General features: G+C 41.1%; 7 protein-coding genes across 10 annotated transcripts in view; 5 read left to right on the forward strand and 2 right to left on the reverse strand.

The window, feature by feature from the left end:
* Positions 1-18950, forward strand: part of gpc3 (glypican 3) — a 102634-nt gene extending 83684 nt beyond the window's left edge. Inside the window, exons 7-8 of the mRNA XM_079352390.1 lie at positions 6244-6439; positions 16980-18950. Of these exons, the coding sequence (XP_079208516.1) occupies positions 6244-6439; positions 16980-17155 (372 nt within the window). The 3' untranslated portion in view covers positions 17156-18950. The remainder of the gene's footprint in view (positions 1-6243; positions 6440-16979) is intronic.
* A 4412-nt stretch (positions 18951-23362) lies between these two features.
* Positions 23363-54421, forward strand: gpc4 (glypican 4). Its single transcript, XM_079352851.1, has 9 exons — positions 23363-24226; positions 42483-42641; positions 48416-48813; positions 49187-49352; positions 50132-50262; positions 50352-50498; positions 51023-51147; positions 51241-51413; positions 51501-54421. The coding sequence occupies exons 1-9, from the start codon at positions 24070-24072 to the stop codon at positions 51716-51718; spliced, it is 1674 nt and encodes a 557-aa protein (XP_079208977.1). The 5' UTR covers positions 23363-24069; the 3' UTR covers positions 51719-54421.
* A 3842-nt stretch (positions 54422-58263) lies between these two features.
* Positions 58264-72689, forward strand: brd8b (bromodomain containing 8b). 2 transcript variants are annotated; one of them, XM_079352385.1, is made up of 19 exons: positions 58264-58360; positions 59646-59742; positions 60546-60615; positions 60703-60752; positions 60870-60992; positions 61085-61165; positions 61442-61506; positions 61933-62099; positions 62425-62619; positions 62869-62962; positions 63159-63301; positions 63444-63876; positions 63962-63999; positions 64082-64281; positions 64383-64475; positions 64755-64823; positions 64915-65200; positions 68033-68077; positions 71134-72689. In XM_079352385.1, exons 1-19 carry the CDS (start codon positions 58342-58344, stop codon positions 71191-71193), a joined length of 2328 nt encoding a protein of 775 aa, XP_079208511.1. In that variant the 5' UTR covers positions 58264-58341; the 3' UTR covers positions 71194-72689. The 2 variants fall into 2 exon arrangements, with proteins under 2 accessions (XP_079208511.1, XP_079208512.1); XM_079352386.1 differs by lacking the exon at positions 68033-68077 and having other exon boundaries at positions 58266-58360.
* A 322-nt stretch (positions 72690-73011) lies between these two features.
* LOC306829737 (DNA damage-inducible transcript 4-like protein) lies at positions 73012-74381 on the reverse strand. The gene is made up of 2 exons (XM_079352885.1): positions 74103-74381; positions 73012-73699 (listed from the first exon to the last, which is right to left on the reverse strand). Exons 1-2 carry the CDS (start codon positions 74278-74280, stop codon positions 73269-73271), a joined length of 609 nt encoding a protein of 202 aa, XP_079209011.1. The 5' UTR covers positions 74281-74381; the 3' UTR covers positions 73012-73268.
* Positions 74382-82547: 8166 nt separating this feature from the next.
* Positions 82548-120877, reverse strand: ppp3cb (protein phosphatase 3, catalytic subunit, beta isozyme). Of its 3 annotated transcripts, none has more exons than XM_079352391.1 (14): positions 120529-120876; positions 106534-106734; positions 102985-103109; positions 100299-100410; positions 97076-97221; positions 94811-94950; positions 93478-93555; positions 90624-90718; positions 90203-90328; positions 89417-89494; positions 89193-89277; positions 88279-88376; positions 87313-87360; positions 82548-84929 (listed from the first exon to the last, which is right to left on the reverse strand). In XM_079352391.1, the coding sequence occupies exons 1-14, from the start codon at positions 120716-120718 to the stop codon at positions 84751-84753; spliced, it is 1701 nt and encodes a 566-aa protein (XP_079208517.1). In that variant the 5' UTR covers positions 120719-120876; the 3' UTR covers positions 82548-84750. The 3 variants fall into 3 exon arrangements, with proteins under 3 accessions (XP_079208517.1, XP_079208519.1, XP_079208518.1); XM_079352393.1 differs by lacking the exon at positions 120529-120876 and adding an exon at positions 119911-120057; XM_079352392.1 differs by lacking the exon at positions 87313-87360 and having other exon boundaries at positions 120529-120877.
* A 5123-nt stretch (positions 120878-126000) lies between these two features.
* ube2d2 (ubiquitin-conjugating enzyme E2D 2) lies at positions 126001-137180 on the forward strand. The gene is made up of 8 exons (XM_079352398.1): positions 126001-126172; positions 126255-126294; positions 128626-128689; positions 133955-133986; positions 134192-134269; positions 134448-134553; positions 134980-135073; positions 136632-137180. Exons 2-8 carry the CDS (start codon positions 126271-126273, stop codon positions 136675-136677), a joined length of 444 nt encoding a protein of 147 aa, XP_079208524.1. The 5' UTR covers positions 126001-126172; positions 126255-126270; the 3' UTR covers positions 136678-137180.
* A 3831-nt stretch (positions 137181-141011) lies between these two features.
* Positions 141012-144179, forward strand: part of LOC306829728 (CDGSH iron-sulfur domain-containing protein 1) — a 3874-nt gene continuing 706 nt past the window's right edge. The window contains exons 1-3 of the mRNA XM_079352874.1: positions 141012-141184; positions 142103-142305; positions 143060-144179. The exon at positions 143060-144179 is cut by the window's right edge and continues 706 nt beyond it. Coding sequence (XP_079209000.1) covers positions 141124-141184; positions 142103-142305; positions 143060-143149 — 354 coding nt within the window. The 5' untranslated portion in view covers positions 141012-141123 and the 3' untranslated portion in view covers positions 143150-144179. The remainder of the gene's footprint in view (positions 141185-142102; positions 142306-143059) is intronic.

Below are 144179 nucleotides of genomic sequence, written 5' to 3' on the forward strand. Positions count from 1 at the left end.
AGGAGCGTAATCTGATTTTAGCATCCAGCGACCTGTGCAGGAATGAGACTTTTTAAACTATTAAACCCCAAGCAGACAATCAAGCATATTCACAGACATGAGTCAGGATGCTTATTTTATTAGCCTCAAAAAGATTTGAAAATGTTGTCATACCATCAGGGGACTTGTGTATCCATTAAAAAAGCACTGATAGAAGATGCTTTGACAACAACTGACTTACTCTGCCTTCTACATACAGAACTTTTTCAATAGCTTTTGAGCTCAGTCCACAAGAGAACCAACATTTCTGCCAACAAAGTCTAAAAATTCATACAGATTTTACTCCACACTGGAGAAATCTGGTAAAAGCCTTATGGGCTTAGTCAGAAAGGTGGAGTGGACACACGCCCAGTTTAACGCAGGACTGGAGAGCTCCTTTTTTCCCTTCTGTTTTCTTTTCCAACTGGAATTAACATCAGGAAATTAATCTTGTCTGCATTTACTGTCTGGAGCTCGGCTCCCGGTGCGTGACATACTTGACCAGATAGAGGAAGTCAAGAGGGGGATGCAGGGGGAGAAAAAACAGTGGGAAGAATGAGCGGTTCCCCTCCTCTTTTCATTCTAGGGTTAGTTGAGTAAGAAGTCACGGGCAGCGGATAAAACTGCAGGCCAGGCTGTGGTCCCAAAATCACCACTCTATCTGTCAGTGTTGAGGAGATTTCCATGACTAACTCTGTGGAAAGGGCCTCCTGTCATTCTTCTGTCTAACTTCCTTACTTCCATGTTGCCTCTCATTCAATCCTCTCCTGCTTTTTCCAGGAGCTCTCCTCCTTCTAAAGCTAGTCTGCAAACTTAATACAAGCTCAACAGCTTAGAGTCCACAAGGCTATTATTTGTAATGAAAGTGGACTGTCTTAATTTAAAAAAAAAAATGGAGCACCAGCTTCTTTAGCAGTGCACAAGTTCAAATATGACTTCATTTAAGAACAATTTGGGTCATTTTTTTTCTTGGTACAGGCCATTTTGTTTCTACTGGGGAGAAGATATTTACTGCAGAAAAAAGAGAAAGTTCTGTGTATTGTTCCCCTCCCAATGAGCAACCTTGTTTTTGACAGGGCAATCTTTCCATCAAAAAGATCTTCTCAGGCTGAGAAACAGTCAACAGTGTGCAGAACTTTCTTTTTCTTCTGCAGTTACTGCATTTTTTTTTTTTTTGCCTTGCACCTGTATTCGTTTTGTTTAAATGTACTACACTTTTTTTCTCTTTGAGAAGAAGATATTATTCACCAAGTAAATTTTAATTCTATATTTGGGATTGGCAACAATGCTAAATACAAATGTCGAAGGGCAAGATGCACAACCCACAGGCAATTAGACATGTAGACATAACCTTGGATATAAGCCAGGCTTCTTGGTAAAGTAAGTAAGATGAACAGTGCATGTATTACCCAATCTTAATATTGTCAAAATCCTGGAGGACACACTTGAACAGGGTCCGGCCCTTTTTGTGCTTTTTTTTTAGCTTATCTGTGCAGTGACAGGATATCAGTCTCCCAACATAACCAACAAGGATAAACTGTAGACTGGTAACTATGTCATTCTCTAAACAAATCATTTTCAACTCTTCTTTTGTCTTTTGTCTTCGGCCTATATCTTGGATCTTGGTAATATCCAAAAAAAACCCTAGCTGTCATTTCTTAAATTATTTGTAACAGCTTCCTATCCAATATTGAGACGGAGCAGCTTTAGCATTTAATTAGTATTTTCTTTCTGGGCTTTTGGTGGATTAAGGACCAATATTTACTCTCTCTCAAAGTCTTTGTTGTCTCAAACAGCCCCATAGAAATATCCTGGTTCTTTAGCCACATAACGCTTAGGTTATAGGGTGTTTGGTATGCATTAGCTTGAACCTTTTCTTTCTTTAAAATAGCTGCAGTGGATGGCTAACAGAGCAAACCAAAATAGTAAAGACTTGGCTGAAGATACCAAAGCAAATTACTGAAAGTTGCTAAAAAAATAAATAAAATTTAAAAAAAAAGTTAGTTTCACATTTCAAATGATCATCAGACCAATTTTCAGTTCATCAACTTTGAAGCAACTTTACATGAGATCATCAGTTTTCCTCACATCTTACTAAAACAGCACATTCTTGACTTTTTAAGCCAACAACCCAGTGCAGTTACGTAAACCATCAACAGAAGATGAGCAGATGGTAAGCAGCAGTCTGTTGGGGAAGTCCTGAGTTCTATAGAGGGCTTGTAGACAAGATGTGTAAAGGCTCCGATTGAAACATTCAGAGCGGTAGATTGTGTCTTGGCCAAGTCATGGCAGCTTGTCCAGACAAGTCCTTTGCGTGGAGAGGAGGACATAACACAGGGCCTGATCCCAATCACACACTGACAAGAGATCTGTTGTTTTGCACACTTTATCTCCATTACTCCTGCTCTCCTCCTTTTTTACTCTAAACATCACTCATTCACTTCAACGTTCCTACATTTATATTGAGATATTTGTTGCCTTATCTTTACATTTACGTGACATTTTTGGTCTATACTTATATCTTACTGCCAGCTCATGTAAAAGAGCACAGAAGATGATCAGTGAGTGCAGGTTGATTTCTATCTGTACAGGTCAAACAGTGGCTGAGCTTATGGGCTCAGCTGCAGCTGTCATGCTGAGCAGTGACCCTGTGTGGAGTTCATGTCATGTGTGGGAGGCAGTGACAGACTTGTGGTTTCTGCGTCTTTGTCTGGGCTGGCCTGCACAGAGCAATCAGCCACATGTTTGGGCTTTGTGTGCAGTCTTTGAGCTGGTGTTTCCTTGGTGTGGCGTTTGCTTTTGTGTTAAGGGGAGGTGAACCCTGCGGCCCGCAGGATGTCTGCGGCCCTGATTACATGTTTCATGTGTCCTACTGCATGCATAAGCCATCTCCCGATAAAAAGTTTCAAACACAGAGGGGTGGAAAAGGCAAGAGTGTGAGGGCCAAATTTCTTCTCCTGAAGGAAAACGTACTGAGCAAAATGTCTCTTTTATTTGTTTCCTCCCTACTTCCTTTTTGCTTTGGGTTTTTTTTAATTGCAAAAGATTCCAGCGACTTGAGGTTTCTCCCTCTTGTGGAAAATCTGGAGGCTCTTGCAGGATCATGCTGTGGCTGAGCCATGCCATAAGCGCAGCGTCACTTTCGACACAAACATGCACCCCACCCCTCTGATACCACAGCCGCGGCAGAGGCAGTCAGCCAGTGGGCAGAGGCCACAGTGCACGGCCACAGAGCCTGAGATAGCAGACTGTCCTCTAACCCTCTTTGTGAAGACAAGGAATGCCTGCTTCTATGATTCATTTAAGCCACTGATTTTGCAGCAAACATGTTTTTTTTAATTTCCCAAAACTCATTTCTTTAATGATTCTCTCATCTGCTAGTCATCTGCCTCTATTTATAACATGTGTGTTCACACACAATCTAACTCCCTGCACTATTGCCTTTCGGTCCATTTGAGAAGCTTACCATTTGGTTTGTTAGCATTTTCAATTCAGACAGATACATTGCGATAACCATCATATTGATCGCTATGAACTACTCTACCAACTTGTTTCTGTTTAGGAAGAAGGATATGCTGTACATACTTTATCAATCCTTGAGGAAAATTCTGTTTTTACACTCGATTTTATGAACATGCTACACACCAGTAGGTCATGATTACGCACACCTGAGGCTCTGGTCATTCACTAACTGAGAGATGTAAGAAAGTTCTGGCTGATTATACCATTGAGTAAGGGGCTACACACCAAATAGCCCTCAAGTAGTTTTTGGGGTTGGTGCCATACACAAAAGCAAGACCCAACTCGACTTGAACCAGTGGCCCTTCAGTTCCTTAACCAAGTCCCTACAGACTGAGCTACTGCCACCCCTGGAATGAATTGACAATAATGTGATAAATCAACATGGAAATTGGTGCAAAAACAGGATCTTCAGAAAAAATCAGAGACATCTAAGCACCTCAAGCAGTGTATTTAAAGTTAATTAGTAAATTATGTGCATGCTAATAGCGCAGAAGTTAGCATCAATAGAGCCTTTAACTGCTGCTTTGCCTTATTAAATTCTCACAGAGCAGTTAATATGTCTCTACACCTAGGGTCTTTGTTTCTGCTAACATCAGTATATCGTCATTTAGAGGACATGTGTGTGTTGAGAGGAGTGGCAGGTGGTAAGTTGCACATGGCAGGAATAACACAACTGAGCTCTAAACAAGGGCATGACAGTTGTTAATGTTTATCCCCTGCTCATCTTTTAAAGGTTTTGCTTCTTCTCTGAATCACATCTTTCTCTTCCTGATTTCTAACTGTCTGCCTTTTAATGGATTGGCAAAGGGGCCCCCTTTCTTCTAGAGTCAAGATGATTCTCCAGGATACAGAGCATGAGAAGGTATTAAGATCTCTGAATGGCTACAGCAAATACAAGCAGACAAAATAGTCCAGTCGATTAAACAGGGATCCATCATGTGTGAGTTAGTTTCTTGTACATGTAAAATGAGACTTCTCGCCTCTGTCAACAGGTGGTGCTTGGCTAAATGGCCTCAAACTAAAAAATGTTCGCCCTGTCTGTGACTTACTGTCTGCTCCTCCAACCAAGTGACCAATCTTTTAGAAATGTTTTGGTCATCCTGCGTGTATGGCCTCAATGTAGAGAAATGAATAGAGGATTGTTGGGCAGCCCTGCTTGAAACAAAGTGATGTGTGTTCCCTCTCTAAACTTTAGAGTTTATGTCACTTGTAAAAACCCAGATTGACTGGTTTGTGTATGCAGGCGGAGGGAACAGGGTTGTTTATCTTCTGACTGACGTAATTCTGTGATTAGCTCGGGGTTTTTATACCTCCGCTCTCTGCCTCACACACACAAAAACAGAGTCTGAAACCATGCAGACGTTGCAGCTGACCTGAGACAAGGCCCATATGAATTCAATTTTCTCTCACAGGCAGCCAGGACAACAAAAAAAACAACAACAAAAAAATGCATGCTGACGTATGCAGATAGGAAGGAAATCAATAAAAAAGCAAACAAGGAGGCTGAATTGTGGGATGAAAGGAGGCTGGGAGGGCAGGAGGCTGGAATTTAGCACATCTGTTACCTTGGAAGGGCTCTCAATCATGTGCAGTGTTGTGGAGGCTGAGACATGGTCAGAAAACATCTGTTTAGGTTGTCTCCAAGCTTGTACACATCTTTCAGCCGTGGAAACAAGACATATCTGTTTCGTTCTAGAGCACCACAAAAAAGGAAAGTGTTCTGTAGTTGACATTCCAGTCAGTTTTAGTGATTGATATGAAGTGACGTTTTTCTATTTCTCCTGCCTGTGTTTTTGGCCATTTTAATTGCTTAACAGCTCTTAGACATTTCTGTAATATTTTTAAGTTGATGGTTCACCACACTTCTCAATAAACACTTTTGGTATGTGTTGCAACACATTATGAGCTTCTGTAAATCACATGAGAAAATATCTGAGGACAACAATTGTGTTTTCAGCCAAGCAGCTAAACAGGATCAAGTTTCTGTTTGGAGTTATATTATTTTTGTTTATTTTGCATTGTTGTACATGTCTACTGATTGTGTATCTTTTTTGTCTTTACATACTGTCATTTTGGTCAAGTCTCGCTTTCAGAGGTTCCCAATCTGAAATGGGCCTTAACATTTCAATCAAATCCAAATTTGAGTTACAAGAGTTAGATGAATTAATGTGATGCTTTTTATGTCATCCATCATCTCACTTTCTCGTTTTAGCTCTTGAGGTCTTGATGTCCTTGTGGGCAAAGTTTGCTTTGCTGTGTTATTGTATTGTTGCCCTGACACAACCAAACAGGACAATAATATTTGCCAGTGACAACACAACTGCACCAGTCTGCTTACTCCACTGTTACTTTCTACGAGTAAATTACATGGGGAGACAGCCACATCCCTTTGAGTGAATCACGTTTGGAGAAAAACAACAAAACTGGCAAAGATAGCAAAACTATTTCCCTGCCTGGTGATTGTAATTAGAGTTTGGTAAATACCAGTGCCTCAAGGTCTGGCTGAGTGTTGCTCTGGAATTCCCCTCATACTGTTATAATCGTAGAGTACACTATCAGATCAAGAGAGAGCGCTTACTCTTTTCACAGCTTTGTAAACCATTAATGCTCCGGCACATTCCGGCCACATGATTTATAACCGGTGGGAAGGCAAAGTGCTTTTAGAACCTCAGTACCTATAACTTCTTCCTGTTTGTCCCACAGTTGCTGCGGCTGGTGACAGTATCTGAGAAGCGCTGGAGAGCCCGGACGCGTGGAGGTGGTGCTGCTGGAGTGGAAGGGTGGAGTGACGAAGGGGAGGAAGGATTTGAGAGCGGTGACTGTGACGATGAAGATGAGTGCGCTGGAGTTTCAGGGCTTGGGCCGCCACCAAGACGCAAACGATTACGCATCTTTGCAGGTCAGAGTTGTGTATTAAATTGTGTGGGATTTAAATTTGGTACTGCATGCATAAACAGAACTTAAAATTACCTTAAATTACATTCATGAGATGCCATCAGAAAAAAAAAGTTTGGTACAAGTAACAAAGTTGTTTACCGCTGCTTTCTAAACTGGAGCTATTTACTTTAAACTGGTAACTTCATGAATAGATTTGGATTCTTCTGCAGTGAGTCAGAGTGACCATAGTCCAAACACAGCCAGTGGGAACAGCAGAGAGGTGTTTACATGACTACTGTACATGTTGACACCACTGTGACACTATGCAGCATGAGACGTGAGACTTCCTCAGGTAGTCGCCTCTCCTCAACCTCTTGACCTCCCTGCCACCAATCCCTTGGAAACGTCAGTCGTGCTCTCTGAGACAAACAAAGAACAATTTAAGCTACAAACTGTTAGAAAGATAAAACAAGCAAACAGCAAAAGAGGGAGAAAAACAGCCAGAGAGCAGGAACAAGGGGGTTTGATACACCGACATAAAGCCAGCGCAGCTGAGCAAACATGGCAGTGGGAGTAGTCCTTCTGTCTGAGATGTTGTGTCAGAGATTTGGGTTCGCCAGGCAGGGAGCGAGAGCAGGAACCTAGGGTTAACACAGGAATCCTGCAGGGCCATCACTTCCAGCAGGCTGGGCCGTGAGAGTGTGATGCCCTCTCTACACAGAGCTTGTGCCTCTGTACACAGTCGATTAACAGAGAAGAAACTGCTGATGGTTAAAAAAGTGAAACAGTGAAGCAGGCTTTTTAGCCTGACCTCAATGTCAGTCTCCGTCTCCCCCAAATTGTCCTTATCTATTGTGTTTATGAGCTGATTTGCATTGAGAGTTTGTGCTCCTACTGAGTTTGTGTGAGTGAATCTGCAGGCACATTTATGCCTGTTTGAGCTTGTTTGTACATGAGCGGTAATGTTTGCAGACCTTGGAGAGTCCCTGCTCATTTGTACACACATAGATAGCTACTGATAGCCTGTGATGACCCAGCTAAATTGACCCAGCATGGTTGCGCAGCCCTCTTTGGTCAAACAGGGGCCTGAGGTTCAAAGGTGAGCCTGCAGAGCATGAGGCTTAATGGGCTGCCTATCTGTGGTGTGCTCTGAGATAGACGAGGCAGATCTGCGTTTACAAACACTGAAACAGAGCACCAGCTCAGACTTACAAGGATTCACATGCAAGAGCCAAGAAAGGTGAGAGGAGCCACAAAAACAAGGTGCAGACAGAACAGAGGCAATGCTCGGACCCCAAACCAGCCCGGCTGTCAACCTGCTGAGGACGTTTCCAAACAAACTTAATGATTGATCTGTCCTCACTCATTCTCAACACATATTCCACAACCTTCTGATCATTAATGCTCTTAACCTACTTAACAGCCCCAGGCATACACACATCCCTTTCCAACCAATCAAACCCAAGTGGCGCATTCCCCAAAGCATTCCAATCCAGGAGAGTTATTCCAGGACAGGGGACAGGGAACAGGGGACAGGGAACAGGGGACAGGGGACAGGGGGCAGGGGAACCCCCCCCTCCCACACACACACACACACACACACACACACACACACACACACACACCACCCCAACCCCTCCTACATAGAGCCAAACAAACTGTACTGGTCACAGCTCACACACCAGACAGATCAGATGTGTTTGTCAGTGAAGGGGTTTGTGTGTAGTCTTTTTTAATCCTGTAATCTGTCAAGCTGTCTTTCACTAAGGGTGAGGACTCACCTGTGATTGTATGTATTCATGCTCATCTGATCTCTGACTGTACATCCTTTCAAAGCCTCTCTTCATTCCCTCACCCTTATCCCCCCACTTCACTTCAAACTTGTACTAAACTGATATAAAAGTTACATCAGTCAAAGGATTTATTTTATAATTGTTGATTAATCTAAATCTTCCAATAGTCAATCAGGATTAAACCCGTTTTTAAATCCCATTTTAGAAATTCCATTAATTTGCATTTACAGAAAAACATGTAAGTCTTTTGTACTGTCTTAAGCTAAGGGAGCTGAACTGTTTGAATTAAACCTTGCTCATATTTATAAAAAAAAAAGGTATAAGGACCTTCTGGTAGTTCCAAGTTTACGACTTTAACTTCAAAAAAGCTCAAAGTACCAGTTAGAAAAGGTAGATGTTTGCCGTCATGAGTTTTATATTACTCTTGACTTGTCTGAGAGTGTAATGAGTCATTCAAAGATGCAGTAGTGTTGTTCCTTTCCATCACTGTGACACAGAGAGACCCTGAGGAGGCGTATCCATGGTGTGCCTAAAAGGATGCAAATTCATTTCAGACCTTATTTATTTTATTTTACTGTATTTGTCCCCAAGAGGAAATGAATTAATTGTGATTGACTAATTCATGCTGACAGCACTGATCAAAAATACTGCTACAAGTCCCAAAAACACAACACTGTATTAAGCCTAAAACCTGTCAGTGAGGTTACATTAAAAAAAATTGTAACCACAGTAATACTCAGCAAAGAAATCTCACAAGTTTATTAACTTAACTAAGCTTTTGGAAGAAAATGACTCAGATTGAGAAATTGGAAATAACCCATAGAAAAGTGTGTTTTTTAGAACAATCCACCACTCAACTGTAACCCCATTTCAAAGTGTTATGCTAACTCGTAGACTAAATAACTAAATGTGGTTCTTGTGCAGTTTTGAAACATTGCTAGTCTGAAAGCCAACTGTTGGTGGGCTCTGCCATGGCCCAGCAGTCCAGAGCTGTGCCTCGTGTTTTCTTGCTGAGCTGGATGGCTCTTCGCTGCGTGCTGTACCTTGCCACACTCAGCAGGAGCCACATGAATAGGCCTCTTGTTATGATCTTGCACGCAGACATTCGGTCACTGTAAGCCCTCTGAAGGAAAGCACTTCTATTAGAAGCATTTGGGCATTTTATTATCACTAGGGGTTAGCGAAATGCAAAGTAGAAATATTCCTGTAATGTGAAACATGCAGCTTAAGATGAAAGTCTGGGCTGGGCTCACCTTTCAGGTCTGCAACAAATTCTGTGGCTAGAACAAAGGAGCGTGTAAAAGACAGAAGAATGTGATGAAAGAATGTGGGGAAAGAACAGAAAGAGACAAAAACACCTTTGATAAGGCTAAAGGCTGATACACTGGGAAACCTAAACATTCTTTATGCTCTCTGTGGGTTGAATCCACGCTAATACATGCTGCCAATACCACAACCTGGTATGTTAATTAACTACAGCTGCGACCCCATGACCCTCGGCACCTGATAGGTAAGTCACACGGCGCCGGTCCTCCACAGCAGTGTTTGCTACATGCCTTCATCAAATAGCTATAATCCTGACACTGTTGACATTAGCCTTGGTAGCTCAGGATGCATCCGCCATGGATTCAGTTTTCTCCTCCTCTTAAGCTAAATATACCTTCATGAGGGTGATTATTTGAGCTACTGCGCTCATGGATGTCCTGCCAGTTAAAGATTCATCCACATGTGGATGCCAGCTAGCGGGCAGGCGTGAGGCGGCAGGAAAACACCTCAGCTGATGCAGATGTGTGAGTAAGAGTGCAGGTGTTTGGGAAGAGAACAACGCTGGGTATCCACATGGCCTTAATCTTGTTCCCTTTTTGATCCCCAATCAAAACATGCGAACTTCACAAAAACATCAATGTTTGATTTCTACTTCCAACAGGACCAATTCAACAATAGAATGCATGAAAAATGACGTAAAAATTATTTTATTTCCTCTAAATGTGGGCAGATCGACTGTGTTGTTATCAGAGGTATAGAATTGAGTCACTTGTGACAGCAGTCACAATTTTGTTAATTCTCCACTTTTCATGTTTTAGACATTTTATTATCAACCACTAGCTCTAAGGATGCTCCTGTCTCGGCAGCCAGAAATGTATCTTTTACTTTTGAAAATGGTTTCCAACAAAATTTAAACAAGCTCCATTCAGATTGTGTCCATGGTAAACATTAATCCATCTGCTTAGCATCAGGATGTTAACATTGTTGTGCTAACTCTTAAATGTTTTGAGAATGACTACAGTCTTAAAATCAGCTAGTATGTTTCTGCAGCCAGTGTTGCTGTTTTTCCACAGAGATTGAAGAGATACAGATGAAAGAACAGATGTTTTTCTTTAGTTGAAGGCAATGAGCCTGTCCTCGTCATCCCTGGCTGGCCAATGATGTTTCTTAGGCCAACTAAAATGTGTTCATCTTATACATGATTAATGCTGAACTTGAAACAATATTATATTATTTTTCAAAATGGATTTAAAATATTTCTGAAGTCCTTAAACTTCTGAAAACCGGTCGATGGGTGATATTGGTGGAGAGCCTGATTATGTGTAACACTCTCGAAGTGTTCTGACCCAATGTTCTCTACCCACGTCCCTCCTTAAGCTTATAAACAATCTCTGTAAATTCAGCCAATCCTCCTTCTTTCCCACCTCCTCCACGCCCCTCACAAAAATAATGAAGCTTGCCACCATCTGTGTAAACAGGCTCAGCTGTAAGACCGGCATTCTTGGACACTGGTTCCACTGGAGCCACAGCACGGCCCTGTGCGTCCAAGTCCAGTTCTAGGGATGAGAATGGTGGCAGTGGAGGTGAAAATGCAAATACAGAGGGCTGAAGTTACCCTCTTATTGGACTCTTGTTGCTCTTCCGCTGTGGAAATTTCTCAAACCAATCCAGGGATAAAAGCCTTAAGATTAGCCAGAAGGCAGGAAGAAGAGCCCTGGTTTTAATTTCTGTGGATACAAGAGCACAGAGACGACTTGGTTCTCATCATGTACATGAGGGGCGGGGGCCACCAGCGTTTGATTCATTTTGTAGGCCCTCGCATTTTTCTGTGTTTGTGTGTGCCTCTCGGAAAAAGCGTTTGTTTGCTCAAGAGCTTTATTTACATTCACAGGCACTTTTTTGGACGCACTAAATTGATTCCAGGCCCGTTCCTGGGTCATGTCCATCAGCTCCGCCACAGTCCACAAACACTGTGCACACAGCGGGACCATTCTCGAGGCCTTCTGCTCCACTGCTCTCTGCCGCAATGACACACAGCAGCCATTTTGTGGGAATGCCTTAAAAGCCTGGTTTAGCGTTTTGGTATGCATTTTATGTGTTAACCCTCTGCTTTCACCTGCATCCTTTAAATTCCCCCTCTATCCATATTTTTCCCTCCCTGGTCTGCTCTCACTTTGATTTTTTTCCAGACCATCATTAAAAGTAACTCAATGATGCAGTGAACATTGCAGGAAACCTGCTGTCAATAGACTCTGCTTGAGGAAACCGCAGGCTAGCCACTTTAAAGGGCTTAGACAGATAGTGAAACTGCTCAGCAGGAGTTCTGTGTGTGTACAGTCAAACGGCCCGTATTGTCACTCTTGGCTGGATTTCTAGTGTGCCTCTCCATGACAAGAATGTAGGGAGAATCCTGCATGTTTGTTGGCAGCGACGCTTGCACAACAAACACACGTCTCAATCTGCCAGTTACATTTCCTTCAGTGGACTTACTGCTGTACACAGCGAGGGAATAAAACAGAACTGTTTGGGACGTCGCCGTCCCTCATTATAAACAGATAAAGATAGTATCCAAAGAATGTGTTCCTCAGAGCCTCTTTGACTAGGACATCCCCCAGTCCAATCTTGAGGCCGACCTTCTGGTCAACTGCTCGGACACTCCTGCGTCTCTCTCTCTCTCTCTCTCTCTCTCTCTCTCTCTGTCTCTCCCTCTGTCACTGATAAGAACCGCCATTGTTCAGTCTCTCTAGAAACACCCCTAGCAGCACTCCCTGCCAACCTCTGACCCTCCGTCAACACCAACCTCAGAGCTGCCGGAGGTTACAGGCTTTCACTGTACGCAGGATTGCTTCCCACCCTGAACGAGCCCCTTGCCCTGAGCACAGAATCAACTCTTTGTATGTTTGATTTGTTTTGGTTTATACCTCTCTGACTCGCGCACACACTTTCCACCCTTGCAGAGACCGTGCTACAAGGAGTTCTTAGTAAAAATCGATGTCTCTGTTTCAAGGTTTTATTTCTCTTTCTCTTTTCTGCACTCATATGAACTTACTGGACATGCTTGTCACCCCCTCACTGACACAACCCCCCTGTACTGGCCTTGTTAATTAGTAGGTGTTGACTTGCGTTTGTCCCACAAAGCCACATTTTTAGAAAGTTTAATGGAGGCTTGGATTCACTCTTTTGACAAGTGGCAACACATTAAGTATTCAAATTTGATTTTGAGCTTTTTAGATTTTCCCATGCGATACTAGCTTTTCCTTTTTTCCTTTATCACTAATCTTATTCTGTGATCTAAATCCTGTAATCCCATGTAATCGCCTCTAAATTAAGTTTTGATTTTAAACTTTTGAAACTCTATTATTGCTGTTTATATCCTCAGTCGTCTTTGGCATCATGTCTCCCAGTCTTACTCTCTCGCCCTCTGCGTGGGAGGATCCCTCAGCCTAGAATAACACTGAGTGTTGTGGAGGTTGGAAGGCCGGAGCAGTGCAGTGCGGGGCTGTTGCAAAGGCCTAGGGCAGGGCCTCCTCTGGGCGTCCCGTTTGTCTTGGCCCAACATTCCCAGCCTCTCCGAGCGCCCCTGTGGTCGGCCTGTGGGTGTGGAGGCAGACGGTCACATTCCCGCCAGCCCAGGACAGAAGCATCCTGCACTGCTCCCATAGTTCCTTCTTAGCTCTCCATCAGCAGCGTCTCAGGACAAACAGCCAAGTCACACAAGTTACAGAATGTGACCAAAAAGCCAATAATCACACTTCAGCTCTGTATCTGTTGACCTCCACAAGATAATACCAAATGAATCCATCCAGGAGCTCCTGTCATGTTTTTACAGAATCATTGTCTTCCCTGCAGCTGGAAGGGCGGCTCCTGACAAAGGACTGCACACACACACACACACACACATGCTCACTAGCCAACTCAATTTCTAAATGTGCTGAGTGCAGAGTTTAAGCGAATAGTTTGCTCTGCAGAGATGAGACAAGTGATAAAATATTTGCTTTACCTCGGAAACCGTAATATCTTTTAAGCTGTCGAATCTCAAAAACCTAGATCAAATTTGACCAGCTTAGTTGTGTTATGTGCGCACATCGTCTGCCAATGTAGCAGCAATCTAAACCATCTCTCCCGTTTCATAAGGAGCACCTGTGTTTGGAGACTTAACATTCCACATACTTATCTGACCAAAAAAAGGCCTTTGTGCATAGCACACATGTACTGAATAAACTGTACTGGGCCATGGAGGTACACACTCTCCAGAAGAGTTGTAATAATGTGTCAGCTTTTTAACTGATGTGCAAAACATGTTTACTGAAAATGGAGGAGAGTTCAAATAAAGCCGGGATTGTCTTCATCATGTAATCATCACCTGTAGTTGCGGTTTGCTGGAAAATGCAGCTTTCCACTCACTGTTGCAATTTTTCTACATAGTTTGCTTGTTGTGACAACTGCACACTGTAAACTACAAGCCTCAGGCACTGAGCACTGCTCAAAACAAAACCCCAGACTCTACCCACTCCTTCTACTTCCTTCTTCCCTCTGAGCAGACAGAGAAAAAAAAACCATGATACATTCATTTAAAAACTCCAGCCAATGTTTGACCTGTGAGGAGGATCCAAACAAACATTGGATCCCCCTACAAAACCCCTACTCTCCTGAGGAATGGTCACTAAGGAAAACATAAAGTTAAAGCCTGAATCAGTCCCCAGCTGTAGACTTGTGACTGAACCTACCTGCTCATTCTTATTTTGTAACCTTTGCATAACCAATCAATGAGTAGACCTCTCTCCTGGGATGTAACTTGAGCTTATGAGGCCACGATAAAGCCAGCAGGGGGACGCTAGCTGGGAACTGTTCCTCGCATTGATAGTCTCAAAATGGTCTGAATGGACAAGCAGGAGGGCTTAACTCCACTGAAAGCACAAAGGAACTTACCTCTGTCATATTACTCACAGTTGGGAGTGTGGCCTTTATTTTTAGCAAAGTTATTCATCTAATAAGCTAATTGTCGCTGCCTATCCGTTGTTATGGCTCCTCCTTACGTGGCCCCAAAAGGAAAAGAGAAGAGAGAAAAGATGCTGAACCAGGCCTGCTTCTGTCTGTGTTTTCCTGTCTTTCACTCTCTCTCTGTCTGCACACTTCTACATGCACACAGGCACAGGTGTTCATCACTAATGATACAAGGATATTATTAGTCCCAGGCCTGTGTAGCAGTACTGGGGATCTACGTTTGCATAGTGTTCAGTCCCTGTTGGCTTGTTTTAAAGCCTGCAGAACAAGGCCCCTCTGTGGTGCTGCTCATGTCCAAGTGTTTAAACTAGTAAGAAAGGCCCTTTTCCCTGGTTTGAGAGACTTTTTTCACAGCCCAAGACTTTTTTTAACTGACATTATTGCGGCTGTAAAGCACACCAACACAATGCTCCCCCACTTAGTCTCTCGCTCTTTCACTAACACTCATGGGGACGGGTGAGCACACCCCACTTAATCATCGGCACACAAACACACAAATGCAGACGCGCATGCCCCCGCCCTCTCTCTTATCCACAGTGTATATAAAAGCGGTATCCAATTGCACCTTGAGCTTAATTGGCTAGGCAGTACAGTGTGCTGCTGTCGACAGTGACAAATCGCTCTTTCAGAGCCTGAAGAATGTCTGCCCACTGCCATGTCAGAGGACACAGAGGGAGAAAAAAGTTAATTGTCCCCTGGCCGTCATTCAAATGATGTAACTGCAAAAAAATTTATAGGAGATTCTGTGTAAGGCTTTGGAGGTTTATTTACTTCCTTTCTTTCTCTGTTTTAGACGGTGCCTGCAGTACAGAGTCCTGACAACACTAGGGAGTCAGGAGGGAGGGTCCCACTTTCTGTGGTTCTACAGAAAGAGAACAGGCCAAAGCTTTAGTGTGGGTCCCGCCTGCTGCACATGATCACACACTGGGTCAGATCAGCCATTTACCTCCAATAGATCACTCCCACAAGGGAGAACAGTAAACAGATCAGATTAGACTGTTAATTCAATTTTGGGCTATCTGTTATTTTTGGAGCTCAGCTGGGACAGTGTTCACATACACAAAGGCTGTGTGACAAAAAGGTATGTGAGAAATGCACCAAAGTTCCTGACCCACGTGTTTGTGTGTCTGGCGAGGTGCTCTGCTTCTGGCTTGACAGGGGACAGCTCAGCTCATAGTTTGCGTTCCACACCGTAGAGCTGCTTTATTACTGATATCCTCATGCCCTCTTTCATAACTCAGTCGTCTTATTCCAGTCTCCCTGACAGCTTTCTGCCAGACTAAGCAGCACACAATATGTCACTCGCGTGCTCTCTCTCTCTCTCTCTCTCTCTCTCTCTCTCTCAGACACATCCAAACACACACACACACACACACACACACACACAACACACAGAAGAGCTCTGCTCAACATCAGTAGGAGAACAGCTGTGGAGGCAGAGCAGCAAGACAGCAGTAAGCAAGAGCAGAGCTGCAGGTGAGCATGAAGTCACAGCAGTATACAGAACAGATGGAAACCAGCAAATGACTGAGCCACTGAGGAGTAGTGCTGGATTAACACTAAGAGCGTAAACTTTGAGTTATCTGAGCAAGGCCTTTAATAAAACCCTCTGTCTGTCGTTAGAGACACTGACAGTCTACTGTTAACTGTACAGCAGCACTGGAGCAAATTGGTTGCTTGAGGGCACTTTACAGCAATAGTAGAGGAGGAGGGGAAAGTTAAGGATTACAGGTTTATTGCGGTGGATTATACCACCTATGGCAGAAGCCGTAATCTGAGTAATTTTCAAAACTCCCAGAGAACTTCAGGGATTATGCCGGGATTATGAATGGGCTAGCAAAGCAATAAAGATGAGAAAATGATTGTTCAAATTATTTACAAAAGATTGTTTTAAATGTTGATGGATCCCTTGCAGCTTGCATTAATCTGCACTTTTTAATCACGTGACTGCAATTTCTTTTTAATTTAATTATCTTTCATTTATTTCTTTATTTAATGAGGACAGTGCACATTAATCAACACATCAACAATGAGCATACAAGTTACATTGTACATACAAAATACATAAAATAAAACTAAGTCTCTAACAGAAATAGACTCTCGTCAGTCAAAATGTTTGTGTTTCAGATTTGTAGACATGACTTCATACAGCTGTTTTTATTTTTTGTTTTCAGCATCTCACCGCTTAAATCAACATTTCAACACTCACTTGCAGTAAAATATGTGTGATTCAGCGTGCGTCTGCAGCATGTGACATCTGGTTATATGAAGGGCTTGTGTTTCTCGTTCTCCCGATGTAACATTGTTTTTACAGCTGTGTAAGACATCATGTGAAAGGATGATAGACATACCACACATGTTTTTCAGCTTTTGTGACAATGTTGGGTTTTAATCGTCTCCATCCTTTTTCCTGCCTCTCTTATATTTTTCATTCTTTGCCTCCTTTCACTGTCTCCCATCCATCTCCTCTCTCTCCAACTGTCTCTCTCTCTCTCTCAGACCTTGCTGACAATCTGGCAATGGAGGACTTCACCTTCCAGGAGCAGCTGCTGACCCCTCGCTTGGCCACAGCCGGGGTTGGAGGGGACTCCTCACCTGCGGCTCCGCTGTGGAGGAGCAACATGATCCTGACTCTCCCTCTGACACTTGCACTGCTCATGCCCTGTCTTCAGTGACCAGTGTACTTCTCATACAATCCCATCAACCTCCCCCTCCTCTTGGATCTTCAATACAAAGCTTTTTAATTTATCTTTAGTCATATAGCACCAATTTATAACGAGTGTTATTTGAAGACAAAGGTACAGACTGTCCCCTTGTTACGTTAAAGAACGTTTTGGTCCCAGATACAAAGTACTTCAGAAATGTTCACAACACACCTTTGAAGCACATCGGATACCCTCATGGCATTGTGTAAATAACAAACTTTCCTCTGACACATCCTACGATAATTTTGAATCCCCTCCCCACTCTTCTCATATTGACTTCTGTAAAAGATCAAAGTGACGGGAGCCCTTAGCATAGCAGCTCTGGCATGGACCTAAAGTTGAGAGCTACAAAATTGTCTGCAACACTTCAGTGGCCTGCAGCAACAATCTGGAAGAAGAAGAAAACGTTTGCTGCTTTTTAAATGGTGATGAAGGATCTCCTGCGAGGACTGGACTGCAGATGGGGAGTGGTTGTCTACTCCATTTCCCCAGAGGCTGAGGTTGTATCCCTCATTAAAAATGTACTGTACCTTAAAGTACTCTGTCACCTCCTAAAGCTCCCTATTTCTCTCTCATTTTTATGATGGTATAACTGAATTACTTTAGACTGATTCACACTCAGCGGTCTGTGTTTTCTTTTTTGTAAAGCTGGTGATGAAATGGTCCTGGGATGACAACATTTCAAGGGCTATTATATGAGTGTCTAAAAACAGTCCAGATGACTAAACAGATGATTGTTCGGTGTGTTGGTGCCATGTTTACAAAAATATTTTTATTTGAAATATTGTTCAATTTCACGGGAAAAGGCGGTTTTGTAGATTGAATTATTGGTTCCACCACAGAAATACTGCAGCAAGTCTCAAGGGTATTCTTTAGCACTGTGTGTCCTGGGATGAGTTTTAGGGAATGTAAATATGTATAAACATGTGTGAATGTATTTTATAATGTAGGTTTTCATTGGCTCACACTCTCATAATGTCTGGGCCTTGTGTTCAGTCTTGTCAGATTTGTTTAATAAGAAGTCATATTTCTACATAGTTTGTTTTGTTTTTGTTGGTTTTTAAAACTTTTCATACTCTCGTGTTTAGACGGGAAGGACACTTAATTAAACTGGACATATTTCTGGTTGCCACCCACCCAGCTGATTTCAACCATGGATCCATCTGTTCGCTGTCCCTGCTTCTCCTGGAGGGTCGCAGTCAAACTCAACCAACAGTGGGACGAGTTTAACATGGTCAGGCTGTAAGATGATCACAGGACTGAACTAATAAGAAAGACGAGTCAGTACAAATAACTTCAGGAGGTAGGTAGGTTTAACTTATTACTATAACTATGGCTCTGATCATATAGAGTACAAGAGGCCTGACACTAACACACCAAAACAGAATACGGCCTGAATAAATGTGGGATCAGAGGTCGACAGTTATATAGGTCCAGCAATATGTTTTTTTGTTGTTGTTTTTTTCAGTTTGAAGTTGATAAGAAAAGTACAATGTATAATAAACTGAACATGTTTCGTTGTTTTTTTGTGGATGTGTGTACATGCATTAATATTAACGTAGAAAAGATGTGAGGATTCCATCTGTCATTTTGGTATTATAACAACAGACAAACGTTCAAATTTCAAAACTCTGGGAAAATATGCTCATGCTTAAAAGTGAAAAGTGGTTCCTTGACAGCAGGCTGACAACATACACAAACATCCCTAATGCTGTAAGGTCCTGATCTCTGTACATCTGTATCTGATATCACATCTTTCAACAGAAGCTGAGCATGCCCACTTCAAACACAGTAAAAAAAAAAAAAACATCACAAGAAACTGTTCAATCATCAGAAAGAATAAGCTGATGTGAAAATGTGTTTTCCTCAAACAGACACTTCACAAATAGTGTGAATGCTGTTTGGAGGTACATAAGGTCTGTTGAGCTTGTGACTATTATTGAACTGTCCTGCAATCTTTAATGGAAACACAGCACACATCAATGAACAGCCATTGTACTGGGGGAGTCCATTCAGTCTTTGATTATTTTACACTTTTTAACGGGTCTGACACAGCGGATTGTAGAGTTCTCAAGGTATTTCTAGTAACAAAGAGATCAATATGAGGAACAATCGCTTGAACATTTCAGGATTGTTGTGTCAGATCCTTTAGCTTTGAAGATTTTTAAAAACACTGAACAGTTTTCAAAAACCAGGGAAGGAATTGATTTAATGGACAACTGACATCCTCGGACAGCAGCTACAGTGAGAGAATAAAATGCAGCTCTGTGTTTTGAAAGGACACACTTCTGCTGGTGGCAGTAATTACAAAGCATTGTTCCTGACCATCCTGTAAATCAGTTCCTGTTTCACCCGGTTTCACTTTTAGTGAAACCGGGTGAAACCCCCCCGCTTTAATCTTCTGAAACAGTACCATATCATTTAAACCGAGTATTCAAATGTGGAAAACTGAAACATCAAAGTGTTAACATTTCATTGGTAATTAAATATTTGATGAGTGCTGATTCCTTCACAAGACACACTAAACCCTTTGTATGTAAATTAAATTGATCTAATTAGCTAAAAGTATTACTGATTGAATAAACTTTCTGTAGACATTTTTTTTTTCTGTAGACAACACCTATTAAAACATGCTGATGTCTATGTTAGTTTTAAGGCCTTTCACTCGTAGTGTTTTGAGACCATTTGTGATATGTTCAAATCTTCCATGTGGTGACTATTTGATAGCACGAGAAAGCATTACATTATTCCACACCCCTGAAGCCCCACCATATCCTCAACCGACCAGAGTTCAGAATAAAGGTTATGAATCGTCTTCTGCTTTAGCCACCTATAGGCTGCTGAGCTCTGTTGATAAAAATAACAACTGAAAAAAACCCTGAAATGCTTCTCTACATCGTGTTGTAATTCCACAGATTATTTTCTACATTTTAATAGATTTTTCAGATTAAAGGTTCTTTAATAGACAGATTTAAACCAAGGATTTACGAGCTACCTGATTAGAAACTTGTCTCAAGAAAGCCTTGTTTTAACACAACATGTTCTCTTGTGATGTTGAAAGACATGTTATAGGCCTTTAGAAGGAATGGGAAATCCAAGGGGAAAAAAGTAAGATCACAAATTACATTTTTACACACCTTGAACTCAACATGGTTTTTTTTCAAAGTAGAATTTCCCTTTAAGTCTTAGAAAAAATGGTCGACAAATGGATGGCACGCAGCAGAGGTCATGATTAGGACACTGTCGATCCACTTCAAAGACTTTCATGAATCATATAATTTATTTTTCTCTGGACTGTTCTCCAAATCCTCAAAGCAGCATGTGAATCATGCGTGTTTTTCTTTGGATCTGTATTTCTCTATCCCAGCAGATGATGAAACGCTCTGTGTGAAAGATCTCCTGCAGGATCTTTGTACGGGGTCTCTCCACAGTGAGCCCCATGACTTTTACCCCTGAAGTCACCTCTACCAGGTAACAGACACTCATCTAATGATAAACAATGAAATTAGCTTCATTAAGTCCTAATTGTTTGTGTTTTGTCTCCATTTATAAAGCCTGTCTACTTTCTTAACAAGGTCAATCACTCACAGGTCCATACATAACACGCCTGTCACTGCAAACACACGTCAAAATCCTGTTCCTATATGTCCCAGTCATCTGCTGTAACTTTTCACACCCACGCACCCTCTGCTCCCCAGATCCAGATACAAACGCCATTGTGATCCAGCTGTGCTTTTCTCTCGCAAACTGGAAAGCAGCTTTTAAAATGGAAAAGAGGAGCTGATTTGAAGGAGATGAGCAAATGCTGGCTGCAGGGAGAGCAGCAACTCACCAAAGATGAGGGGGGTGTTGTGGGGAGGGGGGTACTCTGAATGCTAATGTGAGGCAGGAGAAAGGGCCAACAGGCCTATTGGAATGCAGAGTTCACATGTTTTCTTAGGGTAATATTGGGGCAATGTTGAAAAAGCTGGCATTATGAGAGTGAAAGGTCAATTTGATGTTAGTCAGCAGGCACAGTGAGAAGAGCTGACTATCAGGAATTGTTGCATTATCTGCCTGAGTGATTGACCCCCTTAGTGTTTCAACACTATTTCATGGTCACTCATGTTTGGGCAAGGGTATCTTTGTGGAGTCATCAATCAGCGCATACAAATTTAAATAACAATATAATTCAGGTGCTGGAGTGAGTATGGTCCCCCAGTCCAGTCCAATTTTAACCAAGCTGGATGTTGAAATTCCTCTGCCACAGAGCAAAGCCTGAGACATGTCACATCGTTCAAAGCTCATTCATGTCTAATTACCATGGCACCGGACCATTTTCTTACCTTTTGTTGGCCTATTGAGTGGAGCGCCAGGCCCACGCTCTCCCATGCACACAGCTCCAGCATCCTCCTCCTGCTCCTCAGCAACCCCTGGCTTCCCCTGCAGCAGCCGCAGTCACGCCGAATGAATGGAGCCGCCTGAGGAATGTGGACACAAAAGAAGGAATGTCATTCTACTGAGTGCTACCCCCCAAACTAATGGACGTTTGGCACACACACACACTCACATACACACACACACACAGAAGCGCCCCACATGTCCAAGCATGTACAAACGCAGGGGGTAAAAAGTCTTATTATGTCTTCTTTTTTAATGAAGGGATTTGTGTACAGGACCAGGTGCCACATTTGATCAAATCATCTATCCCACATTTTCAAAGTTGTTTGACAGAATTGTTTTATTTAGTTTCATTCAGATTATTGGGAAAGAGAGGCCGCTGTGATGTGTTCACTTATGATGATTGAAAAGGCTGACAGTTGTGTTGTTATAGACATTATGGATTATATCAGTTAAGTAATAAAAAACACTTTTTACAAGAAGAAACAAGCTGCAAGAAGGACACAGGTCAGAGGTCAAAAGACAGCAGATGTGAAAAATTGCTTCTTCAGTATAAGAAAAGAAAACAGTAATGGAAAAGAATGAGGGAAATAGGAGTGAACAGGAAATTAGCTATTCTTAGCAAGTAGAGCGAAAGGGCCAGCACACATTTCTGAGGTATCTGTTGAACAGATGACATTTTAAAAAGTTGAAAAAACACAGGCCTACTAAACACATGCATATACACATTTGACAGTTTCACAGGTTTTTAGGTTTAAAATGCAGACTACAACAGCGAGATGCTGGCAGGATTTGTTTTCGAAAACATTTCAGGATTTCCTCTTAAGTTTGTTATTTCTGACAATTTTATCAGCCGACAGGCTCATAAAGTTTCACTCTTTAATGCATATAGCATATAAATGAGTACATCTTTGGGAACCATAGTGTCATGAGTCTTTGTGCATAGTTCTTTACAACTCAGCACTAATGAGCGGTGTTTGCTGACGTTTTGACACCACAACTGTTTCAACAGTCAACTGTATACAACACTGGTTGCACAGAGCACTACATGGCAGGCAGCTGCATATTAGACGTAAAGTGCCTTGTTGCTAACAGCACACACCGCCCAGCCTGTGTTTGTGTAAGGACCAGGCCTGTAATTTAGACTCCATGGTTACTGTTACACTCGGCAGGTTTTAATCTGAGGGTTTCAGACAAACTATGCAGGCTCAACAGAAATAACACATTCTGAAAATATATATATATCTTCCTGTGCTTTCACTGTCATGTCATATAAACACATATTGAGTCAAATAAATAAAGCCATGGCTTGAAATGTGGTCATTTTTAAAACCATTAGGCCTATAGACAATGGAAAATAACCTAAGTGGTTTACAAAGTGGTTAACAGTTTTTATGGTGTAAATGATGTTTCAGAGAGGTCCAAAGCAAAGTAAGAGAAAATGATTCATTTTACACCCAGGCTTATAATTTAATATGCATTTATGATAGGAAACTTAGAGAAATATGAGGGCTCTTTTTAGTTCAAAGGATTATTGTCTCTGCTGTTAACTACTCACTGACAGTTAAGCAACAGATAAGAAAGTTCTCTGAAGCCCAGGTCGAGAATGGGTCATCAATGAAAGAAGATTTGTGATAGCCTTTAGAGGATTTCTGTCTTTTCCTTGTGCACTGATATTGAGTCCTCATGTTATGTCACAGTCTAGCTCCACCTTTAGCTCCAGTCCTGATTTTCAAGACTGGTTACCACTAGTCTAAAGACATTATATGGAAAAAGAGAGAGAGGGCGAAGTAGGGCAAGAGGACTTTGGAAGTTCCTGTTCCATGCTCCACCCCAGGTGTTCCTGTTTTCCACGTCTTTGTCCCCGGAACTTGCACTCACTCCTGGGTGTCCACTAGGGCTTTTTGCTTGCATCTGGATTCCAGGACGACTAGCATACAGTTCAGTATCCCGTCTTACAGAAACCACGGCCTCCTCAAGTTTGGACAGAAAGAAAAGAAAAGAGAAGATAAAACACGTTTTTTTCCTGCAGCTCTGTACTCGTCTGCTCTCCTCTCTTGGTTTACGCTCAACAGTCGTCGAAGTTGTGAAGCAGTGACTTTTTGTGATTCGGAAAATCTTGCCCGCAGAAAGAAAAGTTTTACGTGTTTTAAAACTGTTTGTAACTAGTTTCTTCGTGTTTTATACGATTGAGTCTGGCACTCGACATTAACATTGGGTAGCAAAGTTTTTGCTCTCGACGTTTGAGTAGATTTTAAGGTTATTTTTTTAGGTCTTTTCGTTGTTTTCCCCCCCCTCACTCAGAAGTTACCTCTGAGGTGGACTCTGCTGCTGTGAATGAAGTCTCTGTAGAGCTGAAGAAATCAGCGCGTCTCCATGAGGAAACTCGGCGTGGGAGTCGCTGAAACTTTTTCCTGACTTACAAACACCTGAGCGACTTTTTAAACAGTTTTTACATTTTGTTGCTTAGTGTATATATTTTTTTAAATTTTAGCTGACCCAAAATGAAGACGCTGTTGGTGGTGTGTGTCGCCTGCACGCTGGTTGTTTTGTCCGTGTCGGTGACTGCGGAGCAAAAGTTGAAAAACTGCAACGAAGTTCGTGCAGCTTACAGCTCCAAAGGCTTCAACGTGAACGATGTCCCAAACAAAGGAGTCAATGGTAAGTTTATTTAGATTTTAAATGTTGCCTACGATTCTTGTTTTAAACGTGCACTGTGTAGATTTGGTTGTGGAATTTGAAAAGTTGGAGAAGTTTAAACGAGTCATTTTCTGAACTGAATCCAGAAACTTTCCTCAAAGGGTAAAGTGGGTCCCTGAACACGACCAGGAGAGCTACAGTCTCACTGTTGGCCCCACCATGTCTCGTCTATCATTTATCTTCGAACAGTGTTACATGGACCAAATGTTCCTCCAAGGAAACTTTGTGTAGACTTTTGAACATATCACAGAATCTTCAACTTTTCTTTATTAACTCCATAGCGTACCTTTAACCTTCATAAACATGATAAAGACCACTAGCTCCCACATGGAGGTCTCTGCGTTTCATGAGAAATTTAGAAATGAGCAACCATAGCCTGATATAACTGTCCATATAGGCTCAGATAGATTAACTCTCTGCTGTTTATCTGGTTTTAAACTCTAACAGAGCTGGCCATCAATTGTTAGTCAAGACTCACTTCAACATGTTTACCAAATGGTTTTAATGAGGTTAGAAATGCAACAAAATGTTAAAGTTATTGAAGCACAGTCTATAGAAGAGCCTATAGGACTTGCAGGGAACCTGTCAGTAAGGCTTACTAAATGAAGGTTAGAGTCTACAGGACGACAGTCATCATTCAAACATGTTGCTTATTCAAGTGTTGAAAGTTACAGTACATTGTGAAGTTAGGGTAAAGTAGCTGTGAAACATGTGGGGAGACTTTCTACATCTAAATGTGCTGCTGGCAACACTCCCATTTCTGCTCTGGGTAAATATAGTCTTCATAGGAAATACTTGTAGGTTATTCATAACAATAAAGAGGTATAATCAACACACACACTCTGTTCCCCACTGAAAGAAGCCAGGCCTGTGTTTATTTCCAGACTTCCTTAACAGAGCCTCCTGTGGCTGTGAACTGCAGGCTGCCCACAGTGCTGGAGTGAATACTCCTGCTCATTGGGAACATGTCTCAGGGATGTTTCTCGTACTTTTGTGGGATTTGCTTGATGTATCATATCATATGTTCACACAGGCCATTCTTCTACACCTCCGCAGGTCGGGATGTAATTTAACACTGTAGAGTAGTAAATAAGAACTGCCATTTTTATAGCTGTACAGAGGTGAGAAGGCAAACCAATTGAGCTAATCATGAGTTAAAGCCAAGTGATGGAAAGATACATGGGGGGGCTTACAGTGGAGGCTTGTGGGGAACAGAGGAGAGGGGGGGTTGGGGTTTGAAATTCCATACTTTAAATCCCTCCCATCTCTCATTTCCTTTTCATTTTTACGGTGGTTAAAATGAATATACAAACATCCAGTTAGGTTTGGTAGGCAGTTTTTTGTTGTTTTAGCACGATGCTTTACGTGATAGACGTATGTTATACAGACATGTCACTCATGGTCGTGTTGTTTTTTTTTAAAAAGTAATTTCCTTCAAGCCAGTTCATGGACTAAAATAGGAGTTGTCTTTTTTCTGAACCTAAGGCTGAAAGCTTCAGGTCAAACTACCTTAATGATCATCTTTGGGTAAGTGTTCATGGCATTACTCGATCTGATATGATCAATTGGTCAGTGCCCTACTTATTACTGATCTCCTTGTACTTTTCACTCTAAGACGTAAAGACTGTCTATTTCTGTTAAAGCTACTCACACTCATTTGATTTTGAATTGGTCTCTGTCAAAGAGGCTCACAACATGTGTTTTGTCCTGCATTTCACATGAACCTTTAGGTCCTTTTGTTTTCTGTGTGTTTGTCTTTGTGATGCTAAATGTCATTGAGAGTACCCCAACATGTCTGCAATGGTCAGATGTAGTTGTGCTGCTTGGGTGGGTTTTAAAAGAGGATCTGAATGAAGGAAGTTTATTGTGCAGGTTTATGTGCTATACAAACACGTGCCTTTTCCTTACAATGGATTCCTGGTGTATGTCTGGGCCTTAAGGGCTGACATCAATGAGCAGCTCTTTGTCTATTAAAGACACAGTGATAATTGATTCATAGAAAGCAACATGTATACTGTCAGAGAGTCTGGGGTCTCCAAACAGCAAGAAACAGATCGAGAAGCCCGGCACTATTGACAGGTTTCATGATGAGGTGCATCCCGACTAAAGGGAAGTGAAGTTCTTCGCTTTTTGTGTGTTGGCTGTATGAGGTTCACAAGCTACGGCGTTTTTCTCTGCTTGTCATGTGATGTAAACATGCCCTGATTCAAAGAGATGAAATGAGAAAGCCCCTGCTGTGGCTCTCAGCTTCCACTTTTCCAAAGCTGTCCGAAGCTCTTTCTTCCCTCCAGACCTGCGCTCTGTTCACCTGACTGAAAGCTGTGAATTCAGTGATTATTCTCTGGTGTATTTCTATATTTTAAATTTATGTTGGGACACTTACACAAAAATAAGGGGTTAGAAGCTAAATACATCTACATTAGTTTAAGTCAAAATAAAAGATCAAAAGGTTTAGTGCAGTTTATTCTGTTAGAAAACTAAAATTCAATTTTATTTGAAGAAAAGTAAAATAAAAATAAAAAGATTTTGCTTTAAATTAAAATTATCTACATTGAGAAACCAGAATGGACTAAAATTGACATCGCCATTTCACAGCTTTAAAAATATCGAAATCACCTTTGATGGCAGTCGTTAATATAAACCCTGACGGCTCACTTCTCATGGTTGCATTATTTCTTATGATGTGGCTCATGGTTGTAGTGGGCCATGCGCTAACACATCGTGTCCCTTGAGTCAGGGCATGTCAGACAGACATGAATCTCTGAATCGTCTGTATGTTCCCTGTGAGGTAATAAGTCAGACTGGCTCGCTGCATGCCGCCTCACCCTCTCCTTCAGCCGTGTGGAGACCCTTTACTCTCTCACAGCTCTGACAGTTTTATTTTGACCTCAAAGTGTGTAGACTAATGAAATATCAGTGTCAGCGTGCAAAGTTTGCACTCCTCCTTTTTTTGCTCGGCTGTTCTTTGACAGCTGCATCTTTCTCTGGTTCTCGATCTCACTGCACCAGAGGTGGATGAACATGAACACTGGTGCCAATGCTGTCTTCTTCTTTGGTTATTTAATGGCGGTCAGCAAACGGCTATTGGTTGCACTACAGTCCCTCTCTGGTGGGAGTTTACAGATATTTTACATATGAACACTAGTTTCTAAAACAACAAACAGAATATTCAAACTGTGACCTATCCCAGTCTGTGCTTCAGTTGAACAGACTGTTTGAAAAGGCTGATGATGTTGATCGCCTGTGCATTTATGACGGTGTGAGTTAAAAAAGTGACTAATAAGAGAAGCTGTTGACGAGAATTACGTTGACACTTAGCATAAGTGCAGAGGTTGAAATGTTAGATATATAAATAAATTGTAATAAATAATCCTGTTCCCTTTTAAGATGGTTTGTTATTGATCACTATATGTCGACTTTAATAGAAGGTCAACCATAAGCACATGCAGCACATGCGTTTGGAAATGTACAGCATGTTTGCCAGTCAGCACAGAAGACACTTTTGTTACGTTCATCTCCTCTGATACAGAAAAAAAAAAGATTGGGAAAACTTTATTTTTATAACCACAAACATCTTGTGTTGTCGTCTGGAGATAAGACGCTTCACAGAAAGACTTGGCTGAAGCCCAACTTGAAAAATGAATGCTGTTGATGTTTTAATGTAAAACTGATTGCTTTTGCATGGAAGGAATAGAGTCTTGCAGAGGAAGAGCCGGCTCAGTTGGTACATTCCTTGTTGATCCCATGGTATCAATCTTTTACCGCTCACATGGAAGCAGTTCAAGAGCTCATTTCCAAATTTCTTGTCTGCTTGAGGATGATTTGTTTCAAACCTGTGGTTCAAATTATCTCTTAAATGGGGAAATGAATATCACCCAAAGTCCTAACAGCTAAATAATGTCAGTGATCACATGGAGTATAAATGTTGGTTAAATGTCTGAAACACTCTGTTGACAGTGTTGATTTGTCTTTACAGTTATAGTATCTGGGATACCTGCTGAGTTCTGATGCATCATGGTCAAGCTTTATAAAAAGTCAATACTGACAAGATTAGGGTCAAACATGTCCTGGGCTTCCTATTGCAGGGCTGGACATACACACTCCTTACCTTTTTGCAGATTTGGCCTCTTCAGGCCAGATCTGTTTTGGTTTATTCTGGCAGTCAGACTTGCTGTCATGCTCCAGGTATGTGACAAAAAGGCGAGATCAAAGAGAAGAGGGTAGTTTTACCCCCTTCAGCTCGAGGAGCATCCCCTGCTCATAATCAGTTCAATGCATTCTGACTGAAACTCAAACGCGCATGACCTCAGCTCACTGGCCTCTGGGTGAGCTTTGAGACACTGTGCAGTCTCGCTCTCTGAGAGCTGCATGCCCTGCATCATTATGGTTCGGGAAATAACAGGTTGTGTTATTGCAGTGACATTCAGCAGATAAGATAAGAGCAGGAAAGTGGGGCACTGACAGTCTGCAGGAGCTGTTAAAACTCAAAGTCCAACACTCCTGGTATTTTAAACACCTGTAATAATTAACTAATAAACTGCCAGACAAGTATCTTACTTTGCTTTCCAAGGTCAATCCAATAAAACTCCAACAGCTCTCTTGTTTTTATGTGCAAGTCTAGCCTCAAAGAATCACGTACACAGATATTTCCATCCTTTTTGTGCTCTACTTTAGTGCCTTTTTCAAATCTCCATAGACATGTAGTCCAGGTTTCTCTACATTGTGTGGGTAAAGTACACAGATGATGCCTAGTTAGAACCTGCCTTTGCACGTGTATGGACAGCTGCTTTAAGCGTGTTGATTGATGAGTGTTGGTGTGAAACGGTCTCTGAGGTGCTGTGATCTCAGGCTAACTCAACGGTACCCACAAGGTGTGCTGTCAACAGAGCTCCATCAAGATTGAACAGCCGACCTGCACAGATAGTGTCTGGATCGTACAGGACAAACTGACGTCAGCGTGTCGAGATGTGTGGTGTAATTCACTTTTTGTTTCTCAGCTAGCCTTTAGTTGGGGTTCAGGGGATCACACGTATCACAGTTTGGAGGTTGAAAAGGTCGAACTGTTCATGTGGTGAATATGTTTGCAGCGTGTGAATAAGACAACGAACAGTGAGCGGGCAGCTCTGCTGAACAGATCCACTGTGAAGCAGATTTAAAACATCTATTTTCAACCTACTTTTATGTCGATTGACTCTTTCTTCTCTCTTACTGTCAGTCGTCCTCTCTAAACTCCCTTCTGAGTGTGAAACATGGCTTACCTTGGCCCTCTGTAGGAACACACTGTGTAACACATACGAGATGTCGAGGCTCGTTGTGATTAAAGCAGTCCCTCCAGGAAGTCGCGATGTTGCGATCGCAAAAATTTACACAAATTCAACCAATCCCCGCGATTTCAGAGCGACTTTGCAATTTGGTCCAATCACTGCAACTTTTCTGCAAATTTGAACAATCGAAATAGTTTTCCCCGCGACTTTCACCAATCAGAACAGTCCCCTGCGAAAATAGCCAGCTATACGTTGCCCAAGTTTAGTGACCACAGACCAAACTCAGTTTGTTGACAAAGTGCAGCTGTGTCGCTGACACTGCTCCGTCACTTTTCACTGCATGTCATTTGAGATCGTTTTTTTTAACCCAGCAGACTCTGAGCATAGACGATCTGTGTACAAGATACGATCTGTAGGAAGATATAAAATACAGGGAATATCAGACATGTTGAAAAGGGCAGACGTGAAGTCAACAGCGCCTTTCGGAGAAGATGGAAGAGCTCGGCGCAGCCACACAAAAGTGTGTGTGTGTGAGAGAGAGAGAGAGAGAGGGAGACGTTATTGAGTGAGGCAGATAAATATATTTCACAAAGTAAATCTCTCTGCTCAGGTTAAACTATCAGTCGATCACATCAAAGTCTGTGCAAGAAAATAACTGACCTGAAAAAAACTATTTTGCAATTTTTGCTTCCTGCCGTAATTTAATTGCAAAAGACAGCTAAAAACATCACAACATGCATTGCAATTTTTTAGAATAGCTGTTGCGAATTCAGGCAGGAATTCAAGTCGCTGAAATCCTGGAGGGACTGATTTAAGAAGTGCGCATCAGGTTTTTTTTCCTTTTGGAGGGGCGGGAGGTCGCTGCCAGGTTAAGAGAGATAAAATAGATTGAAGTCAACCTTTAAGGAAGCGAAGTGTAACAAACAGGCGTTGTTACAACCGACTGTAAAGTAAAACATGGAGTCTGACTCATTGTAGAGAGAAGGACATAAAAACCTACACTTCAGATTAGATAACAATGAGACTGTTTACAACAATGAATTACAGCCTACTTCAATACTACACCTTTAAAACATGACTTTTACTCCGAGTTGATTTTGGAGTAGGCTTAGCTTTTTTTCTTTAAGATGTTCTCAACAAAACATCCTTTTGTCAGAAGTGTTGAAAGTTGTGCAAAGACTAAAATCAATGATTCATTAAAAGAGAATATTGAGAATATGTATGTATTGATAAAGTCAAATTAACAATGCCCAGGCATGCTCACTAATCATAGATCAGTGTCCTCATCTGAAATCTATTAAACACTGTTTCTGTCCCATTATAATAAACGGCCTCTGAAATAGCAGAAACGGGATCCTCTCAGCCTTTCACAGCACCCTGAAGTCTTGGTTTGCTTTAGTCCTGTGACATGAGGATGGCGAGGTCGGCAGTGTGCGTTTGTGTCAATGCGTTTGTTTGTTTGTGTTGAATTGATTTATGTAGAACTTTGAAGGTTACAGTGAAAGTCTAACACCGACTCAAACGGGGGAAACGAGCATGTGAGCGCTGTAACATCAGCCAGCGGAAGCTTCAAGCTGCACTCCAACAATGCTGGTTGAATGTATGTCACTGTTTGTTGGAAGGAGAACGGCTCTCAGCTGGAGAATCCTCTGAGATTGGTTAAAGGCAGTGATAATGTGATGGTTCCTGTTATAGTTCTCATGAGGTGGAGGTTTTATAAACCCAGTGGGACTGGTCTTGTTGCTGTGACTTGCAGAATCCAGATGGAGCGAGACAAGTGGTGTTCCCTTCTTCCTCTTCGTCAGCTCTCACCACTGCTGCCTGCAATCCCAGTTTAGTGGCGATACAATTGTGAGTTCCTTCTTGAGCGATTTCACACATGGACTCCTGGTCTGGTTATTCACACATGCACTTCGCATTAAGAGACGGTCCCTGGAAGACGGAGAAGGGGGTTTGGGCTTTGACATGATAAAGGACGGCAGGATAAAGTCCCAGTTAAAAAATTGCGCGTTTGCATTCACACATGCAGCTCATCCTTGATTTTTTTATTTTTTTTCCGCAGGAGTTTTGAGTGTGAACATGGCTTTGAAGTGAACAGGAGGTTCATCACATAATGTAGGCTGCACATGGAAGGATTTCAACGTTAACAACACTGCTTTTTTTTTGTTGCTTTTTTTTAAGTTTCTAAACATCAAGCAGTAATTCCATCTTTCTACATCCTTTTATTTGCTCCTCCCCTTCCTAAAAATGTGCTAAGTGAGCGGCAGATCAGTGGGGGGTGGATGCTCTGTGTGGGAACAATTGAGCACCCCCTTGGCTGGCCTGCCCACCCCTCCTCACCACATTCCACACCAGACCACCAAGACCCGCACAGGGAGCCCTGGAGCTGGGAACACATGGCAACAAAGAGCGCTGAAGGGACTGACTGAGGCACGCAGAGAAAGAGAGGGGGGATTAGACTGACAGGAAAGACTTTTGTACCAGAGCTAGTCAAAGTGTGTGTGTGTGTGTTACACATGCTTAGAGAAACAGGGGAGGTAACTGCAAGCATACAAGCGCTGTGACTCATCATTGCTCAGTCTTGCAGGCATGTTCATACAGCCTGCTCCTTCCAGTAAAACCCTCGTATGTATACATGTCTGACAAACACAATACAAGGTGTTCACACTGCGTTTCATATATTGGGGTAGATCTGTAAGGCTCATTGGGAGGAATCCTGATCCGGCTTTGTGGTTTTCCATACTGTGACTTCAGGGAAAAGGCCGACTGAAGCTCCTTGTTGAAACGTCTCCCGTCTGACATATCGGTTCATTGTGGTTCCTCCTCTCAAGCAGCGTGTTTCATTCTTAATCTTCACTTTCTTCATGTTCCCTTGCTGCCTCTCACAGCCAGTAGCGGTTTTGCTGATATCTCTCTTTTGTTTGATTCACGTGAACAGCTGATTGGCAGATACATTTCCCCATCTACCTCCTCGACCGCTCTTCACCGTCTCGGTGAGCTGAAGTCCGTTTTTGCAGTCCGAGCTCGGTGATGAATTTATTATGTTCTTCAGATATTTCTTTAAGCCTCTGTGCGTCTCCTTTGTGTTCATCATGGTGATGCTGGAGTGCAGCGAAGGCTCTGAGCCCAAGCGTGTAGGGTGAACCCCTCATGTAGCTGCCAGTGTGGTTATGACAAAGGTGTAACTCCACCAAGGTTAATTGATTTTCAAATGGAGCGACGGTGAGCGTGATGCCTGGTGATGATAGTCAAGATCATCTTAGGATTTCATCAACTCGCCACAGGCCGATGTGGTTAGCGGTGAGGGAGCCAAGCCAGGGACTTGCCTGGGTGTTTGGGCTGAAACCCCAGAGCTGGGTGCTGGCCAGATGAGCTGTAATCCCTGCTAATTACTCCCAAGGCCTCCATCACGTCTCCCACTGTTGAGGGAGTCACTCACACTTAGCTCACTTTTCCAAACTTCAGTTAGCTTTCCTAATATTTACTTAATCCCTCTGTGTGCTGCTCACTCTTCTGTTTTTTTCATATCAATCATATTGTTGAAGATCAAACCACTCTTTTTTTTTTTTCCTTTGCTTTCTGTCAAACAAGAAAAAACAGACACTTCTTTGGCTGCTTCACACCGCTCTGTGAATTTCACTGACAACTCCATGCCATGTGTTCAAAGAAGTCAAATTTATAACGTGAAGAAAACAATGCCAGATGTCCTGCTGGCTGATAAGCAAGGGAGGGAAAGAAAACACATGAAAGGCTCAAATACTTGGTGAAATGACGGCTTCAAAGCTGCAAATCATTGGGGCAGTGTGTTTTCAGGGTGGGTTTTTTTTCGCTGGCAGAAAGACGAGTTGTTATGTTGGAATGTGAGGTTTGAAATATTGCACATCATAGAACAGCAAGTAGCTTTGATTCATGGACATATTTGATCATAACCGGCTCTTTAAACCATATCTACCATGCCGTTAAGACTTCAGAGTCCCTTTGTCAGCAGGCACTGAGTGCTTCTCTTCCCACCGCCTCAGTCGGTGTCCAGTTTCGTAAGACCCAACAGGTATATCAGAATCTTTGTTGCCCTTTTGTAGCTTTGAGCTTCCAGAAACCTGATCATGTACCTGACCTCATTCTGCCTGGGGGGCTTTGCTGGGCCCCGTCCTGCCTCAACATCTGGTGCACTTGAGCTTTTTTTTTTTGTTTGGGTGTCTGTTATAAACATTGTCCAAGTGCTCCCTGTCCTTGGAGGGGTTTGCGCTTTTATCGGCAACAATGTAATTAATGATTATGCATCAAGTCCATCAACGCTTCCTCTGATCTAAAAAGGGGAAATTTAAAAAGTTCTGATTAGTTAATTCTGTTGAAGTCTGAGGACAGGATGTGGGGATTTATGCAAAAAGCAAATGTACACGTGTACAAGCAGGCACATAGAGGAGAAGCTTTTAAGGTAGAAAGCCTCTTTACTGTTTTGTTATTTAAGTGCACAGTCCTCTTTTACAGTCAGTGGAAAGACTGATGAAGAGGGACAAGACAGGAAGGTCTTTTGCCTTCTTGTTTCTTACCTGGTGATAATCAGGCTGTGCTGTAACTTGTCCTCCGTCTGAAAAACTTCTGCCTGAGTCTGCAATTCTCAAAAATAACAGTTTCCCGTCTTTCACTAATTCACATTTTCTTGTTCACTCTCTTTTTTTCTCTCTCTCACACAGGTCTAGGTGGTATTCATAGTAAAAGCACAGACACTCTGCAACACATAAAAGGCACAGCAACCTTTGGGGGGAAAAAAAGAGAGAAGCTGTGGACAGTGTGAAAGAAAAGCCCGGTGGTTATGACGTACAGCTCAAACATCCCCTGATAGGAAAGACTTCTAGCAGACTGTAAAAGAAATATGTTCCCGAATACTGTTTTAGGCTGTTTGTCTTTGATGTTTTTGAAGAAGACCCTGATGTGAAAGTGATGGGGGTTAAGAAGGGTCAAGTCATGAAACATGGACACAAAAACAATGATAATACTACTAAAAGCAGTTAGATAAACCTGAGCTCTTAAAAATGCCCCAACAACTGACTGTACTATGAAAAGCTGCTTCATATTATTCAACTTTATTTTTTATCAATCTGACAGTGAGGCCTGTTAGAAGACGACACATGTACTCATAGAACCGGGGTTACATCCAGTAACCGCACACAGCGCTCTGTAAACAAGTTTACAGCTACAGTACACAGCCGGCTGTTATGTTGTTGACCATACATGTCTGATTGTCACCCATAACCACCAGCTGATAGCTTTGTGACATGCGAGATGAAACGGAGAAAGGTGCAGTTTTAGTCAATCATGTGTGACCTGAAGCATCACGGTCTGATCTGACACGAGCAGCCAGAGCTTCCATGCGAGACAGGGGACAATGAATCTCCACAACAGTAGTTAAGGTGGCGGCCGCCTTAAAACATAAGTGTGTTTGGAGAGAAAATGTCCGCTATATGGCCTCAAAACATTACCCCAATATTTACACACCAAGTTAAATTTCAGTTTTCAATCTTTTTTTTTTCTTTTTTTTTTTTTAATCGACTAAAAAATACAAAAAGTTTAATCAATAAAATTCAACAGAAAACCCTTTTAGGATTTATGAAGTCACCTCAGTTTCTTTTGAGGGTTAAAACGGCAACATGTAAATTTGTCTTTAAAAGAGGCAGACACTGTAGGAAGTCGAGGGGGGGGGGGTCTGAGTGAAACGCACAATTTTCCAAAAACACAATATATTGATAACATTTTTACATCAAGCAGCCGTCACTCAGGGTTTATTTTAGTTTCTTAATGCAAGAGATTTCCCATGAGTGCATCCTTCATCTTTATCATTTACCCGCAGTGGTCTCAATGTGGCCTCTGACTTGTTGAATGTACTCGGGGAAGTGCAGGAACAAGTTGAAACCCTGACAAAGCAGTGACCTGGGAAGTAGTGTAGGCAGGGAGCTTTTGTGTTGGGAGACAAAGCCGGAGATGCAGGGCACGGACAGGAGAGGGAAACCGACAGAGGGAAAGGCCGGCCCATGTTGTGGAATCTCTCCAGGGGCTTCTGGGTAAATGTTCATGGATGACAGCGTTTTGGAATGTTCTCAAATGGAGAGTTTTAATTGGCCAGAGGCCCCGACTGGTTTAGTAATCAGAAATGGACTCTGGTGACCAAAGGCTCCGATTGATAGAGCCCTGCGGGCTTTTTTTTCACTCACATTATGCAGAAAATGAAGGAGATTACGAGTAGTCAAAATGGAATTAGACAATTGACCTCTGTGACTGAGAAACCGTCTGTTTTCAGAGTTTAGTGCAAAAAGCAATTCAGAAACAGGGAGCCTTGTAGTTTGAATCAGCGGATCAGCCTTTTCTCATTGTAGTCAAGATGTGTCAAACAAACGCTGGCGTTTTTTTACAGCTATGTTATTATTATTATTTCCTTTGAGTGTGAGCAGATATCCGTTTATTGAGACATTGAGTATTCTCAGCTAGCAAGAAGAAACCCCAGTGTGTACAAACCCCTTTGTGCCTTATAAAAGGATGGTGAGCATTGTTCTTAGCGGAGTAAATCTCTCATGTCACAAGTACTGCTGGTGTTTCCCCGAGCTCACCACCACTGAGAGGCTTCCTCCCAGTAGTAGATCTTTTAATTTATGGATGTAACTGGTGCCCTATGTGACTGTTGTAATCCTAACTCACTTATATAAGACGGTTGTCATCAGTCCTGCCCTCTCATGTGAGGAATGGCTGTTGTCAGTGGACTAAATGCTGAGAGAAGACTTACCTGATCAAGACCAGGACACGAGATAAAATCATCGAGCATTAGTTTTTATTGTCTATGAGTAAAGTGAAGTCATCGCACCCCAAAGTGCAAAGTAAAGAAGTGCATAATGGACTGTTTACTTTTTACAGTCCTTCAAATCAATCCTGCCAGCATACTCATTCTTTTAGTTTATCCTAATAAACTGAGAGCTGAAGCATTATTAGCATGACCAAAGCTATTTATGAACATGGAGCTGAAGGCAAAGTATGTTGACTTATTCTGAATATTTGTTTGGTGTTTGTGTCTTTGTGACTCACAACACATTTCAGATTCTGTCTGACGATAAAGATCAGCTAATAAACTTCTATCCCTCGTTGTGTCTAAGAGCAGAAAGAGAGTAGGTGGAGCTCTCACCCTGCTCTGATGTTACCTCCATATGAATACTTGATGATGGTTTCCATCACAGCAGAAGTATTGTGAACATTTGGACGTTATTCGGCACCAGCTCTCAGTTCATCCGTTCTTGACGGTGTTCAGCCTAACGCCTTTTTCTAGACTCGTTTTAGGGTTTTCAAGCCTTTATCATAAAGACAGGACAGTGGCTTGTGTCCGGTAAAAAGAGAGAGTGGGAAATGAGCCCCGGGTCGTCCTCAACAGGGTCTACAGCCTCTGTAGTACATGACGCACAAAAACCAACAGCTCGGCCACCGTCGCCCAGAAAACAGACGAGAGCCAAGCACTTTTTTGGCTTAGCTTTCAAGTGACTGATGTATCCATTTATTCATGGAGGATCAATGAATCATAATTGTTTTCACATGAGCAACATGTTTTTTTTCAATCCAGATATACAAACCACAACTGGGAGAGAGCTCTGGTACAAATAAGCAGTGGTTGGAATGATTTAAGAAGGGAGCAGCTCAAAAAGAATTACTTTAGCAATCACAAATATTCTGCAGTCTTTCAGCCCTGTAATCAATTCTTTACATTTCAGCTTCAAACCAGGCTCTCTCTCACCTCACACGTTGGAGACGGGCCTTTCATGCCTTCACACCTCAGAGGCAACAGCATGCACTTCTTTTAAAGACAACATGTTGAGCTCATGTGATTGTGTATGACAGGATTGGATGCAGGACAGAAAGTTATCCAACAAATGGCAGCGATCCTTTAACCCCCCCGTCCCGCCCCTCCAGGCTAATTACACCCCAGACAGAGGTGAGGAGCGAGAGGAGAATGTTATGGCTGTAGGGCGTGCAAATTTACAACAGCGTTTGCCTGTGTGAGTAATGCTCACCAGACTGGCAGGACTTTCCTTTACATGCTACAGCAGGGAGAATTATATGCCAATTACTAGTGAACTTTTTTTTATTCACAACTGGTGTTTTGCATTTTTCACACTGCCAAGTATGGTCAGGGCTGGAAGTTAAATGCTCGACTTTGGAAGATCAATCACACCAACTCTGGAGTGTGATCACACATTTGTCATGGTTTGAAATGAAATAGCCTCTGTGTTCATTGTCTCAAATGACCTGCATTCCAATGGGATTGAATTAGTATGCACGCAGACTATAAGCAGCACACAGCCTATCATTTATTTACCAATGTTGATGTTCTGTGTAAAAGCACAGAGGTTTAGTTCAGTGTCAGGCCACCAGGCTCCAATTAGTGACAGCCGTCTGTGATGTCGGTGACGTGCTGTACCCCATGGTCTCCTTCACGGCTCCCTTACAAGTGTTCCTGATGTCTTCAGTTCAGAAATAATCCTGGAGCGACTTTAATGCTGAAGATTGGCGTATACGAGTGTTAAAGTGTTCTATTTATGTTCTGCATGCGTCTGCGACTTCTACAGCCCTTAATTGCGTGCGTGCGTGCGTGTGTGTGTGTGTGTGTTTGAATGTGTGCTGGTGGTAGTATTGTTAGAGTGATTGGGGTATGGGGTGAGTTACTGTGTGGTGGTGGATGTGCTGGCTGGTGGAGGAGGAGGGGGTGGGGGGGGGTCAGAGGACAGGACCTTTCTCAGAGGCGTGGCTGTTAACCCCTGACCTAGCTGGCTAAGCCTGCAGGGTGGTGGCAGTCGAGGCAGAGACCGGGCACCCTGAGGTCCGTCTGGTTCAGGGACACATGATGGCAAGAGGAGGAGGAGGGGGGGAGTGAGGTGCCCCCCCCCCCCCCCCCCCCCCCCCCCATCCTTCCTCTGAGAACAGAGTTTAAGAGGCAGGACAATGTCAAAGGGAAGTGACTTATTTTATGAGCCATTTAAAGGAGATGGGGGTCTCTCCACAAAGGAGAGGCAGAGAAGCAGGAGAGGACTGATGAATGCCACGGCACACGGTCACGTTTGTTTGCTCACTGCTCTCTTGTTATGAGCACCATAAATGGTAGTTTTCCTATGATAGACACTTGAACAGTGTTCTGTCTCTGTGTCGTCTTATTACCTCTTCAAGTTCTTGAGGAGAGAGAGGCCCCCCCCCGAAAAGAGCTTCATAAGACTACTGAGAGCCAGATCAGCCATCATACAAAGACTAGTTCATGCCGGAGATGGCAGAGAAATGACGGACTGATGGAGCTTATTGTGAAACATTGAGGCTGAAACATGTCACGCAAACTCCGGCATGATGTTGATTTTTATAGGACCTAACTGTTCTCGTTAACTGTTCACTCTCTTGCACTTTCTTGCATTCCAGCCGGACTCTTTTTCTCCCTGTGGTTTGAGATATTGGCTCCGAAAATGTTTTCACAAAGTATGCATTTGCAGAGAGTCTTGCCTTTTCAGAGACTTAATCCTTAGAGCTAACAATGTGACATTTGTACAGACATTCCTGTGAAATATTGACCATATCACTTTTATTTGTGTACTTTGGTAACTAGGGCTATTTTCCACGTGGACATAACCCTTTTGATTGTGTGCCTGTGCTGTGTGCGAGCAGGGGGCCCCGCTGGAGGAGAGACTGGCTCGCTGTTTCACCTCAGAGTGGAGTGTGTGCGCGCGCACTGCTCCCTGTACCTTCAATCATGCTGTACAAAGAGCCATGTGTTGAGTAGTGATGTGTGAATATGTTTAGGTAGTGGCTGCCATCCATGCCTGGCTATGTGAGAGTCTGCGCTTGCATATGTACATAAGGGACTGAGGAGGAGAGAGCACTGTGAGAGACGGAGTGATTCAGGTTTATTTGACTCTGACGGCACACAAAGGGGTGTCGTTCAGGGTGCCGTAGGGTGCACCCTTCCCTTTTGTGCCCTGTTTTGTGCCGAGTTATTTTGTAGCTGATTTTATTTTTTTCATGTTTGAGATGTTATTTCAGTCGTGCTTGGGAACTTTTCCAAACATGTTGTGCTGTTGATGTTGAGTATGCTGAAGCAAAACCGAGCTGGATTGTGTCGTTAGCATCAGGATTAGCTTGTTACTTCTACCTGCAATACTCTGGACTGAAAGCTCTGGAAACCTGATCTAGAAACTTGTTTCTATACCATACAAGTGCAAAAAAAAATTGACAAGATAAGTCCTAATAAGGTAATAGAGGGTGTTTAAAGCATGCATGTGCAGACTGTTCCTGACATCTCACAGAAAGTAAATGAAAATCTGCAAAGGTTATTATAACACTAAGGTCAGATAAACAAATCCCCATTGTGTATGATCGCTCAACAGTTACTGACAACATGAACCAAAACATACAGCGATGCAGTCGTTATAGCAGCAGGGCTCCCATTCTGTCTGGGCACTAAAGCTCGAGCTGTGCATGCATGAAGCGTTTATGCAGACTGCACAGCCGTCCTGTTTCTGTGACAAGTAACTGTTGACGTTGGCCGCCGTACGGCCGACACTGCTCAGTTACTGTTTACTGCATGTTTTTTTATTTAAGAACCGTTTATTTTCCGATCAGACCCGGAGCAAAGAGGATGTGGGTACAAGACAATATCCGTAGTCTGCAAACTGCAGGAAATATCATACATTTGGAGAAGAGCGCCAGTACTGTAAAGTAGAAAGATTTGGAGCTTGTATTGTTCAGAGCAACCGCACAAAAAAATGTGAAACACTCGCGCTGTTTCTCTGGCCGCACATTTCTGCGACAATCTCTCTTCTCATTAAAGTAATTTAAAAAAAGTCACTGGCACTAGAATAAAGCAGTGTGAGAGATAACGTGAGATGATGAAATAAATAATAACAGAAAGTGATGACTCCACAGAGTCACTTGACACTGTTTGTTTTAAACTTCGTGTGAACAGTTTTGTTATGAAATATGGACACTTTTGTCTATAACACATTTGACTCAATGTGAAGACATTTCAGTTTCAACATCAAGGCTGGATTATTCAGGGAAGTTGACTGAATCTTTGACTTACTGTTGTGACGCTGTGCTGGTGAGGCTGAACACTGCAGTCACCTGTGCATGGACCCATGCACTGGGCTTGGAGTCGGTGAGCACAAGCTGGTGGGGAAAACTAAACAAGCTGTTGGTGCCGGGCTGCAGTGAAAGGATCCCTGTGTTCTCCCAGATTCCAGCAGCCACATTTAAAACAAAACATTATTGCAGCTGCATCTTTGCATTCGTCCTCTCCTGACCCGTAATTGGTTGTTGAACTCATTTTGGACAGTTGGCAGTTGATGTTAAATCAAAGACAGTATTTAGCTTTAAATCATCGTTTTCAGTTGGAAAGCTCGGATTAGTTTGTGTTGACAAGTTTTGAACTGATTCATCAGGTGAAGCCGACCCGTTCGTTCATTCGATTCAGGTGCAATAAAGTGACGTCTCAAATACTTTTTTTGGTTTGGCATGCAGCGCTGCTTGAGTGTGCACACCTTGTTTGAAGGGAAGGTGTTTTTAACTTTGTTTATAGAGCAAGCACGAACAAGCATTCAAACAAGCCTGATGTCACCTGAGCATTATTCATATACGTCTTTAAAAGGTACTTGATGGTACAGCGGACCGAAAACTGTCACCTCACTACATTTAAACTAAAAAAAAATGGTTTGTTACAATGCTTCCTTTCATGAATGTAAAGTTGAATCTGCAGCAGTGTGCACATAGGTGGACTCAAAGTGGGAGTCTGTTTTAAAAGGGCACAGCAAAGCTCCGAGCTATCAATCAGGACAGGGAAGAGCCAGGATAAGAGCAGGGCTCTATAAAGTGTCTGGCTGAAGAGCGCTCTGAGCTGAGAGTCGCAATGAATCCACTTAAGTGCAGAGAAGTGTTTTTTTCACAGCCAAGGTGCTGTTGATTTGTTGAGGAGCGAAGTTGTTAACAGGGAAGCACAATGAATCACTCACTGCTCCTTTGTTATGAAAATATGAGAACAAAATGTGTCTCCAATGAATAAGAGGAAGTAATATCATGTAAACAGGCAGGTGAGCATAACTTCATGTAAACAGGCAGGTGAGCATAACTTCATGTAAACAGGCAGGTGAGCATAACTTCATGTAAACAGGCAGGTGAGCATAACTTCATGTAAACAGGTGATGCTCTGGTAGAGGGCCACGTTCTCGCATCCTGTTGATGCCGTTAGATGGAGTGCGTACTGCTTCCCTCAGATAAAGAGTGTCAGATTTATGGATGTCTTTTTGAGCTATTTGGATTGATGTTAGTGACATTCTTTAAACATGAAGAAGAGCAAAGAAACAGAGTGATTGCTGATGCGCACCTTTTTCAAGCTGCTGGGAGGAGATCTGAGCTGGTTGTGAAACAGTCTGAAATGAATCCTGATGCCGCTATTTGATCCACTAGAGTTAACAGGATGGTTTACAGACAGGATTCATCCATACGGTGGTGACTAATGCCTGTAACTGATGCTGCTGCAGGGTGGGTGTCAGCCGCTGTTTCTGTTTTCCACTGCAAATCTTCACAGTGAGTTCTACGATCGAGTGTTTGAAGGCAGCAGGAAGACATTTCACATGAACCGGACAATACGAGCAAAGTTTTTAGTTTTTAGTGATACTGCTTTGTCCACAGGGGCACACACTGAAATAATCTGTGGAGTTTAAGTCTTGGTTAGTTTGTCTTTATCATCCCAAAAAAGAGACATAATCCCAATTATTGCTGCAGGTGTCATTCTTCATCAGTATTTAGGAAGGGCTTACACAAAAGAGTGTAAATGTATGTCTGAAACAAGTGAAGATAAGTCAAAAGTTAAATGTCTTCTAAAGTCGGCTAATGAATGGTTTTAATGTCAGAGTGTTAAACGTTTGTTTTCTGTGTTTCTCTTCCAGGAGCTCCGTTGAAAGTGTGTCCGCAGGGTTTCTCCTGCTGCACGCTGGAGATGGAGGAGAAGCTGAGCCAGCAAAGCCACAGCGAGATCAAAGCTCCTGTCTCGAGGCTTAGCACCAACCTACAATCCACCTTCCGACAGAGGCACGACCACTTTGACAGTAAGCAAACACACGTAACTTCTGCAAACTCGCAAGCAAATGCGAGTTCGTTCTTCAGGCCACATTGTGCTGCTTCCAAGTGTCCTTATTGAAGAATAAGCATTGCACCATATTTGATGGACGCTTCCACCTGTCATTGCCTTGCCTGGAGCGGAGACAGTCAGTCTGTGTCTGTTGGTCTGTCCACCTGTCTCTCAATGTCTGAACCCCCCCACCATCACCACCACCACCCCCACCACCAACAGCCTGGTCCCCAACTACCCGCTTTCCTTCTCTCCAGAGAGACACGCACGCTTCCAGACGGACCACACACATCTTCAGATTTAGTCTTCTCTGTACTTCCTGTTCCTCTGTGTGCAAGCACATGTGTGTATGCCTGTAAATATTGGGATCAGGTTTCCCAAGAAGCGCATGGGAAAATGCAGCAGTGCTGAGTCGCCGAGGAAGTGGGGCAGCTTCACCTACCCAAAGCCTCGCAACTGTGCGTCTACTGGAAAAATCTCTAACTCGAACTCTACAAGTTCTCAGCGTTAGTAGATTTTAAAAGAATGGAAGTCATTCTAAGTACATTGGTATTTCTCTTGTAATGGGTGGTTATGTGCATGGTGAAAAACATTTTCAGTGACACATCCCTGCCCATACACGGATCACAGACCGCCAACTCTTATGTGTCTGTGAAAGGGAGTGAGGGATAGTCAGCAATGGCGAGCGTGTGTATTGCAGCCAGATGTGAACAGGAATGTGACGTGTCGGAATGCAGTGGCTGCTTGAGCCGGCCCGCCCCTCTTTTTCTCCTCTCCTTCTGCCCTTTGTCCCCATCTAATACCTCACACTCATCTAATGCTTCACACTCATCTATAATGCCTCACACTCATCTAATGCTTCACTCTCATGTATAATGCCTCACTCATCTAATGCCTCTCTGTCATATATAATGCCTCAACATAGACGAGTCAATCTTCGTCTGCTGTTGCTCTTTATTAATCAAATGTGTCGTGCTGTGTTCTGTCCTTCCTGCTCTTCACGTGTCTGAAACAGCTCAGTCGTGTTATTGGTCTGCAGCCGACAAACACTCTCATCAGTCATGCATCTAATGCTGACGTTCACAGTGAATACTTTTGTTTAGAGGATGATGGAGAAGTTAGACATAGACCTTTATGTATGTAAGTCTGTGCTGATGTTTGAATGCATATCATGTGACATACAGTGCTGATCCCACACGCACACACGCGTACATTCACGTTGTACATCCTGGAGCATTGCAGGTCTTGGGATAATAAGTGAAGAGACAAGAGAACACTTTTTTTTTTTTTTTTTTAATGAGATCAAGGTTTCTTTTTATTGCTTGCAGCTACAAGTTTCCTAAACATTAATCATTAATACGATACAAAACACTTTATTGTCCTCTAGTCTTGGATTCAGAGTGCTGCCAAACATTCAGCTGCTTTCACTACAATCAATCAATAAAAAGAGATAAACCCAATAGGAAAAAGTTGCCCACATGTAAACAAAAAGGCATGTAGCAATGCATTTTCCTCTCTGTACTAAGACTAATGCGGACTACAAACAAAGGATTTATTTCACATGTTGTAAATCAACACACTGTGATGTCCCCTCTAAAGGACCAGAACGTGTAAGTTTACCTCCAGCTGGAAGTTTACCTGATGACCCTGTTTACCACTAATGTCCAACTTTAAAAGCTTTTATTACACAATTATCATTCAGACTTATTGGAAAAAGTCAAACCAAAGCCTGATCATCTAAATGTTCTCTTTTTGACCAGTAGGGGGCAGCTCACAGTCAGCATTTCCTTTACCTTCCTCTCCTTTGTGGCCCTTCCTCATCACTGTAGACAAGTAGCTGCTGTCTCCCGACTGTTAGATGTGGGATCTTTTTACAAAAGTCTGCTGTGCTCTTCTCCAGCTGGGCCATTAGACCGTCCCTCTCGCTAGATACAGTGACAGGCTCAGGTTGCTGTCCTATTATATCCTGTTGTCCCCATTGAGACACCAAGAAGAAGGCGCTTCACGTCACTCAAACTGGCATAGGAAGTCCACAATATTGTATTTAGAGTTTAAATATTATTTATAGAGGGAGATGGTCATGACATCTACTGCTCACACATGTGGATGCACATTAACCCAGCTGCAACTGAACATAAAGACAGATGCATCAAATGCACTCACACACTACGAAACTCAGGAAGTGGTGTATGTGATTAGGCAGGCTCTCATCATGCGCCTGGAGCGAGGAGTCATGGCCAATTAAGACCTGCGCCAGAAATAGTTCTCCCCTCTTTCTGTGTTTGTCCTGGCCTCAGCCTGTCCGTCCTGATGCACTGACCCCAGCCAGCAGAGCAAGCCTATGTCTGGAATTTAAGCACTTGGATTAAGGCCCCTTGTCTCCAGTCACACACACACACACACACACACATACACACACATCCCTCTGAAGCACTGAAGTATAACAGCAGGAGGGACAGAATCCTATCCCATAAGAAAAGGGAGAAGCACAGGGACTAATTGGCACAAATAGGATGCAATTACTGCCTGGGCTGGGATTGGGAGGAGTAGAGTTTATAGGGCCACAAGTTGGGCTGATGGGGAGAGGGGGAAGTTTCTTTGTGGAGGAAGTAGGAGGGAGCAGTGGGAGGAGATCGGTCAGCTCCTCTGTTCCTGTGATGGATTGGGCCTAAGATCAGCGCTCATAATTTAGGGCCTTCTATGCAACATGTGGAAACGATGACGGGAAAGGAAAAGAGTGAGACTCAAAGAGGCAGGAGTTATCCTCCTTCCTTATGTTTCGCTACGGCTTACACGCTCTCCCGTGTAACCTTTCACCTAGATTCTGGTAGACCATTGGCTGGGCAACAGGCACATTTTTTAATGGAAAAGTCCTGAGGGAGTGCTCAGCTTCTTGGTCTGTTGGCAGACGGCTGTGTGTCATAAACTGTTTTTAATGACAATGCAAGATGCCTTTGTAATACTGCTCTTACTTCAGACCCTACACATGGGCCAAAAAGCCCCCCACCAGCCCCACCCTGCTCAGGCCACTCTCTTTTAACTAGCAGGTTTGTTCAAACCCATTACAGGCTTTATCTGATAAGCATATCGGCAGCATCGCTCGAACAAACTGTAGAAAGGAAGTAGAGAAGTTTAGATTTGTTCTCCTTCTTCATGCCTCTCCCTCCTCCTCCACCCCACCTCCGTCTCTTTTCAATGACTTTAAACTTGTGGCAACTATGACATTCCAGTGCTGGGGGGGTGGACCTTTTGTTTTAATCTGTCATTGGAGCATGGAACTTGGAGCCCCCTCCAGCCTGGCTTTGTGTTTGTATATTTGTGTGTGCATGTGTTGGTGGAAAAGGGGGGCCGTGATGATGGGGAGGTAAATGGAGGGGCTGCAGTGTTTCCGGTATCCTTGGCGACACAGCGGGATTGGGAGTTAAAAAAGCCCTCAACTTAACCCTCCTCGAGCCGCCCTCAGCCCTCCCCTACCTCATTTTTTTCTTTTCAGTGTGTCAGTCTGAAGTGGAAGTGACAGTGCAACTAGAGGACTGTGTGCGCACTGGTGGCAGAGAGTGTTTTAGTGACTCCCTCTGTGAGAGCATGGGAACTTTACATTTCAAAGCCAAGCAGAGGGCACCCAGAGAACCTGCAGTGGGACCATAGTGGGAGGGGGGCGGGTGGAAAAAAAGATCAGTAGAAGCGGGGGTCTGTGCCTCGATGCACACAAAACTGAAGGTGAAACATTTTTCAGAGACTACGAGGAATTCTCATTTTGTTCAGATTAAGAAAGTTGGGGGACAAGGAGAGGGTGTCTGTGGGAGAGGGGGCCTGGATTATTTGGGGTGGGGGAAAGCAGCGAGGGGGGGTGAAGGGCATTCCTTAGGATGAAGTAGGTCATTGTTCCCTGTCTCTAGTGAAGAGAGCTCTCTGAAGGAACTGATGAAGTGAAAGCAGTGGAGGGAGGGAGATGCAGGCCTGGATGGGGGGTACAGGTCCATATACTGGGATGGGGGGGGGGGGGTGCATTATTCAGTAATCCTATTGAAAATGCCTCTGAAGGACAGTCCAAGAGAAGCTGGGAGAAAGGAGAGCGAATGGAATGTGACAACGGAAAAATGCCATTGATGGGGGTCAGTCTGAAGCGGCTTGATGTGGAGAGACGTCGCTGCTGAATGGCAAGTCTACAGAGGAGAGCTGCAAAGGCGCTCGTTCAGCCTGACAGAGATGCTCCAACTCCACCTAAACCCCTCCTGCTTCTGTCCTCTCCCCTCCTTTCCAACCATATCTTCCCATAGCCAATTCCCTTCCCTTTGATTCAACATTTTATGCGTAGGCTGTTCCTGTTGAAGGACTCATAAATGTCAAAACATGGACACGGGTGAAGTGGAATGTCCATCAACTCATCTCATATTGTAGCGTAGGACGGACTCAGAGCTGCTCAGACTGCAGCAGTGTTCAGTTCTTTATAAGCAGCGTTGTGTAAAGTCACCATGTTTGAGTCCCCCTGATCTTACTCCAAGTCCAAGTCCGATCCCTCAAGGTGATGACAGAGCTGTGTTCCAAAATGGTTTCAGTAATTTATTTATCATTTTCATTGTTTCTGAGCAGAACCGAGTGTTCATGTTTTACTCTGACTTAGACTTGTAATATTGTTTAAACACCGAGCCAAATTATGATGAGCAGTTCAAACTCTCCAGGTGATGTTTGTTGTGTTGTTTGGATGTATAAATCCTAAGTCCTCTCCAGCTATTCAACTATTTATAAATGTGGGAGAAAATCTGTTAAATCAACTGTAAATGTTTCCATGTGTGAAGTGATGTCACTGATGGGAATATCACGGGACACTTTAGCAGCAAACTCAAAAACAGTGAAAAGACTTTCCGGGACAGAGAAATATCTCCGGACTGGACTGATCTGTTTTTTTTTTTTTTAGAAAAAAGCAACTATGATGAAGCTCAGGATTTAAAATGAACTGCTGCGGCTTCACTCCAAACGGTTTGATCCTAAGAACCTTGAGTGACTGTGCGGATGTGAAGAAGCTGGTTCATTTATCGATGTCAGATTCCTGTCGACATGTCTGGATATTTCCATTGATTAATAAAGTAACAGCGCTGAGTGTCATGACTCTTTGGATTGGATCACTGCAAGCGTCTAATCTCAAAAATACCTGTGGCGCACCTGATGTTAGTCAAGATTTTAAATGTTGGGGTGGCGCCGGCAGCGCGTGCACCATGTTGCGAGGCTTTGCTCCTCGCGCGGGCGGCCCGGGTTCGCGTCCGGCCTGTGGCCACTTTCCCGCATGTCTCTCCCTACTCTCTCCCTGTTTCCAACTCTATCCACTGTCCTATCAATAAAGGCATAAAGGCCAAAAAATAAACCTTTAAAAAAAAAAAAAAAAGATTTTAAATGTTGGGACACCGTTCATTCAATCCACACTGATATGACAGCAAGTGGCTCATCACCACTCCGCGGGAAGATTTACCGTCTGAAAGGATCGAAGTTGCAGTTTAAGTCTGAAGCATCAGTACACAAGTCCAAGTCGAGTCAGGGCTTCAGTCCTGGACTCGACAGGACAACACAGATGTTGCCTTATGCACGTCGTCATTGATGGTAAAAAGCAAAACAAAGCAACATCTTAAGGAAATGTTACTGAATTGAACATTAAACAGAACTCCTGTGAATAATGTAAGATTGTGTGTTCTTATTTGGCTGCTCTGTGTTTAGGCATCACACTAATTCCTCTCGTTTTATTCTTTTATTTTGTAGCGTTTTTCCGTGAGCTCCTGAAAAAGGCAGAGGCCTCACTGCACAACATGTTTGTGCGGACCTACGGGGTGATGTACGTGCAGAACGCGGAGCTGTTCAAAAACTTTTTCCAGGCCCTTACTCGGTACTATGTGTCGGGAAGTGCTGCTGTCAACCTGGACTCCATGCTGTCGGACTTCTGGGCCGACCTCCTGGAAAGGATGTTCCGGCTGGTCAACGTTCAGTATGAGTTCAGCGACGCCTACATGGAGTGCGTCAGCCGGCACACGGACCAGCTGCAGCCCTTCGGCGATGTGCCCCGCAAGCTCCGCATCCAACTGACGCGCTCCTTTGTAGCTGCACGCACCTTTGTACGCGGCCTGACGCTCATGCCAGACGTGGTTAATAAAGTTTCTACGGTGAGTTAGAAGTGTGATTGTCTTTGCTAAGAAGTGTCTGAGCTGTTTCTCTCTCAGATTCTGAAGTGTTCCTGACCGCCCTGCTGAGTCTCCCATACAGCCTTCTGACTTCATATCTTTCCTGGAAGAACCGAGGTTCCATTACAGTGTCTCTGATAACATAAACCACTTAAACTGTTAGGGTATGGCATGTTTTTCCACTGCAGGGAGTGATTCATTGGTGATTAGATTATACTGCTTTGTAGAGCTGGCTTATAAAAAGAATGGCCCTGCTTCTTTTTATACAGTGCACGTCTTTGCCTGTGGTGGAGTCGGAGAAGTGTTTGTGCCTTTGTGCAGTAACAGGCCTCTAACTGTCCCCTGCCTTCTCCAGGTCAGTGCATCTCCCAGCTGTGTTCGAGCCGCCATGAAGATGCTGTACTGTCCCTACTGCTCAGGCCAAGTGGCCCTAAAACCCTGCCAGAATTACTGTCTGAATGTGCTGCGTGGGTGTTTGGCCAATCAGGCGGACTTGGACGCAGAGTGGAACAACTTCCTTGGTAAGCAGCAATGATATAAAAAAGTATCTGTCTGCAGCTATTCTTAGACTGAGCTGACCATCATTTCACTGTGTTGGAACCATTAGGCTTTAAGTGTCTGGTTTGAGAATTTTTTTTAATAAAACTCTCTGCTGTTGAGTGTAAAATTGTATTTCACTTTGTCAAACTGGAATCATTCTTCAATCTACCCTTGTCTCCTCCTTCCTTTTCTAATTATTTACCATTGGGGTTATTTACCAGTGTGCCATGATGGGGTTTAGTACAAACACTGATTTAAATACACAGTATTTTAGTAATGACTATTAAGCACAAACACATCCCTCATTCTTTAGTGTTTTGTCCCTGTATAGGCAGAGAGGGGGGCATGACTATGTTGTGACCCACAGGATGAATGCAGCTCCTGTTTTGTAAACATGTTCTCAGGTTATTTTCATTACATCCAAGGAGGCGCTTCAATTCACTGTCCGACTCGGTTTTGAATTACATGTTTTTCCACACGACATAATCGTGTAAAAAAAGAAGTTTCCTCTCTTCCTTCTCACTTTAACGTGTCTGCCTATCGGGTCTATGGAGGCTTTCTCCTGCTTCCTCCACTGCAGCAGCTTTGATTTGCTATCGTCTGAGTTCTCTGTTCAACTGGTTAACAATCTCCTGCTTGTGGGCATCTGCTTCCTCCTTGTGGCAGCTACTTGTACTGCAACCTCAACTGAATATGACGTCCAATAAATCTGTTCCCATGCTGTTTTTACTGAAATCTCCTTCAAATCTTTGGTTTTTAGATGCCATGCTTAGCCTTGCTGATAGGCTCGAAGGCCCCTTTAATTTTGAGTCTGTCATGGATCCTATGGACGTGAAGATCTCGGAAGCGATCATGAACATGCAGGAGAACAGCATGCAAGTGTCCCAAAAGGTCAGTGACATTTCAGTGTTTTTCAGAAAGTCAATAAATGGAGGGAAGCAGTTCGACTAACTGTGTTCTATGTTCTTTATTACTCTCAGGTTTTCCAAGGATGTGGGCAGCCGAAACAAAGCATCGCTTTCCGTTCCGCTCGTTCCCTCAAAGAAACAGGCTTTACCGGCCGCTTCCGCCCTTACAGTCCTGATGCTCGACCCACCACTGCTGCTGGCACCAGTCTAGATCGATTGGTGAGAACTGTTTACGCTTAGTTTGACACCTTTTTACACAAGAGTAGACTCAGGACACAAACCAGCTGACTTCTTTAGATTTCACAACATCACTACTACTAGAAGGTTAAAGGACCCTACGTCCAATTATTCCCTCAACCTGTCACTTCATTAAGGTCATTTTTGTGTCCCGTAGATCAGCTAGGAAAACAAAAAAGTGTAAAGAACTTTATCTGTACAGGCTTTTCTACTCTAACCACATAGATCAATGCTCCTCTTCACTTTGCTGGCAGAAGACAATGTTGTTGGCAACGGATCAAGTATAAACATTTACACAGCAAATAACTGCTCAATAATGGTTCAGATTGCCTGAAGAAGTGCTGTAATCACGGGTCCTGGAGGTTGTCCACTGATAAACAGATAAAATGGAGATCGTTGAACTGAGTTTGAACAGAGACAACGACAGTCAGGAGCACCACAGTGATTCCATTTCTTTGCTCATGTGGTTGTGAATGACTTTTATCTCCTTTGTGTTTTCTGTGCAGACAACCGATGTGAAGAAAAAGCTGAAACATGCAAAGAAGTTCTGGTCTACATTACCTGAGACTGTGTGTGCAGGGGAGAGGATCGCACCCGGGGACGAGTGCTGGAATGGAACAGCGAAAAGCAGGTGAGATGGCCACCACACATACATGATCTGAAAGTCTGTAAAGTATGTTGAGATAGTCCCACAGCTTAACTCGATGACTCTTACTGTTATTAGGTACGAGTCAGTGGTCATTGGCAATGGGCTGGCCAATCAGGTGTCAAACCCTGACGTGGATGTGGACATTACAAAGCCAGACATTGTGATTCGCAGTCAGATTGCAGTGCTGAAGGAAATGACGAGCTGGCTCAAAGCTGCACACAGTGGCAATGATATCTCAATGGAAAGCGGTGAGGACACTTAACCTCATTTCTGTTTGTTTTTTTTACAGTAGTTGTCACACACATTTGAAACCATCTCTTTTTTCTTTTCCCTAGATGAGGATGCCAGCGGAGGAGAGGAGAGCGGCAGCGGTTGCGAGTCTTCTTCCTGCGACACAGACGACATCTACTTCTCGACTCCACCAAACCCCGGCAAGCCCCGGGTCAATCAAGTGGTGGTGGAGCGTCCTTCAGCTGCAGCCTTCTCACAGGGGAGCGTGGTGCTGGCGCTCTGCGGGCTGGCCCTGGCCCTGCTGACTCCTCACTTAAGATAAAACCAGCTGGACGGGGTAGAGAATGAGAAAGGCCAGGAATGACCGAGCAAAAGGGGAAAACTGTCAGAGACTTTAAAAAGACTGCCTTCAGGACCTTGGACTGTCCGCCATTTGGGGGAAGACTCTTCAAAATATTACATTAACTTCACCTTTAATTATTTGTTTGTATGTTTTAAAGACGTCAGTGTACACGGACTCTCTTCCTAAGACATTCACCTGTTCCCTGTTCTCCAGATAAACCTTTACTCCTTTTGGTTCTTTGAGTGCCAAACTGGTTCTGCTTGCAGCATGACAAAAATGATAATTGTACCTTCATCAATGATTGCCATCTGGTGAATAAATAGTAAGCTGAGTGTTAGGTGAAACACTGAGTGCCTGTGATGGAACATACCTTCATATTTCTGAGGACCTTCATCATGTTTTTTTTATGAATGTTAACAATTTATAACAACCATTGTTGCACATTATGAAAGTGCATACTGTGAATGTTTTTGTCTGTCCATTCATACTTGTGACACATCAGCCATTCAGATATTATGAAGCTAGCTATCTCAACCAAGAAACTGTCAAAGCTTTCGTTCCCTCCACTTCGGAGAGACATTTTTACATTTCCCAGCTCATTGGAAGAAATACAGTGTGAGACGATGCAGCACGAGTATTTATGTTTGACCTGGGGATGGAATTCTCCTTTAGAGGAGCTTTTCATGTGCTCCCTACACATGCATATTGTATGTCTGCTTTGAGCTTTAGTACAGCCTTGTTTTTGATGTCCTTGTTTTATCTTAATGTGTTTAGCTCAAACATTTCATAATCGGGGTCATACCTCATGCATGCGGTCGTTGCCAGTGCAATCGAGTGGTGTTGAAAGTGTCTGATGGAGGGGGGGGGGGGGGGGCTGGGCGGCTGGCATTCTGGTCAAAGGTAACTGTTGTGGAAGAGGAAGGACTCTCTTGGCATTAACCCCTTAAGAAGGCTAAGTGAACAAGTCCTGGTCGCTCTTTTTGGTACTGTAAGCTCAGTTCAACGCAGAGGATCTGGCTCGTCACAATCGAACTTGTTTTATGAGGAGGTGTGTGGAGCGTTTGACATCAAACTAGAGAAGAGGAACAAAAGACTGCTTTGATCAAATGAAATCAAGAAAACATGGTTTAAATACAGGGTTTATGTTGAAGAGATGTCATGTTTAGCTGTTTTTTTTGGTATGAAGATATATATTAGGTACTACAGTGGATTTTACATTTAGTTTTAGGTGGTGGATATTGTGGGCACTTGTGGTCAGAATGTTCGAAGTTAACTTTTTGCCCACATCTCCCGTCACACTTGTACCTCATGAATGGCCTGTGTGAGTATAAATTGACTCATCCTGAACCATCTGATTGACCTGTCCTCATCCTCGTGTTTGTGTTGTCTCAACTGGTGGTAAAATGTTTATTTTCACAAGTGCAACCAAAATGAATGTGCTGTATGGTGCCTGATCTTCATGGAAAACCTTGGTACATTACTAGATTTTTCATGAGGTTAAAAAAAAGAAGAAAAAAAAAGAAACAGTGTACATGTTGGTTTGTATTTTTATCTGCAACAATTTCCTAAAGGGTGTGAGGAGTTGTTAAGAGCTGCAGAGCATAACAAATGATTTTTGTAATCTTGTTTAGTAACCGGTCTTTACATTGCATTACCGGGCGATTTCTTGTCTAAAATGATGCTGCCTCATGTAGTTTTTGTACAGTAACTTATGCATATTTTCATTTCATTGCAAACATGCTTTTGGAACTGAAATAGCTTATCACAATACAGTATTCAATTAACTCATCCATTTCTCAAAGAAATATGTCTAACTGATGAGAAGTGGAGGCTTTGAATATGCATCTTGTGAAATACAGAAAAGTTGACCTGCATTTTAGAGAAACGTTAAACACTAAGCATGATCGTCCCTCCTCTTGTTCGGCCTAAATGTTGACAGGTTGATTGTAAGCTTAAAGAAAAAGTCTTCTGAAAAACAAAGTGATGTTCCCTCGAAGCACACATGGAACTCATCAACAATGAAATCAAGGATTTGATCAAACATCAAAGCAGCCCTTATAAAGTACTGAAGCCTTAAATTAGAAGAATGATGCTGTGTTTCAGCAGCTTGATTTGGCATTGTTTGTGCATTTGACAAGTTCACTTCCAACGTTTTTGTGCTCCACTAACATTTCTACAAGGGCTTGTGCATATGTTTTTGTCATGTGGAGGAGTTGTATCCCGTGTGAAGACCCCCAACGTTCTGACAGCCGTAGCGAACGTTTTCGGGTGATGATGGTAAAAGTCTGTGCTTGCGGGCCAGGGCAGCAACACTTTCCGGCCGGCGGGAGTTTGTACAGCTGCTGGATGTTGTTCATTTCATCCATTGTCTAACTGAAGTCAAGAGACTTGAAAGTTCAGATGGATTTTTTGTTCAAACTTCCCTTAGCCTTTGGCCCAGAACAACAGAAAGGACTCATATTTTGATGAGAGTGACTGAAAAGAAGAAAAAAGTGTGTAAATAAAGAGCAGCCGTTTTTAGATGTCTCTAAAAGAGGCCGTAACAGTAAAGCAGATTTTTACTTGTGAGAGTATCTCCTAAATGTTATGGGAAAACAAGATGAGATAGATGTTCAAATGTAAGAGAATATGTATATTAAACATTTCTTAGTCTTGTTGAAATAAAGACTGCCAATATTTAAACGTTTGTGGATGGTCTTATTGTGTTTACACTTATTCACGCCTGTCTCTCAGTGTCGAGCATCAAGTGTCCAGTTAAACATCAGTGAAGCACACATGTTGGGGGGGGAGAGATGTAAGCAGATACTGAATTCTGTTCACACGTCTAAAGGTGAAGAACATTAACAGTTTGGGTTTTATTAAACAAGCAAAGGGTATTTTTGACAAAAAGTTGAATGACTAATTGAAGGTATCAAAAATGACACAAAATAACTTGAAGAACTTTTAATAATCGGGTTGGCACTGACTGATGTGAAGAGGTAAGGAGGGTTTGATTTCTTCCTCTTGTGTATATTAAACTGAAACACTGTTCAAAATCTACAACTTTTCCTCATTTTAGTACTTTTAGATAGTTTTTTACTTCTTCTGCTTCTTGTTTTAGTTTTGCTACTGTTTTTTTCTGCTATTTCCTCCTTCTACTTCTTGTATTTCTGCTTTTGCTACATCTTCTCCTATTGCTATTTCTGGTTCTTCTGCAGATACTTTTACTTCATCTGCTTCCTGTTGTACTTTTACTACTGTTTGTCTTCTACTTTTCTTCTGCTATTTCCTCTTCTTCCACTTTTTCTTCATCTTCTGCTAGTTCTTCTTCATTCAGCAGTGTTTCTGCAATATTTCAGCAGGAAGCATTCACACGCATTTTCCGCAGGGAAATGCAAATTGTCTAGTTTTATTTAGTCTTGTACAGTACATATAAGTCTTTAATTTCTTGTTTATATTTTTAGCTAATTATTAATATTTAATGATTACATTTGGACAAAGAGAACACAGACTACCAAAGTTAAATTCTCTGTGTGTTAAACATACCTGGCCAATAAAGCTGATTCTGATTTTCTTTTCTTTTTTTTACAGGTCAACTTTTTCTAACCCTTTAATAACCCCACTAGGAAAAAAGCTATAGAAAAAAATGTTTGCATTTCTTATTGCCTTAGGTGAGTAATGACGACAATCTTTTTTTTTTCATTCAACAGACCCTTTAGTTTTATTGATCTCTACCAAATGGTTGAGATGTCAGTTAATCGTGACTTATGACATTACATACAAATATCATCCAATCGTAGGTAAAGTCATGTAAAATTCTAACTTAAAAGGAAATGAATAAGAACATATCCAGGGCATTGGACAGTCTTTATTACTATAAGTATGCCACAAAAAAGAGTGATCTAACTTCAACAAAGGAAAATAGAACATCAAACAAGGAAATACTGCATTAGTAGATTTTTCATCTTCACAAACTCCATGTTGAAGTGCAAAAATACAAAATCCTCAAATTCATTACATTTAATTTAATTGAATGCTATGTGCAAAAGATTAATTTTTTAATTCAAAAACAAAAGAAGAAATCATGCAAAACAAAGGAACATTTGCATGTCTTCAACATTTCTTCCCAACACAGCTCAACTTTAGTAGTGCACCAACACAAAGGTTTTTGAGGCACAAGATCCATATCTTTGTTGGACTGACTGAACTATTCTTGCTGATTTCAAGTTGAACTTTAAAAAAACAACCTTTGAGCACAGTACGACACGGGCAAAAACATCAAAACATTCTATTTCCAACCTTTCACCTCAACACACCATCTTTGCAACAGTGGAAAAGTTATGCTTTTTGAGCATTTGAACCAATTTACTTTTGATGGTATGCTACAAAACATTCCAGGTTTGAATTCAAACACAGGAAAACATTGCATTTCAGACAGCTCCACCTTGACACACCCTTTGGACAGAGGTTGGATGGTATTTGTATGGAATGTCATACCTAACCATCAAGTGACATCTCAAGAATTTTAGATGTAGAGGTCAATTTTTTAAACACTAAAGGGTCTGTTGAATAAATGAAAAAAGAACGTCGTCATTACTCACCTAAGGCAATTAGAAATGCAAACAAAAAATGTTTCTGTTGCTTTTTTTTTGGTGTGGTTGTGCGTCTTTTGCTGCAGAATGTGTTAGTGTCCATCTAGTAGTTGTAAAATATTAAATTATAAGTGACAACTTTTATCAATTTTTATCAATGGTAGTAAAATTAGCATTGCAGCTTGTGTCATTTAGTTTAAAGGGAATTATTTATGATAATTATGATTTCCCTAGCTTTACTCTTTGTTTATACCACCCTAAATGATATGAACTAAAAAAAATGACTTGAAAAAATGTTCAAGTCATTGAAGGACGAGAGCCATAGGAGATCAAAAAATGAAAAGAGTTACTCAATGAGGATTTTTTAAAATATTATTCAAGATGTGCTAATTATGATTTGTCATTTCTGCAATAATTGATGATCGAGAAGGGTCAATTAGATTAGAATTTATGGCAAATAGTCAATTTTCCTTACATTAGATTAATGTATCCACACACAGAGACAAATTAAGTCATGTATTATTTTGAGCATTTCTGCTGTCAAGTAACATATGTATGTTCAGTAAGGCCTTCATCACTAGTACCATGTAAAAACTCAAATTCCAATTTTCATCAAAAAACTTCAATTGTGGCTAAATCAGTTTGTGTTAAGTTAGACACTCTTAACTCTTAATGAAATATAGTGACTCAAAATGTGCTCAACCATTTAGCCAAGTGGGCAGTGTCTATGCAGGGGTTTCTTTTTTCAGGTTAATATAGACATACAGGAGGGTGGTGTTGTTAGATGTGACAATTGTTTCATGCCGTGTGTGTCTTGTAAGATCTATTAAGTATTTTATACATGGGAGACCTGACAGAGACAGTCAACAGCACAAACACAAAGTGCAAGACACAAAGAGAAACAAACAAAGACATCTGCACATGCCAAGTGCAGACAGCAAACTTGTTGTTGAGTTGTCAGTCTGATAAAGAGAAATCACATGTCATCCTAAACTGGTGTATAACTAAAACTTTAAATCAGGAAAAGAAAAAAAATGTTAAAAGTATCAGGGAGATGTCATGTGTGCCTTCATCAACAGAGATCCATGAAATTGTACAAGTAAGAAGTAATACATGTCCCTACATATCTCATTAAGTTCATTATTTTTATGCATTAAACTATTGTTGTTATATACCCAACTATATTGTTAATGACATGTCAAAATCCCACACTTGTATTCTTTGTTGATTGTTGGAAGTTTTTCTGTATCCGTACTGGACTTTGTCAGTGAAGTCCAAGCAACAACCTCCAGTTTTGAAAATGAAGCCAAAATGCAAAATCCTTCATTTGGCCAAATGTTCACTTGAAGCTGGCTGCAGAAGCCCTGAAAGTTGCATAGACACCAAAGCCAAAAAATAATAAACATGTTTTCAGTCTTGTTCAAAAAACTTGACTTGATGTTAGGGCCCACTCGATGTCATTTAAAGTCGTATGGAGATGTTTGTATCACACAGTATTTATTCTCCATATAGTGTGGTTCAGGGTATTAGACAGGTTTTTTATTACAGCCAACTCAAGCATGAAATAAAAACTAAAAACAATGATAGGCATATACAATATCATTAATGAGGAAGTATGTCTCAATTGGCAGTGTGGAGAGTGCTTTGAAGAAAAGAACATGAAGACATTTTTGGACAGTTGATGCATTTGATGTTGATATGCATTTGGAAAGCCCTGCACTGCCTTTTGAAATCAGCTCTTGAAGTCTGGCCCACTAGTTGCGAGATGCCTTCCATGACCACATACAAACATCTAATGATTTAAAATGGCACATTGTAATGGAGATATACATTTGAAAAATAGAGATTACTTGTGATGTAGCCTTTCTTACAATACAATACTAAAATGGGGACTGTGAGGGTCCCCAGTCACAGTTATTTTATTTTTTTTATCTATCTTCCCGTCGATGAGAAAACCAACCACTGTCCGTCAGTGTGTTACACTGAAATCTGTCCGGGGGAAGTTGTGCACACGGCCTTGTCACAAAAGAAATGGCGAGCGGAATCGGCAGTGAGTATTATTTTCTAATTTTTTACGAATTTCCTCTTCAATTTCATAACAAAATATACATTTGCCGAGCTACAAGAGTGTGATAGGTTTAGCTTGTGTTTGTCTCTGAGGCTGTGATTAAAACAAAGCTTTACGATGTAGTCGTGTTAGTGTGTCTCATCAATGTGTCCCCCCGTAGTCACAGCTACTAAGCTAACGCTACTATTTCTTTTTATTTGATAATGCCATGTATTTATTACCTTTTCCCGGAACAATCTCTTCTGCCGTTTCTATTATCACTTTAAGAAGTGCTTTAAATGTTGTGCTAACCATTTCTCTTCTAATAAAAGAGGTGCTACGAGGTATCATGAAAACATAAAACCAGCAAGGGAGGTGGTCAACCATTTAGCCAACACAAGATAACTAGTTAGATTAAGTAATGGTTAAAAATGTCAGTCAGTTTATTCAGACTGTCTGCGGTTGAGTTGTTTGTATTTTATTGTTATTGGAACCTTTAAAACCCTGAGGAAGCATAAACAAACATCATGAAAAGATAGTGGTGGGAAAACAAGCTAATGACAGACTGCAGCAGCAGCAGCAGCTCTGAGGAACACTGTTGTTTCTTGTGCATGATAGAAACTCATGTTTAGCTCGCTCTCGAAGTCCAGAAAAGAAAAGAAAAATCTTTTAGGCACAAGATAATTAGACTAGGTACTTATTCATACGAATGTCAACAAGTGAGGTTACACTTCAGTCAAATACTATTGTGTGTGTGTGTGTGTGTGTGTGTGTGTGTGTGTGTATATATATATATATATATATATATATATATATATATATATATATGGCTTGTGACCCCACTTTGTCTTCACAAAACTCTGACAACCTCAGACATCCAAACATCTTAGACCACATTTAGGCAGGGAGGACATTTCTGCTCGATGGATGGCAGACGGTGACGATGCAAGTTTGTTTTTTGGCAAACTATATGTGTTCAATATATTTTTGATAAACTTTCAATTATACAAAAATCAGGGGCTGGGAAAGCCTAGTTTAAATATATATTTGTTCGGGATTTACACACACACACACACACACACACACACACACACACACACACACACACACACACACACATATATATATATATATATATATATATATATATATATATATATATATATATATATATATATATAGCACATTGTAATTCCACTTAAAGAAAGTCTTTTAATTTACATTAAGCCATGGTCTGATTACTTTGAATTGTCATATTTGTATCATGTACGTTTTCCTTATTTTACAGAACACAAGATACTGAATGTGGGGCCAACAGAGCCCTGGTCTGTCAGGGAGAAGCTGTGCCTGGCCTCCTCTGTTATGAGGAGTGGGGACCAAAATTGGTAAAAAAAAAAATTAAAAAGTCAAATCATCCTTGTGATGTGCCGAGCAACAATGTTGATATGAATAGAAAATCACTAGCACTCTTGTTCTTGATATTATTCATCGAAGATCACTTGTCTTCCACACTTAGAACTCCTCTTTTTGACATAAGGGACCAGTACTACTGTCCAACAGTGGACATCTTATCCACGTTGAAGACACCATTAACACACACTGATTAAGATATCGGTGACAAAAGTTGAAAAAAATAAAATGACTACTTTGTATGTACAAAATCAAGGCCTCTTAAAGGAGGCTGTCTTTAGAAATTGTTTAATATCTACCCAAGTAGATTAGGCTTTTTTGTCTTTTAAGCAACCTTGATGTTTCTGCATTTAAAAAAAAAAAAGTATGTACCCTTAAATAGAGTTAAAGTGACAGACTAAAAGTATATCATCAGTGTATAAGTTCTCATACCTGATCTGGTTATTTGTGTTCATAGAGACCTGGTGCAAACATTCAGTTCTGTATGCTCTCACATCTAATGTTGTCAGCCTTGGTCTAGTTCTGTACTTAGATATTGCTCAACGGTGGAACGAGAATTTGCCGACCAATAACCAGATTGTAAGAGATGACCTCAGTTGAATGTTTGAAAACATTACAGCCCCTTTAAAATCCAAAGGCCAAATATGGACTGTTGCAACACTTTTTATTGCTTTGGCTGAATTATGCAGCCAATCATTTTCTTTAGTACGAGCCTTTACTTCTGTCTGTTGTCCTGCTCTGCCTCATTGTCTAATTGTTTATTCTCTCCCTCTTTAAGGGTTTCTGTAAGTAGAGCCATCAAGCCTTTCTCAGAGCCTGGCCGTCCACCAGACTGGTTCTCACAGAAGGTGAGAGAGCGTCGCACTCACAGTGCTTCTTTCAGAGTGTGACGAACATTTGCCTCAGGATAACATGTTTTGTTCTCTGTCCTTCAGCACTGTGCGTCACAATACTCCGAGTTACTGGAGGCCACAGAAGCCCCTAAGTATGTGTTAGAGTGCAGGCTTAGATACACTTTAATGAGCAGTTGTAAGCATGTTTTGGAGGTTTTGAGAAAGGCTTTATTGGTTCATTTGAAGTTTTTGTGCTCTCCTTTCTCAAGGCGTAAGCGTGGGGAGAAAGGGGAGGTGGTGGAAACCATCGAAGATGTCATTGTTCGTAGGCTAACTGCTGAGAGGATAGAGGAACTGAAAAAACTACTACGAGATACACAGGAGCAGTACAGGTGCATAAGTGTGTATACAAAGATCTCTCATGGGAAGTGACAGGACTGTGGGACATGACGTTTAACCCTCGTCTGCTTTTCTACCCTGAAAGGCAGTTGAAGAAGGAGGTGGATCTGATACAAACAGGTCACATGGACTCCCAGCTGAAGGAGCTGTGGACAGAGATCACAATGTAAGACTGATCTTCTGCTCCATATCTACTATCTAATTATTTAATAAGCCCCACACACAGCTCAACCAATAACATGTTTTTATTGAAAGGAACGAATAAGCACACACTTAAGTGAACAAGTGATATCTGTGCATTGTTTTTAATGACCATCTGGCTTTAAGTTGGTTCAAACTCAGAGTTACACGTGCCTACAGCTGTCCTTCGCACAATTAAACACTCCAGTACAATGTCTTCCCAAGTTGTTGATTGCTCATCAGCGTCCTTCTCCAACCTCAGAAAGAAGAAGCAGGATGAGGAGGAAGCAGAACAGAAGAGGAAAGCCACAGAAACAGCATACCAAGGTAGGTCACATCTTGAAATTCTCCTCACAAGGCCTCCTTTAGATATGATTCTGCTCCACAGGAAATGAGAATACCTTGGGCCTTGTTATGTTTTCTGTAATGTATAAGGACGAGAGCCATAGGAGATCTCGGGGGCCATTAACAATATCGATATTAGGAAGAGGAAAAATCTGATACAGATATTGGCTGATTCGATCTCAGCTCTATGTTTGACCTGTAGAGATAGATAATCATTATTGGTTTTAAGAATCTAAACCAATAATGTGGATTAATTGATCATAATGCAACAAAACTAACACGAGAGGATTTAGTTTCTTCATAAAATTTGTTGTATGTCACTCTGATGGGCTTAGAGGAAATGGTTTCAGTTTTCCTGCTCATTTCATCAGATTGATTCTCTCTCTGCGACCTTTCACTTCATTACAGTTCGGCAGGCGGTGAAAAACACCCCTAAGCGTCTGCCAAGTGTTACTGTACGTTCTCCACTGGGTGCAAGTCCCCCCACCGTGGACTCTCAGGGTGACTCTTCAGTCTCAACACCGCCCATGGATACTGGCGGTGTGACCTCTGAGGACACCACGACCCCCTCAGTGGTAAGAAAATATTCATTTAAACTGTTTAGGTAATGTAGCAGCAATGAGACACAAGAGGAGTGCAGTTTGTCCAGAATCAGGATTTCTTTCCAGCATCATTTCTATGCTATAGTGTTTTTCTGTAAGAATCATGAACTCTTCCCTTAGTTAGTTCAGGCTTTACCGTTATTTTCAAATACACAATGTGTCAACATGGGGACCACTAGTTTACAAAGAAGTCTGTAAATTTAAATTAGCAATGACTTAGTGTCGGCTCCATGGGTAAGGAATTAGTTCAGATGTCGCAGCTCCCTGTGCCAACTGGTTTTCTCTTCCCGGACACCAGGCCCAGGGGGTTGGAGTGTTTCTTCCAGCGATGGATACTCCAGGCCCGGGGCCAAAAGACGGAGGAGGCTTGGCTGTTCTTGCAGATGATACGCCGCAAAAAAGGCTCATAGCCCAGAAGGCCACCCCACCACCATCACCTCTCCTGTCAGAACTGCTAAAAAAAGGCAACCTCATCTCAGCCAGCCCCCGTCTGGTGAGAGCTTGCAGAGCTTGAGTTATTACATTTGACAGCACGTGATCACAGGAACCGAAAACTCCTTCAGTGAAGTAGGGCAAATGAATTTAGCCTCAGAGTTTTTGACAAAGTTTTTTTTTTTTCTTTTTTATGCTGTTGTGAAACTGAGCTTTAGAATAACCTTTAAAATGTGAGCGTGCTGTACTTAAGGAAATGATGAACGACTTGTAAACTCACCTGTGTTTTTCTTTGATGTTCTGATGTGAGGTCGGGGAGGGAGACTGTACAGGGAGTCTTACTAATGGAGTGCAGACAGCCACGGCCACAGCTGCTTTACCAGCCAGTCATGATGTCCTCACAGGTGAAATAGATTCTGTTTTACTGATGGTTGAAGAACATGGATACACACTCTTACTGACGCTGTATGCAGATTAATGACAAAGAACTTTCAACAGACGTGATAATTAATGAAGGCTATATGGTGCTGTGAAGTAATTTTAGAATGGTGAGTGACCACGACAGGATGGCTCACTGTTAAATCTCTGTTGTGTTTGCAGAGGGTGATGCTGAAGCTGCAGTGAAAGTAGAGCTGGGAGAGGAAACGGGATTAGTGGAAGAGGACCTTGTAGCTGTGTCTTACATGGGAGATGAATTGGATCTGGAGACAGTAGGAGACATTATTGCCATCATTGAGGAGAAGGTTTGTACTTCTTCCTTTCATAAATACTGTTTTTTTGTTGTTGTTATTCTCCAAATCAGTTTTCTGGTGTTTCATTTTTTAAACACAAAATAATTGTTTTGTCCTCCTCTACTTCTCTCTGTCCTTACTTTTTTCTGCACAGGTCGATGACTCTGTGGAGGCTTTGGATGCAGCAGCAGTGGAAGCCGCTCTCTCTCTCTGTGAAGAGGCCGTCTCAGAGGGACACACCCTTCCTGGCCCCTGGGAGACCCAGGAGCTGAAGGCTTCGGACCCAGCACCCCCGATTCAAGACTGTGATCCCACACAGGAGCCTCAGAATGTGACCCCAGTGTCAGCCTTAATTCCTCCAGAGACTCCGAATCAACCAGAAACTAAAAGAGAAGAGCAGCTTCAGGGAAACTCTCAAGGACATGAAGTGACAGGAAGTGATGTCACTTCTTCTGTCAACTGTAATGATAGAACAACAGGGAACAAGGTTATGGAAGAGGGCTTGGCAGGTAGGGAAGTGACTGAAGCAACAGTGAAGAGTGAAGGAGAGGATTGGAGTCAGCCAGAGCCCAACCCACCTTGCTTGGGTAGGCGCTGTTCTTGAAGGTGAACAGAAATCGTGCTTTTGAATCCACGTTTTTTTTGTAATCACGTTTTAATTTTCTCCCACAGACTCCGAGGACAGCTCAGTGTCTGGGAAGGAGTCCAAGGTAAGACACTGAAGGACACTTACAAATACACTTTGTTAAACACATGTCATTTTACTCGCCATCTGTCTGCTCATGGATCCAGGAGGTGAAGGAGGAAGATGTGGGCAGCGAAGGCGACCCGGATGAAGGAATGGAGCTGAAGGAGGAATGTGGGGAGGGGGATGGTCCCTATCTGTCTGAGGTGGAGCGAGCAGCAAGCGAGAGTGAAGACGGTTATGGTCCTCCCTCACAACGCTATACAGCAGACTCACTGGCCAGCAGCCCGGCCTCTTCGTCTCAGCTGTAAGTGTCCACACGTGGATGCTTCGGCTACTATGCAGAGGGGAAGGGAGGAGAGAATAATAAGTTTACATCTTCTTGTCGTTTTCTCTTCCTTCTTATAGCTCTACTTGTGGCGAGGATCAAGAGGCTGTCCAGGCTCAGAAGATCTGGAAGAAAGCCATTATGCTTGTGTGGAGAGCTGCAGCCAATCACAGGTGGAGCATCTCGAAGGCTTCCAGTACAACAGTCAATCAGTCTTTATTGGGCAAAGTCTATATCTAAACCTCACACACAAGCTCAAATTCTTTATCACACCAACCTGTTAGCAGAGGATGGTCTGTAATGAATGATACTGGTCATCCTGAATAGATTTTCCCTGATATCAGTTTAGAAATGCTGCTTCAATATGTTCATGCTAATATAAGTTAGTCAAATATAAAAGATTCTCTCTCCTCAGTTAAAGGAAAAATGGATGTTTTCCATGTTTCTCTCAGGTATGCGAGTGTCTTTCTGCAGCCTGTGTCAGATGACATCGCACCTGGTTACCATAGCATCGTACACAGGTAAAACTATTGTAATGCACTTTAATTAACAACGGTACATTATGTTATTTGATTTTAAATATGTCCGTCCTCAACATCCTCCCTTTCCCAGACCTATGGACCTGTCGGCCATTAAGAAGAACATTGAGTCTGGTGTGATCCGCACTACGGCGGAGTTCCAACGTGACATCATGCTGATGTTTCAGAACGCCGTCATGTACAACTCTTCAGACCACGACGTGTACCACATGGCGCTGGAGATGCAACGTGACGTCCTGGAGCATGTCCAGCAGTTCCTGGCCACCCAGCTCATCATGCAGACTTCGGAGAGCGCCATCTCTGCCAAGAGCCTCCGTGGAAGGGAGGGGAACCGTAAGCCAGGAGAGCCGGCTGAGAAGGTGGGTGGTGGTACTCGGCATGGAGGATCTTATGTTTTACAATTTCCTCAAACGCGTGTGTCAGTGTCTCTCACAAGTCTAATTTTGTTTAAGAACAAATCTTCTTGGAATTCTGAAGATGAAAAGCGATTTTTAAAGTTAAACTGATTTGTCAAGGTCACAGAGTACAGGTGATTTAAAGTTTTGAGACTTGTTGTTCAGCCCAGTTTGGTGAATGTGTGTTGTCCTACTTGCTGGGAGAAGTTGTTTTGCTTCTTAAAGATGAATAGACTGCTAAAAAAAAAAAAAAAAGTCAGATCTTTATTAACAAATAAATCCATTTTGGAAATCTTTACTGATGTACATTGATTGATTTGTCAAGAACATAAATATGTAACAACTGTCAAGAAAGTATTGGTTACCCCAGATTTCATGGGGGAGAACCCCAGACCCTCCTCTAATCATGAGTGCATCACTGTGTTTAAAACAGCTTTGTAGTGCTGTGAAACTCAGTGGCATTGTACCAGGGGGCAAAACATGTTGGTTTGTAAGGATGACAGTTTTCTCTGTGGGGCCATGTCTACTTTCTCCCACGACCTACCTACCCCGTTTGTCTGTGGAAAGCCTTCTAACAGGGGGATTTTATTATGAAGGATTTCTCTCAAATAGTGTGTTTATCCTCATATTGTTCTGGCTTTAGTGGAGCTGCGAAAAGTGAACAACACCATAGAGAGTTACAGGAGTTACTGCCGCTCATTTGACCATGAATCACAGCCCACTTCTTTATCATCTGGCATAAAGACCAGCGAGACATCAGCTGAAACACCTTTAGCAGGTAGACTCTGGGTAAGGGAGCACTAGACTCAAGTGACACAGATTTTAGTCATTCCATATGCTGAAATGTGGAGAGAGGAGAAAAAAGTGAACCTGGTTGCTGTGCCACAATACACTTTTACTGGAAACACGCTGTGACACGAGGAGGAGGCGGAGCCCTTTGTCAGTGAGTGTGGGAGACCACTGCTTCTGCCTCTGTGGCTGAGAGGTGGAGCAATCAGTGTAACCTCGTGTCTGCACTACAAGCTAACGCATTTAAAGCGGTCCTGGGGGATCTCCTCCCACGCCTGGATCAGGCCTTCAGTGAACCAGTCATCATCATCCAGAAGCTGTGTACAAACCCTGGCCACATTAGGCAGGGTATCAGGAGGAACCCAGGGCCCACTGCACTGTTTTAATTAAGTGCATGCATTGTGCATTGATTTGGCTTTGTTCAAACACCATGTCCTTCTGTTTCACCGTGACATTTGAAAATGAAGAGTGTTTGTCCTTTTATCAGTAAAAGAATATTTGCTGGATAATCTAATTGACATTGCTTCAGATTATAGATTAATCATTTCCATGCTGGGTTATATGAGAGAGATAATCCACCATTTTAATACTTAAAGACACATTGTCCAAATATTTGAAGCAAACTTTTAGTCTTCACAGTTTGACAAATTGTATTACTTGGTTGTAACTGAATTATTCAGTCAGCAGTCTTGTGACACCCCCCCCCACTGATTATTCGTACAGTCACTAGCGTCAGACGTTCTCCTCCTCCTCTCACTGTTAGTGCGTCAGTGAAATATTCTCTGGTTCAGACATTCTAGCTGTTTTGTGTCCCGCATCACGCTGGCTGTCTCTCTCCTCACTAACTTCTGTCTGCTTCTGTTTGTCACTCACTCACTGTATGGCAGCTTTGTTCTGTGAGGATTTTTCTGTTGTGCGTGTGCTTGTGGGGTTTTTTTTGGCTTAACTGTTTGATTATTGGAGTCTGTATGGCTTACAGAGATCCTGTTGGTCAGTGATTTTTTGAAGTATCATGGAATCTAGAAAAGTCAGAAAAATTGATACATGTTGAAAATTCTGTACTTGACAGATGTCGCCTTTGATCACCAGCACTAAACCAAAATAAACTGTCTTTTTAGCCGTTACCTCCACTCTCCTCAAGCAGCACACCTCCAACCACTCTCCACTCGTGTCCCAACGGAGAGTTAGGAATTACAATGCACCATAATTAAGCACCATTCAGTGCAGATGGACAGTCAAAATTGTCCTTTGCTCGAGCTGCAACTGCCTGCGTCCTGCATTGTTGTGTTATCAGGCTAATGTGAGCACTCTTTAGTTAGCTCGTAGCTTTATGTTGTACATAAGTAGACACAGAATGACAGCGATCTAAAGACATCCAAATAAGCTTTGAGTAGACTATGTTCTTCTTTTCTCGTGACTAAAACAGCTTCATAGGAAGGGCTGTCCCGTTCATGTAAACATGATGTAAACAACAGTACAACTGACCACTCACACTTCTCCCTCTGTCGACAGTCCTGACTCGCAGAGGAGATACTTGATATCTGCTCGATGTGTCAAATGTTGCACATTCTGCCTTTAATTAAAATGTTGTGTCCATGTTAACCTGTTCAGGAACCGTTCAGCTCAACACTTCTGAATGATTATAATCATGTTGTCATGACAACTGTGGTGCGATGTTGTGGACTGTGTGAAGGCATGTTTGTATGTATGACATTGCTGAAGTCTCCTTTGTGTCAGATTTTCTCTGGGTTGTTAATCCACGCTAATGTATCTGTGGATATTTCTGATTGACTGTATGTGAGTATGAGGCTGTCTGTCTGCTTATCGTGAGTGCGTTTCTCTGAGTGTGTATCGTGAGTGTGTGTTCTGTGTGCCTTGCAGCAGTCAAATGGATGCTCGTTCCACTGAGTTTCTCTGTTTTAAAGCAGACTTGTAAGAAACTTGCTCTCTCACGCGCACTTGTGTGTTTTCTCTCTCTTTCTCACTCCGATGTTTGTCCTCCTACAGGACAGTGTCCCAATGGCCTCTCCTGCTTTCCTTCTCTCTCTCTTTGTAAGTATTCAGGTTCTCCCTCAGATTTCACCAGATCCCGGCCATGTTCAGCACATGCTTCTATCAGCCAAGAACACACACACACACACACACACACTCACTGCACACATTCATTAATTTCTCTCTTCTTTTCTCTCTCTGTTCTGTTTTAGTAGCTTTTAAAGAAGCCTTGGAGTAAAATATCATGTGTTCTATTAGTCATGTTAACAAACACAAATGACAAAACAATGTTATCCATGACAGTAAAAAAATGTAACTTCAAGTGACGTCATCTTAAAGGCTTGATGCCCATTTTCCTTTAAGAAACAGATGACTAATAAACAAACAAAAAGCTAATATCATATATTATAAAGACAGACGTCCAGCACAGAATGGACCTCCGTCACTGTTTATTTTTAGTTCAACTTTATATGTTATCAGATTTTAGGTGGAAATTCTGGTTATTGGTGAAACACAAAACTGAAAAGACCGAGAAGGCTGGCAACACGTCTACAACTAAGCTTTTAACATTGAGGTAAACTAGAACTACAAAGACTTGTTTAACGAGTAACTTTGGTTAAGTAAGAAAGAAGAGCCTGAAATCTAAATCCTTCTCTTTCCTGATGGATAGCTCACAGCAGCTTATATTATTGATTTAGATTTATTTGGCAAACTCTTACTGTCGTTATGTAAGTCACGTTAACTTAAACATTTGTAGGCTCTGTAGGTATTGCTCTGTCCTTCTAAGCTGCTGAGTCTAAAAAAAAAACAACTGAAAAAACAACGTGGTTCACAAAAATCAGTCCTCATATTCACTTCTTAATAGCAACAATTCAGCTGGCTGGTCATAATACAATCAAAAGGACAAGCCGAGGTTAATGCACCACAACAGTTACATGATCCACACGTTTGACAGAAACATGGAGAATGATCCAGAAACACAACCAGCTGACATACTGTAGCTACATGTCCACCTCAAACTATCTAAATAGGTCTTCAGTATATAAACAAGAAAACAAAGTTCTTATGAAGGCTTTAAAACACCAAGCTTCCTTTATAAAGACGTTCCTTTGTTTTTTTGTCCCAGGTTTCCAGATATTGTCCATTTCTCGCTCATGGTGGATATCTGTTGGGATTCTGTTAATATAATAAAAACACTTTTTTTAAAAGTGTCTTGAGATAACTTTTGTTTGATTGATCACTTTTTTCATTGATTGATATCAAGCTCACGTTTACACTTGGCTTGTTCGGTCAGCCTTTCCTCTCCATCAGAATCCAAATGAAACCAGGATCTGAGTAGACTGGCACACAGGTCATGTAATCATAACTAAAAAAAGATATTGGTAGAATAATCACGATGACATTAACCCTGCTCATCATACGCTCCAAATATAGCAAGTTTAAGACTGGACGCCAGTCAGATGGAGGTCTACTGGTTCCATCACATCACCTGTTTTACACTTTTGCTCTATTCTTCATGTAATTGCTGAATGAGACCGACAACGTAGTTTCTACACATGCGCTCATGTCAGTGAGGGGCGTGGCTTTTGAGGGAGGGGAGGGTGCAGATGGAACACTGACTGAATGCTTCTTTTTTTTTTTCTAAAAAATTAAGAACCCTTCCGTTGAGTATGTGACACCACCTTTTCTTATGCAGTCACAGCTCCATCTGAAAGACGATTTCAGGGAAAAACACTAAGGGATGTGACAGAGGACAATACAACTCTGCGAAAATCAAAGAAAACATGGCCCTCCTCATTTTTACTCCAGACTTTTTCTTAGCTGAACATGAGAAAAATGTCTTTGAATTTTAGGAGATTACATTTTGAAAATAGACTGCGACCGAAAGACAGTGTGGCTCTAATCCTATTAAAGGTCCCATATTTAGCTTTTTAATTGGTTTTCTATGCTCTTCAGTATGTTTTGTGCATTAAGAAGCACATCTATAGCCCCGTTTCGACCAAAAGCCCCCAAAACTAAAAGGTTCAGGGACTTCTCTTTGAGGAACTAAAAGGTTCCTGTGGCCCTTGGCAGTAGTTCTGGGGTCTAGTTCCTGCGTTCGTTTAGGGGCTTGTGTGCTCAAATTCAAAGTCTGTGGAAACGCGTCTTCATCTACGTCCTCATGTTAGCTGTAGCTGCAGGTAACGCTCGGTCCCTCGCCTCCTCGAATGAAATTTGGCAGTACGTCTTGCCAGTGTGATATCACTGATCCAAACCCATTGGCTCTTTCTAGCAAGACCAAGCTCGTGCTGCACACCCATGTGACATCTGCGCTGACCAATTACAACAGAGCGGAACGGCCAACCAATCAGATCAGATTATGCCCACGTGGGGACCCTGATCGTGGGGGATTCGGAGCGTTGCAAACACAGGCAGATGAGAGACGCTGCATGCATTTTCTCAAACATCAGCGATTGTGAACGTACTTTAGTAGACGCATAAATTAGATATGAACCCCAAAAAGGGCAGAATATGGGATCTTTAAACTCTATCATCAAATACTTTTGAACACCCGTAGAATTAAAAAAAAACAAGACGCAGTCTGCAGCCAATCGGAGCTGTTCAGATGTCTCACTCTTCCTCTCACTGATGGCTCTACACACTTCTGACCACACTGCTGTGTCACCCTCATAAACTTTTCAGTTCATGTTTCAAACACTACTCTCATGCGCACACACACACCTACACACAGTCTCCAGTGACCTTTCATTACAGAACCTTCTGTTCATGACCCCATGCTGGTTTCCCGTGTTTTTCTGTTCTTGTGCGATTGTCTGTCACTGCATGTTCTAATTTCTTTTCTCCTTCTTTTTCTGTTCGATTGTCTTTTGTTGTGTTTATTTATATTTTATTTTTTTATTTATTTTTTTATTATGCATTTCTCATTTGCGGAGGAAGCCTTACTAGGTGGACTATGCTGTGATTTTGTTGTCCTGAGCTCAATCTTGTGAGGAGGCCCACCATAGGGCTCTCTGTTCACTCTCTCCATCTGGCCTTTGCCCGAGACACCATGATTTTAATTGTTCCTTCTCTCCATTTTTCTTTTTTTCCCCTTTTTATCTATCTCTCTATTACAGGACGGAGGCACCAGGGGTCGCCGTAGTGCCATGGAGGCTGACCTCAAAATGAAGAAATAGATATGGATTTTTCAGAGCAAGCCACTGCGTGAAAAAAAGCGCTGCTCTTTGGATCAGAGAACACGGAGCGTTATATGTTCTGCTCCCTTGGATTGTTTTCTAAGAAGGTGTGTGTGTGAGTGTGAGTACAACCATGTCCACTGACTGAGACATAGAGAAGGATATACATGGACGAGTATGTCTGTTGCTGCACCAACCTCCTCTAAATCAGGTCAGATGACTGGTTTATGTTCAGCGCACCGCCTCCTCCAAGTATCATTTCACCAGCGAAGGGTAGTACTTCATTCAAGAATCACCAGCAAAAGTTTGTTTGGGAGGAAGTGATAGAGGCTGGAGGATTTGATCTGTAAAAGTCATCCTGCGCCTGATGCAGCCAAGATACCAGGTCGACATCATTAGATCACTTTGATATCTAGATAAATGCTATCAACCTTAACAACTGGATTTACTTTATCTTTTTTCTAAATGTGAATACGGATGAGTGTCTCCTTTAATAGAAACAAATGATGTCATTGATCTGGTGTCTGTTTAGTCATGGTAAGAAAGCCCATTAACTGCACACTGCATTCTTAATACTGCTGACTTGTTCCCAAGTTTGTCGATCGAACTAGCGACGTTCACAACTCCCCTACATTGAAGTCAGAACTCTTCCATATTATCTTCAGGCGTTTGCCTCATAACTAGCAGAGAGGTGAATCGAACAATTAAGAAACACATTGCTGTAAGTCAAAGTCACATCAACAGGTGTGAACAAATGTTTTTAAGAGAAGGGAAGTGAAGCTGCGCGCTCCATCTGCAGATCTTTGGTTTAAGCATTCCAACACATTAAGCTATCTCAAAATGGTTGCCGTCATTAAAGTGTTTAAATGCAAAATGACGTGTTTGTTGAGATTAGAAATTAACATCCCTGAAGTCCAAGTACGCTGAACATTAGAAAGAAAAAATGTTCTCTTAACACAATGGCGAACTCTTGTGAGAAAGATTTGTAAGACAAGAATGTTTCCTTACAGTTGAACAAAAGCCTTTGCTGGCCTGAGTAAGTACAATGCACTGAAAGATTATTCTTAGAAAATCACAATATTAAAAGTCAATAAAATTCAATTGTTAAAATATGTAGTTATATCTTAACATCAGATAAAATGAGACTACCGATTGGTTGATATAAAGGGGCTTTGAAACAAACAGCTATGGTTAAGGTAGATACTTAGAGAATCACCCTTAAAACTCAAACATACCCCTTATAAAAACAGTTTGCAATACGGCTGAATACAGTGACGCGTGTTAATGGGCTAAAATAGATGTGGATAGTTGTTGCTGGATCATTCATCACTTGTGTGCTGACGGTGTAAAGAACGTGTTTGTGCTGCATTAGACGGGAGTATAAAAAACATGTTTTGTACCTGTGAGATGGATCTGAGTTTTGTGTGTGGGTAGCTGAAGCATCCTGTTTTCCATTGTACATTTGTTAAATAAGTTAATTTGATCTAAACATGAAACAGTCATGCGTGTTCAGTTATTTTGTTTTATATTTAAATATTGCTCACCTCATGGTGCTGTAACAGTGTGTTTTTACAGTGAGCTTTCACAGAGTTCTGCTGTCAGATGTTATCAGCGGTCTTTGAAGGATCTGGCCCACTACACTTGCTGTCATCATTTACCTTACGCATTAACACTCTCCAAACCCAGCTGGATGTCAATGATTCATTTACCCCGCACCATACTTTGAACAGACGATGTTCAGATAGAGATAGATAGATACTTTATTGATCCCGAGGGAAATTCATCAAGTACACTAACACATAAAGCACAACACAAGTGTAGGAAAGTAGAAGACATTTATTTAACAATTTTATAAATATAAATATGACACTACAGGAGAGAGACCTGCTCGTTCCTGGAAGCTACCGTCTACATTGCACACTTTGAACTGTTGACTTTTAACTGACGTACAAAATACAGTGGTCATGTTGGCAACTAAAAAATTAGATGCATTTCCATGAGTCAATACATTCATAATAGAACAACGCTTCTTTGTAGCGCTAAAACAAAGAATCAAAGTGAAGGTTTTCTGAACCCTAGCTGAAATCATGAATTACAGGGCTGGCAGAAGAGTAGAGCTTCCTCTTCACCAGCCTGTACTCTGGTCTCAGCTTCAACACCTTGTTGGTATCAAAAATGCTCTTGAGTGACGGCCAGTCGTCTCTCTCATCTGCCTTGAAGATCACAGAGAGCTCAAACGTCGGGGTCACACTTGGGTCAGGGGAGATGCTCCCTACAGACTTAAGGACATCTTTGCCCTGCACATAGACCTTGATGGAGGCGCCCCGGAGCCCACAGGGCTCATCGGCTGAGGATCGCACCACATCCTGGCCCACCCTGGTGGTCATGTGATGAGGCAGTAGGAGCACCTGGCAGTGGAGGGTGGATGCTTTGGCTTCTGTCAAACAGCGCTCAATCTGCTGGGTAATATCCTGCTTCTCTTCATAGTCCAATCCAGCCTCCAAGTCTGCAAATTAATGGAAAAAAAACAATCTGCATCACTATACACTGATGGAAACGTAGTCCCTGCCAGTACTGATAATACATAAACCTATTTAGTTTAAGTATGTCGTATGCACCACCCCCCCCAATGTAGCTATATTACCATGTGATAGTCTCGGCCTACATGTTTGGCAATACTGAATAAAATACGTAACTGATTTATAAATAAAATAATTGAAGGCTTGGCTTTCTTCTGGCGGCTGGGAGGAGAAACAGTGTTGACAGCTCATCTAATCAGCTGATTCAAGACCAGGATCAGTTGCATCAGAAAAGTCCCTTTGATATATCAGACCCTTCGACTGCGTATCGACCAGGTCTCCCCTGGCTTTTACTGTATCATTTCAAAACAGGCATAACTCAGTACTTACAAGGCGAGTTGTAATCCGTCTCATCGCAGCTTTCGACGCTGCCCCGCCGAACCGAGCTCGTCTCTCGGCCCGGTGATGTGAACTGTGAGAAGTATTTTCCGATCATCTCCATGACACTTTCGTTCTCTGACATGACGGGCACTCCGTGTCCGAAAAGAAGAGCAGTCGTATACACCATCCTGATTCTTGTTTTCGAAGCTCCGGTATCTCCTCCAAGCGTGTAGTGTGTAGTTTCTCCATGTATTAAGTTAGTCAGGCTGAGCCGATGAAAGAGGAGCGCAGAGTTTTATACTGCGGCAGCTGCTCGTTGCGTCAGCTGAGCGATCTTACGTGTGGGCGGGGCTAACCGGTTCAATCGAGAAGGTTCCTGACGTATTGTCTTTGCTGGTGCAACATGTCCGGACATTGCACAGAGGGTTAAAGGGAAACAGAGCTGACTCCTATGACTAACAAAAGATGTTAACATTTAAAAGAAATAAACTGGATAGAATATGTATTGCAGATATTGGCATTGTAATTTCTTTCTTTATTTTCTAAATGAGCATGGGAGAACCATACTGACATTATTCCGATCCTCAATTGTGTTTTTCAGAGGCCGTCCACAACCTGCTTCTGAGGAAAAATAAAGTCCCTTTTACCATCCATGTGTAGGCCTATTGGGCTTTCAATTTTAGATATCTACTGTCATTCTTCTTTCAGGCCAACAGAATGAACATGCAAGATATCTGCAACTAATTTCTTACATAGAAAATATTAGGCCTACGAGATATTGATGATCAGATGGCGGAGTTCCTTGGGAATAAATGTTACTCCGTTCCTATTGGCTGGAGTTTAATACTCCGGAGAATATGCTGCAACATTCTCACATCAGCCCCTTCTTAATTTCTGCAGGAAAAATACTAGGGGTCTGGCAGGAGATACTCCAGGTGAAGTCCGAGTGGAGAATGTGGCTGTTGTGTTCACACATACAGTCCCTCCGGATAATCTCCAGAGTTTTTCAGAAGACTTCCATATGTGTGAAAAGGGTTTTAGAGAACATTCTGACCTGATTTAGAGGAGACTTGATGCATCAACAGAAATACCCGTCCACATACCCTTATCTGCCCAAGTTAGATAGATAGATAGATAGATAGATAGATAGATACTTTATTGATCCAGAGGGAAATTCAAGGCATTCAGTAGCAGTATACAGACAAGCAGGACACAAGACAAGAGGTTGCACTCACATACAGACACTTTGAAAGCACTTTGAAAGCAATCCAAGAGACCTGTAGGTGGAGGCCAGTCTCAAAGGGGAGTTTTTCATTGAATTAACTGCAGATGTCTTGACAGTTATTTTGGGTAGGAAGTTGTGGATATCTAAAATGTAAAGCTCCATACACATGAAAAGCAAAAAGGATGTATTGTTGTGTTACAATTAAGAATGTAACTGTTTTTGATAAACTCTTGATGAGCAAACGATTCAATGAAATTATTTAGATTAAAAACAGGCTTTTATTAGCCATAGGACAGGAAGTGGTTAACTTTGTAAAAATAAAAATGGCCTGCCAGACACAGGGCCACCATGCAGAGATACTTCTATTTCCTATAGCATTGCTAAACATTAAAATAGCTGACCTTATATTTATTAGGTTTTCATTTTATTGACCTGTTAAATGATGAGAAGAAACTAGACCTTGACCTTCAGTAGTTAAGTGCAGACTTTAATCAGTACGTCTATCTGACTATAGCCATGTAGTATTCTACTGGTCTACCATTATTGGACTGTTCTAATCCATTAATCGTTCACTGGCACAGATTGTTTCCCAGGTTGGGTTGTAGTAACGCTGGTCAAATTATTAAACTCAACTCTTATGTCCTGTAACATACTCACACAGGTTTCCTGAGGTTGTTAAGGATGTTTCTGTGAGAGCACATCAGGTCTAGACATTGTGATGTAAGCACTGCTTTACTCACAGGTGAGTAACTAAGTCTGACACATGCTATATAGGCTCACACACACCTAGTGTGTGTCACTTAGCACGACACTCTTTTTATTTATCCCCAGGGTGGGTGACTAGCTTTAGCTGCCTCTCTTAATTTTTGTTAAGATTGTATTATCTTAAAACAGCAAGTAGTTCTTCTGATGGTTCTCATAAGTTCTGAGTAGCTTAGCTTCTTGTGCCATTCTTGTGTCTTTGATTTTTTAACATGAAGTGAAGCACCTGTTAAATATATTAACTAAAGATATTTTAACCGACTGAATAAAAATTCTTTGCATTAGTTGATATATGTTTATTTAAAACAGAGAAAAAGAACAATTTGGAGTGCAGTCAATAAATGTTTGGGTAGAGCGTAAAGTAAAAGTACAAAAAACCTCCTTTAAACTGCCACTTATCTATCAGCTTAAACAGTAAAAATAAATACGCACACACACAAAGGCAATGCAGTTAGATTTTGAGTCAGCCTTACTGGGATAAGAGCAGACTGGAGGAAGGCTGTAGTTTTACATGTCAACCTCTGGCATGACTCACCTTCTTGGGAAATTTCCCTTCTGTGACGTCACAATTCAAGGCTGTCGTCAAAAGTCTTCCCATCAAGGAGGAAATGTCCTTTAATAGAACAAGAATATCTCATATCTTTCTGCTATTCTGAGTTCAGTGTTTAAAATGATGTGTGATATCTTGGTGTGTTTCTAGTCTCTTGAAGTTGGTGCTGCAAATTAAACTGCTGCTGAGTTGACACATTTCAGGGTTTGTGACCAATATCAATCAAGATTGTTCATACCTATAAATAATTCAACAAAGAATACAATACAGAGCTGCTTTTTTATGAAGAGAAAATATTTGTTTTATACTCTTACATTTCTGGTCAAATGGATTAAGTAAAACATTTTGACACACTTTTGAATTTGAACTATCCATCTGTTCTTTAAAAAAATCTGAAACTCAATAATAAAGAAACCCTTTTATTGTTAGAGATTATTATATTATCATTATAATAAATCCATTCAGAAGTGACAGCCACCTTCGCTCTGTTCCAGACTAACTTCACTTTATGTACTAACTTGAGAGAACATGTCCTGATCTTTAAGAGTGGAAGGATTGGCAGCTTCGAAATATGCAATTTAATTTGATTGTTAACATGAATTGTAAGAGAGGGTCAATTCCAACGAATAGAGAAGTTTTCTACGCATGCATATTCACAGTGTTGAGTAAGAAGTTTCACAACCTCAAATGTAACACAGAATGTGTGTGTGTGTGTGTGTGTGTGTGTGTGTGTGTGTGTGTGTGTGTGTGTGTGTGTGTGTGTGTGTGTGTGTGTGTGTGTGTGTGTGTGTGTGTGTGTGTGTGTGTGTGTGTGTGTGTGTGTGTGTGTGTGTGTGTGTGTGTGTGTGTGTGTGTGTGTGTGTGTGTGTGTGTGTGTGTGTGTGTGTGTGTGTGTGTGTGTGTAATTGCTCAGAGCACTGGCTGTCACTGCTTTTAGACAGAGCTTGGAACTTGTAGAACTTGCAAACAGATGCATCATCTGCACCTTTTTGCAAGTTCATGATCTGTTGCGGAGGTGGCTCAGGCAGAACTCCTTTTCCTCCTGTGGGTGTTTAAAGATGGCCCTGGGCAGGAAGTGAGAATTGTCCTCATACTCATCTAGAAGAAAAAAATATATGATATATGGTCCATCTGATCCCCTGTTCCTCTAGAGATATGAATTTGTTAAGCTCACAAGTTGTCCAGTATATCCACAGAGCAAAACCTGCTGTCTGCACTCGCAGGCTCCCCGAAACCAGCACTGCTCTCATGGGACATCCTGTAAACGGTCAGGAGAGGAGTTATACTCCAACAGATACTTAGAGTAGTAATTAAACACACAAACACATGCACCCCTTATTACCAGAACAGGAACTCAGAGACAGATAAATTACATGGACATCTCACCCTTTAAAACTTGTGAACTGTGGCATCAGGCACCTTTGATTATCTTGTTTTACAGATAGATGGTGCTGCAACCCAGCAGTTGGTAATCGTACTGTGCTATAGAAGGTTAACAGTATGGTGAAGTGATGTATACTCTTTTAAAATTGAAAAACACAAAAATTAAAATGTACATTTTTAGTAGTAGCAATAAAAACTATTTCAAATTCTACCTGTAAAATATAAAATGTTAAGTGACAGCCAACTAATCTGCCAATCAGTCAATTTTAAAGTACAGCAGCACATCACAACATTTAATTGTATTATAATTGTGAGGTAACACCATCCATCCATCCATCCATCCATTTTCAGCCGCTTATCCAGGGCCGGGTCGTGGGGGCAGCAGTCTAGCAGAGACACCCAGACTTCCCTCACCCCAGACACCTCCAGCTCTTCTGGTGGGACCCCGAGGCGTTCCCAAGCCAGCCGAGAGACATAGTCTCTCCAACGTGTCCTGGGTCTACCCCGAGGCCTCCTCCCAGAGGAACATGCCCGGAACACCTCCCTAGGGAGGCGTCCAGGGGGCATCCGGACCAGATGCCCGAACCACGTCAACTGACTCCTCTCGATGTGAAGGAGTAACGACTCTACTCTGAGCTCCTCCCTGGTGACCGAGCTCCTCACCAGCCACCCTACGGAGGAAGCCCATTTCGGCCGCTTGTATCCGAGATCTCGTTCTTTCGGTCATGACCCAAAGCTCATGACCATAGGTGAGGGTAGGAACGAAGATCGACCAGTAAATCGAGAGCTTCGCAACTTGAGAATATTCCTCATCCCCATGTTTGACAGTATTTAATGGTAAATCATGACTTTTAGCATAGTTTTCTGGTCTTCTGACCACCCAAAGGGTTTTTCACATGGCAGGTCACACTTACACATTCACACCCATTCACATACTGATGCAGGGCTGCTATGTAAAGTGACCATCAGCAATAACCAATTCATTCACAGTCCAGAGGCAGCAGCAAGAGCAACTTGGGGTTAAGTGTCTTGCCCAAGGACACGTTGGACATGTTGCTACAGGAGCTGGGAGACTATTACTGCGTCACAGCCGCCTCAAGACGATAGCAACTACAGAAATAAATCATGCTGGTAGAATCTTTGATGTAAGCTAAAACTATTTCTGATTTCAAATGAAACTCAGACTGCTTTAATTCAACTCAAGCTTCCTTTGCATCAATCCAAAATGGTGGTAGTACATGATCAATGTTAGATACAGTATCTACATCAAACATAGAAGATGTAGGGCACATTGACATAAGCATTGAGAAAATAAAAAGGATTTATTAACAACCACTTAATTTCTGTCTCATAGCAGTGCACAGGGGCTTGTCCAGACTATTTTTAATTGGGGTGGCCCACTTGGGGCATCGACTTATGCAGGGGGGGCATGACTATGACTCTTCTTAGCTAGATTCTTTAGGGGCTCGAGAAAAAAAAAAAAAAGATGTGCAAAGATTTGAAGTAAGTTCCATTAAGTCCATTGCATGTTAGACAGTGTGCATGAGTTTGCATTTCTATGAAAAGAGCAAAGTATTTATTTACAACTGAAAGTACAAGTCCCACCTTTATTAGGTAAATAGCCAATCATAGAAATGGATTTTGGGGTAACACCTGGGGAAAGAACAGAATCACTCTGCTTCTCAAAATCATCCCTTTGTTGAACTCATCAGTGCCCCAATTAATGAAATGTTCGGGAACATTTTTACTGCCATATGACTTGAAAGTCATTCCCATGAAGTCAGTCGATTTTTCCAAGTTTCTATCTTCACTTCAGAATGGAATCACATTGGACCTGACTTGATGGAGAAAACGTGTCAGTGCATACTGTTTGTAACAGGATTGTAGAACAGTGAAATGTTTAGGAAAAGATGGAGCTGAATGCTGGAGAGCCAAGGAGGTGTTTATTAGAGTGGATCATCATTGATTGATTGATTGACTCAGTCCACAGCGACCATCGTCAGTACCCAAAGACATCGCCATCATGCAGTATGGCTGCCTGTTGATCCTCGTCCTTCAGTGAACAACTAGAGAGACAGAAAATTATTTCTAAACATGTTTCCTGTAAGCCACCATGCAGTTAGAGAACTGTTCATGTGGTCCTGAGCTGGCTCTTAAGGCCTGAAACAAGGGAAACAGATGGTTGAACTGAAGGGTGCAAAAGTTTAACACAAAATGTACCAACGGTAGCCACCATTTACACCAGGAGTGAGATGTGTTTGTCAGTGTGAGCTGAGTATGTGCAGTGTGTGAGGTTTGTGGTACAGGGTCAAACTAACAACGTAGACTACAACACAAGCACAGAGTGACGAGAAGCTGCGTCAAGCAAAGGAGGAGGTTGCTCTAAACAGACCCCCAGAAAATTGTGTTACTGGTTACAGAATCCATTCTGAATGTCCAGTTGGCACTTGTGTAAATCCAGAGCATGAAGCTCTGACAGGAAGTGGATCCTGCTTATTTCATCTTCCCATAGATCGTAGGCTAACTGATGGAGATGTATACTGTCATTATTTTGACACAAATGACTCAAAGGGCATGAATTGGCTGCACTTTTAACATCAGATAATCAAGTAGATAATGATCTCGCAGGTCTCAGTTGGAGCTTGGGTGGCTGTGTGGAGATATCACCATGAAGCAATACTACTGAGCACATCCAGCCCCTGTCTCCTGCAGCAGGACACAATCCTGACCATCTTGACTTCTCTCACTGCAGTAGACAACAGGAATCTGGTCTGCTGGTTGATCAGATGACAGCAGCCATCCCAGCACGCTGCCTTATGACTTTCTGCAAACACAATCACCACAGATAGATGAGTGGTCAGTTCTCTGAAGGTATCAATGAGTCAAAGCTTGTGTAGTCAATGTAGCACCTACAGTAAGCACAGGCTGCTCTCAGTCCTCTGTAGACCTCTTCCTCTGACCATGCTGCTCACACTGTATGTGAACTACAATGCAGGATGTGAACTCACCTGCTGACACTATTTGAACCTGACACGCAGCTTTCTTCACAGTAAGCATGCTGAACGTCTGTCCTGCTGTGACTAACAAGTGTGTTTGTCCTTCCTTTGCTTTTTGACATGTGAGGAACAAATTTAAAAAAAAATTGTCTACTTGTCATTGTTGACCCCTCTCCCTGACACACACAGGCTGGTTTAGTGAGCTAACACTTAAGGTAACTCACAATATGATGTTACAGTTACGTTGAACATCTTAGTGTGTCATCATGTCTGTAACATAGACTCTGAGTTTAGTAATCAGTGTTTATTTACTTTGAAAGTTAGCTCTCGGTGAAAAACTCGACTTTGTGTCCTCACTGTTGTTTCGAGGCTTGATTTTCCTTCAGATGGATATCATGTGGCATGTAGAAGCAGATGTATACATGTCCAAGTGGATGGCTCAGCATACGTTGGTCAGTGAATGTGCATTGCTATCAGATAACGGCCTACATTTACACATAAGCATTCACTTATCCGTGCACAGGCCACAAACACAACAACATAGAAATAAACATCTACAAAGATTAAGAGCCTATCCACCCGCCATATGTAGTGCATTTGCTGTTGTTTTTTTGAATGTGTGTTTTTGACTTAAATTTTGTTTCTTAAGTTCTGTTTTCCCTTTTTTAGTGCGTTTCATTGTTTTAAAGAGTGTTTGTGTTTTTGCTTTTGAATGTGGAGCGTTTCTGAATATTTATGTTTGTGGTTTCAGTTACCGAACGTTTGACCACTTCCGGCCATAGTACTCAAGGTTTCCAAGGTTGATTAAGTTTATAAAGAGTAATCAAATAGGTTGAAATGAAAGATAACTTATTACGTATTCTTCATCACTTTGTGATAACAATAGTTATTGCTGACCTAAAAAGGGGGAACTGTGGAATTTAAATCCTGATCCTCCTGCATAGCAATCATCAATTACTCTCACATATTGAATTCAATCAGTACAGGACTTTATATCTTCAAAATAAATACTGAAAAACATCCTTATGAGGGGTCAAATAAATACAGAATGCTAAAGAGGACTTCCTGGTTTGGATGTTCATGAATCAAAATACTGCTCAGCGTTTTTGCTCTCATTGTTTCATTCTTGTTTGACCTTTTATGAAGCTGATGTATTTTCATGTCAAGGCTCTTTTCAGCCACACATTCAGAGCAGTGTATATCCCTACAGCATGCTCACATTCATGAGGAGTAACGTTATCCCGTCACAAGCCATTAAATATGGAAGAATCAGTTTAAATCTGTGAACATAATGTACATTTATATCTCTCCTCCTTTTAGTGTGAACAAAGGACATTCATATTGATTCATTGTGTGTATATTTATTCAGAATCATTCTGGTTATCTGTGATCTGGAAACTCAACAACAGATCCAGGTAAACTAGCTTTGATGAAGGCCTCCCAGGAATGATGGGGGCAGTGCTTCTGTTTTCAGGGGGGTTGATGTATTGTGTTTCAGTGCAATAGGTCGAAGTTGAAATAAAGGATCGATATCCATACCAAAGGTTCATGCATATTTTATTCAAGAGTAAAAAAGTGGATCGTCGCATGGGGCATGCTTACAGTGTTAGTGAGTGGGGAGTCCAAACAGAGAGAGAGAAAGAGAGACAATGTGGCATGGCACAATGTCTATGGCACTGGTCTCCCAGGGGGGTTCACCTCTCCCAAAGAAGCACAACAAGATCAACCAAAGAGCAAAATAACATGAAGAGCAACCAGCAGAGAGAGAGAGAGAGAGAGAGAGAGAGAGAGAGAGCTTAAATATTAAGAATAATGTCCATAATAAATATAATCATAATAACCATAGAATCATAAATATCATCAAAAGAACGAGAGGAATTATCAAGAATTATGATCAGAGAGTACACTTTCCTTTAAATTGTCACGGCAACACACCACCTCTTCTGTTAAAATGTGTCCTGCTGCTTTTTGCTTGGAACAGCGCAAATTCTAACCATGCAATCATGCTTTCGGCTGCCTGAATGCCTGTGCCTCTGTATATAGTATGGTCATTCATCAATGCTAGTTTCATTATTGTTTAGCATTATTCATATTTATCCTTAAAAACAACTTTTGTACATTGACAAATAAGAGCAAGAGGAGCGAATGTGAACTGGACTCTCTGAGTTGAAGAGTACTGTCTTTTTGTACATCATCAGAAGAAACAAAGGTTGCAAAAAAAGGAAACGTGAAAAAAAAACATGAAACAAAATGAATAAAAAAAAATAATATTATGTACATAATAAATAATGAATTTTTCCTCAGTTGATTCATATAAGCCAGAAAAACCAAAAAGAACCAAATGTCCTTACTGAAAACACAGAGCACAAATATAATCTTCACATTATTATCAAAGAACTTAACTCTGCATGCACTGATGCATTAATATAAATGCTTTACAAATACCTTCTCTTCCTCCTCATCCTTGCTGCCATGACAGCTGCCTTAACCAGAAGAGCTCACTTTCTCTCTGATATCATTTCCTTCATTTTAGGCCGTCACTGCTGTACGGTAGCGGCAGCCACACAGGAAGAAAGAAGGATGTAGAAAGAGATTGAATCGAGTATGACTTCACATTTCAACTTGCCCAAGCTCCCTCTCATACATTAAGCATCCTACTTTTAATATACTGCATCTTGCATCATGTGACCATATGCATCAGATGTGCAATAAAACCTCTCTATTTTACCTATGTACACACTCAGGCTGGGAGACACACTTCTCTTCGAATCAAATCTCGGCCCAGTTTCAAGCTTTTCACCGAGAGCTAACCGTCCTGGAACCAGAGGTTTTTGAGGGGAATCCTTGACCTGATTTCAAGTGGAGAATGGGTACAGTGTAGTGCTACAAAAGCAAACAAGTATCTTCTGCTAAGAAGAAGGGGCGGCGAGGGCTCAGATTCGACAGCAGCTGAGATTATCCTCACATCTCCCTTGGCAACAGATAAACCACCATGCCACAGCATACATCAAAAATTTCTTGCTGTTGTCCGGCTGATGGGGAGCTCTGCTTGTGTTTGCAAACAAAAACACATTTTCCATTATAACTGCATGGACATTTACATCTTGAAACATGTGCACAGGCAGGTATATCCACAACCCTATAAAATCAACCAATCACAAGTTTTAGTTTTACTTCCTGTTTTGGGATGCAAACAGTAAAAACAGGCATACATAATACTAAATTCCAAATCATTATCACCAAATCCACCCCACCCACTCGCAAACACATTACCCAGTCCGACACAGCACACCACCAAAACAGCCACGTCATGCTGACAGTCAACCCACTGGTGATTCCCAACACAGTCGGTGAACAGCACGAACATGGGAAGTGTTTTTTTTTTTTGCTTCCTTCCTGTTGTTGTGCAGGAACATTGGAGTTGTGGTTCTATAAATACGGCTTATCAGTTCAGTGAAGAGACTCAGCCTTTGGTGAGAAAGTCCAGGTTCGCTCATGCCTTTACAGAAAGCTGAGGGCAACGGGAGAAGGATAGTTAATTGTGTGTGTGTGTGTGTGTGTGTGTGTGTGTGTGTGTGTAATGTTGTCTTTAGCCTCAGTAAGTGAAATACTGTTTGTGTGTGTTCACGTGTGATGCATATTCATTGTGTATATATGCTTATGTACAGGAACCTATAAATATGGTACCATATCAGAGTTTTAACTGCAGGTATGTGTCTGGGCATCTGGGGTGTATTTCCATCACTGTATATTGCTGTTGCTGTCAGTCCCATTTGGCTCTCCCATGTTCATGCGACCCATAGACAGGCCCACACTGTTGACGGCATCACGTCGTGGAGGCATCCTTTCGTTGATCCGATCCAGACCTTTGGCCTCTTCAAAGCTGCTGATCCGATGCTGCGGGGAGAAGCCTCTAATGGCTGTAGAGACAGGCAGGCACATCCCCCACACACGTGCACACACAGGCATACACAAACATTCATACAAACATGACCACATCGTTAATATTTCAGAAGAGGTTTCGTCGAATCTTGTGCATACAGACCCCTGTGAGACTTGAAGGAAATAATCAGGGTACCATAGGTAAACCTTTTTACTCATTTAAGAAATGAGGAAGTTAACCCATTACCAAATCAATTTGACAGATTAATTTAATGTTCGAATGCATCCATTTGGACACACCAGCAAGGATATTTCAATGCTTTTGACCCTGATTGTTCATCCCTTACAAGAAGGCTGTTCTAGGTTTGTATTTACAAGATTCTCTCAAGTATGTGCACAAAACGCACCTATACACATCAGCTTCTGTTCACCTGTTGTCTGTATACTGGGCTAGGAGGATTTTGTTGCCTTTGGCTCACATTAGAAAAGTGAGTCAATGCGACATAGTCCCTGATCCTAGATCAGTAGTCTGAGGCACCAGGTACAGTTGACTAGCTATTATAGGCCACAGAGTATGAAACACAGCACAGCCACACAGAAGCAAACGTTTACAAGTTCTAAAAATGACATATTGACAGTCCGTTTGTGACTACTGTTCCTGGAAGTTGTTTTTACCTACAACCGATAGGATAAGAACAAAAGTCAGTAGTCAGGTTTTCCATTTCACAGTTTGCTTTTATGACTTAATAAAGTCCAAGCAGGACTTGAGAAACCACTAAATTTGGTGAGATTTCTGTCCTTTTTGTGATCATAAACTTGATACAACATTATCTTTCTCAGTGTATGCAGTTATTCACACGCGCACAACACGTCTTAAATACTCCAATGAAAGAAAACATGAAAGTTGCTTCACTTGTCCCAGGGCTGATAAGAGAAGGGTTATCTGAGTTTGGGTTGAAAATATCGAAAGAATAGTTTAGCATTTTGGGAAATAGGCATACATCTTTGGAGTCATGTGTTCACAGAAATAAATAATCTAGGCTATGCATTAAAAACAGGATATATCCAGTGTCATAAATGCAGTTTCAGCCAGTTCCTTTGAATGTAAGTGTTAAATGATGCTAAAAATACTGATAAAAACAATAGAGAAACTATTAATTGACTAAACTAAGGAAAACCTTTGCAACATGATGAGCTGTGATGCAGCCTCTGCATGGACGGAAGCTCCTGAGACTGATATGGAGGTCTGTCTGCAGAGAAAGCTTTCACTTTTGAACAACAGCTACTGTCGTACTACTTTTACACACATACAGCTACTCACAAATATGTCAATACACAACACAGTGGAATCACACCCAGGTAAAAAACATTTTGCGTTAACAGACCAACAAAACATAAGATACACATAATTTATTTGCTCAAACAAATTATGGACTGTAGTTCAGGTAATCTGAAGAAAGCCCTTAAGGAACAAACACAAAAAGACTACATCTTAAGGAGTAATAACTAACCTGTGTACAGAGAATATGATAACTTAACATAAAAAAACATGACTTCAATCTGTTCAGAAGCAGAGAAGAACCTGGAATACTTGCCCTGGCTTGGGTCAGTCAATTAGACATGATTTGAAAATATCAAACAAAAAAATGTTTCAAATTAGAAAAGCATCCTAAACTTCAGGAACAGAAATTGGGGTAAAATGTTCCAGACGCAAGGTAATCCTGCTTCTTATGTAACATTACAACCATTACAACCATGTCCGGGTCAGGAAAAGGCTCAAGAGTTGTTAAATGACTCAGACTAAGCAGAGAGCTGCCATCAGCTGCCATCATGTGTCTGATATCATAGTTAGGTGTTTTGACCTCATTTTCAAGGCAACGTTTGTAGATACAAGTAGAATTTTCCTGAGCACTCTGCATGAATTACTTTTTATTCAACACAGGTTGTTCTGATGTAGCTTGTGGAGGAACAGATTGATTTCACGTTAATCTTCTTGAGAACTACAGCAAAGACTTTATGAAAAATAGAGAAAGGCTGTAACTCACTACAGACTCTAAGAAGTCTGAGTGACCCTGCCAACCTTTACGCCCACTCCAACCCACACCACTCTTCTTCTTATCTGTGTGTGTGTGTGTGTGTGTGTGTGTCTGTGTGTCTGTGTGTCTGTGTTCATGTATGGCTTTAATATGATGGTGTTTTATTTTTGTTTCCAAAAGAGAAAGAAACAAAGAATTAAGTGAATGTTTTAATGTGGTGATTGCAGCGTGCATTAGTCTTTGGATTTGTTGGTAGAACTGATGTGGTTATAAAGCTCAGTGCATCATGGGTTAAAAAAAAAATCTATGACTTTATGAGCATGGGTGGCTGAGAGCGCAGCCATGCCAAATACACACACACTGAGTGAAATGATTGTGATTTTACCTTCATCGTCCTTAACTGTCTCGATGGCTTCAATGGCCTCAATGGTAGCTGAAGGATGGGCAAAGAGAAGTAAAGAAGAGAGAGAAGGAAGGACAAGAAGAGAAAGAGGAGATGACAGACTCCAAAAGAGGAGTGAAGTACAAAGAGAGGAGGAAAATAAGAAGAAAGCAGTGAAGGCTGAAACATGCTCGTGTGCAGTTGCTTGTAAAAGTCTGGGCTTAAGGATGCCAAATGTGCTGACTGTTGAAGAAGCAGAAAGGAGGCTGGTCCCAACAAGGAAACAAGAATTTGGCCTCCAAGCAGATGAGCAACAAATTTGCAGTGAAAGTATCAAAAGGGTCATAATGGTAGCTCACAGGCTTTGATGAATATGTAAACCTGCAACACTGTGACTGAAGTCCAGCTCTAGTTGAACTCGTCTTTGTCCCCCAACATCCTGCCTCTCAAGTGAACACTATGAAAATGTCCTTATTTTACATCATTTATAAAAGACAATCCATTCAAACTTATACAATAACCTATGAGTGGTAACACGGGATGCTACACTTAGAGACATGTTTCAGGCTTAAGTTATGTAATGGCCCTCAGAGCAGCACTTTGGGGCCGTGACAGGTACACTGGGCTCCTAGCATAGCAGTAGCATTAGCTCACAAACACCTCAGACTTAGTGTGTTCTCTTACAATGGCCTTTAATCTCTTTCTCTCTCTCTCTCTCTCTCACACACACACACACACACATAAAACCAGCAGGCTGTTAGTATCCTCAGCACCATTAAGGAAAGGTGGTCAGTGAGGCAGAGGGATGAAAAGAGAACAGCAGTAGAGGAGAGAAAAAACCTGCATGTTCTTGTGTATGTTTATTTCAGTGTTTATATGTGTTCAGGATTATGGTTAAGAGTATATATATATTTGTGTGTGTGTGTGTGTGTGTGTGTGCGTGCGTGCGTGTGTGAGTGAAACACTCACCGCTCTGCAAGGTCTGTTTACCCCCAGACAGCACTCCGCTTGGCAGCATTCCCGTTGGGGTCAGTCCCTTCAGGGTCAACACATTCTCACTCTCCTCCCTAAGGGAAAAACATGTGCATTAAAAGATAGAACAGGGGATAAATACACACGTTCCCTGACTACCTGTACATGTTTGCTGATTAAATAATGAATTCTTAAACTCCTGATAAAACTACATTTTTACTTTTTTAAGATTTATTTGGGGTCTTTTTGGGCCTTCACAGCAGAGATAGGTCAGTGGATAGAGTCGGAAACCAATGAGAGAACAAGCAGGGAATGACATGCAGGAAAGGAGCCACAGGGCAGACTCAAACCCGGGACTCTCGCTTGGAGGACTATAGCCTCCGCACGTGGGGCGCATTCAGTGGGGTGCATTCACCAACCACTGAACAACCAGCAGCACCTCCTTATTTGTTACTTAGAAGAAAATAAATGATTATTTGGTATTTTACAAACTAGTGTTGATTTCATTAGGTAATTTGATAGTAGTCGCAATTCTTAATGACAATATATTTTATAAAGAATAACAAATCAAAACAATAGGTTGCAAAAAAGCTTTCTTTATTTGCGTCCACTCAATTTAAGGTGCAGAAATGTAAAATGAGGGTGCAACACAACCTTTGGCACCCAGGTCTGTACAAAGATACAACAGCATAGAATGAAGATCAGTCATGCTCCTTAATGCTATGAAACAATTACATATCAAATATGCTGCTTTGCCTGAGCACACTCCATGTGAAAGCGGTGGACTGGCAGTCTGGTCTTGGTATTGACTCTGTCCTGGCTTGTCTCGTCTCTGTCTCAACTTATCAAGGTTTTGAACACAAAACCACTCCATACAAAAAAACTATATGTACAGGCAAAACTCAACCCACCGTAAAACAGAGAACATTTTAGCCATCTTTCCAATGGCTCGAATCTTGTTCTTGATCACCTCTTTCCTTGCTGCTGCTGCACTCGCTGTAAACGAGCCAAACACAAACTATGAGTATACTTCTGTTATGATCTTTAAAAAAAAAAAAACAGTTTTTGTTTATATCCACAAAAAGTGACACACCATAACCAGATCAGTGTTGAGTTTTTTTTATTTTTTATTTACCGTCGTAGATCTCCTCTCCATCGTTTGTGAGTTCATCGTCAGAACAGATACTGAGGACGTTGACCAGCATCTCAGTCACTGCATGGGAAAACAGACACACACACACACACACACAGACACACACACACACACACACACACACACACACACACACACACACACACACACACACACACACATATTTGTTTTGGGTTCCTTTTTCTCCTTTTTATCACATGAAGTCCAATTGAGATTAAAACGATTTTAACATAGACACCTCAAGTCCAGGTAAAACTTTACTGAATACATTCCCTGGTAAAACAGGGAGTTAAGATGGTTGCTATGCACAATGGAACAATTATGTAGTGAACACACATATTCAGTCAGTCCCTTGCCTCATTAACACACTTGGCTGTGACAGCAAGTATTTTATTAGATTGTTTAAATCAAAGTTTAAGCATTTAGTATCAGATCAACAGATTCAGTCAGCACAGACATAATAGCAGATAGCAGAGTTCACCACTAATGCATTTGTCCCTCATCAATGGAAGTTGCTATTCCACTTTAAATAAGACCTGTGCCTTCAAATTAAAGTGCAAAGGAACTTGTGTATAAACTTTAAATTATTCTATGAGTCCTCTGCTGCCTAACACAAAACCTGAGTTTATGAAGAGCATTTTATCTTGAAGTAGTGAGAGAACTCCTTTAATTAAAGAAAAGAACTGAAGATAAACTGTCCCAATAATGTTTAATTTTAATGCACTGCGGGTGGAAATGTAAACAAATATAGGTGAGTGTATTTCATACCCTTTTCTCCCACAAAAGGCAACGACCATGTGAAGACATCCATGAAGTTAGGCAGCCAGTAGGGATGAGGAGAGCAGTTAAACTGGCGGATGTTCATCACATTGTTCTCATACTTAAGCACCGCGGCTGAACACACACACGCACACACACACACACACACACACACACACACACACACACACACACACACATTAATTATTAAACTTTTCTGTCCATATATGTTTTTTTTTATAATTTATGTATTAATGCTATTTCACTTTATTTTACTAGGAATACTCCCACTGAGATAGAAAAATAATAACTTATGAAGGCCTCCTGGATTTAACAGCAGCAAACAGGACAACCACATGTAAAATCATTTATTAACCTGTATTTGTGAATGTATGCGTTTGTTTGTGTGTATTTATGCATTTTTGCAGACCTTTGTTGTTGTAGACATCCAGGTAGTTTGGAGCAGAGAAGATTGTGATGAGCGAGGGAAAACCTGTCGTCTGACTCTTCCTATACATGCGATACCTAAAGGAAAGACAGACAAAATAAAAAAATAAAATCTCAAAAATAATTAAATACATAAAACATATATCGCGAATGACTTATGAAGGTGTGCAACAGAGATCTTGAACCCAGACAGCAGCTGTTATTAAGTAAAGGCAGTCGTGCGTTTAAAAATCCAAATAAGGACCAAATGTGTGAGGGAAGAATAAAGTGGAAATGCAAAGATGCCACCAAGCTGGAAACTGAAAGCCTACTGTGTTGCATTTAAGAATCCAGAAATGTTTTAATGATTTTAAAGCCCGGACTTAGTGACTCAGACACAAAAACTCAAGTCTGGTTCCAATCAGACCATACAGATTCACCACCTAAAATGTGACTTCAATGAACAAAAGCAACAGGACATGTGTTATGTGTTGTCATGAACAAAGCACAAAATCAGCCTTCACTCGCCCAGTGTCTTGTTAAACATCATACCTTATCAGTGATAAAGAGTTTTGCAGTTTAAGAACAAACTAATGTAATGTAGGTGTCAGCTTACAGCCTTTCTCTCTGATATTCTCTGTAGGCACAGCCCGTGTATCATCACATTCACTTTGGCTCCTCTGTTTCAACTACAATGGGTCTGAAAGCCCAAACAGACTGGATGGTCCATATCAATGCGAAGATCTAAATAAACAGACCAAAACTGATTTGTATTTCAGAGGACAAAAAAAATACTAATTTCTAAATTATGACTTCCTGTCTGGATCTCTCTGGAAATTGCCTCCATTTTAAAATATATGCACATGGAGACTGACATTGTTGGGAACGTTTATTGTTTAAATCTATTTATTGATTTAGAGTATTACAACAACTAATGCACTGAAGAGACCAATGATATACACTTAATGTGGTGGCAAATAAAAAAAGTGCCTTAGAGTAAAGTGCATTATGAGTGGATACATGTGAATCTACTTGGCAATAAAAAACTATTCTGGTGGTTATTTTTCTCATTAAATCTTTAATTACATCTACATTTTTTAAGATGATATTTTTGGGCTTGTTATGTATTAATGGAGAGATGTGACAGTGGATAGAGTCAGAATCAGAAAGAGAGAGAGAGTGGGGAGTGACAAGTAGGAAAGGAGGATGCACACTAAACGCCACACTATCAGCGCCCTGTTTTTATAACTTTTTGTTCTCAGATGTATAATCCTTCATTCCTCTCCCTTGTGCAATGCATTGTTGGAGAACACATTTTCAATTCTTGTGACTTCATTATGTTTAGTTTAGTTTTTAATGTTATGAATTCCTTCTAATTGGGCACTGTAAACTTAACAAAAAGTATGAGCTACAAAAATAGTTATTTATTTATAGCAGCCCTTGTGCACTTGCCCGAAGTTACATGGGTCATGACACAGACGACTCACAGGAGCATGGTGGACAAAGTATTCCGATTGCTTTCACCAAGTTGTGCAAACAGGATCAGGAGGGAATAGTAATGCCTTAATTGCTGCATCATATTTAGAGTATTTTCACTGTGGAAACAGATATCAGCAATGGATTTGTGAGTCAGACAATTGTGGCTTGTTCCTACTCTCAACTTTAGATTACTATTGTATGGCTCTTTGCCTTGCCAATCGTTTCTGGGAGGTGAGGTAGTTAAACTGAATTACCTTCAAACCGCCTGTCCTCTCAGTGGGCCTCAATAAATAATAAATGTGTAGATATGTTCTTAATCTGCTCATAAAATAAGCGCAGACTCAAAATTACCCTCACATTCATAACACGTTCGCACTGGCCAATTTTGTTCCCTTCACCTTGCGATTGTTAGTGAATCAGTACCGTTTTAATTTGACAGGTGCGTGCCCTGAAATCAGTATTCTTCCCCACCCCTAGCTCTCGATTTCAGGAAATCTGATTGGTGCATCACGATGAGAGCGGTGATGTGCACACAAGTACAAGTTGCGAATCCTTTATGTACCCTGTATGCCCTTGAATAGACTCCAAGTAATCATGTGGTTTTGGCTAAAGATGCTCAATTTCATGGCTTTATGGTTGAGGGGTGATTGACGATTTAATGAAAGTGAAACTGTTACATTTTAACATGCACATTGGGCTTTTTTGTAAACTAAGTTTTTAAATTTAAGATTCAACATTTTCAGTCAAATAAGGATGAAAAGGCGACAACTTCATGGTTATTTAACACGCTTATTCAATGCATTATATATTCACAGTTGTAAGTTGTTTTTTAAGGCTTTTTTTAACTGAATGTAGTTTTAATATGTTGTGCATAAAGTTTAAAGGACATGTTTTTACATGTTCTGAAATTAAAGATTAACAACAAATTCAAGTAAGAACTGATGAATCCTAGATTTGTGCTGTGTAACCCCTTTAATGTGACAATTACCTGACAAATGTCAATGTCAGCTTTATTTATATAGCACATTTAAAACAGCAAGTGGCCAACCAAAGTGCTTTACCCCCCCCCCCCCCCACCCCCCCACCCACCCCCCCACCCCACCCCAAACAGCAAAAACAAACATAAAACTTATACACTGCCAAAAGCCAAGGTAAACAGATGTGTTTTTAGCTGTGTTTTAAAAGTTGAAAGGCTGTTCGCAGTGCGCACAGTCAAGGGTATGGAGTTTCACAGAGTGGGAGCTGCAACTGCGAACGCTCTATCTCCCCTAGACAAAGACAAATAAGAGCTCAGATGTTGAAATGTCGAGCTAAAGCGTTTCATTAAATGGTGCTCTCTTTTAGTTGAGAGAAACACTGAGCACAACAGTATAACTTACCCAGCATCCTGTGCTTCATGCGCTCTTATGACTGACAGCAGGTTGTTGGTCTGTAGGAACTCGCACACTGCTGGGTAACTGAAAAAGGAAAGCCATTGAAAGAGTGATTAGTATATCTTAGGCTTGGCAATGGATCAAATAACACTAAAATAAACCATTAAAAAACACTTCATAGAAAACTACTTTACATCAAGACTTCTTCTGTCAACCAAAGAGCCGAAGGAAGCAGACATGATGTCCAGCAGTGGAAGATCAGTGGCCCTCTTTTTCTAATGTCGGACTCAAACCAGCAGGGGGCATAAGTGAACACAACACAGACATGAGCTATATGTCCTCCTCAGCACACAGCAGTCTGTCATTGATGCTGTGTGTCTGTGCAAAGAAAATCCCTCTGTTTTCTACAGACAACGGGCCATAACATCTCCTCTGTGCGAGCAACTCAGCCAAGTCTGCTTTGAAAACACTGGCTACTTGTCCTAAAACTCCTCCATTTTTACTGTTTCCATCTTTCATCTTCCACCACATAGCTATTGCCATCCTCCTCCCATGTTGCTCATCCTCTTTCTCTCACTGTATCTTAATATCACTCCATATCTGGCAGGAGTAGCCAGTCGTCATAGCAACAGAACTGTGCAGTCTCCCTGGGGATTGTGGGATATCGTTTCATGCTGAAACATAGCTGTGTGTATCTATTTGTGAATGTGCCTTGTTTATGTGTTTCCTAGTACACTGAATGTGTGTGTGTGTGTGTGTGTGTGTGTGTGTGTGTGTGTGTGTGTGTGTGTGTGTGTGTGTGTGTGTGTGTGTGTGTGTGTGTGTGTGTGTGAACTTACTACTCGCTCTTGAACAAATCCCAATGATTGTAACTGGATCCTGAATGTAGTATAATCATCAATCTATAAAAAATCTTTTCCGCTTACTCCTCTATCCCAGCCTCCCAGTCCAATAGCCCAAAGTCCACCTAACATTCAATTTATTCCTGAATCTTTGGAACACCAGGTGTACAAATGGAGCTCAGATCAAATCACACAAGCCCACAACACAACACTGACAGAACTAGATCGGCCCCATTTACAATTCTATATGTTTCAACTGCCAATTTCAAAAAATATTCTCCCTCATTATTGAACACAAATTGTGTTTTTTGTGCATATCAGGCAAGATGATATCTCTGAGCATCATAAGCAGAGTAATAAAGACATAGTGAACAGCCCTTCTTCACTCACATGCAACTTGATTTTCTTCTAAAGTAAAATATCAGCACTCATATGTAATAGTTGTTTTTGCACAGTCAGCAGCTTAAAACCTGTGAATGGTAGTCCACCCCCCATACCTGTAGAAATAGGAGCAACCTCTGACTGTGTTGTGACCAAAGTACTCCTGAGTCTTCTCATTGCCAAAGTCTTCCAGGGGGTCAGCCCATAGCAGGTCACACATGGGCCCAAATGCTGGGGGCTCCTTAAACCGGTCCAACTAGGACAGGCAATGAAAACAGACACACAAAAACACAACAGTATATAAGATTACCAAAACAGTCTCACATTATTTATACTGTATAGGCATCAAGAAACCCAAAAACCTGAGACACACAACATTTTAAAAATCATGTGCACTGTACACAAACTCATTTACTAATATCTAGCCCACACTTTGTCAATAAGCAGAGAAACTAAAACAAAAACATAACACACACACACTGTCAGATCAGAGCATCTCCATGGCAACCCTTACCACAGAGGAGGGAGAGGATGTCACACCAGCAGATTCACCATGGAAACAGTGCCATTAGATGAGGAAGTGTGTGTATCCTCATGTCGTGTGTTCATGAGTGTTGCTTTGTGTTCTGTTTTATTGTGAACTGTAAACATGGACCAAGTAAGGATTTTCTCATACTGGTATTCTGCATTCACTGGCTTATCCTAGATTCTCTTCATTTACAGAACATGATGGTGTTAAAAATGAAGGGTAAGGTTTTCTTTATTTATATTTTTTTCAGTTCTATAACAAGTTGGATTAATTTGACATTTTTTCCATAAAAAATATAACTGTGATATGTTGTCGAGATGTCATAAGCTTCAGGTTTAGTTTTGTGTGGTTGTTTATTTCAGTGTTCAGATTTCATTTCCTCAGCACACTGTTTTAGTATTTGACATCCAGTCTCGCTGACTTTGATGCACGTTCCCACTAAGTCTGTGAGGGCTCAGGGCTGTCCCACTGTCCAATCGTCAAGCGCTTTAGAGAACGCTCTCTGACTTTTCCAGCCCTTCATGCACCCTGTGTCATGAGTGTTATATTTTAGACTATATTCCAGAGTTTTGTTTCTTATTCATCAGTTGCTTAGCTGTCTTTCTTGATGTGTCTTCCCTGGTGTTGCTTGTTTCTTTAAATTAATGTTTCCCAGTGTTGATTGTTCAGTCTTTTTAGTGTTTCCTGTTTTATTGTTTAATTTCTTCCTTGTGTCCCTTTGTCCTAGTTAGATTCTTCAGTTCTGTGTGTCTTCAGTGTTTCATGATTTAGTTTTTAGGTGTCCATAGTGTTTCTGGTCTTGTGTTCATTCCTGCATTCATGTGTTTTCCTCACTACTGCTTGCCCTGATTGTCTCACCTGTGTCATTAGTTTCAACTGTGTCTGATTAACACGTGTCTATTTAGTCTCTTTTTTTCCTTCCCTTTTGTGTCAGTTCTTTGTCATTTGTGGTGTCCTATGTGGCACCTGTGGTATTTTCCTCTGGTATGTTGTATGTTCCTGGTTGATTCCTCGTGGATCCCTGTGTTTTATGATGTCTTTGGACTACGTTTTAAAGTTGTAAGTTTTTGATTTTGCCTTTTCCTGTGAATAGATCTTTTATTACTGCGATTGTGTCCTCCTCCTCACCCGCTCATGAAACCCTGTGGGCAAATCTGCAGAGTTTGTGTGAAATAATTACCCATAGTTCATAGCACTGTGACAAGAAACATATCTTTCTCAGGGGAAGCCCCCAATGGTCAAAAAGAAAAGTCAGAAAACACCATAAACAGAAAAAAAAAAAAAAATGAGACGGTAAACAAACAGGAAGGAGAAATATAATCTATGGTCTATACAGTCTCCTGAATGAAAAGTACATTTTGAAAATAAAGCAAATTCAGAACTCTACTGCAAGTCTGTTATCAACAAAATGAGAAACAGAAAGCGTTTCAGTCCTGATATATACAGTATATAATATGCTGTTCATTGTGAGCCGGGTTTGCCCGTTATTTCTGTCTCTTAAAAGGAACTTTGTTCTTGCCTTGTAACTTTGCTAAATGTTACTAAGTTCATGATGGATTAATGTCAGGTGTTTTGTGATAAAGCAAAGCATATGGTCTTTTATAAAGTGTGATTTGCTAACATTTGTTATGAATTTGCGCTTTACAAATAAAGACAGATTGATTCCTTTTTTTCACTGTTATACCAAAAATAACATTTACATTTTACTTCTTTATTTATTTCACTCAACAGGTACACATTTTTGAGAGGGTCCAACTTGGTCTCATTTTGATAACACATACTGTGTATTACTTTAATTGGCAGTATTTTTTTACAACAATGTAAGTGTGTGTGTGTGTGCCTCTTATTGTACCTTCTTTATGTCGTCGAGCGTGTGTATCTCCGGTGAGAGCCCCCCATGCACACACAGGAACTGCTGGTTCATCAGGGCTGCCAGTGGTAAGCAATCGAAAGCGTCCATACAGGAATCATATACCTGCTCTGAGTACTTGATCTTACCTGGAAATGGTTGGTAGGGAGGAAGAGACATTTCAATTAACTGGGTGTGTTTGAACAGCCTGAAAATGTAATATCTATTCCTTTAACTGAAGTGTTAAATGTCACACGCAAACCCACAGTGGCATGAGGGCAGGAAACAAAGAAAGATGACACTTTAACATGGATAGATTTGAACAATTCAGTCAAAGGCTTTACAAGTATTCTACAGTTCTTCTCAAACACATTTATTTTCACCTGGCAGTATTTATTTATTTAGTTTATACATCTATCTCTGCAGCATTATTCACAGAGAAGAACTGAACATTGCTGAAAAAAATGTCCAATATGACACGACACAGCATCTTACTACATTCGACCTATGCATACAAAAACTGTTTCCAGAGGACAAAACTTGGCACACATTAAACCAGGAAGCAGCATAGAGAATGCACTGTATTGCATTAATTAGCATAATTATTGTGTGTCTTATGTTAGCTATCTTATCTGGACCCATGGTTTGTTGTTAAGCTGTGATTGATTCTATGACTGAAATTGCATGTAAGCATCATTAAAGTACATTTCACAGCATGGTGTTATAATACATCTACACCAATGTGTTGAGTGATGTGAGCAAAACTAGTCTCTAAATTTCCATCCAGCCCTTGACCCAAAATGAGTTTGACACCCCTAGTCTACACAGTTGGTTTGTAGGGGCCCATAGCGCCATGTGGTATGCGGTATATTATCGGCATGGATGCTACCTGGCTAACTTTAGCCTGGGTCTGTTGAACATGGCGATGCTGTATAGGTTGCAGTGGCAACTAAGGCCCATGCTGATTTTGTACTTTTGTCAGTCGGGTATATGGGCATAATCTTGTTAATCTGAATGCTCCTCTTCTTTAGTAGAACACAAGAAGAATCATTTGTTTATTTCAAATAAATGGTGGAAGAAAGATGGGTGGAAGCAGACAGGAGAAGAAGAGGAAGAAGAAGGAGGAGTGAGGGAAGATGAAGTGTCAGGATAGAAGACACAGCCACTCATCAAAACTAGTATCATGAGCTACCAGTCACCAGTCAAAGAGAAATTATGTGCGGATGACAGAAAAGGTGAGTTTGTCAGCCACTCCATCTGACTGGTGGAGAGTAAGAGCCCATTGTTTACGGACACTTAAACATTTATGGGGACAGTCTTGCACATGCATGCAGTCATAGTACATGCACTTGTACACACTTGTGATACACACACAACTACACATCTCACACACAGCAGATGGTAATTGAGGGCGACCACTATTCACCAAAAGCACCAGGGGAAATTAGCTTCCTTGTCCCTTGGCCAATCAGACACAGAGGAGTAGGTCCCTGAGCCAATCATTTGGACCAAATGAAACTGGTGCTAATCACCCACTCTCGGACAGGACACGAGTAGAGTCAGGGAGTCAGAGAGTGGGGGAGGGAGGGAGGAAATATGAAGAGGAAGATGGAGAGAGATTAAATGGAGGAAGAAAGAGTGCAGTAGCGATGGTGAGAGTCTAGGAATAGAGTAGGGTACAACCAAGGTTATAAGTAACAATCGATATTTACTCACATTAATATAACTGAATAACTTTTCACTTGAACTTTTTTGAGTTTTTTAAATCCATAAATGTACTCAGTATTCTATGGGGGTATATTGTACTCATATACAGTACATTTAAAAAAAGTTCAAAGTAAAAACAACAACTAAAAGGGCAAAAATATGTTTCAAGGTTTCACACAACTATTTGAAACTAACCAGTTGAATGGCCGATAAGCGCAATTGTGGACAGCATGTATTGTTAATAAAATTAAAACATGTAGCTTACAAAGAAAACACTCCCGTACACGTGTGCCCATGAAGACAATAACTAATGAGACCAATATTATTTTTAGGCGGTAAACATGTTCATTTCTGCTGGAAATTCTTTTTTTTGAATGGGGTGTGTTTGTAACTTCAGCCTCAAGCGGACACTCGACAAACTGCAGGATTTCACACTTTCGTCAAATCACATCAAATCACATTTTCTGAAGCATTTCATAACATTTCAAGTCTTTTTTTGCCACTGTCCTAACTTTTAAACACATTTGTTGTTGTTCTGTTTTGATTTTATTGTCAGTGTTTTCGCCACCCTCTCCACTGTCTTTCTCCAGCAGCGAAGTGTGTGGCAGGGGGTGTGGCTGGCTTCTCCCAAAGCAGCAGATGAGGCACACCTGTCTCCGCTCAGTTCATCAACCTGGCGATAAAAGCCTGCTCTTCACACCGCTGCTCTGTCAGGTAATTCTGTCTTATTCAGTAGCACTCTCCATATTCTCCATTTTTAAGTTACTAACCAAGTAACTTGGCTGTTTTTATAGCTTCATTTTAGTCTTACCTGTACTTCTTCATTTGTCCAGCTTTCATGTGTTCCTCACTGCTCTGCTTCTCTCTGTGTCCCTCTGAATACCTGACATTTTTTTCTCTGAGCTCTCAAGCTCTCGACAAGGAACAAAAACAGCCTTTCAGTGGTGGTACTGGCTGGTCTTGATTTCAATTGGAGTCTGCCCTGTCTAAGGCCAAGATAAGATTGAGTAGAAATACTTTCAATTCCGACCTTCAAAAAGTTGTCCTGAGACCTGTCTCGAGACCAAGACCGATTGCAAGTACTACAACACTAAGCAGTAATAACGTTACAGCATTTGAGCTTTCTACCATGAGCCTGATGTCAAAGTAAAATGGCTTCCAATTCAACGTGGTTAATTTTGGGCCTAATGGTAATTGCGTCTGTTAAGAGTCAGCCACAAGTGGCCATTTGACACTTGAAGTTTAAAGCTTGGTTTTCAACATACTTATGCCAGCCAACATACAGATGGTATAGCTAACATGAAGGATCTCTTTCTTTGGTCAAATAAACAGTCGTCCACTACAGCAGATGAATTGAGTAAAAGATATAACTTCATACTGTGGTACAAACTGTGTCTGCTTGCTTCAGTAGTTCTCATGTAAAGGACTGATTTCGATGGGTAGGATGATAATGATGTTAAAGAAGGAAAACAACAGAAAGAAGGATCATATTACATTTAGAAAACACAGAATGACTCACATTCTTGTTTGAAGGTAAAATATTCCGTCAGATGTCTACATTCATGGTTTCCCCGTAGAAGAAAGAGTGTCTTTGGGTAGAGGATTTTCAGTGACCACAGGTACAACACACACTTTAGGATCACAGGGGGAGAGAAACAAAAACATGATTAGAGGTGAGAAAATGCATATCAAAGCTGTTAAACCTGCAAACAAATATTTTGTTACAGTGTTTTAGAGCAATCATTGCAGCTAATATACATTTACTCTAGATATACAGTACTGCTCTGGAAATGTGTATTTTCCTAAAGTGTTTGCTTACAGTAGTTTTACAGTATACTCAGGAAAGTCCAGATATGCTACCATCAAAGAAGAATTTTATGATTTTGATCCAAACACAACTTGTCATTTTGACCTTTCCATTTATTTATTCATAAACATTTGTAAATGATGTACCGATAATGATTTTCATTGTGATTGTATATGATTATTATGCTGCATTCATGTGGTGTGGGACACTTTGGAAAAACGATTCTCTGAGTAGTAAAATGCATATGAACACATGCTCAAGTCAGAACAACTCGGAATCGAAAAAAAATTAGGCTCGACTTGCCAACGAGACATCAGAATCGTCAGCATTTTGGAGGCAAAATATCTTTTGTTAATGTTGAAAGTGCACTATGTGTAATTTTGGTAGAGAAATATGAAAGTTGGAGAAATGAACAGATTCTGTGTTTTTTGTTCATAACACTCATCACAAACTGTCCTCAGAGGAAAATGCTATGCGAGAGGTTATGGTGGGGGCCCGCAACAGTAAAACTGTAACTCTCCTGGTAGCTTTTTAGCTCCAAATTCTACGGACACATGTTGTCCTTTGAAAAAAGTTTGTGTATTTAGTTCAGAAAATATAGCAGAGAATTGTTTTACTTCTCCAACTTTCAAATTCCACAACCAAATCTACATAGTGCACCTTTAACATACTTTTAATTAATTCATGTATTGCACATCAACTGTTTGCTCAAATTTAACTTGTCAATCAATCAATCAAGCAAACAATCTTTATTTGTATAGCGTCAATTCACAACAGGTGTTATCTCGAAACACTTTACAAAAAGCAGGTAAAGCACCTTACTCTTTGTCTGTTAACATTAACAAAATAGCAGGTAACAAGACCATGCTCATCGTTATGTTTACAAAAAGCAGGTAAAGGACCTTACTCATGGCTAACTTAACTTGCAACATTTCCATATCACAAATCGTCTTTGTAGCATCAACGCTGGTTTGTGTTGTTGTTACCACATTATGACTTTCCGTGCTGAAATCCCGTGAACACACCAAAGTCTGAAGAATGACTTCCCAACTTGGAAACTCGGAGTGTGGCAAGTGGCATATGAACGCAGCATTAGTTTTCAGGGGTGTCTCCAGAGGGGTGGTCAGGGGATGTGATTGGCCACCCCAAAATCTCTAAACTGTGATTGCCTTCACAAATGACTTAATAAGTTTAAAACCACCTATTAGGGGTTTGTTTGTTTTTTGCAAAGGCTGCTAGTATCTTTCTCTATTCCTCTATTTATTTAAATTTTAAGTCAAAACATGCACATTTATTTCATAAGACAGGCTATTAGGAGAGTCATGCCTTCCATCTTACTTGTGATTAACTAACTGATAATGTGCCAGGAAATAAACATTAAAAGTTAGACTACAAGTATGCATACATTTTTTTAAATACTTTGAAATGTGAACATAAATCTTCTTTTTGTGTTGTAAAAATCAAGCTAATGTTTCCATTATCTCTTGTTCTAATGCAGAAATGATTAGTGTGGGTAAATAACTGATATTTATTCGAGTTGTTTCGTGTAGACATCACACTTCAGGCCATCCCTGAAAACTGGTCCACCCCAAAAGTCTAAAGATAGACACATTCCCGATTTTGATAAGATTCATCCCAGATGAAGCCTGCTGATTGAATCAACAGGAAAAATGAAATGAGAACAGATGTGGCTGTGTCCTACATCTTTCTGCCTACAAAATCTCTGAACATGCTTTCATCTTGTCCTTTTGTTCATCATATTAATTGGGTGTTCCCTCGACTAAACAAAATGACCTAAGCTATGTCATTAAGGCTCCTGCCAATGTGCACTCTGTGTATAAAAAAGGTAGCAGAAATATTGTTAAACTACACACCCGTCATTTTAAGTGCATTTCTGCAAGACAATGTAACCATAAAATCACTATTGCACTAACATCTCTTAAACATTTCAAATGTCCAACTAACCCCTGGACAAACTATCTCTTCTCAATTCTCCACATGTTTCTGTTGGCAGCACATCAGACCCTTTTAATCAAATATTTGACTTTAATTATCCAATCATTTCAAATGTCCTTCCTTTGTATCTGTACATTTGTAGACGTACTGTACATTGTCATGTAATGTAATGTGGTAATATAGTAGTATAGTAAACACTCTGGTAGACTGATAATACATCTGACACAGCACAGTGTATCAACTGTGTATCTCCCGCGGTAAAATACAGCATGCTTCTGGAGAATGTGACATAGATTTAATTTCTACACTAACATGGACAGTGATTGTGTTGTAAGCCAATCATATGTACAATAAAAAATACTTGTTCGTGCCAGGATATACAGAGACATGTTGAAATACATTGGGTAGCAAAGTATGTCCAGTTTAAAACCTCCATCTTTACCTCAATGCTAAAGTAGCCCCTGTCCACATAGTCCCCCAGGAAGAGGTAGCGTGTATTGGCAGGAGAACCTCCCACTTCAAACAACTTCATCAGGTCGAAGAACTGGCCGTGAATATCTCCACACACTGAAAATACAAATACACATTTACAGACCTGAGTTTCCAGTTGTCACAGGTTAGGCATCTACAATTCAGTAAAGTAGTCTCTTGCTTACGTGGCTCCATGTAGACAGTTTGGCATTTGCAAAAATATCGATGTTCTGTTTGTCTATTTTCAAACGTGCCCCATCTTTCCAATAAATCATAATGTTTAAAAAAAAGTAATACAAATAAATATAATTAATTTCAATTCTTTAATTAAATACTACAACGGGATGCATTAAGGATCTTGAAAAGGCCCCCTCACAAATGCTAATAATATCATTGCTGAACAGCATTGACAGTTTACAGCTGATACATACATACTGAATACTTGCATACCATTCAAGCATATGGTTATGATCTCATGTGTTGTCTTAGATTACAGAAACATCTTCAGAAAAACAAGAGTGTTTTTTCTATTTGGTCTGAATTTTAATGAAATAAGTCATAGTTCCCTTTCATATAACTATTAATGAATGAGAAGAAGCACCATTTTCATTAGTGCAATATTTATTCCCCCAGCAATTTAGACAATAACAAAGATAGCCCCAAATAACCAAGATTGATAAAGTCAGTTTCCCCCATTTGACGCAGTGACAGTTTGACAGCGACGTCTCATGTTCCTAACTAACTTCATGATGTTGTTCTGAGGCAATGTGTTCCTCCACAAGCGTTACATGCAGTTCTGCCAGGTCACAGGGGGTTGGGTACGAGCATCCAGTCGCTGCTTACGCTGGTCCCAGACGTGCTCTATGGGGTTCAGGTCAGGGGACATTCCTTGTCATACCATATGAAGCACTCCAACTTCCTGAAGTCGAGCTTTCACAATTCTGACATGATGTGGTGGAGCATTATCCTCCATGAACAGAAAGTTGGGGGCGTGCTGGTGGAATTGGGCGATGATGGGTTCTATGATGTCTCTGAGGTAAGAACGTGCAGTGACTGAGCCATCTACGATCTGGTGATGCCTGCCCAGACTGTTGCACCTCCTCCACCAAAGCGAACCCTAGGAACCATGTTGACCTCGACGTATCACTAACCTTGCCTTCTCCAGCAATGCTGACGACCATCATTACTGTGCAAGGTGACCCGAGAGTCGTCAGTGAAAAGGACTGTAGACCACTGCAGCATTGTCCAGATCACATGATCTTGTGTCCACTATGTCTTGGTGTCGGTGTAGTAACCTGCAGCGGTCGTCTGGCATTAAGCCAAAGTGGTAGAGTTGATTGTGAATGGTTTGTCTGGAAACCCTAGCACCCCTCGCTTTTCGTAAACAGGCCTGCAGCTGTGTGGCAGTAGCATAACGGTGTCTGAGTGTATAGGTCCTTAGGTACTGGTCATCATTGTGGTCCATCACTTGTGGCGCTCCACTCCTGGGTCGGTCACAAACACTGCCAGTAGTTCTGTGCCTTGCTGCAAGTCTGCTGATGAAACTTGAGACACACCAAGTTCACAAGCAACATTTGTCTCCCTGGGTGCAGCTTTTGAGGGAGCAGAGAGGGGAGGAGAGGGTGCAGGCGGAGCACGAAGGGAATGCTATCATGCTAGTTTTCAGAAATGACCAACCCGGCCTTTAATGTGTTATTCTGTGTCTACTCCTAAGCATTCACTTTTATTGGAACTAGAAAACAGGAATGCAAAATGGCTTAAATGGCATTGAGCTGTTCATTTTTTTCCCAGGAGCCTTTATGTGATATCCTAAAAGCCTGTCAGTTGAGAGATCAGTCTGTTTACTTGACAATCTCAGAGCATTTCATGAAATACTTCATCAAACTCTTCAGAGTATGTCCTCAACATTAGATGCAGATAATGCCTTCCATATAAGCTCTTGCACACTTTTTTGATAGTTTTTATCACTTAAATGTGTTGGCCAATCAACGCCAGTTCTCAGGTGGGTGTTTCAGTGTCAGAATCTGTAAAAGTGAAGAAGTTTAAAACGGGCATCAACATGTTACTCATTGGAAATGAGCGGGTTTGAGAACCTCTGCTCTAAGCTTCTTGTGATCTGCTGTCTCTCCATCTGCCTGTCTATCTGTACTTGTCCCGGGGGAACATGTACCTGTGAAAGCCGAGCTGTGTTCCCACAATGCGTGGGCAAAACAACCCACACAGAATTACCTCACGACTCCCATTTGCATAAATGGACACACACACAAGCAGGAATACACAGGTACATTATAGTGTGTCAGAAGGTTGACAGCGCCTGCGTCCACCTTGCTGCTTGTCTGTTTTTTTTTTTTTTATCAGTCAACTTTAACTTTATATGTAAAGGGACCATGTACAATGTTAAACATAAATGTTTCCATTTGATGTATTGCACCAGAGTTAGCTCAGAGCAAGTTTACATCTGCAGTCCCTCGGTTACAATTAAAACATCACATTGTAATACAAAATATAAAACACGTCTGTAACAAACATGGCAGATTATCTACACACACCTCTAAACACCCACTGAGCACATGCACACGCACAAACAGACACACTTAAATGTATAAATGAAGATCAGTGGTTACAGAATTCAGCATCTTTTAGCAGATCTTTCAGTTTGTGTGTATAGCTGCAGAATGAATGACAGTTCTTCATATCGTTTGGCAGGGCGTTCCACTGAGTCAATGCTTTCACACAGAAAACTCATTGCCCAAAAGCAGAGCGACGGAAGGTCAAAAAAACAATCCCTTGTCGAAGATATATTATAGATATATTCGTAGATCTTATCGACTCCACTGAGCGAAACTTAATAAATTGATGTAATGGCGGGGGCACCTAATCATTTACAATTTTATATACAACACACAAATTTGAAAATAATACACATTTGAAATCTGTCTTCTGTATCCCAATCTGAACAGTTGTATTCGGTTTGGTTTTTCATCGATCTCCACTCACCTCTTCCTCACTCTGCCATTCTCTGCGGTTCATGTAATTTTGCTGGCAAGGGAATACATGCCAATGTTACCAAAGGTACAGCGCTTACTATTCTAAGGCATGTGGCTTTAAATCGGTTTTCTCAGTGAAGTGTGACAGTTCATATTAAAGGGTGGCTGATACATGCTGCAGATTAATATTTCAATGAATGGAAAATGCTTAATTAATAAATAATAGCAGATAACTTTGCTTTTTGAGCCACAACTCTCATTCATTATGTTTTCTGTTCACCAGTATGTTCTTCCCTACTTTGTTGTTAATACTCTGAATATGCCAAACTACACGTCACACAGTCAACTTAGAGTTGGACATAGTGTTTCATGCCTGTCATTTCCACGTTGGGTTTTTGATGTAATTTCCTGCCTCTTAAGGTGGCCCCACCCCGACAGACAGGGCCTCTCACTGTGAGGGACATTCTAACCGCACTATTAATACTCTTAATTCAAGACTAATACCCAAGTTATCTTTCATCCCTATGCCATACCTGTGACTGGTGCCTCAATATCCAACATTGTGCGCTCTTGACGCAGGATGGCAGCACCCTCGTCGATGATGCGCAGTGCCACGGCCTCCTCAAGACGGCCCTCCTTTGTGAGGTGAGCTTTGAGCAGGTCCACCCGCGGCCGGCCCTCAGTGTCAAAGACCTCTTTCATGGTTAGCCGGTGGGCCAGGGGGAAGGGGACCGCTAGAGAAGGAGTTTGGGAGTAATGAAAAAGGACAGGGAAGAGAAGAAAGGAAGAATAAGTTTAAAAAATAGGAAAAGAGGAGGATCAAAGATCGACAAAAACAGGAGGAGACAAACAAGGTCCTTTTTAATATTTATATTTATGCGATTATGGATTGAGATGTGTGTGTGTGTGTTTGCATAACTGCATGTGTTTTAGTGTGTGCACGTGGCTTCAGCATGCGTTTAAGTCTTATGGAGGCCTAGGTGGGTTGAAACAAGGGCTGCAAGAGTTATCAGAGATGCCTTCCTCTGTTCTGTAGTAATGTCTCTCTGCATCTCTGCCTCTGTTCTGCAGTAATGTCTTTCTTACATAATGAAGGCCCTCAGGGTGCTGATGGAGCGGGGGGTTGACTGACGACGGGGGTGATACAGCAAGAGTGCACTGCTGCACGTGCAAGGGAAACATAAACACATATGAAGACACACTCAACAAAACAGACACACACAGATGAGATGAGCAGATCTTAACAAGCACAAACTCAATGGCAAGAAACAAAAGGCAGAGGCGCAGGGACGCATGCGTACATCATGTATGGCACAATGGTGTTAACATGCATGATTGGACGTGTATGTGTGTGTGTGTGTGTGAGAGGTTACAGTGGAATGCACACATATCCAAGCTCATAAAAGGTATTGTTATGCAGGATCCACAGAGCCAGTTGGATCCCCACCAGTGCTAACACAGATAATGGCCTAGATCACAAACTAAAAACTAGGCCTCTCTCTCTTTCTCACACACACTTCCATTCTGTCACTTTGTCGCTGTTTTGCACTTTCCTCTTTTGCCCCTTCCTTCCCTCTCGTTTTTGTCCTTTTAACATTACACAACAAGCCTTCAGTTAGCTTGAGCTTCATCTTTACATTTCAATGCCATGCCTTTTCTTTTTTACAGTAAGGGTAGCTCAACAACCACATGAAACCAATCCCCACTAAAACCATTTAACCAGTATTACTCAATAACTTGAAGAGTCCTTTTGGTTTGTGATGATTTTGGCACCCCCTGTGCTACCAAAGACGGTACCTATGGTTTTCTGTTGTTGATCTTTTCCTCAACAAAGATTTGACTCTGGACTTGGTAACAATATTGCCAAGTTCTACACCTGCAGCAGCCAGCATCCAGAATTCCTTCGATTCTATGCCTCAACATTCTTACTGCTGTAGGGATCAAACAAGTGACACTTCTTACTCCTTCTCATCTTTTTCCTAGCAGCTGGACTTAAAACAGCACCACTTTAACCATTCAAATGTGCACTTTTTATCAATGTTTAATTCCTCTTTTTTATGACTAGAAAGATCAATTTTAGTTTATCTTTGTATTCATACTTTTTTCTACCTTGATTTACACTGTAGTAATTATTAGTTATATGTTAAATGTGGTGCCTTTACCAATTTGCACATTTTTCATTCCTTATACTTTATGTACTGTTTTAATATAACGTCTAAGTTAAAAAGGTAAGTAGGCTAAAAAGCTTATCAAGTGGGCATGATAGTTGAACAGATAGTTCGGTCACTGTGTGCTTGGTTGGTCTCCATAACAGTGCACGAAGATCTGTGAGCTTGATGATAATAATAATACTACTACTACTACTACTAATAATAATAATAATACATTTTATTTCACAACACCTTACCAAGCACTCAATAAAAACAACAGACATGTAGCATAGTAAAAAGGAAGTGAAATTACATGAAACAGATGAGTTTTGAGTCTTGATTTGAACTGTGGTCAAGAATCGATGTTACGGATGTCTGATGGGAGAGAATTCCAGAGTTGGGGAGCAGAGCGGCTGAAAGCTCTGCTCCCCATGGTGCTGAGATCTTGTTGTTCCATTTTATTAATAAAGGTTCTTTGTTAATTTTACATTTACTGTACTTTGTAAAACACAACAACTAAAAAACAACATCTGACACATAAGTGGGAGAAATGTAATTTTGCTTGGACAGGCACTTTGAGGTGCCAATTTAAGGTCTTTTTGTATCACGATCTTTGCCAGTCTAGCAGTAGTTGAAGTTTTGCTGCTGTTGATGAAGAGTGTGGTGGTTATTGATTGATGGTTGAAGTTATGGAAGGTAAATGGCTCATGTTGTGGGTAATCATGGCATTTTATATTGTTTTATAGCACCACATAACAAGTTCCAAAAACTCAAAAGATGACTTGAACTGCAAATGCTTGATAATAGCTTTTATGACAGAACCGGGGCTTAGAAAAAAAATTCTAATATGCATTATCATTTGAGGGTATATGAAACTGCAGCCAGTCAGTAGTAGAGCTCTAAACCGCTCATCTGTATCTATTTTTTTTCTAGTGCTGAAAAGCAAATTATAGTTTAACACATTAAACTAAGAAGGAGACTCTTAATCTTGCTTTTCCATAAATCTTTATCCATTTTGTTATTTCTGTCATGTTTTGTAAAAAACCTCAATGATATTTGGTTTTAGGGCTTTACAGACATAAGATTCAAACTCAAACATCAACCAGACATGCCAGATGGCCCATAAACATTAAACATCTAAGGATCACTTGTACAGCTGGGAGCTGTGATATATTCAATGTCAACACATTTTGTCTGCATTCATATTTTCTGTCTGGCACACAGATTCTGATGCATAATGCAGAAAGCCTTACATTAGCTTTTCAACATAAAAATCAAGTACAGATGAGACGAGGATTCTTACACATTTACATAAAGCAATTATTGGTTACAGCAGGAATTTCTCTCCTACTAATGGTTGTGTACTCAAGAGCGCTTGCATGAAGCGCTTGTGCAAAGTGCTGCAACTCTGTCCTGAGGTTTATTTACGGATCAGACACAAAGAGGATGTGGGTACATCAATCTGTATGCGACAAAACTACAGGAAATATATATTTGGAAAAGAGAACCGCTAGGTCAACGGTGCCTTTCTGAGAAGATTTTCAACAAGATAATGATGTTTAAAAATCACAAACATGCTTTGCTGATTTAGCCTATATATCCTCATGTTTCCTTTACAAAACTGGTTGCTAAAGTGAATTGTATTAATTCTATTCATGAGTTTGTAATGTACAAGTATAGCATTAGCAAGGAGGGAAAGAACATTTTAATCTAAGGTTGAGCTGCTAAAAGTCAGAAGTGTATCCAAACTGTTTCAATATTATCAAATTTCAATCACAATCAGATTTTGTTCAGTGTGTACAGAAGAAGTTACACTCACTGCAGTACAACATGTACAACACAGTCTTTGACTGCTTTGGAGCAACCCGCCAATGTGCTGTAGTTTAGTGAACTTAGATACCAAAAAGCATATGACTCAATATAACTCAGAATTTTTATGACTAGCTGGCTCTTAGATTGGCCTTTCCGCTTTAAAACATCTGATTAAATTTAATCCTGTTTCTCTCTAAAGCAACTTTCACACATGCACTGTACTGAACATTTTTAAAAATCCAAGTGGCCTGCATTTAACAAAAATGGCACAATCTTTTATCAACCTTATACCTTTGTATCTATTTATATTTTCAATCGTTATACTTTTTCCTTTAAGCTCCCAAGGAAAATGTTTGCAAGCCTGGGAGAACAGATTTTTTAAAGAAGCAGGAAATAGTGTCTGAAACATTTACCATGCATGAGTGGGCAGGATTAGGAAGTTGTTCACCCTCATTTTTAATCTTTACTTTTCCTTTGTTTGTCCAAACAACCTTAAAGTGATATTCACCCAGAAACAGATGATATTTCAGAAGACTCTTCCTTCTCCTAAACTGAAGTCATCGGAGCACATCCAACACCGGTTTTCTCCTGCTGTGCGGTGCATGTGTAAGGTGCATGGCATTGATAAAATCAGTGCCCAGGTGACTTAGAATTATACAAAACTGAGGTTGTTCAAGATAAAAACGATAGGATAGGATCAAACCTTGAAATCTGGTTGCTCAACATTAAACAAGGACAAACACAGCGTAGAACATGAGATCATCCAATCCTGGTTTTATACCTAGCAACAGGCTAGGAGCTGGAGCTGAGGCGCTTGACAAACCGTTACACTTACCTCTCAATCATGTCAGCTACATGCCTTACTATCAATCATAAAATAAAAACATGTGTGGTCAAAAATGTAGCCCCCTGTGCAGTGTGTGCTGATCGAGACATGATCTAATCAGACCTATGTCGTTTTTTGTAGCAGGCTGTAAACATGTTAAATTCTACTCAAAAAATGTATTTTTAGAATGGTCTATGTATATTTCTGCAGCCAGAAATCTATCCCTGTCAGACGGGGGATGATAGGACTGCTGAGGCAAGACATGACGTAAAAAGAACGATGCATAAGTGATAGATGGAGCAACAGAGTCCGCTATACAACGCTATAATGAGAATATTTGCCTTTATACACTGAATCACACTATCAACAAAAGAGCAGGAAAAGCAAACTGGCGAACATAATGCAGCTGCTTAATTACATCCATGAAGATGGTTTTAATTACATGCATTTACATTGTAGCGGTCGCATGTATTACGATCTATGCACTGATTGCAGGGAATAAATATCAACACTTCCTCCACTCGCAGGAGGGGAATCAGCTCACTTCTACTTCTGAGGAAAATTACTAGCGGGCAGGTAAAGTTTTTTTTTTTTAATTTTCATGTTAAAGAATCAGTTGGGAGAGTCATCGTCTCTCAATCGGAAGGTCAAGGGTCAAGGTCAACTCCTGTGAGCGACATGTCTGATGTGTCCTTGGGCAAGACACTTAACCCTGAATTGCTCCCCCTGCTGCGTCAGGGCTGTATGAATGTGTGTGAATGGAATTAGTTTCTTGATGGGCCATATAACCAGCCATCAGTGTGGATGGGTAGGTGTGACCTGCGGTGTAAAAGCACTTTGAATAGTCAGAAGACTAGGAAAGCGCTATACAAGCTCAAGTCCATTTACTATTTACAAGTGTTCAATGTTTAATGACCCCATGGGGGTTGCCAAAATGGACACAAACTAAAAGTCCATACAGTAGTGGTCTGCAATAAATGTTCTTTCTTTTTCCTTTTGTTGATATTCACAGTGACTTTACACAGCACAGGTGAGTTCCACTTATAGAACACACAGAAATAAGAAGCATAAACAGTGCAAGCTTGTCATGTGACAACCTCAGACCATAAATGCTACCTTTCTGTTGAGTGACAAAATGTGATAAGATAAGATTCCTTTTTCACTGTCTTTTTTTACAAATCAGCAAATAAAATGGACGTTGTGCATGTAAGGTGACTTGATCAATCAATGAATCTTTATTTGTATAGCGTCAATTCATAACAAGTGTTACTCAAGACACTTCATAAAAGAACAGGTACAAGACCGTGCTCGTCATTATGTTTACAAAAAGCAGGTAAAGGACCTTTTATTGCTATATTACAAGAGCCCAGCTTAATCCGTCATAGCGTGGGAAGAAAAAACTTCCCTTTAACAGACAGAAATCTTCAGCAGACCCAGGCTCATGACGGAACAGTCGTCTGCTAAACTATGCTGGGCTTGAAAATGGGATGGGGTAGATGGGATAAGGTGCAGAAAGAAGGGTAGGATAGGATAGGTAGGTGGGTGGGGGGGGTGGGGGTTGTTTGGGCAGGCCATCCTCACCAGTCCCGAGGAACCAAAGAGAGCTCAGGAGCTCCCAGAAAAAGATGTGGTTAGTAACTGAAATTTAAAGATAGTTCTAGTCAGTGCAGTGTAGCTGCAGCGTTTTGGACGAGCTGAAGATATTTACCAGAGATAAAAGAGAATTACAGAAATCCAACCTGGAGGTAACAAATGCATGAACTAAGTTTTTCTGCATCGTTTTGTGACGGGATCTGCCTGATGTTAGAGATATTACAAAGGTGACAGATAGACAGAGGGATGTCAGGTGAGTAAAGAGGGGGAAGTATCTTTAGCTTCTTCCTAGTGTTCTTTGTACTGGTTCTGTCCTCTGGACCCTCCTCCATAGCTCCCTTGTGTGGGATTTATTAAGCACCAAAACTGCCAGCTCAGCAGCGCTGTGAGGGGGAGTCTGTGAGAAAATGTATGACACAGCTTTCAACCAAATCTCCTAAATTTGTTTGGGCTGGCCTAATAGCCTAACAGAGCAGAATCTGATCAGAATCATCTCATTATTGTGTGCACCCTCCCTAATGGCTAAAGTTAATTATGTTGATATTTCATCAGTTTTAATACCATATGGGCCACTGTTCACAATCTAGGAAAGGATGGGGGAGTGACAGACAACAGAGAGATTGCAGAGATGACTGTAGAAGTCACCAATGATCTGTCTGCTCCAAAACATGATTAAATGGAAACAAAGCATTACAAAGGTTTCTCAATGAATGAGTTGTTAGATAATGGAAAGAAAACTAAATTCTCTTTGATGCTGATGAATAAATGTGTAGGATTAAATTGCAATAAGTTGCAAAAAAAAGTGACAAAAAAACTAACCTCAAAAGCACAGAGAATAAAGCCCTTGACGTGCAACATGCAGTCATGTATACATTCATCAGACTATATCTGTAAGGTGCAAATCAACTGAGACTGACAAGAAAGAATTACATGTATTTGTGTTTTCATGTGATTGTTGTGCCCTTTACAGAACCTCATACACACACACGCACGCACACACACACACACACACACACACACCTCTGGATATCAGGGGTCTCTACTACGAAGCAAGATGAATGCTTATTGGGGAAACTTCCGGCTGAACTTTTGGTGTTCAGTATTACAAAGGTTGTTCACTTCTTTCCAGAGAAGGCTGCCACAGTAACCTATGCTGAACCTCCTCTGGAGCGGTTTATGTTCAGGGTAAGAGATCGGTTTAAAGAAAGAAATGACCAATCAGATCTCGATCGAGGAGCTCTGTGAGCTGATTGCGAGAGAGGAGACTATCGAGAGTTCGACTTTGTCTTTCTTTTATGATTTTACAACTGAAAAAGTTCATATAAATTCAGTTTTTATTTGTGCTCTATTTAAATCATCACACAGAGAAAGACAGACAAACAGAGCCTTGTAGTTATTATAGGCTACCTGTGAGTTGAAGGATAATATACAGTATACACTATATAAAATCACTTTTAAAATAGCTTTCATATTCATTTTAATTAGGTCCATATCGCTCTGTACTACTGCATCACCTACAATAGTAGGGGATACAGCTAGAATATTATTCTACTTCAATTTTTAGACACGCTGCTAAACTATACGTATCAGTGAAACAAATCAACACAGTTGATACAGTCTGATCAATAATAGACTTACAAAGACAGTGACATTGCTACAATATGACGCCTGGGATCAGCAGACTCATGTCTGTGATTTGTTCATATGCACCATCTCATTCATGTGAACTAGCATCGAAGACACTATGGGCTGATTAACTGAGTTGATAACCAGCTTTGTTTGGCCAATTAGCGAGGTTTAAATTGCCATGATTAGTGAAGCCAGGAAACAGTGAGATAGCTTGCAAGGTATACTGTATATACACAGGCCTCAGTTCATCCTCCTGCCTGTTTCATCATGACTAAAGTGAAGGAGAAAAAATGGAGCAGTGATTTAGAAAAGAGGGAGGAACAGCAAAGGTTGAGGTACATTAGAGAGAAGTGATGTGGTGGTTCACACGTGTATGTGTGTGTCTGTGTGTTTACCATCTATGACCCAGATCAGCTAACACAGTTCCATGAGTCTTTGAAGGCGGTAGTGGTGGTGAGGTGGGGGGGGAGCTTAAGATGTGTTTGAAGTCATTCAATTAATTCACACTTCACACATGATGGAGCATCTTTACACACACACACACACACACACATGCACAGACAGAATCAACAGAAACAACGGCCCATCCCCTAACAGCATGTCCTCATTAGACAATTCCTCTCTCTCTCCCTCTCTCTATTTCTCTCTCTCTCTCTCTCTGGAGTACCTTCTCTATAAATAGCCCTCGCCCTGCCACCCTCCCCACAAGGCCCACAGACTGGCCAAGGTGGGAACCCTTGCTCACAAGGATGACACAAAAATCCATTCAACCCCCCCAAAAACATGCATACACACAGCAAACATAGTTTAAACATCGCTCTGAGGAGGACTATGAGGGAATGGGACAGCATGTTACACTCAAACGAAACATGCCCAGTTAGCCCATGGCATTGCCAGAGGTGATCTGTGCTTTGTGTGCTCTGCCTGTGTGGGCACTCTGAGTGAGTGTGTGTGTGTGTGTGTGTGTGTGTGTGTGTGTGTGTGTGTGTGTGTGTGTGTGTGTGTGTGTGTGTGTGTGTGTGTGCGCGAGTTCGTGCATGCGTGCATGAGGGTTTCTGCATGCATGAATGGATATATGCATGAGTGCATTTTAGATATGCACTTAGCCTTAGTAAATACTCTTCACATACTCATTGATACCTTTGAAGGTCAGAACTCTCAAACGACAAATATTGCTTTTCAACCCTGTAACGGAATTACTGTCTATGGATACATTTTCTCATGTGAGACTTAGGGAGCTAGGCCTTGGTTAGAGGAGGATTTCAATCTATTCAAACAATCAGTATATTTACAACCAGTTAGAGAGTTGATCCGACCAAAACTGGGCTACTAAAATGTATGTGAACATGCTGAAGTCGTAACACTAGCTAATGTGGCTGGAAATGAACTCAGTCGGGCCGAAGCTGGCCTCTGCGTTCTATGCATGCTCCAGAGTTCTTGCTTTGACCTGCAAGTTGAACATCCTGATAAATGGTACAAATGCATAGTAGCAGAAGTTGTGTTGCCTTCCGATTTTACCATAAGCGAAAGGGACATTGTGTATCAGATTTGTACCAAAAGTAAGGCTAGAGTATGCATCAAATGTTGGTAAGCTGTATAATTGTTCATGTTTGGTTGAGTTTGCCACTCACTATTTTTTTGTTTAGCTCAACCAGAAGAAGGTCCGATAGTATAGCTGAAAGGGTGCATATCATAGCATAGTCATAAATCGATCCCCTGTTGCTTAGGACAAAGACAGTAGTTCAAATACACAGCCTTGCAGAGCTAGAAGGTGTTGCTTTACTTTGTGTAAACTATTAAATGTTAGCCTTCGAGCAATGGATAACAGCTGTCTTGAATAGATGTAAAAGTAATAAAAGCTTTGGCTTTACAATATCTGATATCTATATTCAATCAAAGTAGCACACCCTACTAAATTTATGAAAGACATTTGGCAGCAAAATTATCTGTGTGTAGCTTTCCTGCATTATGCACAGACAGTATGCCAAGTAGTGTAGCAGCTGATAGCTTAAGAGTGATAATGTAACAACTGACAACTGATTTTTTTTTAACTCCCCTGACCTGTTTAAAGAATGAGGACAAATAAAGGCAGCAACAGAAGTCTGCTTATGTGACCAAAAACTCGACTTAATGTGTACTGACCTTTACAAACTTCAAATCACTCAATTTCACTTTTCATACTTTATGAAAAGTCAAACGCCTGCAGTTAGGTCAAGTTTATTTACATTCTGAATTGCATTCCCAGGATTTAGTGCTAGTTTAAAAACGGCTCTTGTTGGTAGAGTGTACTGTTGTAGTTGGCACATAGAAATGGTAAGCAGGGCCTGTCGGATATGGGTTTAATTGGGCAATAATCCATTCCAAAATATCTGCAAATATCTATATCTATATAATCGATCTGTACAGATAGATATACATGTTATTCATTTTGAGCCCTCAAATGCAGTTATCAAACATTTGTGTAAAAGATATATAATGAAGAGACAGTCACAGTCACTCAACTGGAAAGTAACTCTGTGTTTACGTGTATCACCTCTTGACACTGGTAGTGATAGCGCTTGTCCATATAGCGCTCTCTGCTGGCGAAAGAGAACTGCTAATGTGATACAATGAAACTCATATGAAATGCTAGGAAATAAATCATGTATTACTGACGCATATCTGCAGCAAAATTAACCAATTATGATGTACTAATATCGTGGGATATTCTTGGCTGGCCAATCTAATGGGAAGTTGAAAATTCTCTCTTTATGACATCAATCATTTTTTATTGGTTAGGTAGCATACATGAGTTGATATTAGAACTTCTGGATTCTATATACAGTATCATATACATATTAAAAGCATTTAAAGTACCAATGTGTCTAATAAATTAAAAGATCTCCTATTTTCATTTGTTTGTTAATGTTATCACATACATGCCTCATTACATAGCGGCCAAATAATACAGTACTTGTCTGTTTCAGGCACTGAAATTAAAAAGACAGGAAATGGATATAATTAAGCTAGTCCTAAAATATATCAATCTGTTACCATGAAAGCTTGAGCCTTACATTTGTTTAAGCGTGTTGTGGCTTTACTGGTTGTACCACTCCAGGACAAGAATGGCAATCAATCTGTTTCACAGAAAAGAAAGCTCCAAGCTCTGCAAGTGTCCCAGTAACCCATGACTGTGAGCCAGCGAGCTTGCGCGATTCATGGGCGCTGAGACTGAGTAGTTGATATGTGGAATGCAGCCATCTTTATTGTTACTTATCATGTGCTTCTGCTGGAAGCAAGGTATACAAGCCAGAGGTTGTGCAATCGATGACACATCACGAATCACCATAATGCAGTGTTAGACTTTTCAAATGTCCTTGTCATGATCGACTTAATGACAGTTCAGTGTTTGAGCACAATTTTTTGCCTTTTCCTTTTCTAAGCGTCTTCTGTGACATGTTTTAACTCTACCCTGAAGGCCTTTACTAGCTACCCTCCTTACTGTATCTTGCCTCTCTCAATACACAGTATGAATGCCTTCACACTTACTGGTAACACTGTCATGGTGATAGTTAATATAACGTCAAAATATCTGTAATGGCAATTTTCCAATTTGTCCGTCCTTTTATTTGATTGCCATTAACAGGCAGGCAGGGATGAAGTTTTAACGCAGAGGCAAATCATGACAGTCCAGTTGTAATTCTTGTTGACTTGACGGTTTATTGTAGTGAATTGATGATGATAAAATGAGAACAAAACATACCATTTTCCATTGGTTTTTCTTAGTGCTGGTGGTAACATGAGTGCTGGTCTGACATGAGTGCTGGTCTGGTGAGAACTGTTTGTGCTCCCCCTACCTGTTCCCTCCCCTTCCTGTCACCTATGCTCCTATATAAACACCCCCGTGCCTTCAGTGTCCCTAGTGGAAAATAATATACAAGAAATATCTAAACTAAATGACATGCCAATAACAATAAACACAAAATTGCTCCTACAATATCAAACATCCAAGTTTCCTTGGTGATGACATAGTCACAGGTTTGGCGTTGACAACAATGAATACTACTGCATCTGTTACCAATGATGAATAGATTCATGTTGTCCAGTTGTGGACACAATCAAGGGTGTAGTATGAGAAATCAGAGGCAGAATTTGCAAGTTTGTCTACACATACGTGTTTTCATGATTTATCATTCACAAAAGTGTGAGAAGTCGATTGGTCAACTTAGAATATGCTGTCGAACCATTCTGAAGTATGAAACATCACCTTGTCTTTCTTTCAATCACTTCCCCCTCTTTTTAATCTCTAAACATGCCCCCTTCCTTCTCTGTAACTTCAGCCTCACCCTGGCCTTGTCACATCCATTCCTTCCTTACCTCTCTCACTCACCTCGCCCCCACACTTGCTGCCTCTGTCCATTCCTCTCACTATATGCTCCGTCCTTTGGCTCCATCTCTGTGCATTCATCTCTCTCTCACTAAAATCAATAATGTGGGGAACTACCTGGAACAGTCCATCCACCAAAAGTGATGCCTGATGCCCCTTCCTTCCCTTTCTTTCACACTCTACACTAAATCAATCTCACCTAACTGATGACTTGTTTTGCTGCATGTCTATTTCAGATGTATTTCGGTTCAATGACCCATCTTACAACACACTTAAACGAGAAAATATATGTTACACTACTAACAGAAGCTGCAGATTGTTGGGTAAAATGGGTTAAAGTGATAAGCAGGTTTGATCGGACTTTTTCCCGGATCCACATTTGTAGCAACGCTTCTGCACTATAGGCTGCATCCATGTGGTTACACACGTACTGTACAGCCCAGCCATGCAATAGGTGCATTCAGTCTTGATGTCCTACGTGCAAAAACTGCAAGAACCCCCACGCCCCCAGCCCACTCCACCCCCGTTCAATCACGAAGCACGCACGGAATACCGCGACATGCCCGTGCAACGCATCCTTACTGTCAGCTCCGTTTCTTCCGACAGAGAGACCTTGAGAGTATAGACGGCAAACCAAGGCTTCGTTGCATGTGACAGACTGCGTGTTTGGAGCGCCACTGCCATGCCATCCTTGCTGTGACCCGACAAGCACGACAATCTGTGCAAGCTCCTTGGATCATAACCCGAGCGGAGCCCTTGCTCGACTCCACTGTAGCCGCCCACGCGTAAAGCAGGAACAGACTCTCATAAACACGTTAAATTTTCCATAATCCAGTGATAGAATTACACCATTAGGGCTGTATGCATAATCATCATCGTGCTATGGGCTTTAATATTCAGTGCAGCATCCCAAAATACAACTGTGGCTATTATTTGGTAATGTGGGTAAAAGAGGGGGAAGCCAGGGAGACCTATGGAGACCTGAATGAAAGATACTCACGGGAGAAGCACGATCTGCAACTGACATTCAGGCCTTCCTCAAAACGTCGACTTAAAAAAAACGTCAATCCATAATAAACACTAAGCGTCATTGTAGTAAACTATGCTTGTATTTTTTTTAATTGCCTTTACCATTAAAACCAATCTCGCAGACATGAAGGTGCGCACTCGGCCTGGCAAATTATTCAGCCTTCAAGCTATTTCAACCATTTGTTAACCTGACTTTCTTTCTGATTCTGTGAAAGAAAATAAACTACATCGAAAATGTAGGCCACCCTCGAGGTAGGCTATAGCGGCAGCATATCAGGGCCATCATTGAGATGTACACAGGCATAACCAGGACATAGTATAACGATATGAGCACTATTAGGCAGGAAACTCACAAATTGTAGGTCTCTACAAGTAATAAGCCCACAATAGCATTTTACCCTCCCTCTCTTCTTGCATCGTTGCTTACATGCATCATCACTCCGTCACACCTTTCACATATCTACAAAACACCAACGATCGCAAGATATTTGTAACATTTATTTACCTTTATGTCTGCCTTTCGCTGTCATCGTCACACTGCTGGTTGTTTCATTGGAACAAGATGCTCATCTTTCTCTCTCTCTCTCTCTCTCTCTCTCTCTCTCTCTCTCTCTCTCTCTCTCTCTCCCCGCCTGCCTTTTCCTCCCTTTACCACTCTCCCGGTTGTGTCTCTGTAGAGTATTATTCAGTAACACGAAACCACCGCTAGGAGTGGAGCGCGTAAATGGAGATCATGCAGCACAGGGTGTCGCACATTAGCATTTGCTATAGTGAAAGAGACTTCCCCCTGCTAGAAAATGGGGTAATGCCTCGGTGAGGGGGTGAATTCTAATAGTTTTATGAGGGAAGACCCTGATTATGGCGTATAGGTCTGGATACCCTCCTCCCCCATCCTTTCACTTTCCCTCCATCCTTCCACTGAAAGGTTCAGAAACACATGCATGACTCGTGAGTCAGAGAGGCTTCTTTTATTATGAGGCGGTAGAACAGATTGATTAAAGAAAGTCCGAACGACAAAAAACGTGCATAAATATTGTAGGACAAGAATGCAACAACAACAAACATAAGGTTATATTGGCACAGAGATAGCTCTCAATGGCCATGCAGGATTTGGCATGCCTACATTTGATCACCCGATCGGCGGGACTTGCGTTGCTGTCGGACATCCTGGAGTCAGGACGGGAACAGAGCCGAGGGTGTGGGGAGGGGGCTCTCTCTTCTGTCAGAGGCCAAGACTGTAGTGTCGGGTCCTCCGGACAGGCGTCCAGAGTATTTGCGGTAGCTTGGTGTATTTTTTGCTGCAGCAGTGGCATCACTCGGTGGAATCTCTTTACTCTCTCGGACGGGGGAAGCCTGCTGCTGCGCCTGCGGTGACTTTGAGGGAGGATAAGCGGAAATCTAGCTGCTCATGGTGCATGCTTGGATCCTAAATGTGCTGTTTGATGGTGGTGGTGGTGTGTGTGTGTGTGGAGGGGGGGGGGGGGGGGGGGTGCTATAGTGTAGCCAAGATGATGTTGGTGAAAGAGGGGGTGGGGTATGAAGACTCTGGAGGTTAGAAGGCGAAGTGATGCCTTTGACAAAGATACGAGCCGACTGTACATCTTCAGTACGCCTCTGCAAATGTTCAGCTGGCAACACCCCGGAATGGCGAAAGAAGGAACTCCCACGCAGATATCACGCACAAGCAGGAAATGAGCGCACACAAACACACAAATATATGTTCACACAAACACAATCTTTACTAGTCACTATATGTCACTACTGCCATCCTGTGGAAACATGGATGCCCCCCCCCCACCACCATCAACGAGTCAACGGATTGAATGTATTACCACAAATAGCATGAACGGGAGGGCTTATGCCATTCATGTATGCCGAAGCATTTATTTACTGTCTTGTTTTCCAGATATTGTTAAATTGTTTGTTTGTTTTTGTTTTTATTTTTTGCCATTGCCTTATAGGTTAAAGCCAGTAAAGCAGTTAATCAATTGTTGATAATACACAATGATCTTGGGAATTGGTACAAAACATGTGTTCAAGATGTGCCTAATTTTATAGTGATATACAAATGATTTGTATGATAATATCATTGTTATTACAGTTTTATATACTAACAAATATATACTAACTCTTCATTTCAAAATAGAACACATCTTTCTCTGCACACACTAACTTCACCAAAACACTGGAAATCTGAATGAAAACGAAATTATTCTGTCAAAGAATAACACTTGTTTTCACTTCACAAGGTACATGCAGTCAATCAAAGTACCCTAGGTTTCAAAATAATTACTATTGTTGACATTACAAAAACTGCATAGACTTTTATGTTTCAGATTTACAGTTATTTGCATGCAAAACATGCAATCCACCATTTTTACACTAAATTTCTTGGTTGGGAACTGTATGTCCACATGTAATGTTCACATTCAAAAGCATTCCAGTAAAAAGCTAATCTTTTTTTTCCTTTACTGTTTACTGCAGGAGGTATAGTAGAAATACTTTTTACAATATGATAAAACGGAAAAAGTTTTACAGTATTGCTTACAGTGAACAAAATATCGATCAAACACACAAGAGCATTCTGAAAAACAAAACAACAACAACAGCAGCCTAGATAAAAAGGGGGGGAACTAAAAAAATAAAAGCACAAAATCACTATGTAATCTCTGCGATCTTCAGGGTTAGGCCACATGTTTTCATCAACATCGCATCTGATATTATCCAAGGTGATGTACCTGGGATAAAAACGGTTGGTATGTCGCATCCACCCTTGGAAATCATCAACTGTGATGTCCCTGCAGCCAGCATCTATTGCTTCAAGGAGGGACATCTGGTCATGTGGCTGACCTTCCACCTTTCCTCAACCCCCTTTATGGGGTTGAGGAAAGGTGAATAGTGTGGAAGGAAGACAGTACCAGTCTTGAGTGGACTTCAAACCATGTTGTTATTGCTTGCGAATGATGGAAAGCCACATTGTCCCAGGTGATTACAAAGGTCCTCATGTTTTCACCCTCGTGATCCTGCTCTGGAACCAGACGCTGGTGGAGATCATTGAGAAAGGCAAGGAGGCGCTTGGTATAGGGTCCAACCTGACATCTGTGAAGGAGTAATCCTGCATTTGCAATTGCTGCACACATGGTAATGTTTGCCCCTCTCTGTTCTGGCACATCAACTGTGGCCCTTTTTCCAATTACATTTTGTCCACGTCCACGCCTTTTGGCCAGATTGAATCCTGCCGCATCTATATATATGAATTCATGAGGGGCCATGGCCTCCAACTCCATAACTCTCTGAAACAAAGTTTATGTCAATCTCATTACTGTTTACCATACTGTACTGTAAACTATTACTATTGTTTTTGAACTGACATCATTGCAGAAGCAGAGGTTTTTATACTGTATCTAAGGTCTGGAATATTGTTTTTGCTATTGTGGAAAACATCCCAGTACCATGTGATGTGTTAACATTCGTAAATAATACAAAAACAATCCATCATTTTGTTGGGAGGTTTAGCTTGTCTGTTAAGAAAATGTAAGCATTGTGGAAATGTGTTCACTGACTGCATATTGTGTGAAAACGACATGAAATGTGTGAATGGTATGGTCACACAAGACCGATGCTGTGCTAATGTTTTTAGAGTGTGTTTAGAGTTTTGAAAATGTGACAACTGGTTGGACAAATGCTTGTTAACGACTGAAAAAAACTGTAATGCAACATTAATTTGTAATAATAGTTTATAAACATTGTTTCCAAACAGACACAAAATGACAGCAAGTTTGTCCACCTGGCAATCTCAGCACCAGCTCAGAAGTGAACATGAAAAGTTTGGCAAGTATTGAGAAACAAAGTTTGGCCAGAAGGTGGCCCCAAAGAAGTGGCCATTTTACATCTCAGGGTCCAGTAGGGGCCAGTAAATTCATCTAAAATAATATCTTCCACATCTACACAGATACGTGGGCATTAGTTAACATAGGCAAAGATTAAGCCTTGACATATCAAGACATTTTCAAATATTAGTATGAAAAAAAACACAGAAGAGCAGAATTAAGAATTCCTTAAATCCTTTACAAAATGTGGTTGACATCGCTATTAAATAATTCTACATCATTGTTAGACGTAATAATTAAGCTAGATACAAATTGATTTGTTTGATTATAAAGAGGCTCAGCAAACTTGTATGCTTTATTTATCAATGTAAAAATGTTTTCTAGAAATTATATGACCAAAGGCAGATAGCTAAAGAACTTCTTCTTCGTCTTCTTATGTATAGGCGTTGACCAAAAAAGGATAACTGGCTAATCGATTGACAGATCCTCAACACATTTTCACCCACTGATCCAGGGTCGCTGGTTTGGATGTGGCTGTATGTAAATGTTGTGTTCAATTATAACTTGGAAATCATTGTTTCCAGTCTGATAAATCTTTAGGAATGTCCAACATGGAAACTTAAAGAGCCTTCAGAAACTAAAGTTAAAATGCAACACAGCCACATCATTCCAGATGTGTTTGTTCACCACCTTATTTGCCTCTATGAAGGTTTATTCTCTGATGGGCCCACTGCCCAACAGAAATGTAGTTTTGCTTATGTAAATTATGTAATCTGAATTACATAATTTACTTATTTTAATGAGCCATTCGCAGTTTCACTGTACCAGCCGTATGTACTTAGACTTGCATGGCTTAATCTTTGAGACAAGCATATGCTACTGGCAGGATCAACCAGGTAGCCCATGGAGCCGAAAATTCAGATTACATAATATACATAAGCAAAACTACATTTCTGTTGGGCAGTGGGCCTATCAAAAGTAACAATTAAACTTTATATTGTGTTTATACTCAACATAGTCCTCTTTTTTAATTAAATTCATTACACTGCTATTATGCAGATTCTATCTACCTACACATTGTCAAGTCCCCTGGTATCACCTGGTATAGGCTAACAAACCTACATGTTGCTTGTCTGACTTGATGCCAACTCATAACCGAAACCCAGTTAACTCTGGTGTGATGTCATTCTGAACTCTGAAATCTGAGTTGTGAGGTAAATGGCACACACCATCAGGGTACTTTAAGGGGCGTGGAATAAAATGATTTGCATATACTGTAAATAATTAGCTGCACTTGGGACACCCTATTCTATTGAAAATTTATACTTGACAATTGGGTTTTACAGTTTACTTTTGGATATAGATTGGCCCATAGTATATAGATTTAACCTTTAGGTTTAAAATGAACATTAAGTTCTAACCCTTAAAAAGTGTTTTAACCCATAAAGTGTTTGAGTCAATAATGTGTAATGTGTTTGATTCTTAATTTTTAAATTGTATTGCTCTGCGGTTTGCAAACCCAGAGTAAATTTTATCTGTAGTGTATAACACAACGCTATTAAATATTTCGACCGTAATGCTTTTTACTGTCTAGAAGTTACAGTGTAGCAACAGAAGCAAAACGTTTAAGCATTGGTCCCAGACTATGACTCTTGATAACTTTATGCAGGTTAGACATTATGGCTCTGTCCAGAATCTATGAACCCAGTCTTGCCGCCCATGCTCTGAGCCACAGTGATACCAGTTTCAGGACTTCATGCCTCCGTACACTGTGAGCCCTTTACGTCTGCATGTCGGTGTAGGACTCTATCGCAGTGAGGGATACGTTTAACAACAGGACATCCGGCTTTAGAGACTGCCCTTCAGAATAAAATAATTATATTTTGATGAGCAAGAAAGACAGACAGACAGACAGACAGACAGACAGACAGACAGACAGACAGACAGACAGACAGACAGACAGACAGACAGACAGACAGACAGACAGACAGACAGTTTTACAGATAGTTTTTATTTATCAACTTTATACAAATATTGAGCAAAGTTTATCAGTTCTAAAAAATAGTAACATGGTCTTGAATTCTTGGAGTACACTTCAGTTTCACAGATTTTTTGTTGGACACATTTCCCTTTTAGCCTATAAAAAACAAAATATCAATAAAAGTATAATGCAGTTAATAAACAGGTGGTTATAATCCAATGTTGGTTCTTTTTTTGTCAAGACTTGATAAAAAGTTTAAGCTTCCTTTAGAGTTGCATTTACAGTAGGCTATTAATGTTAGTTTAAAGGTGCACTGTAGAGTTTTAGTAGAGAAATTTGAAAGTTAGACATGAGTAGGCTATGTAGGGTTCATAAATTTCAATACTTTGTTGTTTCCCAGGGGGAAATTTGTGAAGAAAACCTAACATTAAGCAGAAACACAACAGCAGAAAGGAACTCAAAGCAAAGAAGTGGCCAGTCAGTGTGGAAGCTTGTTTTTAGGGCTTCAATCACAGAGGACAAAGCTTTTTTTGAAGCGTTGCCTCTTCCATGTCAGGGTTTGTATCACCAACTCAATGGCAGAAAAGAAAACTTTATAGCTTTTCTAGCTCCAAACAGTGTTTTGGGGACCCATATTTTCCCTTAAATATATTTTTTGTATTAAGTTTGGAAATTATAGCATATAATTGTTTCACTGCTCCAACGTTCAAATTTTACAAACAAATCTGCATATTGCAACTTTAAACGAATGCCGACTTCAACACCTTTATTGTGAAGCGTCAGTGCCGGAAGTGTCGTCGTTGTTGCTGCTGGCAGAACGCAGGCCGCAGTGATTTGGTAGCCGCTGCAGCAGGAGGAAGTACCGCGGTTCTACCATTTCTATCTTTCAGTTTCATCTTGTGATTTTTTTGGTGGTTTTGTTTGGTAGCGATCGGCAAAGTGAATGTACAGTGAAGGTGTTCTATGATAACAGAGTCGTAGTATTACCCGTGGAGAGTGACATCAATCGCCATTTTAATTGCACGTTTCCCCTGACAGAACCGCTAGCACAACAATGGCTCTGAAAAGAATTCACAAGGTAAGAAAGTGAGCGACGAGGCCTCGGATTTCGCAGTTCCATGCCACGATGGGTGCAAATATTGACCAATCTGGGATTTGTTGCTAAATGAATTAGATCGTAAAAAAATGTGAAACATTGACTCGTGAAGTGTGAGTTAGTTTTTTCACTGCCAGCTAACGGTATCTGAATAGCGGGTGACGACAGTCAGAGAAGCAGCCTGTGTGGTCACCATGGTGTTATTCGAATGTGTGGTCACCATGGTGCTACAAGCGGGCCAACTGAGTTTGGTTATGTCACATAGCCTAACAGTCAGTATTTACATTTCATCCTTACACTTTTTGACGCACACTGTGTCAATCAGTGCTGGATATTTACGACGGTAGATGTGCTCAAGCGGTATCTGGTGGGCTAACAACTCGAACAAGCTAATCGGGTCTGCGGCTCAAGCTAGCTAGCAGTGTCACTTACGCTACACAATTACATTAAACACACGTTTGTTGGTGTGTATAAAAGCCAGTTCACAGTCTCTTTCTGGAGACCACGATGCACGGTAGCTCACGTAGCGTACGATATCGACCTAAGTGATAATTATTTTCGTTAGCTGTTCTCGCCCCTTGATTTGACAGATAAGCTATCGAGCTAGCTGCAATGCTAACGTTAGCTTACTTAAATCACTCCCATGCTTATTTTATTGATGAATTACTGTTTACACACTGTCTCATGCATCCCACAGTGTAACGTGTTGTATAAGTATTCATCACATGGTAATTAAATTAGCCCACCATTATTGACTGCTGTAGCGTTATCTTAAGCTAGCGTGTGTCTCTGCTTTTTTACATTTTCTCCGTGATGCCAAACATTATGGACTTCAGATAGTCGTGCAAAACATGTGCGATGTTGTTTTTGTTGATACTTGACCGCAAAAAATATAATAGAGTAAACGTTTTAGCTCATGTTTGCGCGTACATTATGAAAGGAAAAAAACAGGCCCCACGCGTCGCTCGCCTTGCCATGTTGGTGACAGCAGGCTTGCAGTAGACCATTAGCATATCTTTCTCAACTGTTTTATTAAATTAACTGATTTTTGGCGTTGTCCTGTTGCAGATAAATTCCCTCAGGAACTTTAGCACATGCTATAATAATCATGGTTCTACAAAGTGTTTCAGTCACAGCCATGTGGCTGATGACCAAAGCAACTAGCATTTTCTTTAAGTTAACGTTTGCTCCATAACATTTGACAGGGCTACAGTCAACAAGCTTTCAGCCAATTCACTAGGCTGTGAGTTATACTAAAACCTCTGTTCACCTCGATCTCCATGGGGTTGTTTTAAAGGGATACTTCACCCATTTACATGAAGCTGTGTATCATTAGAAACATGGTAGTAGTGTTGAATGGTCATGAATCCAGACCTCATTTTGCCCTGAGACGAAAAAATGTGTTTTTCTTTGCTTGAAAGTTTTCTTCATGTGATGCAAAAAGCGTCATATTGCATCACTTGAAGAAAACTTTCAAGCAAAGAAAAACACATTTTCTCATCTCAGGGCAAAATGAGGGTTGGATTCATGACCATTCAACACTACTACCATGTTTCTAATGATAAATGTAAATGGGTGAAGTATCCCTTTAAGTACCACACCTCGCTGAACCTGGAGATAAGACTAGGCGATATGACCGCAAATAAATTTCCTGATAAACTGAACATTTTACTGGAATATGTATTCTAATCATGGGGGACTATCTAATGAACGGTTTTGTGGTTATTTATTGACTATTTCGATCTGAAATCAAAGCACAGCTTGAAATGAAAACAACACATAAAGCATTAAAGTAAAAATGCACTTCTTTTAAGCAGTAGAAAATAGATAACTTGCATTTCTTGCAAACTGTTTATTTACAGTGTTTACTTCTGACTTCTTTTTGTTCTGCCTTGTCTTCTCTAAAGACAACGTTTGTGCCCAAACGATGGACATTACTTCTATGTCGTGGATTGGATAATTTTCAGTTATTGCACAACCCTACCTGGAAAACTACCTTTTACTTAAAAGCTCAAGGTGGTTTTGTAATGTATTAAAAACATGTCTGAAGTTTGTAAGACATCATTGTCATCTGCATTTATACATGTTTACAAACTGTACAAAACTGTACTATAAAAATACTGTCTTACTGGTCCTGTTAAGTGATATTGAAACATTACCATTGTTTATGGTTATTATTACCAGATTATTGAAAATCTTGACCTTGTGGTGTCCTCTATAGTTTGGATGTAGTCTTTGTCTTAATTTAGAAATAGGACATTACTGGCCTTCCTGCAGGACCTGATCATCTGATTTGTCATTTGTTTGTCTCAGGAGTTGAACGACTTGGCAAGGGACCCACCGGCCCAGTGTTCTGCAGGACCAGTAGGAGACGACAGTGAGTTCATTATTCACTCTAACTCTCAATCTTTGACTGGACAACTTTGATTTCCAATAAGAGTATAACTTAAATATTTACTTTATGTTTATATCCATGCACTACCCAAAGTGCAAAAAGCTTCTAGGACTCTTAAGTGTTTCAAGATATGTTCATATAGCCAGAACAGCTCACTTCCATTAAATGTGGCTATTATTACTGTGTGTATATATATATATATTTATCAGTCAGTCAATATGGAAATACAATCTAACCCAATATTTATACCACTACCATCATCTGAAATACATTTTGAACATTTCCAAGGCTCATAACACATCTTAAAAGACTAGTACTTTAATCTGCCGTGATGAGGAGATAAATCGGGACTCAAACATTGTAGGCGGCCGTGGCTCACTGGTCATCTCTCCCCTTTTATCGCATGTTGAAGTGTCCAGCTCCAGCGGTTTAGCCAGGTGTGAATGGAATAGTACTGAGGACAGCTGGGCACTTTAAGTCGTAGCCTCTGCAATCAGCTGGAATGTGTTGTTATAGAGCGTTCAGTGGTCAGAAGTTTATACAGCATTTTACATGTACAGTCCATTTAGCGTGTTCAGTGTCTTCTTACTTTTACAATGACAATTCATATTCATATAAGTGTTAGCTCAAGAGAGCAGGTCTGGACTTGACTCTGAATACACTATCGCACATGCCTTTATAGAGATGTATCCCAAAGGCGATCATGAGCGTGTGTAAGGTTTAAAAAAACATGCTCCCTGTAGATGTGTTTGGAAACATTTATTATAAATCACAATGAATAAATCGTGACTATTGTCAGTTTTTACTTTTAACAAAGGTGACATCAGACAGAACTCACTAGATGTAGTTGTTCTTGCTTGCCCTTTGTCAACCCTGATTAATAATAGTATGACAGACACAGCGGCATTATGTCTCATCTTCACCTCTGTGAATCATCTCAATCCACTACACCATGGTATTATACACTCTGTGACCTATTTTTCACTAAATAAATGACTATTCCAATAACTGAAGATCATGAGCTGCCCCTAACATGTACACTGCATATAAACGGGGGGAATCGACTCTGTTCCAGCATTTCCATGTCATATTTAAAGCCAAAATGCACCCTCTGACTAACAAACGCACAGCACTGTGTCATCTTAGCGACTCTAGTCAGCTGTGGCTCAGAGATGGAGTCGGTTGTCTCTCAACAGGGTCGGGGGTTCGATCCCCAGCTCCTGCAGCCACATGTCAAAGTGTCCTTAGTCAGACTATAACCCCCAAGTTGTTCCTGCAGGTTTGTTATCAAGCGTGTGAATGTGTATGAACGGGAGGAGCTACCCCTGATGGTCGCTTTACAGAGCAGCCTCTGACATCAGGGTGTAAGTGTGTAGGCGCGACCTGCGGTGTAAAAGCACTTTGAGTCGTCAGAAGACTAGAAAAGATATGTACATGTTCAAGTCCATTTACCATTTACTTAAACATGGCCACTGTCTCCCCCGTTACATCTGCCTTAACTACCTCTGATGCCAGTGACGTCGCCCCACACTCTGCCTGTGTTCTTCACATCACTGGGGCTTAAGTCTCCCATTTTGAACTAGCAATATAAAAGCTGCTTCTGATTTATCAAGGGTGTAAACCCATTCGACCTTAGCTCATACTGAACTGCTGTGTTGAGCCTAAACAAAGCACATTTACAAAGAGTCTGTATGAGCGCTGCCTGGATTGGATTTCTACCATACACGTGAAAAATTCTTGAGGTGAACTTTGTTGTGGTTTTTTGCAGGGGTCAGCCTCGGCATAAAAATATTGAATCCTTACACAGGAAAATACCTGAGATAAAAGACTTGTTTATAACTAGTAAGAAATACGTGCCACTTGCCTTATAACACACATTATAGTCAACAGGCCTTTTAAAAACACATTAAATCCAGATACCTCGTTGGGAGGAGAACTCTGAATGAAATAGGCTGCCAATGCAAGGCTTTCGTTTCGCACAATTTTTTATTCTGTAAGCAGGGAATGAGTCAGACACCTGCCAAATGCAGGGCAGGCATTGGCTGAGGCAGGTAGAAATATCCGGCCAACGGTATTAAGGCTGTTTAGCATTTCTTTGACAGTAATGGTTCAGATTTGTCAGAGCGGTTAGGTCTTGGCAGTGGCACCAAGGTAAAAATGCATAGCGTCATTAGCATCATAGCAATGGTGCTAACACTCGCCTTTCTTGAATTTCCCTCGGGATCAATAAAGTGTCTGTCTGTCTGTCTAAATAAGGCACGCTGCTTTCATCTTGACCAGTGTCAGAGCCTGAATTACATTGTTTATTTTAAGGGATTGATCCCACCACCAGAATTTATCACAAAGGGGGGATTCATAAACTTAATCATAGTGTCAGTTTTTGATCTGGTTATGAAACACTGAACTGAATGCTGATACACCTATATGACCTTCAAAAGACTTAGGGAGAATACAGCTTTCTTATTTCTGTGTAGTTAGTTTGCCATCGCTGCGTTCGGGTGCTTGAGGATAAATCAGATGTGTAACGGACAGCCCTTTCTTTTCATTGTCTCCTTGTAGCTTTACCTTTTTGTTTGCTAAGTCACATTTGGACTCAAATTCCATTCCTCTCTCTTCCCTTAAGAAAGCATCATTGGTTATTTGTCCTCTTATGTGACAGTCATTTTATAACCAGTCAGCATTTTCTCATCTTCACTATGCTTGGGCGGTTTTACAGTATTATGGTGGACTATGGTCTTTAGAAATCCAAATGGTTTGACTTCTACCACCAGTGAAAATACAAATGCTTCTTTTTGTGAAACTGACACAAATATCAGGTTTGAGGTGAGGGGTTGTAGTTCACAGCGCGTGTCAGAAGGGGTCAGCTTCTATTTAGACCCGTTACCGTGGCCACATGACTGCAGGGCTGATAGCTCTAAAAAGGTAAACAGCGGGTTACATCAGAGTAGAGGAGGGAGACTTTTCCACATCTTCTCTTCTTCACAAGGTCATAATCATGCATCGACCGAAAACAGGGACATATTGTTCCGTGAAAGAATCCTATATTAAAGTTAAAGAGTGACCAGCAGAGTCGGGCAGTGTGACTCGCAAGCTAGGGGTCTGGAACAACTTTCACTGCAGGCTGAGAGCTCCACTACTGTACTGTAGTTAGTAGGAGCACAAACTCCCAAAAGTGAAAGTGGAACTAAAAGAACGACACAGCTGCACATACTCATACACGTTGTTGGCATTACTAAAATCGCCGCGCAGGATCACAGTTTGAAAACCAGGTGTTATATTCTGTATTTTACGTTAAATGAAACTCTGATGCCGTTGTTGTAATACGTGGACTGTTAAAACATCTGCATCTGTGATTCAAGTGCAGCATCCGATCGAATCTTCAGCACAGCTGGACTCAGTCTCGCCACAACGCTCCGAACTAAACCAGGTTATGAACTGTGCATGATATCAACAACAATGGAAGATTTTCTTGTGCATATTTATGGACCATCAGGGCATCTCAAGTTACATAAAACAGACAAATTCAAAGTTAATGTGTGTAGGTAAAGATCTAAGCAACGTTTACTTCAAACAGAGGGATGAACCTCAAAGCCAGCTTGATGCTTCTTCCCCACTAAAGGACACCTGCTCTCTGCTTCCTTCAGACTGAAGGAATGAGAAACACAAAAGTTGTTGTGGTGAAACATCACTGTTGCTATTGTGTTTTTCAGACGCTGTTTCCCTAGCTCCCCAAAACTTGTGTGATGAGAAAAGTCCATCCTTAAGTCTTTTGCCTGCTCTACTTCTCAGACACTGAGCTTAAACATGCTGTTTGGTAGGTGGTTGACACTCCCACAGCTAGACAGGGTTTTCTGCCCTCATTGGACCTGGAGCAGTGTGAGTGCAGGTCAGCATGGTTCACCCAGCTTCAGCCCAGTACAGGGGTAACTGGGCCTTGTGTGGGTGACTCCTAAATGTTCTTCTTATTAGTTTATTACAGAGCCAAACAGTGTGAGGCTTTCTGAAAGCTGAGGCCCTTTCCACTGAAGAAGTGCGGGACTTCGAGGTTTAAAGGGATACTTCACCCATTTACATGAAGCTGTGTATCATTAGAAAGATGGTAGTAGTGTTGAATGGTCGTGAATCCAACCCTCATTTTGCCCTGAGACAATAAAAATGTGTTTCTTTGCTTGAAAGTTTTCTTCATGTGATGCAAAAATCATCATATTGCATCACATGAAGAAAACTTCCAGGCAAAGAAAAACATATTTTTCTCATCTCAGGGCAAAATGAGGGCTGGACTCACGACCATTCAACACTACTACCATGTTTCTAATGATCCACAGCTTCATGTAAAATGGGTGAAGTATCCCTTTAAGTCATCAAAAGGAGTCAAAAAGACATTTAATTTACAAAAGGAGTAACAGCTTTAATGCACCTTGCACACACACAGTGAGCCATTATGTAATTGTTTGGGGGGAAATTGCCCCCTTTACATACAAGCCAGCCTGCAAAAAGCATCGGATTCCTAAACACTGGCGCACATACAGTGTGACTGTCTGCTGAGAGCTGGAGGTGACTGCATTGCAGTATTTATTAAGGGATGTCACAAACAGTTTTCCACTGATCAGTGAAACAATTTCACCTCTGTCTGACTGCCAATATTACTGTGACATTACTATTATTAATATAAGCAGCTACTATTATTGAATCAGCAGCTCTGGGGCAGTTAGGCATGATGACTGTTGTTCTTGTAATCATAAAATAGTGGAACTGTTATTAGTCTTGTGTTCTGCTTTACTTTAGTGATCCAATGTTTGAGTCCCTATTTATCTCCTCATCGCGCTGATATTGTCATCCCTTTAACTGAACACAGTTCTCAACGTTAAATGGGATTAGTCAGAATTTGTGCGCGCGCTGCTGGGATTGGACACACGTTGCAGATGCTGGCCGCATTAAGGAGTCTCTGTTATTTGTCCCCATAGCTACAGGTGGTTTCAAGTAGACATAACGCTCCTCAATAAAAGGGTGATGTTTTGTGTCATCTGAGGTTTTTTTGAATCTTAAAGGAAGTCTCCTCCTTTTTGCAAATCACAAACGTCTGTTTCCTCAAACATTTGTGCCGGGTTGCACTTTATATAAGAGGCTGTTACTCAACGGGACAAATAAACATGCTCTATTCATGTGGCATTATTTATGCTAACACTTATCAGCCACACAATGTGAACAGAGCGTTTCATAACCACTCTCTCTGTTGTTGTTTTTCAGTGTTTCACTGGCAAGCCACAATAATGGGACCTGTAAGTATGAACTCATTAACAGCCCTTCTCATGGGAAGAAGTGTTCACACAGACTAGACTTGTAAGATTGTTCACCCTCCAGGTTACACAGAATCCCAAAAGGGGCTAAAAATTTTTAAAATAGACAACTTCCTTTGAAGTCAAAGATCACTTTTTTTTTTCTCCATTCAAGTGACGAATGACATTGTTTTCCCTCCTCCATTAGAACGACAGTCCTTACCAGAGTGGGGTTTTCTTCTTGACCATACACTTTCCCACAGACTACCCCTTCAAACCGCCAAAGGTAACCAGAACATTGGTGCAAACAAACATCCAAACAAAGCGACTCACAGAAATGAAGTCATAGTAATGTACAGAGTGCCTCCTGCCTGTTTAAACATCAGTCGGTTAAATACTGTCTCTCACCTGCTCGTCTTTCTCACCCCTCCCACGCATCTCATTTTTGCTTCGTTTGTTATCAGGTTGCATTTACCACACGAATCTACCACCCAAATATCAACAGCAACGGCAGCATTTGTCTTGACATCCTGCGATCACAGTGGTCTCCAGCTCTCACCATCTCCAAAGGTAAGCCGCTCCTTCAAAACTTTCAGTGAAGCGCTGTTAGAACACGGCGTAAGAGACTTCATGAAACGTAAAGATGAGAACAAGCACGTCCTACAAGCAGTGAATTAAAAGGGGGATGATTTTAGCAGGTTCAGACCTCAGTTGACCTATAAAAAAATTATAATCAGGACGATGTAACTTTCGATTGATCATGCTGCCAAGATAAATAAAACATGAAGCTGCCAGACAAACACTGAAAAGAAAGAGGATTCAAGACCATCATTACTACAAAATGATTGAGTATATGCTCACATTGAGCTCCTTCCTTTTTTGATCCTTGGTCAATCACATCCCTGAGTCACTGTGTTAGCCGTCCAAAGAAAAGTCAAAAGAAATCTTCAGATGTCTGTATCACTTAACGCTTCACCTTTGCCCGATCCATTCCAGTCCTCCTGTCCATCTGCTCTCTGCTGTGCGACCCAAACCCGGATGACCCCTTAGTACCTGAGATCGCCCGCATCTACAAGACGGACAGGGAAAAGTAAGCTCTTTTTTTTTTTTTTGTGCATCACTGAAGTGTGCCCAAGTTAGTCTACAACACACACTGATACAAATTGAAATCTCAGACGGCCGTCTAGAGCTGTGTTAAGGCCCTACTTAAGTGTCACAGCCTCGTCGCTGACAGATGCTCCATCTTCCTTTTGATTGTTTTTTTTATTGGTTCATGATGTAATAATACTCTTCAATAATCAAGGATGTCTCAAATTAATTTTTTAATGATTCATCACAAGGCCTGTAATGGTATTGGTATCCATCCCTTACTGTCACGGTTTGGCTCATGCAATTATCATGACAAATACGTCAGAGTGGAGAGAAAAACATTGCACATACACTTTGCAGTGGAACTGTTTGCTAACCACGGTTGCACAACAAACCAAGAAGAGGCAGACAGAAAAACACACGATGAAAAAGAGTAATGACAGTAGCAAAATTTCAAGGCTGAGCTCGATGACCCGCCTGCTTCACTAAAATCGGGTATTTGGAAAGACGTCAAACATGTTAATGAATGTTTAGATGACATCACCTAGATGTGCTAATCACTGGAGCTAAGCAAAACAACGGGTGTCTAACCACTTAGGTGTTTATCAGAAGACTGTGTCTAAAAAGAGGAGTCAAAGACATTACAGGAGCGAATGCATTTTGAATTTTGCGTTTGTTTTCCAGCAGTAGAGTCAAGTTTGTATTCAAAGTGTGCAAGCCCATGTTACGGTGTCTCATCCCGTGCACGCTAGCCGGTCCGTGATGCATCCTTTACTGACGCACATGTACGGTGATTGAACACTGCACTCGCTGTTCTGTGACCGCACACATCCTAAATATGATGCATTGCTCCTAAAGGCACACGTTTTTTTATTATTATTATTAACATCTGTCTCATTTTGAGTCAGAACACACCCTGACGGCTCACATAAAGACGGATTTCTTTCCGTTGGTTGTCCCTTTTGCTGGGCTGCTAAACAGCACTGTCAGCAAACAATTGGACACACTGGACAGGGCGGAGGATGTAGTAACGTGCGTTTCAAATGGAGTAAAGGCAGCTCTGCAAACAATCATTACTGAATCTGAGACTGTTTAAGTAACAATCTAATGTCTGTCTGATGCTGCCCTCTGATTTTTGATTTGCTGAAGGAATTAACAGCTCACTCTCATCGTTAGTCAAAGAGTTCTTCTTTTGTCAAATTTGCTTCCTGTTTTTTGATTTATGATTTCACAAATAAAATTTGGTCTTTTTTTATCAGGCATGTGTTAAGTATCTAGTTTGAAAGGAGTTTGGTTGTCACTGAAGAAAAGCCTGATAAATATAATAAGATGAAAAAGTTTCAGATTCTTCCATTCACTGTTAGACTAATGAGTGAAAGGAGCCACAGACTGGAGTTGAACCTGGGCCGCCCACGTTGGGCTGTTGAGACTGTTGCCTCCATCTCTGGGGACGCACGCACTAACCTCTGCACCACCTGTGCCCCCGTGTTTATTTATTTTTCTAATTTTTTTATTGGGATTAACAACTAACGTACATCTCCATCTCTGCTTCTTCACAGGTACAACAAAATAGCTCGGGAATGGACACAAAAGTATGCAATGTAGTGTTGGGGTAGAATCATGGCCAACCACCTCTACAGAATAAGGATAGGGGAGCTTCAGATGTAAAGAGAAAACAAACAAAAAACCATTCAAACAAATGAAGTTTAAAACAAGATCTTGTTGGTTTCCAGTGGAGTGCTTTTTTTGAGCCACGTCTCCCCTTCACCAGAGTACCTGTAAAAATTCCCTCCGCCCCACCTCCCTACATTTTCTCTCTCTCATTCTCTCTGTTGGACGCCCCCTTCTCCCTCATCCCTTCCTGCCTCTGAGCTCACCTGACTACCGTACAGTGTACAAATAGTTCCCTTGCAATGGTTGTTCACATCTTTCCCAGCTCCCCTTTTCATCTCCTACCTCCCATGTGACCTCTGAACCCAACTCCTGACCTCCGTGTTCCATTACATTTTGTCATCATGCAAGCTGGGCTGTTGCTGCCCTTAAAACTCCCTTTTTCCAAATCTTGAGGGGCTTTATTCTTTATTTCCCATTTTGTTAGGAGGGTCGGGGATAAAAATAATGGAGGGATTTTTACGCTCTGTGCCCTTTCTTGTTTTACTGTTCTTATAATTCCCATCTTTAGAGGTGACAACTGAGGAAAGTGACTGTTGCTAGCGAGTTAAAGGGCACTCTGTATTTTATACAATACATAAAAGAAATCATTGCAAGCTATATAAAAAGGAGAGGGGAAAAAAACCCCATGGCCTATTTGGGTCTTCTGTTGGATTCTATGAAAGGACTTGAATTTATCCCCACACCACCTGCTCCTGAATCCTCCCACCACACCTCCCCTAACATGACCCCTTTGTACACACAAGTCAATACACATTCACGCACAAATGTAAACACACGTCATCCCCCACCCCACCACTTCCACTGACTTTTCTTTATTCACAAAGTGAAGGTTCTGGACCAGGTATTTAAGCTTTTCATTTTTCTTAGTTTAACCTTTTTTGTTTTTCTCCTTTTTTTTCTTTTTTCTTTTTTTACCCCCCCCCCCCCCCCCCCCCCCCCATAACTCTTTAGGATGCTTTGTTTTTCTTTTCTTTTCTTTTTTTTCTTTTCTTTTTTTTTTTTGCTATTGGTAAATTAGAGGCTAACATCTTAAATGGCTATGGGACTGGCTTGGGCTCTGGGTGCGAGGAGAATCCACTCTTCTTGCACAAAACCTCTGTATATTGAATTACCTGAGAGGCTCGTTGAGCTTTGTGTGTTGATTAAACTGTGTAATAAAACCCAATGGCTCCTACTTTGTCTGATTCTAAAGCACTTGTAGGACATGACAGGCAGAAATGTCATTTGGAAAGATGTTCACTTTTTTTAAAGGAATATAAGATGAATAAGTAAAAGTTAGCTGAACTTTGATTTAAATTGCAGAGAATAAATTATGGAGTTTCCTAACATTTGTTTTCTGCTTGTGCTTTGTCTATCAATTTAAAACGAAACTTCAAATGTAGATAAAAAAAGATTGACTTAACAGAACGGATGTTCATTCCATTAGATTTCATTCCTAACAATCTAACATCGACATCTTTCAGTATTATCACACAAAAAGGTAGTGATGTACGGAAGGACGTGGACACTGCTGTGATTTGGTCTTCGTCTCAAGGCACCAGACGAAATACTGAACCAGATAACTGCTGTGGATCCTGAAGAAGCTAGCTCTTCACTAATGCTACGCCAAAAACAGGTGAATAATTTAGTTCATAAAATATGTTGAATAAACTAGAAACGTTGCTAATAATTTTTGCAATCTGAAAATAGGTTAACTATGAAAAATATTTAATAAGTTATGGAAAACTAGGGCTAAGCTGCTAATCCTGCCTGTTTAGGAAGGAAATGTACTGTTATGTATAAAATGCATGCATTGTGTGCAACAGCTTCTTGACTGCTAAGCCAGGATTTTGAAGTTCATAACAGCATTAAGAACTTTAAAGTGTGTTATCAAAATGTATTTCTATTTAAAAAAGTAGTGCTGATATTCAGTACATAATGTAGACCTCCAGTTCAGCATATGTTCTGGAACTAGTCAAGTGAATATTGAAATAATTAATCTGCTGAATTCTACTGACTTAAACCATGTGTACTGTGGATATAAGTCTACACATTCTTGTTAAAATGTTAGTTGTGGTGTCTTAGAAACAAAGAGACCAAGAAAGATCATTTCAAAGCTTTGCACCTTTAGTGACCTAGTACCTGGGCAATTAACTTGAAAATTAAATTAATGTGGCTGCGTAGAACTAATACTTGAAGACCCTTTTAATTTGATCATAGCATTCAGTCTATTTGGAAAGGAATCTTATCAGCTTTGCACATCTTGACTTGGCAATATTTGCCCACTCATCCTTGTAAAAAGAGTTCCAAATCTGTCAGATTGTGAAGGCATTTCCTGTTCACATCCTTCTTCAGGTTACCCCACAGATGTTCAAAAGAACTGGGCTTTGGCTGAGCCATTTAATTTTCTTCTGGTAAAACCTTTTTTGTTTATTGGGTAATTATGCTGAAAGGTAAAAATAAAACATTGTCTTTGGTATGCCAGCAGACGCCTAAAGGTTTTGTGCCAAATTTTATACAATTCCCTTTAATTTAACTAAAGGCCCAGTTCCAGGTGAAGGGGGCTTAATGTATATTTGTTAAATTTAATCGGGCTTTGAAGTTTTTCTTAATAAGAAGTAGTTTCGGTCTTGCCAACCTACCCCATAGCCAAGACATTGAGAATACAAGACATTGTTGTAGAAAACAACCAGTGCTCATCAGACATGCCTGTAGCTTCTTTAATGTTGCTGTAGGCTTCTTGGCAGCCTCCCTGACCAGTTTTCTTCTTGTCTTTTCATCAATTTTGGAGGGAGCTTATGTTCTTGGTAGTGTTACCGTTGTATCGTAATGTCTTCACTTGCAGATGACTGTTCCTGCACTTAATACAGCTAATGTTTTTGAAAAAATTTGTACCCTTGTCCTGATCAATACCTTTCAACAATGAGATCCCGCTGGTGCTTGGTTAGGATCTTTGCGGACCTTCACTCTCACTGTAATATGCAGCCCAGTGAATCTCAGAAAAGACCACCAGAACAGCTTAGTCTTATTTGCTGTTAATCAGTTAATTGAATTGATGGTAGGTGTTTAGGAATTATTTACCATGACTTTTAACGTGATTGGTTAAGTCTGAATGCAGCCACATCCCCAATAGTTACATGGTGTGCATACCTCTACAACTATTTTTCTTTCTTTTCATTCTTTATTTTTCCCTGTAAAAATTGTATTTGTTTTTCTTTCACAAGAATTGCACATGTATTAGGTCACACTAATTGAGGAAAAGCTTGAAATTATCTTTCTTGGTTGTTTTGTTTTTAACGTTGTGTAGACTTGTGGCTTATATCAATATCAATAACAGATTATTTATCCTTTCATCCAAGTTCCACAACATACAGTACAATGAACCTTGACTGTTGCCAGGCTACCCAAATCCTCTCTTGCTACTTTATGTATCATATATAAATACATGTATTATGTTCTATATACAGTATATATTTACAGTCTCTGTTTTATATCCACGGTTTGCATATATCAGCTACTTCGTTTTTGGCTTATCCACATTTACCTTTATGTTTTACTAAATCATGCACCCAGTGAAATAAGATGGCGCTGTTTCAGAGGTAGCAGATCGATTATTCTTCTAGGCCAGGCTAACACTTTTTGCTGTAAAGTTGTTTAGTTGCCTCTTAGATAATTAAATGCGTTTCTGTTTTAAAATATTGTTCAATCGTATGAATGCATCTCCATTATAAGTCGTTGTGTCCCTTTGAGTAGGCTACATTCAATTTCTTCATTTGCTGGTTCTGTATTCAGAAAGCGCGGAAGCTTATTGCTGTCACTCTGTAATATATACTATAAACGTTTAGCTATCAAATAAACAGTATCTAAACATTATTGTTGTATTCCACATTAACAGCAACACGCTTCCGTAAAAAGCATAGTAACGCCTTAAATTATATTTAAACTAAGATTATCAAAACTCTGTAATAGGAAAATAAAACGTAAAGGAAGCTGGTGGTCTTCAGAGATCACACAGTCAAGATCATTAACCTGCATAGTCGTATGTTTTTACATAAAGGATTAGTTTTCACAAGAAAATGTGTCGATTCTTCTTACTTCAAAAGTCTCCCATATGATAGATTTACGTCTTTGATACTATGAAAAATATATATAACATATTTTTGTATCAAACATTCAATATTACATTTTCAGCTCAGCCAAAGCGAAGCCGGAAGTGCGCTACAGGCTCGAAGTACTCCTCTTGCTCCGTCAAAATAGTAATTATCCCTACTTCGCTGTGATTGGATGCTGCAAGTGACGTAGGATGCAGCGCACTGGCACTGGGGCGGATAAACTGACTAAAGCCTGTGGTTGACCTTGCTTTCTCTAGCTGATCACAGACCGTTCACAAAAAGAAACATGGCAACCCCTTTACCTGCGATGCCTGCATTACCCAGCTCGGGATTCCGGTTTTCGAAAGGTAAAGTATCCAAGCTAGCTGATGACATACTAGCATTTTATGTGCGTTATAAAGTTACCATGTCCTGACTTTACCCCAAGCCAAGTAATAACCAATGCCACGTGATATTTTGTTCTCGACATTGCGATTTAATGATGACAACCTTAAGTAAATGTATTCCAACACATCGCAAATATAACGATTTCTATAATGTCACATGTACTCTTATTTTTCACTAGCTTGCTTGCTTGCTTGCAGCATTTAGCAAACTAGCTGGGCAGCCAGCCGAGGTCCTGTTGAATGTATTCTCGTGTAGTGTTTCCAACTTTAGATGGTCACTCAGAAAACTTTGGCTCATCACCTGAAACCCTGTAGTTTCTTGGAAGCGATCCCAGCCTTTACTGCAGTAGTTTCTGTGTTTATCATGGCCTCGTCTAACTTGCTGGTCAGGCAGCTAACCACTGAACATGTTGAATCAGCTTGACAGGAGGGCCTCCTGCATCATGTGATGCTCAGTAGACTTGGATAATCCTCGTCATTACTTTGCAGAAAAGGGCAATTACATTATTTCACAACCTTTGTCCAAAACCAAGCTCATCGGTTGTTCTGTGTCTTATAGAAACGTTTTCTTTTGAAGGCCTGCCACTCAAGTTGCAATATAATCAAATTTTTGGAAGGAGATGTTTCATACTGGGTTTAAAAAAAAAAAAAAAAAATTCTAATGATTTAAACCTTACCAGTGAATGACCAAAACTGCAAATAACAGTGAATTTGAGGTAAAACAAAAGTGCCTTTGGATTATTTCACATCGAAGAACCTTTTGAATTAGAAATACCCAGAATGATGGTTAATCATACAATATTTTGTATTTTAGAAGGAAATCCTTTCTAGAGTTTTTTTTTTTTTTTTTAAACTAATCACAACTCAATCTCTTTTCAGAGCATTTGGTGGTTGCAGTTCCGGTTGCAGTGATTGCAGCTTTGGGAGGTTTCCTAGTCAACCACTACTTGAGCGGACGGAATTGTAAAAAAGGCCTGGTGAACACATCCGTCAGTAAAGACAGTCCCAAAGTGGTCCACAGCTTCGACATGGAGGACATTGGCACCAAAGCTGTGTACTGCCGCTGCTGGAAGTCAAAGAAGGTCAGGCTTCAGCAGCTGCTTCAGAGGCCTAATGAGTAGCTCTTATTAGATAAATTCTACTTATATTTACTATAAAAACATAAAGTTGATATTGACAGAACCACATGAACATATTTTCAAATTATCAGGTTGAAAAGGTACAAAAAACGAAGGTACACAAAAAACATGGATACTAACATTAATCATTTATAAGGGAGGGTGGGGTATAAGCAGTGACCACGTGCTCACAGTTTATTTTCTTGAAGTAACAATTACGGAGGGGCTGGCAGGAAACATTACAGGAAAAGTTGGAGGTAGATTTGAAGGCAGTTTGACAAAACTGTGTTTATCCACACAGACATGAGGAAGAAATGTTGAGCGCCTCCGAAGAGCACAATGCCTTTATATCAGTGCTACCTGTCGTTTGACGGAATCAAACTATAATCAAAAAAAATTAAGAATGCAAAGAAGAGAAAATTGAATGCAGCTGTTAAATTATGAAATTATATTCACAGAGATCATTCGAGTCATGTGAGGGACGGTCCATGGTCGCTCGAGGTGAATTCTCCTAATCACATCCTGCTGCCTTCTCACATATGCTCACTGGGAATTTTTACATTCCAAAGAATACTATGCACCAGTTTGACATATTGTTAAAGGACGGGTTGATAATTTTCAATAACTAGCATGAAAGTAGCATTCTCTCTCTTGAACGGTAGCATTGAATTTTAAGGGCGCTAAGTTGATCTGTGTCTTCTGTTGTTATTGTGTGCAGTTCCCTTACTGTGATGGAGCCCATGCCAAACACAATGAGGAAACCGGGGACAACGTTGGACCACTCATCATCAAAAAGAGGGATGCTTAAACCAATAGCCTAACCCAGCCGCCAACCCCTGTACCGTTCCATTTGTTCAATCAATTCATCACTATCATTACAGTGTCACAATGATGGTTATAGTGTAACTCATTCATAATCAAAACAAACAGTAAAAATTCTTCACAGTCCAGAGTTATACTCAGTGCTAAAGACATAACAATCAAAGTTCATCAAGAAGAGATGAGGGGAGACTTTACCAATCAGAAAGGTCAGAGAGAAGAACTTAAAGGGGGGTCTTCAGACTTTTGAGGGTCTAAAAAAAGTGTGGTCAAGAAAAAACTCTGGGCCTCAAGTCTTTCAAATATTTCACCATGCTTCTTATCTCTGTTAGTTTTATAGTAGGTTGTTGAGCGTCATAAACGGCAGCGCTTTGCCTCACCTTGTTCAGCATATCTTCTTTAACTCGACAAAGGCCCTTTATTCAAACTTCAGCACCTATCTTGCCATGGTAGTTGCTTTTCTCAAAGTAACAGTGTTCTGGCTTTCCTTAAGATGAAATAACTTGCCCATACTATTCCAACAAGCTAATCAAAAGCCTGTACGAATGAAAAGGAAGCTACAAACTGAATAAAAGTGTCTGGGAACACAGGGAAAGTCATTGTGCCGTGTCATGTAAACAGGCACACGACGTTCTCATCGCTGCATTCACATCGATTCAGGCAAATCGCAGATCAACTCTATCACCTGTACGCCATGCAGGAGAAAAACATAATCCAATCGAGTGGCAGTCAGGCAGTGTTTAGCTGATTGTCAATGTTCCCTTTATTTTCTCCTTGCTGACCGGAGGTACAAAGGTTTTAATGGTACATTTGGTAGTGGAGGATGTAACCTTGTCTACAATGATTGTTGCCAGAATTCCTTTGGCCCCTTCACACACTCTGCACTCCTGAACACGTCCAGCCATTACCTGGAGGAGCTGCATGTCTGAATCAGGCAATAAAGACATAAAATGTACTTTGCCCGTTGAGCCCCAAAGAATAAGGCGTGTGTAGTGTCTGAATGAGCTCATATGTAACGG

Source organism: Symphodus melops (assembly GCF_947650265.1).
Source record: "Symphodus melops genome assembly, chromosome: 9".
NCBI classification, from domain to species: domain Eukaryota; kingdom Metazoa; phylum Chordata; class Actinopteri; order Labriformes; family Labridae; genus Symphodus; species Symphodus melops.

What these genes read in the sequence shown, in the direction of transcription:
- gpc4 (XM_079352851.1), top strand. Translation starts at nt 24,070, where the DNA reads ATGAAGACGCTGTTGGTGGTGTGTGTCGCCTGCACGCTGGTTGTTTTG. An exon ending in AGAGTGGAACAACTTCCTTG is followed by an intron (nt 49,353 to 50,131) that starts GTAAGCAGCAAT and finishes TTTGGTTTTTAG; the next exon opens with ATGCCATGCTTAGCCTTGCT. An exon ending in TGATATCTCAATGGAAAGCG is followed by an intron (nt 51,414 to 51,500) that starts GTGAGGACACTT and finishes TCTTTTCCCTAG; the next exon opens with ATGAGGATGCCAGCGGAGGA.
- brd8b (XM_079352385.1), top strand. An exon ending in CAGACTGGTTCTCACAGAAG is followed by an intron (nt 60,616 to 60,702) that starts GTGAGAGAGCGT and finishes TCTGTCCTTCAG; the next exon opens with CACTGTGCGTCACAATACTC. An exon ending in TACCATAGCATCGTACACAG is followed by an intron (nt 64,824 to 64,914) that starts GTAAAACTATTG and finishes TCCCTTTCCCAG; the next exon opens with ACCTATGGACCTGTCGGCCA.
- LOC306829737 (XM_079352885.1), bottom strand. Translation starts at nt 74,280, where the DNA reads ATGGTGTATACGACTGCTCTTCTTTTCGGACACGGAGTGCCCGTCATG. An exon ending in GACGGATTACAACTCGCCTT is followed by an intron (nt 73,700 to 74,102) that starts GTAAGTACTGAG and finishes ATTAATTTGCAG; the next exon opens with ACTTGGAGGCTGGATTGGAC.
- ppp3cb (XM_079352391.1), bottom strand. Translation starts at nt 120,718, where the DNA reads ATGCCACTGCTGCAGCAAAAAATACACCAAGCTACCGCAAATACTCTG. An exon ending in CGCCGATCGGGTGATCAAAT is followed by an intron (nt 106,735 to 120,528) that starts GTAGGCATGCCA and finishes CTCCTTCTCTAG; the next exon opens with CGGTCCCCTTCCCCCTGGCC. An exon ending in TGGAGAGGAGATCTACGACG is followed by an intron (nt 89,278 to 89,416) that starts GTAAATAAAAAA and finishes GCTCGTTTACAG; the next exon opens with CGAGTGCAGCAGCAGCAAGG.
- ube2d2 (XM_079352398.1), top strand. Translation starts at nt 126,271, where the DNA reads ATGGCTCTGAAAAGAATTCACAAG. An exon ending in AGCTCTCACCATCTCCAAAG is followed by an intron (nt 134,554 to 134,979) that starts GTAAGCCGCTCC and finishes GATCCATTCCAG; the next exon opens with TCCTCCTGTCCATCTGCTCT. An exon ending in TACAAGACGGACAGGGAAAA is followed by an intron (nt 135,074 to 136,631) that starts GTAAGCTCTTTT and finishes GCTTCTTCACAG; the next exon opens with GTACAACAAAATAGCTCGGG.